This window comes from Ranitomeya imitator, chromosome 7, assembly GCF_032444005.1.
Source record: "Ranitomeya imitator isolate aRanImi1 chromosome 7, aRanImi1.pri, whole genome shotgun sequence".
NCBI lineage: Eukaryota > Metazoa > Chordata > Amphibia > Anura > Dendrobatidae > Ranitomeya > Ranitomeya imitator.
This window is the reverse complement of record NC_091288.1, coordinates 207,698,410-207,801,542: the sequence shown is the minus strand read 5'-3', so window position 1 is coordinate 207,801,542 and position 103,133 is coordinate 207,698,410. Positions and strand designations below refer to the sequence as shown.

Below are 103,133 nucleotides of genomic sequence, written 5' to 3'. Positions count from 1 at the left end.
GAGTTCTTTTCCCGCTACGCTGTTTAGCGATCAGGTTAATACTTTTTTTTAATTGATAGATCGGGCGATTCTGAGCGCAGCGATACCAAATATGCGTAGATTTGATATTTTTTTTATTGATTTATTTTGATTGGGGCGAAAGGGGGGTGATTTAAACTTTTATGTTTTTTTTATTTTTTTCACATTTTTTTTAAACTTTTTTTTTTAACTTTTGCCATGCTTCAATAGCCTCCATGAGAGGCTAGAAGCAGGCATAGCACGATCGGCTCTGCTACATAGCAGCGATCTGCTGATCGCTGCTATGTAGCAGAATTGCACGTGTGCTGTGAGCGCCGACCACAGGGTGGCGCTCACAGCGACGGGCAATCAGTAACCATAGAGGTCTCAAGGACCTCTATGGTTACCATTCACAAGCATCGCCGACCCCCGATCATGTGACGGGGGTCGGCGATGACGTCATTTCCGGCCGCCCGGCCGGAAGCGGTAGTTAAATGCCGCTGTCTGCGTTTGACAGCGGCATTTAACTAGTTAATAGGTGCGGGCAGATCGCGATTCTGCCCGCGCCTATTACGGGCACATGTCAGCTGTTCAAAACAGCTGACATGTCCCGGCTTTGGTGCGGGCTCACCGCGGAGCCCTGCATCAAAGCAGGGGAGCCGGCATCGGACGGTATAGTACATCCGATGCCGGTAAGGGGTTTTAATATTATTTTGTGGCCCGGCATCATCACATTTTTTCTAAGTTTGCAACTTCATAAAATACTTATATTTTAAATTACTGATCTTTTTTAAATTATCTGCTTTCTATCAGTGAATGGAGTCGAGCTTATTTAACAGACCTAAGACTGCTCATAGCTGAGGGTTTGCTACAGTTGTATCCAACCTAAGCAGATCGTTTGGGGGCAGCTAAATACACCGGAAGTCCAAATCTCTTTCCAGTCTTGATAGTTTATTGCAATGAGTATCAGTGCTGGTAAAATGCATCAGTCTGGAGTCTAGACTGTCTGACACACAGAGGAATGGGTGCAGCCGCCAGAGCTCCCAATCTAACCCCGTATATTCCTACTATTATGTTTAGGCAGCTGCTTACCTGTAGTGTATGAAGGCAGCGTGACCCTATACTTAGCCCCCGTACATTCCTCTACAGCCCTTTCTCCTACCAGTGAGTCGGCATTTGTTGGGGTCTTTATGTCCAGCCTAGAAGGTCACTCCATACTGGCGACAGTGTCACAAACCTCAATTTGTGGGATCTGCACCTGTTGATGCCGGGACTATGGGAAGAATGCTGACTCCATAAAATGTACTAATGCTGCCGGAGCCCACAGCTCGTCACAACACAACTGTGTGCTGCAGGGCCGGCTTCCCTGTGCTATCCTGCGATCCTGGGAGTTGTAGTGCTTAGTATTGATAGTGGTGACAAGGTATTAGATCTACAAATTATTGGTCATATGAGGAAGGTTCTGCCGCTGAATGCAATTGGGCAGATCATCAAGATCCTCTGCTGGCAGCTTCTGTGTAATCACCGACCAATGATGTCCCAGATGTGCTCAAGGGGAGACAAGTCCAGAGATGCTGCAGCCATGGGAGCAAGTTTAGGCCACTCAGGCTTCCCACAGTAGCACGAGCAACATGTTCATGGGACACTTTGGAGAAATGGCCGCACCGCTGGTTCCACCACCAAATCAATGAAGCGCTGAGCTGCCATACATGATGCAACCCCACACCATAATCCCGGGAGTAGGACCGGTGTGATGTTCGTTCCTGAAGTTGTCTTCATGGCATCGCCCACGTGGTCTCCAGACTAATCTCTGGCTATCATTGCTACCAAGGCAAAAGTTACACTCATTATTGAAGAGGACAGACCTCCATTCCAGCCTCCATTGCCGTCTTATTAGGTCACTATATATGGACATCTGGGTCGTAGCCCAATGTCGTGCCAACGTCTTCTGATGGTATATGTAGACAGCGTCTGCCGCATTAGGCTAAATTCACTCACAGTACAGACTGGATCAAACGTGGACCTCGTGATGTCCCAGCACCCGGTATTCCACACAACAAGCCCAGGCCGCATGGCGTTCATCCTACTTGTGCATAGCCTGTGTGTCCTAAACGCGCCTCCATGGCTGCAGTGTCTCCGGACTTGTCTTCCATCGAGCACATCTGCGATGTCATTGGTCGCTGATCACACAGGCGCTGCCAGCGGCGGATCTTGATGATTTGCCCAAGTGCATTCAGCAGCAGAACATTCCTCAGACGACCATCTTACATTTCAAGGCTTCTTAATGAATAGAAACATTGTTTATTTTCAGATCAAGGACTTCTCACCGCTGAGGATTCGCTGCAGTTGTATCCAATCTAAGTCCCACTTGATTCCACACAGAAACATTGTAGAAAGTAGAAAGATTTATCCGCATTTATTCTTTTTCAGCTCACAGAGGATTGTCTAGACTTGAAAACCCAGAAAGGAAGAGCGATGAAGGTAATTAGTCCATTTGCGGCACTCTCCTCTAAATGGACGGCCATGCTTTGACCTGGATCTTGCTGTTTCTATTTCAGAACCTCAGGAAATGCCAATTAATGATTTATTGTGCAGAACATCATGTATCTCGTTCTAAATCGGAGAAATATCACGCAAGAGCCGACAGAAAGATCAAAAACCGCTGAGAATTAGATCTCAGCTCCATACCCCATCTAGAATGTCACTGACTTTTTAGAGTTAATTAAATTAAAGGGGTATTGTTTATTGCTGATCCGCTGGGTTCGCTCGCAATTTAAGAACCTGGTAATGAAGATTATGGCTGGGGCAGCAGGCGATCATTCAATCTCTGCCTGTAATAGACCACCTATCTATCACCCTAGGCATAGCCATAGTCCTCACTGCTTGGGTAACTGTTCATCCTGCTCCCCCTGCTGCATGGATCAGATGGCAAAGCTATAGTAAGGATTACACAGATCTGTGGTGGTGCTGCAGGGAAAAATGACCACCTCCTGCTGGGTTCCTTCCCAGATGCAAGGGATCGCTGGGTCTTCGAGGATCAGGACTTTGCATGATCAGATTATTGCCCAAAGTGGACAATTCTTTTAAGGAAAAATTGCAGCATTACAAAAAAGTGCTTCTTCTCTTACTTTCCATCTCAGGGTCTGTAGCTTAGAAGACCAGCAGCCAGGCACACATTCCTCCCTGGTTATTAGTGCCAGTTGCTGGGCCTCATGCTGGCACACTCATTTATTGAACCACAGGCGCCATACTAATACAAATCTGTTCCTTTTCCTTTCTGGGAAGACTGTTTTTGGTGGGTTTATAATGAGGCTGCAGTGCTGTGGCACAAGACCGGATGCCAGGCAAGTTACAGGGGGCGCAGAGGTAGTACCCAATCCCTAGCACCTAAGGGGCCCATAGACCTGCGCCACATAAGAAGACACCAGTGTTATAAGTAATGCATGGTAAGTGGGGCTGTTATAGGTTTTGCTTTAGGACCCAGGAGTTACCTCTTGGTAGAAGGTCCCCTGAGATGAGAAATGAAGGCCCGAGTGTAACACTCTTGAGGCACAAAGCCCCCCATAATAAGTGAAAGGTAAAGTGGGCACATAATAGTTGAGGTCGTCCCGAGGGTGGAAGCGTCCAGGCAGCTGCTCTCTATGTGTAACCTCAGAGGATTGGGAAATAATCTGCACATTTCTATCTACAGTCCTGAGTCTTATTATCCATTCCTGCAGTAAAGAGATGTGATCGACTCGGCCACTGGATCCTGCATTATGATATGCGACAGACGCGGTCACTGGATCCTGCAGTACAAGACGTGACTGACACCATTACTAGATCCTGCAGTACGAGATGCAACAAACGCAGTCACTGGATCCTGCAGTACAAGATGTGACTGACACCATTACTAGATCCTGCAGTACAAGATGCAACAGACGCAGTCACTGGATCCTGCAGTACAAGATGTGACTGACACCATTACTAGATCCTGCAGTACAAGATGCAACAAACGCAGTCACTGGATCCTGCAGTACAAGATGTGACTGACACCATTACTAGATCCTGCAGTACAAGATGCAACAGACGCAGTCACTGGATCCTGCAGTACAAGATGTGACTGACACCATTACTAGATCCTGCAGTACAAGATGCAACAGACGCAGTCACTGGATCCTGCAGTACAAGATGTGACTGACACAGTTGCTAGATCCTGCAGTACGAGATGCGATATGCGATAGACGCGGTCACTGGATCCTGCACTACGAGCTGCGACAGACGCGGTCACTGGATCCTGCAGTACAAGACGTGACTGACACCATTACTAGATCCTGCAGTACGAGATGCAACAAACGCAGTCACTGGATCCTGCAGTACAAGACGTGACTGACACCATTACTAGATCCTGCAGTACGAGATGCAACAGACGCAGTCACTGGATCCTGCAGTACAAGATGTGACTGACACCATTACTAGATCCTGCAGTACAAGATGCAACAGACGCAGTCACTGGATCCTGCAGTACAAGATGTGACTGACACAGTTGCTAGATCCTGCAGTACGAGATGCGATATGCGATAGACGCGGTCACTGGATCCTGCACTACGAGCTGCGACAGACGCGGTCACTGGATCCTGCAGTACAAGATGTGACTGACACAGTTACTAGATCCTGCAGTACGAGATGCCATATGCGACAGACAAGGTCACTGGATCCTGCAGTACAGGATGCGACAGACGCGGTCACTGGATCCTGCACTACGAGCTGCGACAGACGTGGTCACTGGATCCTGCATTATGACATGTGACAGACGCGGTCACTGGATCCTGCAGTGCAAGATGCGACAGACGCGGTCACTGGATCCTGCAGTACGAGATGCGACAGACGCGGTCACTGGATCCTGCATTATGACATGTGACAGACGCGGTTACTGGATCCTGCCGTACAAGATGTGACTGACACAGTTACTAGATCCTGCAGTACGAGATGCGACAAACGCGGTCACAGGATCCTGCAGTACAGGATGCGACAGATGCGGTCACTGGATCCTGCAGTACGAGCTGCGACAGACTCGGTCACTGGATTCTGCATTATGACATGACAGACGCGGTCACTGGATCCTGCAGTACGAGATGTGACTGACACAGTTATTAGATCCTGCAGTACGAGATGCGACAAACGCGGTCACTGGATCCTGCAGTACAGGATGCGACAGTCGCGGGCACTGGATCCTGCAGTACGAGATGTGACTGACACAGTTATTAGATCCTGCAGTACGAGATGCGACAAACGCGGTCACTGGATCCTGCAGTACAGGATGCGACAGATGCGGTCACTGGATCCTGCATTATGACGTGACAGACGCTGTCACTGGATGCTGCATTATGACATGTGACAGATGCGGTCACTGGATCCTGCAGTACAAGATGTGACTGACACAGTTACTAGATCCTGCAGTACGAGATGCGACAAATGCGGTCACTGGATCCTGCAGTACAGGATGCGACAGACGCGGGCACTGGATCCTGCAGTACGAGCATCGACAGATACGGTCACTGGATCCTGCATTATGACATGTGACAGTCGCGGGCACTGGATCCTGCAGTACGAGATGTGACTGACACAGTTATTAGATCCTGCAGTACGAGATGCGACAAACGCGGTCACTGGATCCTGCAGTACAGGATGCGACAGATGCGGTCACTGGATCCTGCATTATGACATGTGACAGACGCGGTCACTGGATCCTGCAGTACGAGATGCGATAAACGCGGTCACTGGATCCTGCAGTACAGGATGCGACAGACACGAGCACTGGATCCTGCAGTACGAGATGCGACAAACGCGGTCACTGGATCCTGCAGTACAGGATGCGACAGACGTGGTCACTGGATCCTGCAGTACGAGATGCGATAAACGCGGTCACTGGATCCTGAAGTCCGAGTTGCCACAGACATAGTCATTGGATCACAGCTCTGATCTCCTCAGATGTGAATAATCAGATGTGTTCGGGGGAAGACTCCACATCATGTTCATTCCTGGGGTCTCCTCCTCCCATATTCCATTTCGTAGCTTCCTTCTCATCACTGATGGAACCAGCATTACCATCCTCGGTAGAAGAGTGGTCTGAGGGTCTTCTTGGTCCTCACTCAATGTCATATAATTTGTCATATAAGTTTCCATTGTCCCGGGCCGGCCGGACTCATCTGCCTCTCTGGATATAATGAGGGGGTCTCATTAGGAGCTGACGCCGCACACTCATCGCCTGTTGCCTCTGCTCCCTGCAGAATAGGATTTGCTGTTGGCAATAATAGTGCAGCGTTTACCTCTGTAGACCCCCCTATATGAATAAACTTTATGTGACCCCCATGGATCATACCCGCCAAGGGCGACACTGGGGCAGCTGCGTTCTGCGCATCAGGGCACAGTGACCAGATACAAATGGGTTAGGACTGTCACACTGCTGTTAAGAGACCCTCATTGTTCTGTAGAATCCCCCCATTAGGTGAAAATCTGCTCTTAAAGGCGACTTGTCACTTGTCATAAATATGTAATTTTGTTGCCCGGTGTAAATGCCGCCGTTCTCCCGAACCCAGCGATGTTTTTATTTTATCTTTGTTCCTCTTCATTCCTGAAATATGGCCCCTTCTTCCTTGGATATCAATCTAGTCTTGTTCGCCAACTGGGGGTGGTTTTGAAAACACCCACAAAGAAGAGTAGAGGAACACGCCCATTTGGATAAATCATAAGATTTACAGGGAAGAAGGGGCCATATTTCAGTAACAGGGAGGAGCAGGAACAAAAGAAAAACATCTCCAGATTCAGGAGAACAGGGGCATTTACACCAATTTGAAAAAAAGCCATGTTTATGGGGCGTATTTTTGGCTAATAATCTGCAAAAAAAGCCATTTTCATTGTTTTCCTTTTATAGCTTCTGTGCTTTTTAGCTGGCTGCGGAATGAGTTATCAATCCATCAGCGAGCTCGTTCTGACACAAATTTATAACTCTTTTTTTCTAGGCTTTTTGTGAGCTCCTCTGTGCTGATGTATGACCTCAGACCACATCAAACATTAACTGGACTTTGATGTGGTCTTACATCCCCTGAGAGGAGCTCAGGATAAGACTAACAAACTTTCCTGTCAGTAGGAGCTCCCTGAGGGATTCTCAGTTAACTCATTCTACAGCCTGCAATGTGAGCGGTAAAAGCCAAATGCTGCAAAATGTTTATTGAAGTCGGATTACAAAAATGTTTTTTTTTTTTAAGGCCAAAATACATGCATTTAATTAAAAGAAAGAAAGATGTCCTCACAGGTGAAAACATTTTCAAGGAAGGATCTTTTTGTTAATCTGTGGTCAAGCAGCGAAACCAATAAGATTTTACCCAATTGATCATTTTCCTTGAAATCCTTCACTTCTTAAGTGTTTGGGGCCCTTGGTCCGGCTCACACAGCTGTACCTGCTGCAATGTACCAATAATTCACTGACAGTAAGCAGAGATCTTGAACACCTAAAGATTAACCTGGTTTATGTCCAGGCCATTGTAGGGCTAGCATGGATAATAATAGGGGGCAGTGGCAATTTTTAGGATGAGCAGGTCTAAGCTTACGTTTCCTTTGACACCCAGATAATACCCCATGAGGGGTGACCTGGCGGCTGTCCGCCTTACTCTGACCTTCTGCTCCTCTCTCCTAGCACCGTGATTAATCCCGTGTGCTGGACACCTGTCACCTGTGTGATCCGGCTCAACACTAAACAATGACGGATCTGATTCAGAGCGGCAGTGAACAGGTTTTTGTCCAACGCCGGCCCTTTAACCATATATCCAAAGAATGGGAGCCACATTTAGAGAATGGCAGCCATTGCTACACCCTACAGGGTCTGTACACGGGACAATTCGGCATGAATGGGGCTTTTATACTACATTCTGAAGTAATATATATATATATACGCTCTGAAGTAACATATATAGGCCTCTTATCAATCCTGCCTAGTAGTAAGACTGGCTTTGTTCTCCATAGCAACCAATCACAACTCAGTTTTCATTTTGTAAACTGCTCTGGAGAAATGAAAGCTGGACTATGATTGGTTGCTATGTCTCAACAAAAGACAGTGTTGCCATGGTGGCAGCCAGGGGCCTAATAATGGCCCTCGTCATCACTACCATCTTAATTGCTGAAGTATTGCAGAATATAGTCTCCTAGGGGGACTAAAAATAAAAGTGAAAATTCATTAATGTTATAAAAAAAACACAAAAATAAACACTTTTTTCCCTAACTGAAAAAAAAAAATATTTCGGTTTTGCCATGTACGTAAAAGTCCACACTATGAAAATATAGGATTAATTAACCCAAATGGGAAACCATGTAAAGAAAAAAAACCTCCAGAATTGCCGTTTATTGGTCACACTCTTCCCGAAAAGATGCAATAATGTGAATAAAACATCAAAAACTGTATAAAAAATGACAATGACAGAAATGTAGAGGTTTTATTTTACAGTTTCGCATCACTTCACTTTTTATCAAAGTTTTTCAGTACATTATGTGGTAAAAGGATTGGTGTCATTCAGATCTATACCTGGTCCTGCAAAAAAACATGGCCTCATAAGGTAAAGGCGACAGAGGAAAAAACGAATGCGCAAAATCTAAGTAGTGGTGCGGTCGTGAACGGGTCAATGATTGGCAGAATTGTCACCCGACTCTCATCTTCCTGAATGCTATGCCTGACTAGTTAAGATTTATTACAAAGCCTGGTCCTGTGAGGTGGCATAAAGCACATACTACCCAACTGTGGATAGTAAGAGAAAGGGACACGTCTAGTTGTGCGCGTACGCTCCGCAGCAATCTTTATATGCCCCCACAGTACATTCCTACACACATAGTATGATGACCCTACATACACACCCACACACAGCTCTGCTACATCAACACACGAATACAAAAACAGCTCTGTACACCAACAAACACAAAATTATCCTGTGTCAAGACACAAATAAATACACAGCTTTTACTTCAATACACAAATATGCACATTTCTCTGCTACATGAATGCACATACATGCACACAGCTCTGCTACATTCAAACACAAATACACACACAGCTGTTCTACATAAATACACAAATACACACACAGCTCACCCACATCAATAAAAACACATGCACACACAGCTCTGCTACATCCATACAGAGAAATACACACCAGAGCTCTGCTACATCAATACACACGAATACACATACAGCTCTACTACATCAATACACACGAATACACATACAGCTCTACTACATCAATATACACAAATATACACACAGTTCTGCTACATCAACACACAAATACAAATACAGCTCTGCTACACCAACAAACACACAAAACTATGCTGTATCAAGACACAAATACACAGCTTTTGCATCAATACACAAATATACACATTTCTCTGCTACATCAATATAGAAATACACACATAGCTCACACACCTATATCAATAAAAACACATGCACACAGCACTGCTACATCAATACACAAAAATACACACCACAGCTCTGCTACATCCATACAGAGGAATACCACAGCTCTGCTACATGCAAACACAAATACACACACAGCTCTATTACAATGAACAATTTCACCTGCTTTGGAGTTAGTAGTGGCCCCTAAACTCTTGGACCCCTTTGTGGCTGCACAGGTGGCACCAATAGTATATCTGCTAATGCCTGGAGAATACCGACCAGCCACTCTGGTACGGTAAACCTAGCTAAGGCTACTTTCACACTGGCGTTTTTTTTTTTAAAACGTTGCAATGCGACGGGCCGAATCCGACGTTAGTGTGAAAGTAGCCTAAGCCTTGCAGCACAACCGGATATATTTGCCGTTCAGGATTTTAGGAAAGCTGGGTAACAGCTATGTAGGGGCTATAATGGCATAACTTGAAGCAGAGTCATTGTCTGAACAGTATTTTCTTATGTGATCTTCCTCAGACTAGGGGCTAGCTGCGACTTCTACCTCATTACTCCCCAAATTGGTCATCACCCAGCTTTCCAAGAAACAGATGCAACTAATAAAAGCTGCATTTTTAACAAGCTGAGTTTAGAAAATGGAAGGAAGTATATAGTGTCTAGCATGGTCCGTGAATCCCTGCAGCCCCGTGGCTGAGTAATATAGTGCACCCGGGTGACAGAGCATTATGTATTACAGATCCCTGTCCGGTCTGGCTCCGTATAATATCGCTAGTCCAGGAATGCTGCACCCTCTGATATACAGATTTCATTAAAAAATAAAAAAGGCAATGAATCCCCAGTGTTTGTGCAGAGAAATTACTGCGCAATAATCCAGCCTTGTTTTATGATGGCGGCCTGCGTTCCGCTGCATGGGAGACACCACGGAGTCGATGACCCGGTGACATCCCGCTATATCTCACAGTGGTGACCCAAATTACACCGCAGCTCTTCATCCAGCATCGTCACCGGCACATTTCATTCATGACGTTCTCACCCCGGGTGAGATACCATGAGAATATAAATACTCCCGTCCTCCTTGTGCCGATTTACTGATGCATTTTCAATCAATTAAAATGTAATAAAACGGAAAAAGTGGCCATTGCGATCATCACTCAGCTCTCCGAAACTCGAGAAAGGAACATAAACCTGCCATTAAGATGACACTTAGGATCTATTGAAAGTCCAGTGATTGAATGCTGTTATTTTGCATTTGGGGGGGGGGGGGGTGGCAAATACTTTACTCAGGGGCAGACATATCATTGGTGCAACCTGTGCAGCCGCACAAGGGCCCAAGAGGTAAGGGGGCCCATTTCTACCTCCAAAGCAGGTGCAATTTTGCTTTTTTTGGATCTCTTGGGCTGGAAAGGGCCCCTACATTGTTCTTCCACAGGGGCCTTCTTCGGTCTGTGTCCGCCAGTGCTTTACATACTGTCCTTGAGTCCAAGTCTGAAAGTGTAAAAAAAAAAATCACCTATTGCTAAATGAAACCATCAACAAGAAGGATCTCGGCTGAAGATGGATCTCACTATGCTTTCATGACTTTATGCCATTCGTGGCCTTTGTAGGTGAATATATGTAGAGGAATGGGGGTTCACATAGTGAATCTTAACCCTTTTCTGACAAAGTAGTGCGTCCTATGTTAGGTACAGATGTATGGAATGGGCTGGAACGCTATATAGAAAAGGAGGTTGAAAAAAAAGAATCACAGGTTAAAAAAAAGGAAATGCAAAAAAAAAAAAAAAAGTTTTACAAAATATTAAAAATGTTTAAAAAAAAACACATAAAAACTTGAATCACCCCTTTAAAAATAAAGACATTAAAAAATAAAAGCAATTAATAAAAAAACAAAGCTATTCGATGTCGTCGCTTTTTCAAAGTCCGATCTATCAAAATATAAAATATAAATTAACTCGGACTATTTATCCCGTGCAAAATTTTCGCACATTGGTTGTTGGGGGCGCAGGCAATTTCAGGAACATTAAGCTGGTCAAATGTAAATGTATTTAATGAGATGATGAACTCAGAGAGGTATGTGTCTCCCTGTTGTTATATATATATATATATATATATATATATATATATATATATATATATATATATATATATATATATATATATATATATATATATGTTTTCACGAATATTTAAGCCCATGGATCCATTATATGTCCATTTTGCAAGCCGCCAAGAAAGTCTCGCCATACGGATGTCACGCGTGTAACGACCAGAGGTCCGAATAAGATCCAGTGAGTCACAAACCAAGACCAAGGCAGAAATCTCCAACGGTATTTACTCAAAAGCAAAATAATAAAGGTAATATGGAGAATATTAAGGCAGATGCACCCCAAAGATACACTAGCTCAGCAGCAGCTGAAATCACTGTGCCACTCCAAGGTCTCCTGAGAACTGTTTCTATAACAGACTAGTAAGAAATTTACCTAACAGAGTAACTAAAAACAGGAAACAAGTGTAAATTGAATGTAGTGTTATCAAGGGAGCCCTTGGAACGGCACACTGAGTATAACTTACACAACTCTAATATAAGATACACCTCTAAAGTAACCATTAAACACTCAGAGCAGAGATACCCGGGTATCTATAACTATGGTACCGTATCCTGAGATAGATTTCCTCTCAGGCAGGAATCCGCACAGGTTGCAGCCAGTCCATATCTTCAGCGCCAATAAGTTACAGCAAGCTCCTCTTGTCTTATCGGCCGATGCCGAGCCCAAACGCCGGGGACTTAGTTAGTGGTCTCACGATGTTGTCTCTGCTTCTGTAGCTCCTAGGAATGCTTCCACGACCACCCGTCCATCTCTGTATCAGCAGTCTGCCCAGACTTGTTTCTACACTCAATGCACAGGGAATCCACAGCCTTCCAAATATGTACTGGGTTTTAGTAAAGTCTCAGTCTTTTCTTAGATCAAGGGTTAGCTCTTCTACAGGAAACGTTAGCAGCAAAAGTCTCTCAAAAGCTTCTTTTCCTCCAAACACACTCGCAGTAAATCCACACACAGTCTCTTTTAAGATATCACAGCAGCTTCTGCCTTTTCTTCCCGCCTTTTTTTCTCAGCTCTCACTTCCTTGTTTCACTTTACACACAAGAAACCAGACCCCACCCCCCAGCACACATTGTCTCCGGGAGTTTTGCAGGGTCTGTCATCTGCTGCAGCAGGCAAAAACCACAGGGTCCTAGTGCCCTCTCAGTGGGACTACAGTTCACTCTCTTACACGCGGATCACTATTCAGGGAACATTTCTGTGATTCTCGTCCGTATAAAACAGACCGATTTTTTATACGTTGTGTGTGAGATCTCCCAACATTAAACATAATAGTATTTTACTCACTGATCAGAAGGGGTCAGATTGTCAGGACCTTGCAAAAGAACAGGGGCAGCAGCATGTTTTCCCCTCCACAGCAGCACTGCCATCTATCTGCACTGTAGGGAAGTGCAACACAGCCCTATGTATGTGAACGGAGCAGCTCCCTGTACAGCAGTGCCACTTTGACAGTAAAAATGATGAAGGAGAATTGACCCCATAAGTGAGCTTATTTACACCACTGTATAATAATTGGGAATATCCCTTAAAAAAAAAAAAGTAGTATCTGCAGATTATTTTACCTTTTTTTCCCTACGGTTGGATTTTTGTTTCCAATTTTTGCAAGGTTGTTTCCACCAATCTCTCCCATCGGGAAACAATGTACAGTTTGAGTTATGTCAACGCTGCTGTTTTTTACTTGGAACCAGAGGTGACTCCAGGTCACCAATAAGCTGCAACCTTAGAAGGAAGAAAGACTTTTCAATGACTGTCCAATAATACGGAAAATCTGATGGTTCAGAACCTGTCCGGTCCCTTTTAGGCTGCATTCATTTATATCTTCAGTTTTAAAGCTGAAGTCTTAAACAGGTAAAGTTTTACTTTTATTCTACTTCCACATATGTAGCAAATATTTTATATGTGCCTGCCTGAAATCGGCTGGGCAAGGAGTTCGGCAAGCTGGAAAGCCCCCAAGGCAAATATTAGGATTTGTTTCAGCTTTCTGGTAGTAGGCTTTGGGGTAGTGTGGTGCCACCTGCAGATCATTTTTCCTTACTGCAGGTTTATGAAAATAAATGTTTAAAGTGTATTTTGTGATCACATCGTGGATGTGTGGTTTGTTTGTCTATTTTCTTGCTGAAGGAGGCAAGTTTACGTTTCAAATGGTGTATCATTTGTGTGTGTGGGTGCAGTATGAACGGAGATACAAAGGAATTACCAAAAAAGAGTGTTTTGAAATAATATAGAAAGATAATAAACATCTTAGAAAATGAAAAATCAAAATGCCAGAATTGCTTTTTTTTCTTTTTTTTTTTTTTTTTTTTTGGGGGGGGGGCTCGCAATTACTCAAAATGGTACTGATAAAAATATCAGCTCATCAACAAAGCCACACAGTTCCATCAAAAGAAAAATAAATACAAATGATGGGTCTCAGAGAACATTGAACATTTAAAAAAAAATGTTTAATCTGTCAAATTTCTGTTATTTTTTTTCACCACTTAAGTAGAAAAAAAAAACTATTCCAGTTTGGCTTTGCCGTAATCGTACTGACCCAGACAATCATGGTACTAGGTCATTTTTTCCATACAATTAATGCCGAAAAATCAAAACCCCAAAAATGATGGTAAAATATTAAGGGAACAGCCAACAGCAACTTGGTGACAATTTCCGAGCTAAAATTCTTTTCACAGATGTAAAGAGGAGAAAGATTTAAAGAAACAGTTCGGAAAGCTGAAGGTGCAGTCTATCAGGATATGTCGTGCATCCGGAATGGTCGCGCTTTTTATCAGGATATATACGTCACATGACCTGACGGACGCCTCCATTGCTCGCCTGTGAACGTTGTACGGGGCGCCTTCCAGAACCTCCGATTATGTCTGTGCCGGGCCAACAAAGGGCAGATTATCTGGATATGAACGCCATATATTTCCCGACGCCACATTCCCTATAGAGCCGTATGTAACTTACGCACAGGATGCTTCCAGAATATTAGAAAGAAAGCATCTTATTTTTCTGACCTTTTCCCATTAAATCCCCTCCTCCTGAGAATGCAGCAGTATATTATAGTCGGTGTGTAGTAGGGTTCAGCAATTTAACAAAAAATCGGTTTGTTGTTCTGTTGTTCCCAGTTATCAGCCATTGCGAGTTTTACAGAGATCCACAATGAATGGATTTTATTATAGGTATCAGGGATGTAATCTGCCAAGTAACGATCTTGGCTATAACATGCCCCCTCTTGGGAACATTGACAACGTTCCCTGCATAATGCACCAAACAGAGGTGACGGCGCACTAGCGTTACATACCAGCGCAGCCCCTTTTATAGGACTGTCACCTTTGTAACTCTTATAATAATTTAATTTTTAAATATATTTTGTTTTTAAATTTGCCTCCATTTTTTTTTTTTTTTTGTAATTCTGTTGATTAGATTTTAAAAATTTAACAAGGCAAATAGACAGTAGTAACAAACCTCCATTTTTTTTAAATCACTGCCTGCTGTCAGTGAATGGGCACAGTCCCAGTTTGGTCCAGCACACGGCCAAATAAAAGTGATAGCTTTGAAATTGTAATGTGTAGGTGATATATAGTTGTATTTTACTGGGATGGCACATGCGTACTGTGGTTACAATGTGAGGTGGGGTGTTATGGCTACAGTGTCGGACTGGACCCACCAGTAACATTGACTTTGGGGCCCAAGTTATCCCACTACCCTCATTCCCACATGTACCTATGCTTCTATATATTAATAATAATAATAATAATAATAATAAACAGAGTAGTTGTTAAATACTTGATAAGATGCTGGATTTGTACAATCAAGTGTATTGTGCCAACTACCTCTCATACAGAGGAATGGGGGGCCCACCTGAGATGTCACCTGTTCTCCGGAGGGCCAGTCCAAACCTGGCTGTAAGGGTACTATTTTTTAATTGGGAGAGTCCTATATGAGTAATGTCTGATACTTTATAGGTAGTGTATCTTTGCGGTACAAGAGTACTGCATGGGTAGAGCATATTTAATGTGTGGGTACTATATAGATGATGCATATTTGGTCTTCTCATATTGGCCAAAGGGACGTTTTGGGTCCTCCTAAACTTCAGGGTAACTGCAACTTCTGCTGAGGGGTACTGTATGGGTGCTGTGTATATAATTTATAGATAAGACTACTATATACCCGCTCACTCCTGCACTATTTAAGGCGTGGGCGAAAACATACAACACGCTTGTACCTCCTTCGTCACCGTTATTAGCACTCTCTGATATTCTGACCCATCCAGTAAAAGTCCTAGCCAAAGATGAGAAACACGGAAAAAACTTTACAATAGATCAATTAGTGGTGGATGGGGTGCTTCCCTCGTTGTCGGAAATATGTAAAACCCCTGGTCTTGTGAGATTCAACTTCATGCAACACTCCACACACTGAAAAGAGTACATTACTATTCAGATATGACACGCGAACCCGCCCCGTGTGAGGCCCTGTGTGCTATGTGTGATAAATCTACAATTTAGCACTTCTAACGGAAGACCTTAGTCATAAGAGAGCTTTTATATTAAAATGGGAAAAGGATCTCGGATATACATTTACACAAGTACTCCATATCTATAAATATTCTCATGGCCCAACGAATTGCGTAAAAACCCAGGAAAACTCCTACAAAATAGTGTCCAGGTGGTCTATCTCACAGGCCTGGCGGATAAATTCCCATGCGCTTTTGAACTTTACTGTGTGGCCTGGACATACACGAGCCTCTACTCTGGCCCAAAATATATTGGCAGCAGCCAAATCACTAATACCCACATACTGGAAATCCACAAATATACCAACAATTGCTAAAGAAAAACAGACCAACTGTATCACATGGCTGAGATGATAGCCCTAGTAATCCACACGCAAACAAGGAGATCTGGCACCCCTGGATCCTTTTCAGATCAAGAGTCTGCTTCGTCACAGCGTGACAAAACTAGATACAAAAAGGTGCAAAATCATGATGCCCCCCTATCCCCATCCTTACCCCCTCTTGCTCTTTGATCATCTTCACTTTCCTTTACTCCCTACTATTACTATACCTTTAGTCTTTAATTATTAAGTATTTCTATAGTCTTTACTTAAAATTATTAAGCATTACTATATTGCTAGGGTGCAGTACTGTGACCTTTAATGTTGTTATTTCATATATTGTTGCTTCCAGCTCAAAGTTTATACGACTTTATCGTTGAAAATTGGACAAGTTGAAAGCTCCATACGCTTTGTCATAATTACTGACGACAATGTACCCATACTTCTTGAGCTTTTGTTCATGTTCGTTTGATAATATGCATTGAAATCCAATAAAAAAATCATTGAAAAGAAAAGGCTTCTATATACACTGCTCAAAAAAATAAAGTTAACACTTAAACAACAGAATCTAACTCCAGGTAAATCAAACTTCTGTGAAATCAAACTGTCCACTTAGGAACAACACTGATTGACGATCAATTTCACATGCTGTTGTGCAAATGGAACAGGCAACAGATGGAAATTATTGGCAATTATCAAGGCACCCTCCATAAAGGAGTGGTTCTGCAGGTGGGGACCACAGACCACATGTCAGTACCAATGCTTTCTGGCTGATGTTTTGGTCACTTTTGAATGTTGGTTGTGCTTTCACACTCGTGGTAGCATGAGATGGACTCTACAACCCACACAAGTGGCTCAGGTAGTGCAGCTCATCCAGGATGGCACATCAATGCGAGCTGTGGCAAGAAGGTTTGCTGTGTCTGTCAGCGTAGTGTCCAGAGGCTGGAGGCGCTACCAGGAGACATGCCAGTACACCGGGAGACGTAGAGGGGGCCGTAGGAGGGCAACAACCCAGCAGCAGGACCGCTACCTCAGCCTTTGTGCAAGGAGGAACAGGAGGAGCACTGCCAGAGCCCTGCAAAATGACCTCCAGCAGGCCACAAATGTGCAGGTGTCTGCACAAACGGTTAGAAACCGACTCCATGAGGATGATCTGAGTGCCCGACGTCCACAGATAGGGGTTGTGCTCACAGCCCAACACCGTGCAGGACGCTTGGCATTTGCCACAGAACACCAGGATTGGCAAATTCGCCACTGGCGCCCTGTGCTCTTCACAGATGAAAGCAGGTTCACACTGAGCACATGTGACAGATGTGACAGAGTCTGGAGACGCCGTGGAGAGCGATCTGCTGCCTGCAACATCCTTCAGCATGACCAGTTTGGCAGAGGGTCAGTAATGGTGTGGGGTGGCATTTCTTTGGAGGGCCGCACAGCCCCCCATGTGCTCAACAGAGGTAGCCTGACTGCCATTAGGTACCGAGATGAGATGCTCGGACCCCTTGTGAGACCATATGCTGGTGCTGTTGGCCCTGGGTTCCTCCTAATGCAGGACAATGCCAGACCTCATGTGGCTGGAGTGTGTCAGCAGTTCCTGCAAGATGAAGGCATTGAAGCTATGGACTGGCCGCGCGTTCTCCAGACCTGAATCCGATTGACCACATCTGGGACATCATGTCTCGCTCCATCCACCGTCACGTTGCACCACAGACTGTCCAGGAGTTGGTGGATGTTTTAGTCCAGGTCTGGGAGGAGATCCCTCAGGAGACCATCCGCCGCCTCATCAGGAGCATGCCCAGGCGTTATAGGGAGGTCATACAGGCACATGGAGGCCACACACAATACTGAGCATCTTTTCCTTGTCATGAGGCATACACTGAAGTTGGATCAGCCTGTAATTTGATTTTGAGTATCATTCCAACTCCACACCTCCATGGGATATTCATTTTGATTTACATTGATAATTCTTATGTTTTATTGTTCTGAATGCATTCCACTATGCAATGAATAAAAATTAGCAACTGGAATATTTCATTCAGTGATATCTAGGATGTGGGATTTTAGTGTTCCCTTTATTTTTTTGAGCAGTGTATATACACTATGGGGTATTCTATGGGTGCTGTGTCTATAATTTATAGTTAGGGTATTTTTGCAGTAAAGGTACTGTGGGGTGCTGTATGGGTGATGTATGGATGCTATTATACATTGAATACTTTTTTTCCTCATTAACCCAGAAGTTGTCTTTAATTCTAAGGAAACCTAAAGAAATGACCACAATAAGAGAGCGATACACAGGACTACGGCAATGTGACATATTCTGTCCTAAAAACACCAAAGTCGCCAAAGCCACCTTTCACTCATAGAGAAAGAAATGCCATGTCCATCACATATTCTCACCCTTTTCCTAGTATAATGGAAGGAAATGTGACAAGTCATTATCGGTAATGAGTATGACATAACGACGGCTGCAGATTTAACCGCTGATAAAATTACATAGAGCTGTCATCCACAAGCCAACGAAATGAGGGATCTGTCCCTTTAAGAGATCAGACCTAAATAGTAAAGAAACCTAAACATCTTAATGAAGACTTCTGCAACTTTTTAATAAACACTTTGTCTCACTTCGGGATAAAGTGGGAAAATATGCCAGAGACACCTCCAAAATGTTGTAGAAATGCTTCTCGGAAGAGCGGGAGCCATTATGTCTGCAGAGGAGCGACTCCATATTACTGTCTATGTTTATGGGATGGGAGGTCATGGAAGCTCCTATAGGACCAGTGTGGAGGGGGCACATACAATATGGTTAGACTGTAAGGAGAAAAGTAAAAGTTACATTGGAATATTTGCTTTCTAATGCCCAGATAAAGCGCGGATAGCGAGAAAGGACGAGGCGGAGATGGCGATGGGCTGAGATAATAAGTCAGAGCTGGGAGATAAAAGACTGGCATCTGGGCACATGCCGGACCATGAACCTCATAACTCCTGATCTCCTGGGTTTCCGTGTTATTCATCCTCACCATGAGGTACATTTTGGGAACATGAATCCTCCCCTGAAATTTAATTTCGGAAACATCAAACCAGTTCTTGTAATGGAATTAGGATTGTAATTCTTCCCATGTTCCTCTAAACTAATAATGGCAAAATATGTCTTCCCAACAAAGAACCTTGTATTTTTCTTTTATTTGTCATTAATTTGTGCTTCTTTCGCCCCGGGGCGCATCCAGTCTGGGTCTAGAAGGTAAAAGGTCGCTGGTTAAAAGTTCAGGATGTGATCGGCCTCTATAGGCTGCAGCATACAGAGCCGTCTAGTGGTGGGAGCTGGAACTGCATGTAATAATGGCACAGTATAGAATGTTGCATAGTGGATCCCGACAGAGGCCATCAGAAGTCAAAGAGGTCCGGAAGTCACCGCTGGGGTCTGCTGTGCAACAGATCTGGAACCGGGTCCTGGTTTCCATTTATAGTGTAACTAAACAAAGTGTGATTCACAAAGTAGCTGCTGCAGAACCTCTTCATAATGCAAGATGTCTCTTCATTCATAAAAAAAGCATTTGATAAAGAAGTTCTGCAAGAGCTAGGTCCGCATTGCACAGTACTATGCCCTATATGCTCCAGCACTTTTTCCCTGTGCCATTGTCCCCCATCACATTGGCATTCACAATGCCCCGGTACCAGTCACACCTGGTGTATGCGGCATGCATAAGCAGCTACGGACCCATCCTGCGCCTTCAAACTTAATCCTTGCGCCAAGTGTTTAGCGGTGGGAGCATACAGCGGCCCTGCGTGCCTATGTGGGCTCTATAGACCTGTGCCGTTCGCTGCTACCACTCACATCGTCCTTCATGGCATTGGCATTCACAATGCCCCGGTATCAGTCACACCTGGTGTATGTGGCATGCATAAGTGGCAACGGACCCATCCTGCGCCTTCAAACTTCCTCCTTGCGCCAAGTGTTTAGCGGTGGGAGCATACAGCGTCCCCGAGTCCCTATGTGGGCTCTATAGACCTGTGCCGTCCGCCGCTACCACTCACATTGTCCCCCATCACATTGGCATTCACAATTCCCGCGGTATCAGTCACACCTGGTGTATGTGGCATGCATAAGCGGCTACGGACCCATCCTGCACCTTCAAACTTACTCCTTGCGCCAAGTGTTTAGCGGTGGGAGCATACAGCGTCCCTGAGTGCCTATGTGGGCGCTATAGACCAGTGCCGTCCGCTGCTACCTCTCACATCGTCCCCCATGGCATTGACATTCACAATGCCCCGGTATCAGTCACACCTGGAGTATGTGGCATGCATAAGCGGCTATGGACCCATCCTGCACCTTCAAACTTACTCCTTGCGCCAAGTGTTTAGCGGTGGGAGCATACAGCGTCCCCGAGTGCCTATGTGGGCTCTATAGACCTGTGCCCTCCGCTGCTACCACTCACATTGTCCCCCATGGCATTGGCATTCACAATGCCCCGGTATCAGTCACACCTGGTGTATGTGGCATGCATAAGCCGCTACGGACCCATCCTGCGCCTTCAAACTTACTCCTTCCGCCAAGTGTTTAGCGGTGGGAGCATACAGCGTCCCCGAGTGCCTATGTGGGCTTTATAGACCTGGGCCGTCCGCTGCTACCACTACTAGACGGGTACGCTATACACATGTGCCATCAACACACATCATTATTTTTTCAGAGTCTGAAGCCATTAACCCTCAGATCCCCCAGGAGGGAACCATCAAGGAATTAAGATAAATTGTTTTTCCACAAAGGATGAAGACGGATATTGAGACTTTAATTTCTTCCAGACGTTGCGTGATTCCTCGCTGGCAGGTGCCGCGGTAATGACTCATTAATGGCTACAGTGGTTCACCTTAATTAGGCTCCTATTCTCTGTAAGGTTTTAGTGTGAGAGCCCATGCAGCGCCCCCCAGTGGACTGCACAGCTTTCTATTGATTGTTTATGTTCCGGCAGGTAAACTATCAATTATTTGTACATGTCGGCATGTTAGTGAGATTTACACATCGGCAGGTCAGGGGCCTCTACCGGTGGATGTACTCTTAAAACGTACCGGTCATTTCAGGCGACCCTTCAAAATTGTCTGTCCTGTGTGTACATGGGGAATAACACTATCTGACTATTATATCACTTTTATCCTGCATTTTTCACCATTTTTCCTGATCTAGCTGTAATTTTCAGTTGTCTCTGAGCTAGTAGATGGAGACAGTCTGCTATGATGTCTCCCACACACAGCACACACTGACATAAGGGATTCCTGCTCTCCTGTCTCTATGGAGCAGCAGCATCATGGGGAGGGCATTATATAGGAGTGCTGAGCAGGGTGGCTGTGACTCCAGAGCTGAAGTGAGCTAAAATACTTACTAGAAAGCTGCAGCACAATCTGTTACTCCATGTCTCATTGTGCTCCTCCATAGAATCCAAGTCAGGGATGAAATAAAATATACTTGAAAGCAGCAGCTTGGAAGACTTTATACAGCAATACTGCGGAAAGTAGCTGTGAATCCAGAGGAGAGATTAAATACTTAATTGAAATCTGCAGCACAATATTTGATTCTGAGTCTTATTGTGCTCCCTCCCTCCATAAAAATCAGACTCAAGGATGAAATAAAAGATTTGAAAGCAGCAGCTTTGAAGACATTTCTTAACATATTCCGCAGCGCTTTACAGTTTGCACACATTATCATCGCTGTCCCCAATGGGGCTCACAATCTAAATTCCCTATCAGTATGTCTTTGGAATGTGGGAGGAAACCGGAGTGCCCGGAGGAAACCCACGCAAACACGGAGAGAACATACAAACTCTTTGCAGATGTTGTCCAAGTTGGGATTAGAACATTAAACCGCAATACTGAGCACAGTAGCTGGGAATCCAGAGCCGAGATGAAAACACTTAAAGAGAAAACTGCACCACAACCTGTTTCTCTGTGCATCATCGCACTCCTCCCGCCATAGACTAATAAGCATACGATTCCTCAGGGAGCTGATGTTCCTATTTTGAGAGGGTGGGATGGTAGCAGTTTATAAGCATGGTATAAATAAAAAGTTCTGCAAATTTGTAAAGTAATTTTGACCCGATTCAGTACAGCATTTATGGCATCTAGTACTTAGTGGGGGTTTTTTGCCCATTTTCCTAAAGTTTACTTTAGAAGTTCACTTTTTTTTTTATTTATTTTTGTATGTTGGCCATTGTGGCAGTGGTTTGGCTTTTCCAGATGTTTTCAACTTTATAGAAAGTTCTGCATTTTTCAACTTTTTGGGATTCCCTGGACTCCAGACCGATACTTTTTTTTTTTTACCAACACTGAACGATTGAAGCAAAACTATCAAAGTCTTGACTGGACTGGATGCCATTGTGACAAACCCTCAGCTGTCCGCTGCACCCCACATTTCCCGGGTTACTGATACTCTGTGATATCTAAGGAGCTTCAGGACAATAAACAAGGCATTTTCCATTGTACGGTCCCCATTTGGATGAAGGCAGTGATGAGCGTCCCATCTGCTCGCCATTTCTCCAGGCGACAATAAATATCCAGTCCGTGGCTCAATGACCAAGCTGCCTGTCAGCACCGCTGCCGAACGTCAAAAGGGGCTCATTCAATCAGGCCCATTGTTCGGCCGTACACCTGATCCGCCATTATAGCCGCGCCAGATAGGAATGATAGATAGTGACTATTAACAGTGAATTCTGGGGAAAAGGCAACACCAAAAGCTCGCTGAGAACGGGACAGTCTGGTGATGCCGATACGGTTATAGCGCCCCCTACGGGTCATTCAAATTAATCAGATTTCACACTTGTGTTCTCATGTAGCATAGAATTAAAGGGGTTGTACAGGATTAGAAAAACATGGCCACTTTTCTCTAGAAACAGCACCGCCCCATGTTCACAGGTTGTTTGTGGTATTGCAGCTTATTTTTTATTCTCTTGCCCGGGTTTTCATAAATCTTCCCCTCCATATGTCCCCTGTAGGATACTGCAGCCACTTAAGGAAATGTGCAGCAGTTTACGGTAATCCCAAATTACGGTGTCCGAACCTGTCAGCAATTAGGTTTTCATATTATTCCCACCATCCCTCTGGTCTCCGATGGGATATGGCATTCGCATTCTTGCAGCTCAGGCACCTGTGACTACATATTCATGGCTGTGAACTCAGAGCGACGACCAGAGCGAAGGGCAGAGCGACGACCAGAGCGAAGGGCAGAGCGACGACCAGAGCGAAGGGCAGAGCGACGACCAGAGCGAAGGGCAGAGCGACGACCAGAGCGAAGGGCAGAGCGACGACCAGAGCGAAGGGCAGAGCGACGACCAGAGCGACGACCAGAGCGAAGGGCAGAGCGACGACCAGAGCGAAGGGCAGAGCGACGACCAGAGCGAAGGGCAGAGCGACGACCAGAGCGAAGGGCAGAGCGACGACCAGAGCGAAGGGCAGAGCGACAACCAGAGCGAAGGGCAGAGCGACAACCAGAGCGAAGGGCAGAGCGACAACCAGAGCGAAGGGCAGAGCGACAACCAGAGCGAAGGGCAGAGCGACAACCAGAGCGAAGGGCAGAGCGACAACCAGAGCGAAGGGCAGAGCGACAACCAGAGCGAAGGGCAGAGCGACAACCAGAGCGAAGGGCAGAGCGACAACCAGAGCGAAGGGCAGAGCGACAACCAGAGCGAAGGGCAGAGCGACAACCAGAGCGAAGGGCAGAGCGACAACCAGAGCGAAGGGCAGAGCGACAACCAGAGCGAAGGGCAGAGCGACAACCAGAGCGAAGGGCAGAGCGACAACCAGAGCGAAGGGCAGAGCGACAACCAGAGCGAAGGGCAGAGCGACAACCAGAGCGAAGGGCAGAGCGACAACCAGAGCGAAGGGCAGAGCGACAACCAGAGCGAAGGGCAGAGCGACAACCAGAGCGAAGGGCAGAGCGACAACCAGAGCGAAGGGCAGAGCGACAACCAGAGCGAAGGGCAGAGCGACAACCAGAGCGAAGGGCAGAGCGACAACCAGAGCGAAGGGCAGAGCGACAACCAGAGCGAAGGGCAGAGCGACAACCAGAGCGAAGGGCAGAGCGACAACCAGAGCGAAGGGCAGAGCGACAACCAGAGCGAAGGGCAGAGCGACAACCAGAGCGAAGGGCAGAGCGACAACCAGAGCGAAGGGCAGAGCGACAACCAGAGCGAAGGGCAGAGCGACAACCAGAGCGAAGGGCAGAGCGACAACCAGAGCGAAGGGCAGAGCGACAACCAGAGCGAAGGGCAGAGCGACAACCAGAGCGAAGGGCAGAGCGACAACCAGAGCGAAGGGCAGAGCGACAACCAGAGCGAAGGGCAGAGCGACAACCAGAGCGAAGGGCAGAGCGACAACCAGAGCGAAGGGCAGAGCGACAACCAGAGCGAAGGGCAGAGCGACAACCAGAGCGAAGGGCAGAGCGACAACCAGAGCGAAGGGCAGAGCGACAACCAGAGCGAAGGGCAGAGCGACAACCAGAGCGAAGGGCAGAGCGACAACCAGAGCGAAGGGCAGAGCGACAACCAGAGCGAAGGGCAGAGCGACAACCAGAGCGAAGGGCAGAGCGACAACCAGAGCGAAGGGCAGAGCGACAACCAGAGCGAAGGGCAGAGCGACAACCAGAGCGAAGGGCAGAGCGACAACCAGAGCGAAGGGCAGAGCGACAACCAGAGCGAAGGGCAGAGCGACAACCAGAGCGAAGGGCAGAGCGACAACCAGAGCGAAGGGCAGAGCGACAACCAGAGCGAAGGGCAGAGCGACAACCAGAGCGAAGGGCAGAGCGACAACCAGAGCGAAGGGCAGAGCGACAACCAGAGCGAAGGGCAGAGCGACAACCAGAGCGAAGGGCAGAGCGACAACCAGAGCGAAGGGCAGAGCGACAACCAGAGCGAAGGGCAGAGCGACAACCAGAGCGAAGGGCAGAGCGACAACCAGAGCGAAGGGCAGAGCGACAACCAGAGCGAAGGGCAGAGCGACAACCAGAGCGAAGGGCAGAGCGACAACCAGAGCGAAGGGCAGAGCGACAACCAGAGCGAAGGGCAGAGCGACAACCAGAGCGAAGGGCAGAGCGACAACCAGAGCGAAGGGCAGAGCGACAACCAGAGCGAAGGGCAGAGCGACAACCAGAGCGAAGGGCAGAGCGACAACCAGAGCGAAGGGCAGAGCGACAACCAGAGCGAAGGGCAGAGCGACAACCAGAGCGAAGGGCAGAGCGACAACCAGAGCGAAGGGCAGAGCGACAACCAGAGCGAAGGGCAGAGCGACAACCAGAGCGAAGGGCAGAGCGACAACCAGAGCGAAGGGCAGAGCGACAACCAGAGCGAAGGGCAGAGCGACAACCAGAGCGAAGGGCAGAGCGAAGGGCAGAGCGAAGGGCAGAGCGAAGGGCAGAGCGAAGGGCAGAGCGAAGGGCAGAGCGAAGGGCAGAGCGAAGGGCAGAGCGAAGGGCAGAGCGACCACCAGAGCGAAGGGCAGAGCGACCACCAGAGCGAAGGGCAGAGCGACGACCAGAGCGAAGGGCAGAGCGACGACCAGAGCGAAGGGCAGAGCGACGACCAGAGCGAAGGGCAGAGCGACGACCAGAGCGAAGGGCAGAGCGACGACCAGAGCGAAGGGCAGAGCGACGACCAGAGCGAAGGGCAGAGCGACGACCAGAGCGAAGGGCAGAGCGACGACCAGAGCGACACAAGAGCTGAGCAAAGGGAGATGATAGAATCCGGGAGGACAAAGGCCGGCAACTTACCTATAGTTAGTAAGGCCGAAAAAAGATATTTGTCCATCCAGTTCAGCCTATATTCCATCAGAATAAATCCCCAGATCTACGTCCTTCTAACTTCCTAAGAACACGGGACGGATTTATCGTTTTAGATTCTTTAAAGTCACTTTCTTTTTTTCCCCTCCATCATCTTGTTGTATTCGCTGTTTTTTCGCACCAAATTAATCAAAATGGTGTACACTGTTTATGAATTCTGCGAATAACAAAAAAGTGGTCTTTTTTCCTGTAACCACTCACAAGAGTCGCCCATTTTGGAAAGCATTTAAATACTTGTAAAAGATGAAGCTGCGCCCTCAGTAGCAGAAATATATATATATATATATATATATATATATATATATATATATATATATAAATTTATATATATTTTATTAAAAGGCATACATGAATATGTGATTTTATAATAAAAAATATATCATATATATGTACACAGAATATAGTACGTGTACATATAATGAAGACATTTTATCATAAAATCACGCCTTTTTAATAATATACACACACCTCTATAATATAGAAATTACTTTTGTTAATAGTAATAAAAAAGGTATTACAAGATAGAGAGATCTATCTATATTATATATATTTTATTACTATTAAAAAAAAAAAAAAAAACACCACACACACACACACACCAGATCGTGAAGGGGTTGAGACAATTTTTCTTTTTTCTTCATTTTTTTCCACCCATTTCTGAATGAAGGCGCACATACAGTTACATTATTGGATTTTCTATGCAAGTGCACCCTCCTGTGGATATTCTTGGCTACTACAGTCTATAACATATATTGCACAATTTTGGGGGGGGGGAAATAAGTGACACCCTATGGCATCAGACACTTGTGAATCACGCACGTACTTTTGTCTTCACAGATACCAGTATAAACTTTTGTAGGTTTGTGATCTAATCACATATCCATATTTTTTGCCAACAGTGTCCCTGCAAAAAATAAATAAAATTACAACATTAATCTATAAAAAGAAAAATCTATAGTCCGGTCATTAAAACTACTACAAAACCTGATTCTGCTGCCCATAGCAACCAACCAAAGCTCAGCTTTCATTCCTCAAACTGCTCTGGCAAAATAAAAGCTGCGTTGTGATTGGTTGCTACAGGAAACCAGGTTCAATTTCCCATGTTCTCCCCTATGGACATAGAAAACCGTAAAAAAAAAAAATAATAATAATATAAGAGAAGAGTCCAGTTTTCTCAAGAAAATAAGATTTTTAATTAAATTAGTGCAAAATATAAAGCATTATTTTTTATTCTTTACATGAGATCCAGGAAAATGTTGAGCTTTTTTGCCCCCTTAAAACTGGTCAGAAAAGTGACACCTTTTTAAATATGTGCCCCATGTAAGAAATCAATAGTCATCAAGGTGATGTTTGTATTTTTGTAACATAAATGGCTGCTGTGGTAAAATACGTCAGCGGCAAAACCATCACTACACGGTTATGTAAAAACGGCCTGAGATATGAAGCCGAGCTCCTGTTTACCTCTATACTGAAAGGCTATGCGCACACGTTCATGTTTTGTCGCGGTAAAAACGCTATAAAAACTCATTAAAAACGCATACATTATGCATCCTATCATTTAGAATGCATTCTGCATGTTTTGTGCACATGATGCGTTTTTTTTTCCGCGAAAACAACGCATCGCGGTATAAAAAAGCAGCATGTTCATTAATTTTGTGGATTTTCTGCGTTTTTCCTGCTATTCTATGCATTTGGGAAAAAACGCACACAAAAACGCGAAAAAAACGCATGCGGATTTCTGGCAGAAATGTCCGGTTTTTGTAAGGAAAATTTCTGCAAGAAATCCTGACGTGTGCACATACCCAAAGGGTTACAACAGCCCCACACAAGGCTAGAGCCGTGGCATTGCAGTAGTCGCGTTAATTGGTCGGTAATGTAATACCATATACGACCACTGGACAGGAGTGTCGCTGTCCTAAATAAATTTCTGCTAAAAACCTTTTTAAAAATATGGCGGCTATCCACCAATCCAGACATTTTGACAAAAGTTGCTTCAATCAACTTAATTAATGTGATTACACAGGGTCCAGATTGACCGCCATTATCAAAACCATCTGCTATTAATGTACTAGCGGCTAATAACCATTGACATTTAACCTTGTGTTGCCATGCCAGGCACGGTGTCCATGATTGAGGAGAGGAGCGGTGAGGCATAGTTGGCGTAGTGCGGGTGCATTGTGGGCGAGATAAAGACGCTGTGAACCACGTCTGACGCCATCACGTTATTTTCTTCAGATGAGACGTCCGGCGGCGGCTTTACCTCATCAGATTCATCCGGTGATGGAGCGTCAGGGAAGGTTCTGGGCGTCCAGCCAACGGCGAGGTTCACGTAGGCTCAATTAGTTTCCCCCCCACGGACTTTGTCTGTACAAGGAGAAAAAGGCAATTAATAGGCGTTTGTGGGGATCTATGGCAGGACACCATGCTTAGTCAGCGCTATGAAATATCACAAGCCGTCCTGTTCACGAAAGAAATGGCAGACACAGATACATTTATTTTTTGGGCATTTTAATTTTTTTCCCTCCCCTTGTTGCAAGAACCATAATTTTTTTTTTCTTTTTGTAGGACGACTCGTTTTTGTGGGATGAGTTGTGGTTTTGAAAGAAACAATTAATTTTACTGTAAAATGCACTGAAAAAATAAAAAATAAAAAATAGTGGAGTGAAATGAGGAGGGAACGCCCCCCTCCCCCCCCCCAAAAAAAAAAAAGAAAAAAAAAAAAAAAAAAAAAAAAGACACACACACACACACACACACACACACACACACACACACACACACACACACACTTCCACCATGGCTTTTAAGGTTTCATTTTCCAAAGTGGGGTAAAAATAACCTGGCAAAATAATTCGACAGGTCCGTGCGATGATTATGGGGATACCAAAATCATTTACTTGTTATTATTATTATTTTAGTGGCTTAAAAATAAAAAATGTAAGAAGTTGTAGAAGAAAAAAAAATTGAAAAAGAAAAAAAAATTAAATGTTTGTTTTGCCATTTTGTGAGACCCATAACTTTAATTTTTCCATCGTAGGAGATGTGTGAGGGGTTTTTTTGTGGCACATTTTGGTCCCTTTTACTTTTGAGTTTTTTGGGGGGAAGCAATTCTACTGTTTCAATCGTTTTTGGTTTTTTTTTTCTCTACACCGCTTACCTTCCAAGTTAACCCCTTCATGACCCAGCCTATTTTGACCTTAATGACCTGGCCGTTTTTTGCAATTCTGACCAGTGTCCCTTTATGAGGTAATAACTCAGGAACGCTTCAACGGATCCTAGCGGTTCTGAGATTGTTTTTTCGTGACATATTGGGCTTCATGTTAGTGGTAAATTTAGGTCAATAAATTCTGCGTTTATTTGTGATAAAAACGGAAATTTGGCGAAAATTTTGAAAATTTCGCAATTTTCACATTTTGAATTTTTATTCTGTTAAACCAGAGAGTTATGTGACACAAAATAGTTAATAAATAACATTTCCCACATGTCTACTTTACACCAGCACAATTTTGGAAACAAAATTTTTTTTTGCTAGGAAGTTATAAGAGTTAAAATTTGACCAGCGATTTCTCATTTTTACAACGAAATTTACAAAACCATTTTTTTTAGGGACCACCTCACATTTGAAGTCAGTTTGAGGGGTCTATATGGCTGAAAATACCCAAAAGTGACACCATTCTAAAAAATGCACCCCTCAAGGTGCTCAAAACCACATTCAAGAAGTTTTTTAACCCTTCAGGTGCTTCACAGCAGCAGAAGCAACATGGAAGGAAAAAATGAACATTTATCTTTTTAGTCACAAAAATTATCTTTTAGCAACATTTTTTTTATTTTCCCAATGGTACAAGGAGAAACTGAACCACGAAAGTTGTTGTCCAATTTGTCCTGAGTACGCTGATACCTCATATGTGGGGGTAAACCACTGTTTGGGCGCACGGCAGGGCTTGGAAGGGAAGGAGCGCCATTTGACTTTTTGAATGAAAAATTGGCTCCACTCTTTAGCGGACACCATGTCACGTTTGGAGAGCCCCCGTGTGCCTAAAAATTGGAGCTCCCCCACACGTGACCCCATTTTGGAAACTAGACGCCCCAAGGAACTTATCTAGATGCATATTGAGCACTTTAAACCCTCAGGTGCTTCACAAATTGATCTGTAAAAATGAAAAAGTACTTTTTTTTTTTCACAAAAAAAATTCTTTTCGCCTCAGTTTTTCATTTTCACATGGGCAATAGGATAAAATGAATCCTAAAATTTGTTGGGCAATTTCTCCCGAGTACGCCGATACCTCATATGTGGGGGTAAACCACTGTTTGGGCACACGGCAGGGCTCGGAAGGGAAGGCGCGCCATTTCACTTTTTGAATGGAAAATTAGCTCCAATTGTTAGCGGACACCATGTCGCGTTTAGAGAGCCCCTGTGTGCCTATGCATTGGAGCTCCCCCACAAGTGACCCCATTTTGGAAACTAGACCCCCCAAGGAACTTATCTAGATGCATATTGAGCACTTTAAACCCCCAGGTGCTTCACAGAAGTTTATAATGCAGAGCCATGAAAATAAAAAATAACTTTTCTTTCCTCAAAAATGATTTTTAGCCTGGAATTTCCTATTTTGCCAAGGGTAATAGGAGAAATTGGACCGCAAATGTTGTTGTCCAGTTTGTCCTGAGTACGCTGATACCCCATATGTGGGGGTAAACCACTGTTTGGGCGCACGGCAGGGCTCGGAAGGGAAGGCACGCCAATTGGCTTTTTAAATGGAAAATTAGCTCCAATCATTAGCGGACACCATGTCACGTTTGGAGAGCCCCTGTGTGCCTAAACATTGGAGATCCCCCACATATGACCCCATTTTGGAAACTAGACCCCTAAAGGAACTAATCTAGATGTGTGGTGAGGACTTTGAACTTCCAAGTGCTTCACAGAAGTTTATAACGCAGAGCCATGAAAATAAAATAAAAATTTTATTTTCTCTAAAATGATTTTTTAGCCTGCAATTTATTATTTTCCCAAGGGTAAAAGGAGAAATTTGACCCCAAAAGTTGTTGTACAGTTTCTCCTGAGTACGCTGATACCCCATATGTGGGGGTAAACCACAGTTTGGGCACATGTCGGGGCTCGGAAGTCGAGTAGTGACATTTTGAAATGCAGACTTTGATGGAATGCTCTGCGGGCGTTACGTTGCGTTTGCAGAGCCCCTGATGTGGCTAAACAGTAGAAACCCCCCACAAGTGACCCCATTTTAGAAACTAGACCCCGAAAGGAACTTATCTAGATGTGAGGTGAGCACTTTGAACCCCCAAGTGCTTCACAGAAGTTCATAACACAGAGCAGTGAAAATAATAAATACGTTTTCTTTCCTCAAAAATAATTTTTTAGCCCAGAATTTTTTATTTTCCCAAGGGTTACAGGAGAAATTGGACCCCAAAAGTTGTTGTCCAGTTTCTCCTGAGTACGCTGATACCCCATATGTGGGGGTAAACCACTGTTTGGGCACACGTCGGGGCTCGGAAGGGAAGGAGCACCATTTGACTTTTTGAATAAAAGATTGGCTGGAATCAATGGTGGCGCCATGTTGCGTTTGGAGACCCCCTGATGTGCCTAAACAGTGGAAACCCCTCAATTCTAACGCCAACACACCCCTAACCCTTATCCCAACTGTAGCCGTAACCCTAACCACAACCCTAACCGCAACACACCCCTAACCACAACCCTAACCCCAACACACCCCTAACCCTAACCACAACCCTAATTCCAACCCAACCCTAACCCTAAGGCTATGTACCCACGTTGCGGATTCGTGTGAGATTTTTCCGCACCATTTTTGAAAAATCCGCGGGTAAAAGGCACTGCGTTTTACCTGCGGATTTACTGCGGATTTCACCTGCGGATTCCTATTGAGGAATAGGTGTAAAACGCTGCGGAATCCGCACAAAGAATTGACATGCTGCGGAAAATACAACGCAGCGTTTCCGTGCGGTATTTTCCGCACCATGGGCACAGCGGATTTGGTTTTCCATAGGTTTACATGGTACTGTAAACCTGATGGAACACTGCTGCGGATCCGCAGCGGCCAATCCGCTGCGGATCCGCAGCCAAACCCGCACCGTGTGCACATAGCCTAATTCTAAAGGTATGTGCACACGCTTCGGAAAACGCTGCGGATCCGCAGCAGTTTCCCATGAGTTTACATTTCAATGTAAACCTATGGGAAACAAAAATCGCTGTACACATGCTGCGGAAAAACTGCACGGAAACGCAGCGGTTTACATTCCGCAGCATGTCACTTCTTTCTGCGGATTCCACAGCGGTTTTACAACTGCTCCAATAGAAAATCGCAGTTGTAAAACCGCAGTGAAATGCGCAGAAAAACCGCGGTAAATCTGCCATAAATCCGCAGCGGTTTAGCACTGCGGATTTATCAAATCCGCTGCGGAAAAATCCGCAGAGGACCAGAATACGTGTGCACATACCGAAACCCTAACCCTACCCCTAACCCTACCCCTAACCCTACCCCTAACCCTACCCCTAACCCTACCCCTAACCCTACCCCTAACCCTACCCCTAGTTCTAACTCCAACCTTAGTGAAAAAAAAAAAAAATTCTTTATTTTATTATTGTCCCCATCTATGGGGGACAAATGGGGGGGGGTCATTTACTGTTTTTTTATTTTGACCACTGTGATAGGTTATATCACAGTGATCAAAATTCACATTGGAACGAATCTGCCGGCCGGCAGATTCGGCGGGCGCACTGCGCATGCGCCCGCCATTTTGGAACATGGCGGCGCTCGGGGAAGAAGACGGACGGGACCCCGCCAGGATCGGTAAGTATAAGGGGGGGAGATCAGGGCACAGGGGGGGGAGATCAGGGCACGGGGGGGCGTCGGAGCACGGGGGGGGAGGGATCGGAGCATGGGGGAGAGTGATCGGTGTGCAGGGGGGGTGGATCGGTGTGCAGGGGGGGTGGTTCGGAGCACGGGGGGGGTGGTTCGGAGCACGGGGGGGGATCGGAGTGCGGGGGGGTTTGATTGGAGCACGGGGGGGTGTGATTGGAGCACGGGGGGAGCGGGCAGGAGGACGGGGGAGCGGAGCACAGGACGGAGGGGAGCGGGCCACAGATCGGGGGGCTGGGGGGGCGATCGGTGGGGTGGGGTGGGGGCACATTAGTATTTCCAGCCATGGCCGATGATATTGCAGCATCGGCCATGGCTGGATTGTAATATTTCACCATTTTTTTAGGTGAAATATTACAAATCGCTCTGATTGGCAGTTTCACTTTCAACAGCCAATCAGAGCGATCGTAGCCACGAGGGGGTGAAGCCACCCCCCCTGGGCTAAACTACCACTCCCCCTGTCCCTGCAGATCGGGTGAAATGGGAGTTAACCCTTTCACCCGGCCTGCAGGGACGCGATCTTTCTGTGACACAGCATATGCGTCACAGGTCGGATTGGCACCGACTTTCATGACGCATACGCTGTGTCACAGGTCGGGAAGGGGTTAAATGATTTTATTTTTTTTATTAGAGATCAGACTTTTTCAGATGCAGCGATGCTGAATATTCTCATTTATTTAATTTTTTCATTAATTTTGGATGAGGAGAAGAAGGATTCAAAATTGTGATTTTAAATATTCACATTTTTTTTCCTATCACTTCATTTTTTTAGTCTCCCTAGGGAACATGAGCCTGCCATTATTTATCTCTTGTACGACATCCAGCAATACGTCACGAATAGTACAAATCACAGCTTCCTGCATGTGGCAGCCCTTCACAACGTCATCAACATGGTGCCGGCGCAGTCTGGACCCCACAGAGTGACACTCCCAGGAGATCGCGGTATGCGTAAACACTGAACGCACACCGCGATCTCCAATGGAGAGGCAGGGACCGCCAGGAGGGTAAATATCGGCTATATTCACCTGTCCCGTTCCAGCGCTGCGTGCAACTCCATCTCCGTGTCTCGGTCCTCTGCCTGTGACGTTCAGTTCAGAGGGCGCGATGACGTGCTTAATGCGCGCCGCCCTCTGACTGACCAGTCACAGCCAGAGGAGCCGGAAGATGGCGGCGCGCAGCGGTGGAACGGGGCCAGGTGAATATAGCAAGTGTCGGGGGCCTGAGCTACCAGCAATACCGGCACCTGACCCCGCTTGCTCAGGCCCCCCAGCACTCGGCGCCCAGCAACGATAGGGGAGTATGGTATTTTTTTTTTTACATATATATACAGTGGGGCAAAAAAGTATTTAGTCAGTCAGCAATAGTGCAAGTTCCACCACTTAAAAAGATGAGAGGCGTCTGTAATTTACATCATAGGTAGACCTCAACTATGGGAGACAAACTGAGAAAAAAAAATCCAGAAAATCACATTATCTGTTTTTTTTATCATTTTTTTTGCATATTATGGTGGAAAATAAGTATTTGGTCAGAAACAAACAATCAAGATTTCTGGCTCTCACAGACCTGTAACTTCTTCTTTAAGAGTCTCCTCTTTCCTCCACTCATTACCTGTAGTAATGGCACCTGTTTAAACTTGTTATCAGTATAAAAAGACACCTGTGCACACCCTCAAACAGTCGGACTCCAAACTCCACTATGGTGAAGACCAAAGAGCTGTCAAAGGACACCAGAAACAAAATTGTAGCCCTGCACCAGGCTGGGAAGACTGAATCTGCAATAGCCAACCAGCTTGGAGTGAAGAAATCAACAGTGGGAGCAATAATTAGAAAATGGAAGACATACAAGACCACTGATAATCTCCCTCGATCTGGGGCTCCACGCAAAATCCCACCCCGTGGGGTCAGAATGATCACAAGAACGGTGAGCAAAAATCCCAGAACCACGCGGGGGGACCTAGTGAATGAACTGCAGAGAGCTGGGACCAATGTAACAAGGCCTACCATAAGTAACACACTACGCCACCATGGACTCAGATCCTGCAGTGCCAGACGTGTCCCACTGCTTAAGCCAGTACATGTCCGGCCCGTCTGAAGTTTGCTAGAGAGCATTTCGATGATCCAGAGGAGTTTTGGGAGAATGTCCTATGGTCTGATGAAACCAAACTGGAACTGTTTGGTAGAAACACAACTTGTCGTGTTTGGAGGAAAAAGAATACTGAGTTGCATCCATCAAACACCATACCTACTGTAAAGCATGGTGGTGGAAACATCATGCTTTGGGGCTGTTTCTCTGCAAAGGGGCCAGGACGACTGATCCGGGTACATGAAAGAATGAATGGGGCCATGTATCGTGAGATTTTGAGTGCAAACCTCCTTCCATCAGCAAGGGCATTGAAGATGAAACGTGGCTGGGTCTTTCAACATGACAATGATCCAAAGCACACCGCCAGGGCAACGAAGGAGTGGCTTCGTAAGAAGCATTTCAAGGTCCTGGAGTGGCCTAGCCAGTCTCCATATCTCAACCCTATAGAAAACCTTTGGAGGGAGTTGAAAGTCCGTGTTGCCAAGCGAAAAGCCAAAAACATCACTGCTCTAGAGGAGATCTGCATGGAGGAATGGGCCAACATACCAACAACAGTGTGTGGCAACCTTGTGAAGACTTACAGAAAACGTTTGACCTCTGTCATTGCCAACAAAGGATATATTACAAAGTATTGAGATGAAATTTTGTTTCTGACCAAATACTTGTTTTCCACCATAATATGCAAATAAAATGTTAAAAAAAACAGACAATGTGATTTTCTGGATTTTTTTTTCTCAGTTTGTCTTCCATAGTTGAGGTCTACCTATGATGTAAATTACAGACGCCTCTCATCTTTTTAAGTGGTGGAACTTGCACTATTGCTGACTGACTAAATACTTTTTTGCCCCACTGTATATATATATCTCAGCAGCATACGGGGCATATGCAATGGAGCATCTTATGGAGCCATCAACCATAATGGAGCAGTGTACGGGGCATATGGATGGGAGCATCTTATGGGGGCCATAAACCTTTATGGAGCAGTGTACGGGGGCATATACCATGGAGCATCTTATGGAGGCCATAAACCTTTATGGAGCAGTGTACGGGGGCATATACTATGGAGCATCTTATGGGGGCCATCAACCTTTATGGAACAGCGTATGGGGCATATGGATGGGAGCAGCAAATTAAAGAATGGTGGCGCAGGATGGGAGCAGCACATGACAGAGCGGGGGTGCAGGATGGCAGCAGCACATGACAGAACGGGGGTGCAGGATGGCAGCAGCACATGACAGAACGGGGGCGCAGGATGGGAGCAGCACATGTCAATGGAGGCGCAGGATGGGTGTAGCACATGTCAGAATGGAGGGGCAGGATGGGTGTAGCACATGTCAGAATGGAGGCAGCACATGTCAATGGAGGGGGAGGATGGGTGTAGCACATGTCAGAATGGAGGCGCAGGATGGGTGTAGCACATGTCAGAATGGAGGCGCAGGATGGGTGTAGCACATGTCAGAATGGAGGCGCAGGATGGGTGCAGCACATGTCAGAATGGAGGCAGCACATGTCAATGGAGGGGGAGGATGGGTGTAGCACATGTCAGAATGGAGGCGCAGGATGGGAGCAGCACATGTCAATGGAGGCGCAGGATGGGTGTAGCACATGTCAGAATGGAGGCGCAGGATGGGTGTAGCACATGTCAGAATGGAGGCGCAGGATGGGTGTAGCACATGTCAGAATGGAGGCGCAGGATGGGTGCAGCACATGTCAGAATGGAGGCGCAGGATGGGTGCAGCACATGTCAATGGAGGCGCAGGATGGGTGTAGCACATGTCAGAATGGAGGGGCAGGATGGGTGCAGCACATGTCAATGGAGGCGCAGGATGGGTGCAGCACATGACAGGATGGGGGCGCAGGATGGGTGCAGCACATGACAGGATGGGGACGCAGGATGGGTGCAGCACATGTCAGAATGGAGGCGCAGGATGGGTGCAACACATGACAGGATGGGGACGCAGGATGGAGAAGCACATGACAGGATGGGATGGGGGCGCAGGATGGAGCAGCACTCGACAGGATGGGGGACGCAGGATGGAGCAGCACTCGACAGGATGGGAGACGCAGGATGGAGCAGCACATGACAGGATGGAGACCATATACCAATTTAAATGCTCGCCACCCGGGCATAGAACGGGTTCAATAGCTAGTATAGTATATTCTGGGATAATCCATTACCTTTGGGGATGAACTTAATCGAGTTGCTAAATATTCAGAAGCGAGATTGGCCTTTCTTCGGACCATCATTTAAGAACTCATGACCAAGGCCATTGCCGCACTTTCCACATGAAACCTATGGGGGGGTAATGAAAAAAAAAAAAAAAATTGCAAAGCGTTTGTTAAAAAAAAAAAAAAAAAAAAAAAAAAAAAAGCAGCTTATTAAAATTCCTCTCTTCAAGAGACCACAAATAAGACTTCGGCAGTGCTCTCTTCTTGCCGTCTCTTACCTTCAGAGCATTGGGTCGTTCCACGTACTTGGAGACGCTGTCATGGTGGATGGTTTCGGAGAAGGCCGGCCATGGGGAGGAATGTTTAAACTTGGTGCGGCTATTGAACAGCTCATACCCGCACTTGGCGCATACGTAGACCCCTAAGGGAGAAGCAAGACACCATTACTAGTCATCATAAGTAAACCACTGCATCATTACAATATTGTATTACCACAATAAGTTTTTGATGTTGCAGATTTTCTGCCACAACTTCGTAAAATAAGTTACTTGCTTTTTTTTTTTTTTTTTTTTCAAATATGCAGAATATAAAAAAAACCTCGTTGTGGGAATATAACCTAGGTTCAGCAACTTTCTAATATTCTTTGTGTAAAAAAAATAAATAAAAAAATAAAAAAACACAACACACACAATATATAAAAAAGACACAAATGCAATAACCTTGTGCACAAGGTGTTGAGAATTTGGCCTGGTGTGTCTGCCGCTCCTGGACAGAATGCAGGCTGCCATGAACAGCGCCCTATATCCTGCTGATAGATATGGAGTAATATAGAGACTGGATGGGGGAATTGCTTAACTAGTAGTTCCGTGAAATAACGCACAGGGGAGCGCTTACTTCACATCCTCCCACTGAGCAGCTTCAGACTTCCCCTCCCTGTATCCTGAGCACTGAATGCCCTTTGCAAAACTCTGCTGTGACAGCAACACAAGAAAAGGACAAGAATCAGCAATCAATTCCTGGAAGACGAGCTCGGAGCAGATGATAGGTAATGGGTAACCACCGCTGGAATCGGAGCGACACCAACTCATCATGGACGGAAACCTGCTCTCAAGATGCCCCGGAGCGAAGCACGACAGGGATTATTTTTGTGCTCACTAGATTTGCCAGCAGTGTGCCTTTAATCAGAATGTAAAAAGTGTCCGCTTACCTCAAAAAAACAGCGCCACTCCGGTCCACAGGTCATGTGCGGTATTACAATTCATACTAACATTACCCAGAGGGTAAATGGACCCAACTTAAGGGATCACGTTATTACCCTTATTATTAGATCTCCCCTCTATGGGAGATCTCTCCTAAAGGCAATAGATCTCCTACCTAGATTAATGGCTGCAGTCTGCTAGCTAGGATCGCGTTTCTCAGGACAATTATAGATGTCAATTATATGACCACTAGAGCGGATTAAAATTCACTCAGAGTTTCGCCATCACCGGCTTCATCAGGGGATCACATTATCGCTTAGGTTGGGTCCATTTACCCTCTGGGTAATCGGTTAGTATGATTCCTCACCTCTAAAGGGATTCTATGATGTAAAGCTACGTGTACAGGTCACAGGTCCTTTCTCCTATCTATCAGCGTCACTTTCACCTGCTCCTCCTGGGATACTGTAGCACAGAGGAAACTCCATCACCTCTTCTCAACTTCATATTCTTTTTTCTTTGCATGCGTCAGGTATGTGCCAGATATTTCACACTGGTGCTTTAGAGAAAAGTGGAGCTGCAGTGTAAAGCATGAGGTTTGGGGAGGAGGCTGACAGGCTCAGGTCGGGAGAGCCGCGGCCAGTCCTGCGCTGGGATACAGTTATGGACCCCATTTATTAGTTGTTGCTGTTTTATTATTTATTTGTGCCTTATTCTTTTACTTTGCAACCTATTTTAAGGTCTACTTTGTGGGAGTTTTTTTTTTTTTTTTTTTAAGTTTTCCATAGTTGGCGCCATGTGGGTTTTCCGCCGATTCGTCAATTGCAACTTTAAAAACAAAAAAAGTCAAAGTTTTCACACAACTGGAATCCAGTCCAGCCTCCACATCTAAACTTTTTGCACAAATTTTGCAACATTTTAGTAAAACACCCCGCTTTTTTTTCACCTAAAAAGTCATATAAAAGGCTCTGTTCATCGTTCGCGGAAGTTTTTTTAAGTCACTTTCCCCCCCCCCCCCTTTTTAATCTTGTGGTATTCATTGACTATTTTGCCACATTGATGAATCGGCTGGAGACATTTAGGAACCCCCCGAAATATCGCCTACAATAACGAATATTAAAACATTCTATATGATAAATATGTATAGACACTAGAAGAACAATGGAAATCAAAAATGGGGAAAAATAAATAAGTTAAAAAAATTCACAAATGCAATAAAGAATCAGACCCCACAAGATAACGCAGCCAAGCTGGCGTGAGTGCGCTAAAAGGGATGAGCTAAAAAAAAAAGTTCCCTTTAAGAAAACAAAAAAGAGCAAATAGAAATGTTCCGTTGTTGACGATGTACAAACATTAAAGTCTCACCTAGAAACCCTGAGAATAATGTCACCATACAGATAATGCATTACTGAGCTGCATGCTGCAGCTGTGGAACTACAATCTCCAGCATGCCCTGCTGTCTCCCAATGTCTAGATTTGCACTGTGATGCTCACTGATGACCCCAAGTGCCCCACACCCCAGTACATTAGGGAACATCATTACACAAGCAGTACAAGTAACTTTTTGCAGGCTGTGACTGACAGGCAGCTCCTCTCCCCTCCTCCATTACCGTTCTCGAAGTGATCCTTATAGACCTCCCCACCGAAGAACGAGCAGAACGACATGGCGTTGTTCGACGGAGCCGTGTAATCTTGACCCTCGCCGGCCACCACCTCTCACTACTGGAACACCCCGGCCGTCAGGCTCCTGTATAAAGCGCTTACAGGGGAGGGGCGGGGCAATACGTCATCAGCAGGCGTGTGTGCGTCCTTCTCTGCGTGTTGTCCACCTTTGGCGGCCATTTTCGTTGGGGAAGGAGTATTTATGTAAGATTGGAGTGCAGCTTTGAGGAGTTTATTTTTTTCAGAACTATTTGTGGTCACTGCCGGTGTTGCCTCACTGGAGGGAAATTTTCCGTCCGAGTTGCTGTTTTCTTATTAGGCAAGGCTTGGTATATTTTTTTATGCAAGAGGTTGCATCACCTAGTTCCCTGTTTTGTAACAGAAAGTCAATATCCTGGAGCCGGTATAATGGTAAAATGCAAATAAACTCCTCCACCTTAACCAAAGGACTAGGATTAGCGGGGAGGCGTCTTGTAGTGAAAGAAAAACTTTAAAGGGGTCTTGCCATCTCCAAGATCCTATCCCACTATGTAGTAAGTGTAATAATAATAATAATAATAATAATAGCAATACCTTCAATTAGAAATGTAGTACAGTTCTTCTGATTAGCTATGCTGCTCTCCCCATGTGCAGGGAATTGCAGTAGCTTATATAGCCATGGTTGTAACCACTCATAGTGACAGTTAATTGTCGTAACCATGGATACGTGAGCTACTGCATGCAGCTTTACATGAACACCTGAGCCTTACACTATGGCTGGTCCGAATAACTAAAGCAATTGTTACCATCCACCTCTCGTGTCTCCCCTTTTCCTCATAGTTTGTAAGCTTGCGAGCAGGGCCCTCACTCCTCCTGGTATCTGTTTTGAACTGTATTTCTGTTATGCTGTAATGTCTATTGTCTGTACAAGTCCCCTCTATAATTTGTAAAGCGCTGCGGAATATGTTGGCGCTATATAAATAAAATTATTATTATTATTATTATTACTGCAATGCCCTGCACATATGGTAAGTAACATAGCTAATAAGAAGATCTGTACTACATTTTTAATTAAAAATATCTGTCAATATTATTATTATTACACTTACTACATAATGGGATAGGATCTTGGAGATAGGAATACCCCCTTTAACAAATGTGTCCAATGTGCACCAGTTTCCCATATGCTCCTTTTTCAGTGGTTCCCATACAAGAGAGTGTTTTAAAGGTGCCCTAATATCTGTGCCAACCATGAGAGCCCAAAAGTGCCACCCATATCACCAGCAGTAACGATGCCAGTCATTATGCACCCCAAAAGGAGTTTACCAGCCACAAAGGAAGCCATACATGCCAGCCAGACCACCCATAACAATGTGCCGGCCAGACCACCCATAACAATGTGCAGGCCAGACCACCCATAACAATGTGCCAGCCAGACCACCCATAACAATGTGCCAGCCAGGCCACCCATAACAATGTGCCAGCCAGGCCACCCATAACAATGTGCCAGCCAGACCACCCATAACAATGTGCCAGCCAGACCACCCATAACAATGTGCAGGCCAGACCACCCATAACACTGTGCCAGCCAGACCACCCATAACAATGTGCAGGCCAGACCACCCATAACAATGTGCAGGCCAGACCACCCATAACAATGTGCCAGCCAGACCACCCATAACAATGTGCCAGCCAGGCCACCCATAACAATGTGCCAGCCAGGCCACCCATAACAATGTGCCGGCCAGACCACCCATAACAATGTGCCAGCCGACCACCCATAACAATGTGCCAGCCAGACCACCCATAACGATGTACAGGCCAGACCACCCATAACACTGTGCCAGCCAGACCACCCATAACAATGTGCCAGCCAGACCACCCATAACAATGTGCCAGCCAGGCCACCCATAACAATGTGCCGGCCAGACCACCCATAACAATGTGCCAGCCGACCACCCATAACAATGTGCCAGCCAGACCACCCATAACGATGTACAGGCCAGACCACCCATAACACTGTGCCAGCCAGACCACCCATAACAATGTGCCAGCCAGACCACCCATAACAATGTGCCAGCCGACCACCCATAACAATGTGCCGGCCAGACCACCCATAACAATGTGCCAGCCGACCACCCATAACAATGTGCCAGCCAGACCACCCATAACAATGTGCCAGCCAGACCACCCATAACACTGTGCCGGCCAGACCACCCATAACAATGTGCCAGCCAGACCACCCATAACAATGTGCCAGCCAGGCCACCCATAACAATGTGCCGGCCAGACCACCCATAACAATGTGCCAGCCGACCACCCTTAACAATGTGCCGGCCAGACCACCCATAACAATGTGCCAGCCAGACCACCCATAACAATGTGCCAGCCAGACCACCCATAACAATGTGCCAGCCAGACCACCCATAACACTGTGCCAGCCAGACCACCCATAACACTGTGCCGGCCAGACCACCCATAACAATGTGCCAGCCAGACCACCCATAACAATGTGCCAGCCAGGCCACCCATAACAATGTGCCAGCCAGACCACCCATAACAATGTGCCGGCCAGGCCACCCATAACAATGTGCCAGCCAGACCACCCATAACAATGTGCCAGCCAGACCACCCATAACAATGTGCCAGCCAGACCACCCATAACAATGTGCCAGCCAGACCACCCATAACACTGTGCCAGTCAGACCACCCATAACAATGTGCCAGCCAGGCCACCTATAACAATGTGCCAGCCAGACCACCCATAACAATGTGCAGGCCAGACCACCCATAACAATGTGCCAGCCAGACCACCCATAACAATGTGCCAGCCAGACCACCCATAACAATGTGCCAGCCAGACCACCCATAACAATGTGCCGGCCAGACCACCCATAACAATGTGCCGGCCAGACCACCCATAACAATGTGCAGGCCAGACCACCCATAACACTGTGCCAGCCAGACCACCCATAACAATGTGCAGGCCAGACCACCCATAACAATGTGCCAGCCAGACCACCCATAACACTGTGCCAGCCAGACCACCCATAACAATGTGCAGGCCAGACCACCCATAACAATGTGCCAGCCAGACCACCCATAACACTGTGCCAGCCAGGCCACCTATAACAATGTGCCAGCCAGGCCACCCATAACAATGTGCCAGCCAGACCACCCATAACAATGTGCAGGCCAGACCACCCATAACAATGTGCAGGCCAGACCACCCATAACACTGTGCCAGCCAGACCACCCATAACACTGTGCCAGCCAGACCACCCATAACACTGTGCCAGCCAGACCACCCATAACAATGTGCCAGCCAGGCCACCTATAACAATGTGCCAGCCAGACCACCCATAACAATGTGCCAGCCAGACCACCCATAACAATGTGCCAGCCAGGCCACCCATAACACTGTGCCAGCCAGACCACCCATTATGCACCCCAAAAGGAGTTTACCAGCCACAAAGGAAGCCATACATGCCAGCCAGACCACCCATAACAATGTGCCGGCCAGACCACCCATAACAATGTGCAGGCCAGACCACCCATAACAATGTGCCAGCCAGACCACCCATAACAATGTGCCAGCCAGGCCACCCATAACAATGTGCCAGCCAGGCCACCCATAACAATGTGCCAGCCAGACCACCCATAACAATGTGCCAGCCAGACCACCCATAACAATGTGCAGGCCAGACCACCCATAACACTGTGCCAGCCAGACCACCCATAACAATGTGCAGGCCAGACCACCCATAACAATGTGCAGGCCAGACCACCCATAACAATGTGCCAGCCAGACCACCCATAACAATGTGCCAGCCAGGCCACCCATAACAATGTGCCAGCCAGGCCACCCATAACAATGTGCCGGCCAGACCACCCATAACAATGTGCCAGCCGACCACCCATAACAATGTGCCAGCCAGACCACCCATAACGATGTACAGGCCAGACCACCCATAACACTGTGCCAGCCAGACCACCCATAACAATGTGCCAGCCAGACCACCCATAACAATGTGCCAGCCAGGCCACCCATAACAATGTGCCGGCCAGACCACCCATAACAATGTGCCAGCCGACCACCCATAACAATGTGCCAGCCAGACCACCCATAACGATGTACAGGCCAGACCACCCATAACACTGTGCCAGCCAGACCACCCATAACAATGTGCCAGCCAGACCACCCATAACAATGTGCCAGCCGACCACCCATAACAATGTGCCGGCCAGACCACCCATAACAATGTGCCAGCCGACCACCCATAACAATGTGCCAGCCAGACCACCCATAACAATGTGCCAGCCAGACCACCCATAACACTGTGCCGGCCAGACCACCCATAACAATGTGCCAGCCAGACCACCCATAACACTGTGCCGGCCAGACCACCCATAACAATGTGCCAGCCAGACCACCCATAACAATGTGCCAGCCAGGCCACCCATAACAATGTGCCGGCCAGACCACCCATAACAATGTGCCAGCCGACCACCCTTAACAATGTGCCGGCCAGACCACCCATAACAATGTGCCAGCCAGACCACCCATAACAATGTGCCAGCCAGACCACCCATAACACTGTGCCAGCCAGACCACCCATAACACTGTGCCGGCCAGACCACCCATAACAATGTGCCAGCCAGACCACCCATAACAATGTGCCAGCCAGGCCACCCATAACAATGTGCCAGCCAGACCACCCATAACAATGTGCCAGCCAGGCCACCCATAACAATGTGCCAGCCAGGCCACCCATAACAATGTGCCAGCCCGACCACCCATAACACTGTGCCAGCCAGACCACCCATAACAATGTGCCAGCCAGACCACCCATAACAATGTGCAGGCCAGACCACCCATAACACTGTGCCAGCCAGACCACCCATAACACTGTGCCAGCCAGACCACCCATAACACTGTGCCAGCCAGACCACCCATAACAATGTGCCAGCCAGGCCACCTATAACAATGTGCCAGCCAGACCACCCATAACAATGTGCCAGCCAGACCACCCATAACAATGTGCCAGCCAGACCACCCATAACAATGTGCCAGCCAGACCACCCATAACACTGTGCCAGCCAGACCACCCATAACACTGTGCCAGCCAGACCACCCATAACACTGTGCCAGCCAGACCACCCATAACACTGTGCCAGCCAGACCACCCATAACAATGTGCCAGCCAGACCACCCATAACAATGTGCAGGCCAGACCACCCATAACAATGTGCCAGCCAGACCACCCATAACAATGTGCCAGCCAGGCCACCCATAACAATGTGCAGGCCAGACCACCCATAACACTGTGCCAGCCAGACCACCCATAACAATGTGCCAGCCAGGCCACCCATAACAATGTGCAGGCCAGACCACCCATAACAATGTGCCAGCCACAGAGGCTCCATAGTAACACTGTGCCACCTATAGGAGCAGTACAACGTCCCTACGGAGGGGGCAGCCATCAATGCCCTGTAATAAAAAATGACACCGCCAGCTGTGAATGTGGCAGTCACAGACCCCTCCAGAGATCACATGCCGCCAGAAATAATCCCGTCAATGGCAGCCAGAGATGATCCCAGAGACGGCGCCATCGGGTGAAATCCTCACGTCACATAATCCTTAGCAATTCTGCAGTGAAATCTTTTGCTTTCTGGCTCAGAAAACCGAGCAGATTTGTTTCCATAACTGTGATCTGCCCCTGCAGAATTTGCTGCGGATCTGTGGGTAATTGCAGCAAAATCCTCATCGCTATCCGCGACAGAAATGACCTCTGCGGTCAATCATAAAACCTACCTGGAAAATGTCCACATAAATATGGACGAGATTTTGTGAGACCCTGTAATTTCATATAAAACGAGGCTCCGCAGAGTCAGAGACTGAACCCAGCAGGAGAGATCTAGATCACGCCGAGCCTCAGTCCGCGCAGAGCCAGGACCGGAGCAGGGTTATAGGGGACATCACGCTGTCTGGCGGACTGTGGGGGTCCTCATACTGTGGGTGGAGTCACTTTTAGGGCATAATATAGTCTGGGGGGCTATGGGGTATGTCATTGAGTTGGGCGTTACTAGAGGCCTCATAATACTTGTGGGGTCACAGGGGCGACATCATCCTGTTTTGGGGGTGACATCATACTGTGTTGGGGGTGACATCATACTGTGCTGGGGCCACTGTAGGGTCACCATACGGTGCATGTGGTGCTATCATACTGTGTACAAGAGACGTTTTTGGTGGTATCATACTTTATAGGGGCCGTGAAAGTGGTACTATAGTGAGTGAGAACACTTAAGGACTTCAATAGGGGCAAAGTGACTGTAAGTGCCACAATAGAGACCCCCATAAAATTCAGTTGCACACATTGATAGCAGGATTGGACAACAGCATAATGTGTATGGGGTCCAACCAACTCTTCCCGGACAGATGATGTCAGGGGAGAGAAGGATCCGGCATGTTGGATTTCCAGTGGCTGAACCAGCTGTGGTAAATGGACCCCGATCAGCGGGACTACATCAGCTTATGCAGCGCCCCAGGGTCCTGGTCATTGCAGTAATGTAATTTTCATCTAGGGAAGAGTGATATTACGTTTGGAGGCAAAGAAGGACAACTGCATCCAGGTATCACAAACATACAACACATTTCATACTCCAGGCCACCAGGGGGAGCTATGCTCCTATTTATTAGGGCACTCCTCACACTTAGGTAAAGCTGGTTGCCTGGGGAGGAAGTTAGTTAGTTGCTGGCTGAGCTTCGCTCAGGTAGTTGGTCCCTGATAGGGGTGGGAGCCTGTCAGAGGCTGAGACAGAAGGACACGGAGCTGCGCCTGCCCTAAGTGCGGCAGCTTCTAGAAAAAGACAATGAAGGAGAACTGTATTGCAGAGAGGGTGAAGAAGTCGTAGCAAAGGAGTGGATATCAGAGGAGTTCTGCCCTACACAGGCTGCCTCCTTCTGAGGCGCAGGATCCCGGTAGCCGGAACACCGAGGGAGCAACAGTCCTTTATGCCTTGCTCCAGAGACCGGCAGGACAGCTAATTTCACGTTACCTGCCCGCCCTATACCCAGGACACAAGGTGGCACCACTTAGAGGCTGGGGCATGATAGAGTCCCTGTAAAACGCCTCAAGCCACCGGTCATACAGGTTTATCCTATCCATCTGGGGGACAGAGAGAGACATAACATCTACAACATCTTCAACAGTTGTGAGGACCTTATGAGAAGCTCAGCAGTAAAGTACTACAACACACGGCGCTAGAGGAAGGCTACTGATTTCTACCTGGACAAGGGGACTCTGGATTTGCCTCCAAACCGGCCGGATTCTGCCTGCCCTGTGATCTGGTGCTCTGGACTGTGGATGCTGAACCCTTCAGTAAAGGTAAAGAGACTGCAACCTTGTGTCCTCGTTCTTCTCTGCGCCTCTCACCAGCCACCATCTACACACTGGGAAGCCCTGGGGATATACTTCACCTGTGGGAAGGTATACGTACCATCTAGCTGCCGTAACATCACCCCAGCGGACCCCTAAGCAGCGTCGGTCCTCCTGACCGAATACCACAGGTGGCGTCACGAACATTTCCACTTTAAAGACCTTTCTCGTTAACAAGGACGTCCCAAGGGCCACGGACCGGCTCAGCCCCCGTGACATCCCCCCGAGAACCGAAGGACCCGGTACCGAATACCCCACTGCCCTTGGGGGCGATCCACTTATACCCGGAGTGTGACATTAATGCGACCCATTCATGGTGCTGACATCTCACAATCCCACTGGGAAATGCAAAGTGGCCACGTTCCCATGTAAAATGTGGGATTTTGCCGAGTTCTGCGTTTCACGTCGGACGTCGTCGTCAGTAATCTCAGTGACAACGTAAATATCCTGCGATCAGCAGCTCTGAGGAGTTAATGCAGTAATGGATGGCTGCCGTAATGAATTCAGCCGCTCAATCCCCTCTCAGTCAGTAAAGCAGGCTTAGGCAGGCCGCAGGTTATATTTAATGTGTCTGACACTCCAGGGTATCGGAGACAATTACTACAGAGGTTTCCGGGTACAAATCAGTTTACAAACATCAGAACCATTTTACTGAGGAAGAATTCCCAACTTTTCTGGAGTCCTGAATGACCAATCTGCCATTCAGGATACAAGGAAAGTTGAGTGCGATCCTCTATTAGAATTGTTTATATTAAAGGTTAGATTTGACTTTTCACGAAAGCTGGGTGCTAACCTATATGGATGATGTCATGACACAGATATTAGACGTCACCCAGCTTTCCTAGACAGAGTTGCCCTACGTGATTCAAGGAACAGTTTCAGCCTTCGGGCTTTTCCAGATACGTTTGCCATTCATGCCCCCCCCCAAAGAAAACAGGGTGCCAACATTTTTGGGTGCTGTAATAATGTGTAAATCTGATGTCACCCAGCTTTCCACAGCAGATTTGCCATTTATGCCTCAAGGAACGCTAGGTGCCAACGCTTACAGATACTTTATGGGCGTCCATACTGGATATCACCCAGCTTTTCCAGGCAAATTTTCCATTTAATGATTTTACAGAAGCTGGGTGTCAACAAGTAATGATGTCCATATTAGATGACACCCAGCTTTTCTATGAATACTTCTGTAGTGTAAAATTTTATGTGCACACTTAATAATACACATATAAAATCATACTCAGCTTTCCAAGTTAAATTTGCCATTCGAGACTCAAGGAAAGCTGTGTTCCAACCTGTATGCATATATATTTGATTTGCCTGGTGCCACCCTCCATGGGCTCTGTAATAATGCGCATATAAAACGTTACTCAGCTTTCCAAGTTTCGCCATTCATGACTGTAAGAAAGTTGGGTGCCAACCTGTATGCATATAAATTTAATTTGCCTGGTGCCACCCTCTATGGGCTCTGTAATAATGCGCATATAAAACGTTACTCAGCTTTCCAAGTTAGATTCACCATTCATGACTGTAGGAAAGCTGGGTGCCAACCTAAATAGAAGTGGTAACGGTGTCCATATAGGAAATCCAAGGTAGAAATATCATTTTTTACGGAAAGCTTGGTGATATCACATACCACTCGGCTTTCTATTATGACTCAAGAAAAGCTGGGTGCCCACTCTTGTGGTAAGGGTACTGGCATCCACATTGCTTGCCACCCACCTTTCACAGATAGCTCTGACATTTATCACTTTAAGGCAGCCATATTTGATGTCACCCAGCTTTCCCCAAAAAATAAAAGATAAAAAATATAAAAACAGATAGGGGCGACCAAGTTTTATGGATACATTTTTTAAAGGGGAAGTTGAATTGCAGTAAAATATTGTGGCTCCAAACCTCCCACCCACCACCACCCCATGTTTTCGGGCCCGGACCCTCTTTCTAGCTGCCGCCAGGTATTTGCCTTTCTGCATAGTCTGGACTTGTATCTGTTCCAGAGCTGCCGGACATCTTGCCAATCTCCCTTCTTGTTCTTCCAGGGCATTAAGAATTGATGAGTAAATACAGCTTGTGTTCAGGCGCGGCCGAAGATCCTCGAACCTCCGGAAAGCTGAAACCAAATCCCCAAATCTTAGCTGCTGAGAGTCAATAGGGCAGAGTTGGGGAATCGGCCGCTCCCTCGAATCCTAGAGAACCTTAAAGGCAAAATCAGCGGATTTTGTGCGGATTCCTATTATGGAGCAGGTGTAACCCGCTGCGGAATCCGCACAAAGAATTGACATGCTGCGGAATAAACAACGCTACGTTTCCGCGTGTTTTTTTCCGCAGCATGTGCACTGCGGATTTTGGTTTCCATAGGTTTACATGGTACTGTAAACTCAGGGAAAACTGCTGCGGATCCGCAGCAAAATCTGCGACGTGTGCACAGAGCCTTTAATTATTTTATCCATTTATTTCTCACGGCTTGTGATGGCGAATCTGCACCTACGGGCATAGAAAAATAATCTGGACATGAAGGGTCCGATTAATTATTAATTATTTGCGTATTTTTTTTAAGTTACTTTTGTGCAATACGTTGACTTTTTTTTTTGCACCAAATTCTTCCAGATGGCGCACGATTTTCATGAATTTTGTTCCCAAACTAGTAAATATTCTTTATCATTAAATTGTTTTTACAATTTTTTTTTTATTTTTTTTTATTTTTTTAGGGCAAAAAAAGAGGTGTGTTCTGTTAAACCAGACTTTCAAAAAGGCGCAAATGAAAACAGGTGAAAAATGGCAAAAAGTAGACAAAAGAAAAAGGCGCAAACGCAATATTGAATCGGGCCGAGCGTGATTGATGAACCCGTGTTCTGCCGGTCGTGGCCCCAATGAGGGATCTATGGTGTTTGTAGTTTTCGATATGTTGAAGAAATGCACGATTTTTGGGCTCGCCGCTGTTGGTGACGCAGGCAGAGAGCAGGGTCAGGGCTGTCCTCCCTGGAGAATAGATTACAGACATTTCCCCATTCTGTTACTTGTCAGGATGGCACAGAAAGAAGCTTTTGTATATCCAAACTCCCAGTCTCCTCTCATACTGCTGTGTCCATGGTTCCTGTACTGAGCAGTGTGAGATCTCAGCAGCCGCAGCAGGGAGGAGGCACCTTGAGGAGCTGTCAGACTAGGAGGGCAGAGGTTGAACAGAAGCAAGGGCAAGGAGCAATTAGGAGCTGTCAATTAGGCAAGGAGGGTGGAGATTTACTTCAGGGAGGAGGGCCACTTAGGAGCTAGGTAGGCAGAAAGCAGCAGGGAAGAGGAACACTGAGGAGCTGTCGGTCAGGCTAGGTGGGGAGATTGAGTTTAACTTTTCAGAACAAATTATATCTAACATGGATTTTCACAGTAAGTACACGAGCCTCATCAGGTCTATGAGGCGTATCTAATAATGAATGCAGTTTGTATTGTGATGTCTGGTGATAGATCTGTTTAAATGATAAAATCCTTACTTCTTACAGCCGCCACTAGGGGGAGCTTGCATCCTTTGAAGTCTATATGCACACGGCTCCCCCTAGTGGTGGTTGACATAAAACTAAAATAAAAAGCGCAAAGAGGAACAATTCAAAATATCTGATAATCCGGCGCCTATCACGTCCCTGTAATGCTGAGTTGAATGACTGTTTCTGTATATTTGCAGTGATTGTGTGCATAGATAAAGCGCGGTGTTATTTGCCATATCATGTATATTAATATATTTGCCATTATTTTTAGGATTGGAGCAGTCTCCTCCCGGTCCTTCCATTGGTCCGGCCTCATGAAGCACAGCAGCTCCATCCAGTTCAGTGCAATGCAGCATTTCGGCTGATCATCTCCCGGGATGCTGAGGATCTGGCTGCAGGCGTCTCTCACAATGTGCTGATCTGAGAAGAAGACATGGAAGGAAACTTGGAATAAACTGTGGCAGGATGCGGGGCTGCGATCCAGTAACACACAGCGACGACACTGCAGCGCCACAGCCAATGGAGGCGGCTCAGGAGCAGGGGAGCAGCATCCATCTGCAGAGCAATTAGTGAGGCTTTATCCTCTGCATCCTGTGGCAGCACATTGCATCCCTGCCGGAGGGTGTCTGTCCTCCTGGAGCCCCCCTGTGTCTGTCCTCCTGGAGCCCCCCTGTGTCTGTCCTCCTGGAGCCCCCCTGTGTCTGTCCTCCTGGAGCCCCCCTGTGTCTGTCCTCCTGGAGCCCCCCTGTGTCTGTCCTCCTGGAGCCCCCCTGTGTCTGTCCTCCTGGAGCCCCCCTGTGTCTGTCCTCCTGGAGCCCCCCTGTGTCTGTCCTCCTGGAGCCCCCCTGTGTCTGTCCTCCTGGAGCCCCCCTGTGTCTGTCCTCCTGGAGCCCCCCTGTGGGTGTCGGTGCACAGATCCCCCCGCATCGCCCGTCTGCCGGAGAAAAGCCGCAGAGATGCTCAGATGTCCTGATCAGAGCCCTCACCTGAACCTGGCAGATGCCAGCTGTCTCCTGGGGTGAAGCCCAGAATTCTGCGAAACCAAGATCCGGGGTAAGTCCCTATTACAGACGGCACTGGGCATATTCAAGGGCAGCGCAAGCGACTGGCACCCAACTTTTAACCGATTAGATACCCTTTAGCGGAATCTGTCGCAGTGATGCCAGGCAGGTGCCACCATCCCTGTGCACATACCACTGCAGCTGTCTATTCAACCAGTGACTGGCAGGACCCAAAACTGGTCCCCTGTCACCTATCCCAGTTACACCAGTCGGGTGGGGTGAGAGGGCACTTACTAGATTCAGATCAGGTCACTGTGCTTCGGTGCAGCAGAGCCGAGTTTGTCAGATGTAGCAGAGCCGAGTTTGTCAGATGTAGCAGTGCCGAGTTTGTCAGGTGTAGCAGAGCCGAGTTTGTCAGATGTAGCAGAGCCGAGTTTGTCAGATGTAGCAGAGCCGAGTTTGTCAGATGTAGCAGAGCCGAGTTTGTCAGATGTAGTAGAGCCGAGTTTGTCAGATGTAGCAGAGCCGAGTTTGTCAGATGTAGCAGAGCCAAGTTTGTCAGATGTAGCAGAGCCGAGTTTGTCAGATGTAGCAGAGCCGAGTTTGTCCCGGTGAAGAAGCTGAATTATCATAGTAATGTAGTAAAATAGCAAATCGGACCCAGACAGAAGAGGGCCCCTGTGCAAGAACAATATATGGGCCAATAGCACATCCGCTTTGGAGGTAGTAGTGGCCCCCTCACCTCTGGGGACCTGCACCAATGGGGGGTCCGCATCTGCTATATAGAGCAAAGGTTTGAGATCGAGTTCTGCGGCACTGTGGGCATCCGTCCTGCTCCACTGCAGATGTAGTAGGTGGCAGGTGCACGACCCGGGGGGACTGGAGGTCCCAGCATCAGACAAGAGACATGATCGATCTTCTTGTCCCAAATTAGGAAAATATTGATTGGTGCAATCACCATGTACCTGGGACACTCGCCCCAAACTCAGGAGCGTGTGTGAGAGAAGCCAAAATCAGGACAGGGAGCATAACGAGATAGGAATGGCTGATAACAGTGAACAATAGATAGTATCTAATGGTATACAATACAACCCTAAGATACAAGATACAAGCCCTCCACTTACGGAGAACAAAAACACAGACATTGGGGTCTCAATACTGTTCTGACTTCTGCACCTTCTATGTACATCCCTGAACCCCCCGAAGAAATATTAGGGTGATTGTGCTACAAAGTCCAAAAAGTTCCCCCACCCCAGCAGCAGTGGTATTGTTATAGGGGCCCATTCTTGATCTGAAAGCACCATCATCAGATATTAGAGGAGCTATTATCAGCACGCTGGGTGGTCTGTCATTACAACGGTGACCCCCCAAAATCAGAACTGTCTGTCTGCAGACCACCAACGATAAGGCAGATGGTCTATACAATGATTGATAGATAACAGATAGATAGATAGATAATAAATAGATAATAGATAGATAATAGATAGATAATAAATAGATAATAAATAGATAATAGATCATAGATAGATAATAGATAGATAATAGATAATAAATAGATAATAGACAGATAATAGATAATAAATAGATAATAGATAGATAATAAATAGATAATAGATAGATAATAAATAGATAATAGATCATAGATAGATAATAGATAGATAATAGATAATAAATAGATAATAGATAGATAATAGATAATAAATAGATAATAGATCATAGATAGATAGATAGATTGATAATAGATAGATAATAAATAAATGATAGATAGCCTTGATATTAGCGATAATGCAGACATATGTGTGGCTTTCGTTGATCCAGGCTTATTAATCTATCTGAGCCCCATGGCTGGTAAAATCTTTTTTTCCTGCTCCCCTGGATCCCGTCACTATAAATTAGGTCATTCATATATCTACAAATCCCAGTATAAACAGAGAGCAATTAATACCAACACGAGAAGCAGATCAGCGTATCTGTCTACAGTATATGCTCCTCAGGGCTCCGCCATGCTGCATTGTGTACATGATATGTTATGAACCACATTAAAGGCAGATTATTTGCACACATACATGGCCATTCACCAGCAAACCGCTCTGAGGTGCAATCAGCTTGAAATTAGCGCCAATATGCTGATTGGAGCAATATATGATCCCGTTCATAGAGAATGCAATATAGATGTATTTTTAGGAATTTTTCTGTCTGGGTCAAAATCAATAAGAAGCAGCCTATTACTACATGGGTAAGACTTGAAGGATGTATAGACTCCACCCAAAAAGAGGGATGCCTATATTGTACATAGGGGGCAGTATTATAGTAGTTATATTCTTGTACATAGAGGCAGTATTATAGTAGTTATATTCTTGTACATAGGGACACTATTATAGTAGTTATATTCTTGTACATAGGGGGCAGTATTATAGTAGTTATATTCTTGTACATAGAGGCAGTATTATAGTAGTTATATTCTTGTACATAAAGGCAGTATTATAGTAGTTATATTCCTGTACATAGGAGCAGTATTATAGTAGTTATATTCCTGTACATAGGAGCAGTATTATAGTAGTTATATTCTTGTACATAGGGGCAGTATTATAGTAGTTATATTCTTGTACATAGGGGCAGTATTATAGTAGTTATATTCTTGTACATAGGGGCAGTATTATAGTAGTTATATTCTTGTACATAGGGGCAGTATTATAGTAGTTATATTCCTGTACATAGGAGCAGTATTATAGTAGTTATATTCCTGTACATAGGAGCAGTATTATAGTAGTTATATTCTTGTACATAGGGGCAGTATTATAGTAGTTATATTCTTGTACATAGGGGCAGTATTATAGTAGTTATATTCTTGTACATAGAGGCAGTATTATAGTAGTTATATTCTTGTACATAAAGGCAGTATTATAGTAGTTATATTCTTGTACATAGGAGCAGTATTATAGTAGTTATATTCTTGTACATAGGGGCAGTATTATAGTAGTTATATTCCTGTACATAGGGGGCAGTATTATAGTAGTTATATTCTTGTACATAGGAGCAGTATTATAGTAGTTATATTCTTGTACATAGGAGCAGTATTATAGTAGTTATATTCTTGTACATAGGAGCAGTATTATAGTAGTTATATTCTTGTACATAGAGGCAGTATTATAGTAGTTATATTCTTGTACATAGGAGCAGTATTATAGTAGTTATATTCTTGTACATAGGAGCAGTATTATAGTAGTTATATTCTTGTACATAGGGGCAGTATTATAGTAGTTATATTCTTGTACATAGGGGCAGTATTATAGTAGTTATATTCCTGTACATAGGAGCAGTATTATAGTAGTTATATTCCTGTACATAGGAGCAGTATTATAGTAGTTATATTCTTGTACATAGGGGCAGTATTATAGTAGTTATATTCTTGTACATAGGGGCAGTATTATAGTAGTTATATTCTTGTACATAGAGGCAGTATTATAGTAGTTATATTCTTGTACATAAAGGCAGTATTATAGTAGTTATATTCTTGTACATAGGAGCAGTATTATAGTAGTTATATTCTTGTACATAGGGGCAGTATTATAGTAGTTATATTCCTGTACATAGGGAGCAGTATTATAGTAGTTATATTCTTGTACATAGGAGCAGTATTATAGTAGTTATATTCTTGTACATAGGAGCAGTATTATAGTAGTTATATTCTTGTACATAGGGGCAGTATTATAGTAGTTATATTCTTGTACATAGGAGCAGTATTATAGTAGTTATATTCTTGTACATAGGAGCAGTATTATAGTAGTTATATTCTTGTACATAGGAGCAGTATTATAGTAGTTATATTCTTGTACATAGAGGCAGTATTATAGTAGTTATATTCTTGTACATAGGAGCAGTATTATAGTAGTTATATTCTTGTACATAGGAGCAGTATTATAGTAGTTATATTCTTGTACATAGGAGCAGTATTATAGTAGTTATATTCTTGTACATAGGGGCAGTATTATAGTAGTTATATTCTTGTACATGGGGGCAGTATTATTGTAGTTTTATTCTTGTACATAGGGGCAGTATTACAGTAGTTATATTCTTGTACATAGGGGGCAGTATTATAGTAGTTATATTCTTGTACATAGGGGCAGTATTATAGTAGTTATATTCTTGTACATAGGGGCAGTATTATAGTAGTTATATTCCTGTACATAGGGGGCAGTATTATAGTAGTTATATTCTTGTACATAGGGGCAGTATTACAGTAGTTATATTCTTGTACATAGGAGCAGTATTATAGTAGTTATATTCTTGTACATAGGGGCAGTATTATTGTAGTTTTATTCTTGTACATAGGGGCAGTATTACAGTAGTTATATTCTTGTACATAGGGGGCAGTATTATAGTAGTTATATTCTTGTACATAGGGGGCAGTATTATAGTAGTTATATTCCTGTACATAGGGGGCAGTATTATAGTAGTTATATTCTTGTACATAGGGGCAGTATTATAGTAGTTATATTCTTGTACATAGGGGCAGTATTATAGTAGTTATATTCTTGTACATAGGGGGCAGTATTATAGTAGTTATATTCTTGTACACTGGGGCTTTACTTTTATAGTTATACTTTTGTACATCGGGGCAGGCAATATCTCATCTTTGTAGGGGACTGGTCACATTACAGGCATTAGTAGAAGCATCTCCAGCATTCAGGCAGTATTTAATCCTGTTGACAACAAAGGATCTGTGTGAAATTCCCAGGGAGTCCCAGACTTAAGTCCTGACATCAACCTTAATACAGAGATTGTCACTTACTGTAACCTGCCGACTGATAGATCAGAGGAAAAGAACTTTAAAGGGAATTAGGAATGGAGTCAGGATTCGGGAGAAGCCAGCGGGATCCTGTGCTGTGTGGAAACTTGTCAGCAGAAAGAGCAAAACAGTATTGTGCTTATATACTAAGAATAATTCTAGTGAACGTTTATATTGGCTAGATGCCTATGCGTACATAGTGCACAAAGATTCCTGGGCTCTAGTAACATTTCATAGACAGCACGAAGATGACCACGGAGCTGGGTCATTAGTGAACATAGAACTGTCAATCACGCTTCAGCCCCATCCACGCTGATCTGCTAAGCGCTGGAAACACAATGGCCGACACAACCGCGGCCAGATTGAAAATGGTTGGGTTTTTTTTACATCAATTGCACACTTATTCTTTTTTGTTATAACATATTATGCAAAACAATTATGTCATATTGCAATAGAGCCATTTACATTAAAGGAAGGAGCAGCCACCTTGAAGGGGTTGTCAGCTTCCGAAATGAGCAAAATTGCAAAGTGTTTGGAGAAGCAAGCAACTTTGTAATTTTACCTCTTATTAACAATCTCTCCTGTTCTCAGGAATGGAAGGATTTTTTTTATTCTATAGCTTACTGATCATTGCGGATTATCAGAGGTGGCCATTTACGAAGCACAGAGAGCAGCGCTTACAAGCTCTTTGCTATAAAGCTTGCAAGCGCAGCTCTGAAGCAGATCAGATTGCTTGGTCTGGTCAGTTAGTGTTGCTGCCCTCCTCTGATTCCCAGGAGGTAGAGCAGTCCCTACTAGCTGCGTCTGAGAGAGCGCAGTTTGGGCCATGCCTCTGGTCTGAACTGAGAATCGTTCTCCGCACTCCCACCCCAGCAACCGGGAAGCCAGGAGACACAGGAACGGTGCACTCCTAAAGATAGAAGTAGAGAAAGACCCTTTAACTTTCTGATAATCTACGTGATGCCGAGAGGGCTGATATAAAAGGAGTAGCCAATTGTAATAGTTTGACTTGCATTTGGAGTGGCCCAAAAGAAGATTTTATGATGGACCCAATAATGGTCTCAGGGATCCAGTAGAAGACAATCGCATTTGGAGTTTAAAGATAATTACTTGGTCCTCAATTCCATTCCGATAATAGTTTGGAGGTTTGTATGGGGGGTTTTTCCCCCCATTTTACACTTGTTTCCCATTCTGTTCCAGATAGAACTGCCATGCTCTGAAGAATGTCTAACTCTGCCAAAATTAGTCCTGTGCTGACTGGTTCCCCAAAACTCAACCAATCTTTGCCAGGTCCAAAATATGAACCAGTTTCCCAACATAAACCACAGGGAATAACGATCCAGTTAACAAAAGTGCACAGTGAAGACAACTGGGAAGACTTAGATGAAAGTGAACTCATATTCACTTTGGACCAGGATGAAGAAGAAGCAGCGGCCTCCACCTTAGCAGGCAGAACTTCTTCTCCGGTGTATGGTCAGTCAAGCGAACAAGATGGGACTGTTATTAACGAGCTGGCCCTGGCTGCTTACGAATGTGCTGGCGATGTTCTACTGTCCAATGAGACCCAAAGGCACAGCAGCCCCCTCATGCCAAGCTCACCCACTTCCCCACCGCTCATCAACTTGGTGAAGTCTGTCTCCACAGAAATCGATGTTAAAGACTCCACTCTTCATAAACCTCATCCTTTCGTCAACTTGGTCAAATCAATTTCCACTGAAATCTCCAGACTGGAGCCGGAGGTATCACAATCCAAATCAGACTCTAAACTCAACGTTCATCTCTGGAGACAGATAACTCAACCAAAGGGCAAAAATGGAGACTCTAGGACAGCACCATCCTCCCCAAGCACATCACCTTCTGAAAGCAAAGGAATGTTCTTCAATGTCCAAGAGGTGGAGGCCAAGTTAGAAGACACCAAAAGGAGATTGTCTGAAGCTATGCAAGAACCGTTGAGCATGCTCAGTAAGATTATAGGTGAGGAGACAACGAGCCCAAACCCCAAACACAGAACTATGTCCCCATTGTTCTTCAACCAGGAATCCCCATCGAGTCATTTAAAAGACCAAGGTAGTTTTGAGTCCAAGAACACGTTTACCAACTGTGGACGGGTAGAAGAAGGAGAAATCATGGACTTTGTAGATCCTTCTAAAGCTACCCACAAAGAAGCACCAAAGAACCATTGCAAATATAAGATCTGCTCTTATGGGGACATGATCCAGGTTGTGGAAATAGCCAGCGAGGATGCACAAGATCAAGGCTTGACCTCAACCATGGACAATCGCCAATCTCCATCCCATAACAATGACGTGCCATGTGGTGCCCTGGTCTGTTTAGCAATTCTAGCCTATAACTTTTTCATCTGGCCCTTTCCTGCCTACATCTCGGGGCTGTTCATGGGCATTGCTAGTGGATTTATTTTAGGATTTTTTCTGGTATTACTATTTGTGCCCAAGCATTCCTATTCCCGGAGACACAGGCGTTACCTGCAGGAATGTGCAATGCTTCCTTTATCCATGCAAAACCTACAGGAACCAAATCTGCTGCAGGTAAGACGTCCTGCTTTTTTATTGTTTGAAGGGATATTAATCTTTTTTAGGTTTCATGGTGATAATTGTAGGCAAGGTGACAATGAGTAGTGCAGCCATATTGGTTGTCACCTTCGCTTCTTGACATATTAGTGTGAATGTGACTTTCACAACCCTGCTGATCCTGAGCTCAGTTTGAGATGTTTCGAATGTTATGGGGTTAACGTCCCTTGTGCTATTATGGGGCTAAGCGGTTATTAGTGTTTTTGGCACTCTGGCCAGATGAAATGTGACTGGCTCTGTTGTGAGGCACTGTTTTTGGGGATACTCAGTCTGTGTCCATTATGGCAGCACTGAGGTTAGCAATAATATTGAGCAGTGTGGTTGTCATCAATATGGGGACACAATGCCTGGCTCTGTTATGGGGTACCGCCATGGGTCACTCTCTAGATCCGTTATGTTGGCAGTGTGCTATGGCAATGTGGCAATGATGCTTGACAATGTGGCTGTTATTGGTATGAGGGCACAGTGGCTGGCTCTGTTAGGGGGTACCGCCATGGGTCACTCTCTAGATCCATTATGTTGGCAGTGTGCTGTGTCAATGTGGCAATGATGCTTGACAATGTGGCTGTCATTGGTATGAGGGCACAGTGGCTGGCTCTGTTATGGGGTACCACCATGAGTCACTCTCTAGATCCATTATGTTGGCAGTGTACTGTGGCAATGTGGCAATGATGCTTGACAATGTGGCTGTTATTGGTATGAGGGCACAGTGGCTGGCTCTGTTAGGGGGTACCGCCATGGGTCACTCTCTAAATCCATTATGTTGGCAGTGTGCTGTGTCAATGTGGCAATGATGCTTGACAATGTGGCTGTCATTGGTATGAGGGCACAGTGGCTGGCCCTGTTAGGGTGTCCTCTCTCTGAGTATGTTAGGAGAATAAAGTGTCTTTGGGGACTAATCTGTTCTGGACATGGGGATGATATGGTGTCAGTATGGGGGTACTCTGTCTGGTCCTGTTTTGAGTATTGGAGGATTGTGGTTTGTAATGTTTTGGGTGTTCTGTGGCTGGCAATGATCTCTGGCATTGATCAGATAATAATGGCTGGCTCTGTTGTGGGGTACTGTTATGGGGTACTCTGCACAGGCCTGTTAGGAGAAGAAAGTGTCTTCGGGGACTGTGTCCTAGATATGGAGTGAATGGTGTCATTATGGGGATACTCTGTCTGGTCCTATTTTGAGTATCAGGGGATGATGGTTGGCACTTATGGGTGCTCTCTAGCTGGCACTGTTATGTTGGCACTATGGCTATCATTATGGAGGCTCTGAGTGGAAAATATGAGAACATGGTCAGAAAATTTGAGGATATGGTTATGTGCCACATATCGCTACCTATGACCCTCACATCCCCATCTAATATCCATGTCTTCTAGCTGTCCTTTTGCACAGGGTAACATGTTACCCCCATTGTCTCCTCCTTATTAATGGTTCACAGTCCAGCTTCTGCCAGCCTCGGGAACACGGAGGAGTAATTCTCAGCATGACAGCACAATTTCCATCACTTCACACTCTCTCTCTCAGAAATGTAATTTTGCAATGGGTATAAAGAGTATATAAGGAGTGTTTGGAGCAGCTGCAGGAGCCGGGGGCCGTCATTATGGGCACCGCAGATCACACTTGATGGGTGACATCCTCAGCGGGCAGCACGTGCTGCCGATACTGATCTAGTGTTGTCAGATCAGAAAATCTCACTGACTCTGATCATTATTTTGTGCAGTCATTAAAAAACCCAGAAGTAAAATCACAATGGATAACATCAAGGACGGAGCAGAGGGAGCTGTGATCCAGAACACGAACACATTTATTTTTTTTTAGATTAATATTCTGATTTTATTTAATTGTCAAGATCTCTGCTTGCAATAAGTGAATGGAAATATTCTTGTTCACACAGTACCATGCAATGTATGAATGTAGACGTAATGCGGTCTCTGAAGCAGTCTTCTTTTTTCTGTAGCTTCCATTGAAATAATAATAATAATAATAATAATAATAATAATAATAATAATAATAATCAGAGTTATACAGAGGCACAGCATGACCCTATAAAAAGCTGCCATAATAAGAATATGGGACATTTGTAGAACTTTCTGCAACAAAATCTGGAGGAAAAAAACACAATGTGTGAACCATTAAAAAAATCAACATAAACAATTTCTGAGCCAATCCACCCCCCCAAAAAAAAATCTAATCTAATCCTGTGTATAATGCAACACCCAATGCAATAAAAAAAATTGTGCAGGACAAAAAGTAGTAGTAAAACAATGCATTAAGTTTTATTATAAATATATATATATATTGAAAGTTCAGACATGGTTATTAGACGGAGATAAAAAGGAAAGCAGGAGGAAAGGTGACTGCCTGGACCTAGATTAAAGTACAGTGTGATACATATAAAGGGCAGTAATTTGGTACATACAAAAGTCAAAACATAGTACAGAGATGTATGTACTGGAGAATGAAAACAGCACAATAATGTCTATGACCAAAAAGTACTGTGAGTCCAGGCAGCCCACAGCATCTGACGTGTTTCACATCACCAGATGAAGCTTGTCTGCGAAACACAGTGTGTAGATAAAATCCAATCTATTTAGCTGGAACTCTTTTACACTATTGTTTGCATTCTAATCCAAGAGGAAGAGCCACAGCAAATACGCTCCATGTGCCATACACCTAAGAATAGGACAGGGTCAGAACTGATTTTAACTCCTGAAGGATCCCATTCTCCAATGGCAAGCAGAGGTCTTAAAAATTGCAGAGAAATCAAAATGCAAAAGTATAGAAAACAAAGACTGTTCAATGGGTGTTAAATGCCATATATTAGGGGTGCCCTCCTATGGCTGCGTTAACCGTTTTAGCACAGATAATGTGGCCATCTAGGCAATCATATGATTAAGGTGTAATGTAATCATTGAGATAATTACCGATTTTTATTGTTTCCTCTCAGAGTTGGATGAACGAGATTTTTTCTTACGACCCTGAGACCTATCACCCGGGTCTCACCCACTCTGTGTTTGTGACGCTAGAAGGTACAACCTTGAAACGCTGCTATCCAAAGAGCAGCTTGTCCCGGAGGTCTATCTATGGAGAGGAGATACCGGAAACTGTGTTTGTCAGTCATGAAACCAACAACTTAGCCAATGCCCAGGTAAGGGGTGGATCGTGCACCAAAAATTGATATGTGTGGAAGGACTTTCTTTAATGTCCTAACCCCTATAAAGACTGACTGTTCTACAGTAAAGTCAACGTAGTCTTTAGATATGCATTTTGGACCCCATATACCGATCCTATTGACCCAAGCATAAAAATCTTCATGTTCGTATCCATTACGACTGGTGAACATCTCCAGCTTTGGAATTTGTGCGCAGAAGGTAATGATGGTGATGATGATTTTAGGTATTCCTGCATCCTGACGGACTGGCAAACAAGAGACTTTGGAACAAAAAATATCCGATCTGCATCCAGTTACATGATCCCGAAGAACCTGAAGTTGAGAATGGAGAACCCGTGGACAAAGATCTCGAGATTGATGAATCTCCAAGAAAATATCCAGATGACCTTGAGAAGTCGAATGCCGAATGTAAGGCTGGGACGTTATATCTATTTGGCAGAACTGGTAGGGAAAAGGAAGAATGGTATCAACACCTGGTGAGGGCATCTCGAGGGAGCATGGCTGGAAAGCAAGATGGCAACAGACATGACAGCAAAACAGGTAAGTTGTGGTTGACTTCTCAGTGGCTTTGAATGTCTTGAGTTTTGATGGATGCTCCCTGACTTGGGCTTCACCTTTTTAGGGTCATTACAAAACCCCCTTTCCAGTCCATGCAGTTGGGGAGGCACAAGTAACAGCAGCATGGACAGCACGGAGGACACTTCCCATATGTTTAAGCCAAAGGACTTGGCAGGGAACATGAGGCAGAAGATCCTCTTGGACTATGCCACTTACATGTCCAGGTTCATCTCAACAGAGCAAACCAGTCCGGTCCAAAGTCCTCTTCAGAGCGCTGCCAGCAGCCCAGTCCCTCCGAAAAGGATGGTATTGTATCTGGCTTTATTCCAATACTCAAAATCATAAGTAATAAATGCCTCTGCCTAAATGACGTTAGTCTAATTCCTTGTCTTTACCCTTACCCAGCCCCCTATGGAGCAGACCCTCTTCACTAACCCTGATGTGAGCTGGGTCAATGCCTTTATTGGACGGATATTCTGGGACTTTTTGCGGGAAAAGTATTGGGAAGATGTGGTGGCCAATAAAATCCAGAAAAAGTTGACCAAAATCAAGGTAAGGTTGTAGACACCAAGTCGAAATTGAATCGGAATCAGCCACTTCTCATCAGGGGCGGAATCAGGGGTAGAAAGAGCAGGCAGCTGACCGGGAAGGTCCTGGATTGGGAACATGTCGGCTGGGGAGACGGCCAAGGGAAAGAACAAGTTTGATAACACCTTTCTTGACACATTTTTAAGGATTGAGGGTGTGAGACACCATGACATCTTCTTGTCCCACGAAATGAGATGCTGTGCTCAAAACGATACCACATCTTCTTGGAATTTCCTAAATCACCTGAAAAACTTTGGCATGGAGTAAGAGCCCAGGTGTTGCTATCACTAGGCCAGCCTACACCCATGAAATGTAAGGGGTATCATCCTAAATTATGGTGGCTCGTGGTTTCCAAGAAAGTTTCCAAAAAACAAACCACCAATTAAATGATTTGTCCAACATTGCACAGTATTTTTTTATTGTTCATTTGCTTCCTAAATGCAAAATTAAAAAAATACTTTCTAAATAGTCTTCATTATATTTTAAAGACCATTTTGCTGCATACAATTGTCTGTAAGTTCTTTAGCCAGCTGAGTGATTTGCAAAAAAATATCTATCTATCTATCAGAGGAGCTCCTGATTTTCTTTCTCTACTCTCTCCTCCTTTTTCTCACTGTTAGATATAATATCAATGTGGGGAAAGGGTTGTGCAAAGATTTCTCAATGTGGAGAGGAGACAAAGTATCTAAAGTTTTATGGAGAGTAGAGAAAACAGGTTCTAGTCAAGGAGGAAAGCATATGGAGAGGAAATAAGTGCAGTATATAAGCTGCTCCTCCATTCCTTCTCTTATATGGATATATACAGTGGGGCAAAAAAGTATTTAGTCAGTCAGCAATAGTGCAAGTTCCACCACTTAAAAAGATGACAGGCGTCTGTAATTTACATCATAGGTAGACCTCAACTATGGGAGACAAACTGAGAAAAAAAAATCCAGAAAATCACATTGTCTGTTTTTTTATCATTCTTTTTGCATATTATGGTGGAAAATAAGTATTTGGTCAGAAACAAACAATCAAGATTTCTGGCTCTCACAGACCTGTAACTTCTTCTTTAAGAGTCTCCTCTTTCCTCCACTCATTATCTGTAGTAATGGCACCTGTTTAAACTTGTTATCAGTATAAAAAGACACCTGTGCACACCCTCAAACAGTCTGACTCCAAACTCCACTATGGTGACGACCAAAGAGCTGTCAAAGGACACCAGAAACAAAATTGTAGCCCTGCACCAGGCTGGGAAGACTGAATCTGCAACAGCCAACCAGCTTGGAGTGAAGAAATCAACAGTGGGAGCAATAATTAGAAAATGGAAGACATACAAGACCACTGATAATCTCCCTCGATCTGGGGCTCCACGCAAAATCCCACCCCGTGGGGTCAGAATGATCACAAGAACGGTGAGCAAAAATCCCAGAACCACGCGGGGGGACCTAGTGAATGAACTGCAGAGAGCTGGGACCAATGTAACAAGGCCTACCATAAGTAACACACTACGCCACCATGGACTCAGATCCTGCAGTGCCAGACGTGTCCCACTGCTTAAGCCAGTACATGTCCGGGCCCGTCTGAAGTTTGCTAGAGAGCATTTGGATGATCCAGAGGAGTTTTGGGAGAATGTCCTATGGTCTGATGAAACCAAACTGGAACTGTTTGGTAGAAACACAACTTGTCGTGTTTGGAGGAAAAAGAATACTGAGTTGCATCCATCAAACACCATACCTACTGTAAAGCATGGTGGTGGAAACATCATGCTTTGGGGCTGTTTCTCTGCAAAGGGGCCAGGACGACTGATCCGGGTACATGAAAGAATGAATGGGGCCATGTATCGTGAGATTTTGAGTGCAAACCTCCTTCCATCAGCAAGGGCATTGAAGATGAAACGTGGCTGGGTCTTTCAACATGACAATGATCCAAAGCACACCGCCAGGGCAACGAAGGAGTGGCTTCGTAAGAAGCATTTCAAGGTCCTGGAGTGGCCTAGCCAGTCTCCAGATCTCAACCCTATAGAAAACCTTTGGAGGGAGTTGAAAGTCCGTGTTGCCAAGCGAAAAGCCAAAAGCATCACTGCTCTAGAGGAGATCTGCATGGAGGAATGGGCCAACATACCAACAACAGTGTGTGGCAACCTTGTGAAGACTTACAGAAAACGTTTAACCTGTCATTGCCAACAAAGGATATATTACAAAGTATTGAGATGAAATTTTGTTTCTGACCAAATACTTATTTTCCACCATAATATGCAAATAAAATGTTAAAAAAACAGACAATGTGATTTTCTGGATTTTTTTTTCTCAGTTTGTCTCCCATAGTTGAGGTCTACCTATGATGTAAATTACAGACGCCTCTCATCTTTTTAAGTGGTGGAACTTGCACTATTGCTGACTGACTAAATACTTTTTTGCCCCACTGTAGATAGCAGCCAAGAGAGGAAAGTGATCTTGCACAGATTTTCTCAATGTTGAGAGGAGAGAAAGCATCTAAAGTTTTATGTAGAGTAGTTAAAAGAGGTTCTAGACAAGGAGGAACACATACAGAGAGATCATTGCAGAATGTAAGGTACTACTTTCCTTAGTTTTATTGAAAGCAGCAAAAAAAGAGAAAATGGGTTGCACACAGAATACCTCAATATGGAGAGGAGAGAAAGCATCTAGTTTTATGTACAGTAGAGACAAGAAAGTATGGAAAGCAAATAAGAGCTGGATAGAAGCTAATGAAGACACCAGAACCCTGCCCCTCAAGGTGTCCATAGCTTTTAACACTTATTCAGCAAAAATAATCACTAGTGTTGTATCTTATAGGATGGGGAATATCTGTGAGGCGCTGTCTATACTCATTGTGATATTCTCTGTACTCTTTTTCACCCAGCTGCCAAATTTTATGGATGAACTGACACTAACGGGCTTGGATATGGGGACATCGCTCCCCCAGATTCTCACCATCTCCACCCCAAGTATGAACGACAGAGGTAAGTAGGGCCCTATACAATACCTCAGCATGCCAATAGTGGGCCATATGGTCATTTATTCTGGACCCCCTCTCTGTATACCGCTGGCACTACCACAGCTTAGTGGGCATGTGCCCGGTCTCACGAAGATACCCAGTATTGGGCCGCTGTCATCCGAGGCACAAAAAATCAGATCAGAGCATCTATTTATAATGCACGCAGCTCCGGAGCGAGCGCATTACTCCCTTATTAGGCTCCTCGACTACAGAGCAGTGGAAGAGGATGCACATTTCACGTATCATTAAGTTCTGCATTCAGAAGGCAAAAACCGAAAGACCCGAAATAGTCAAAACCTGTGCGCAAATACAAATATAGTAAAATCATTTGAAAAATAAGGACATTTTTAGAGGCAACTTTTTTTTAATTTCTTCCTAAATTATTTTATTTTTGGCTAAAAATGATTTTTGCGATTGGGTTTTATTAATCATTTTGCACCGTTTTCCTGCAGAACGAGTTAACTGAAAATCCGTCAGTGAGTTTATTTTGATGGAGCCATTTTGTACCGCTGTATGGCTTTGATTTCATCATACAGATATAGATGGGTTATCCCATCCATTGCCGTATTATGGAGGAATTCTAACTTAAAAGCCGGGAAAATCTCCATAGTACGGTACAATATAAAGGCACCATATGGCGGCACAGGCTCCTCTCGAGGGTACGACATCATACGCTATGTAGTGGGCACACTAGAAATGTAATTTTGCTGCAGTGACGGACAAAGTAAGCGTTATTTTTATTTTTGCTGTCACCGCACCGCCACCCACATGTTCCCGCGAAGTGTCAGATAATCAAAAAAATTAATTTTGTCCCAGGCTACACTGATACAGGCGGCCCAATCCATCGGGTGACATCACGGTTCGGATGCCTGAGTTGTTTTTCTTGTGCCATTTTAGGGATTAGTTGGGCGACAGCTGTTGCCGCCAGCAAGAGTGGGTGCCGAGTGTTCGATATTACACACAGCAATTAAACTCCATTATGAGAAAGCAAATCATTTTAAGGAGACCGCTGGCGTGCCGGCCAGAGACTAAGCTCAGGATTATCGGCCTCTACTGGGAAGTACCAGTACCATTAACCCATAAACAGCTCCAAGAAGCGGCCATGTCAGGCAGGAGGCGGAAAGGGAGCAGATTTTGGTTGTGCAGTATTGGAGGAGGAATAATTGCAATACCCATTGTGACCAGCGGGGAGCGCCATGGATCTGTATTGTAAATTAGTAGATATTTGTACTCTAGTCTATGTCTGCGAGTCTATACTTGTACATATGTCCTCAGGTTTATGGATGGATATGGACGTGACGTACAGCGGATCGTTACAAGTCACATTAGAGACAAAGATGAACCTATCCAAGCTGGGAAAGGAGGCGACAGCGGATGAGGGCGGATCGTATGACCACAGGAGACATAGGTGAGCTCTGAAACCTCCACTATGGGGCTCTTCAATAAGACTTTGACGAAAATTGTTTCCTGCATAGGCAACAATATTCAGTGTATAAACAAACAAGAAGGTGTCCACATATGTAGAATTAAATCAATAGTTAAATCAAAAAATCCTGGTACCCAATTACAACACGAAAAACGAAGAGATCCATAGTAATAAAATGTATAACTTTATTAATAATGGTTAAAAAGAGTAGATACTCCGAAAATGGTAAAAAAGCAGAGTGCCTCACAAGGGAGACGCCACCGACTCGTAATAAACAATTATAACAGAGGAAAATCTATCAAAATTAAAGAATGCTACAATGTGAGATAGTGATATGCAACGCCGGGAAAAAAAGGGGGGCAGGAAAGAGAGGTCAAAACATCATCTGGAGAGGTCACATAAGGCAATGGTTTAATAGGTGTTCAACGTGGTGTGCAGTCTTTCCAAATATCAGATGTAGTGGAAGATGTTCCAAATTCACAGTGGAATTCCCCGGAAGAAGCGCTTTGGGATGTGGGGATGCCACTCTGCTACATATAAAGTATAGAAATAAGTTGCAGGAGTTCTGGGATTCTGTTCTGTGGAGGGATGACACAAATCTGGCACTTTTCTGGAACATCCTGCCTACAATAAATCATTGGTGATGACTCTGTGATGTCTACAGTGAAGCATGGAGGTGGCTTGGTGATGCCTACAGTGAAGCATGGAGATGGCTCGGTGATACCTACAGTGAAGCATGGAGGTGGTTCGGTAATGCCTACAGTGAGGAAAGGAGGTGGCTCGGTGAAGTTTACAGTGAAGCATGGCAGTGGCTTAGTAATATCTACAGTGAAACGTGGGGGTGGCTGGCTCAGTGATGCTCTGCTACTGTCGTGCTTTTGCTGGCCCTGGAAACCTGGAGGGAAAGATGGATTCAATCAAGTATCAGGAAATCCTAGTGGAGTGCCCCCAATGGCTAGGGGTACTCGGTACCGGGTCCTTCGGTTCACAGGGGATGTCATGGTGGCTGACCCGGTCCGTGGCCCTCGGGACGTCCGTTGTAAAAGGGAAAGGTCTTTAAAGGGATAAAGTTTGTGTTCGTGACGCCACCTGTGGTATTCGGTCAGGGTGACCGACGCTGCTTTAAGGGGCTCGCTGGAGTGATGTTATGGCAGCTAGATGGTATACATTCCCACAGGTGAAGTATATCCCAAGGGCTTCCCAGTGTGTAGATGGTGGATGGTGAGAGGCACAGTGAAGAACGATGACACAAGGTTGCAATCTCTTTACCTTTTTACTGAAGGCTTCAGCATCCACAGTCCAGAGCACCAGATCACAGGGCAGGCAGAGTCCGGCCGGTTTGGAGGCAAATCCAGAGTCCCCTTATCCAGGAGGAAATCAGTAGTCTTCCTCTAGCGCCGTGTGTTGTAGTGCCTTACTGCTAAGCTTCTCATAAGGTCCTCCCAACTGTTGAAGATGTTACAGATGTAAAGTCTCTCTCTCTGTCCCCCAGCTAGGATAGGACAAACCCGTATGACCGGTGGCATGAGGCTTTTTACAGGGACTCTATCATGCCCCGGCCTCTCGTGGGTGCCACCTTGCCTCCTGGGTATAGGGCGGGCAGGTAACGTGAAATTAGCTGTCCTGCCGGTCTCTGGAGCAAGGCATAAAGAACTGTTGCTCCCTCGGTGTTCCGGCTACCGGATCCTGCGCCTCAGAAGGAGGCAGCCTGTGTAGGGCAGAACTCCTCTGATATCCACTCCTTTGCTACGACTTCTTCACCCTCTCTATAATACAGTTCTCTTTCAATGTCTATTTCTAGAAGGCTGCCGCACTTAGGGCAGGCGCAGCTCCTCCTCATTCTATCTCAGCCTCTGACAGCATCCCACCCCTGTCAGGGACCAACTACCTGAGCAGAGCTCAGTCAGCTTCTGTCTAACTTCCTATCCAGGCCACCAGTTTTACCTAAGTGTGAAGAGCGCCCTAATAAATAGGAGCATAGCTCCCCCTGGTGGCCTGGAGTGCAAAATGTGTTGTATGTTTGTGATACCTGGATTCAGTTGTCCTTCATTGCCTCCAAACGTAACATCACTCCCCCCTAGAGGAGAATGATATTACTGCAACGACCAGGACCCTGGGGCGCTGCACTATGAGAAGGTGTCATGTCTTCTGTGAGGAAGCTGTAGCTTGGGTGGTACTGGACCATCCAATACGACAGCGATTCCAAGCACACCTCACAGTCCACCATGGCTTTGTATAAGAAGATGTTCTGGAAGATTCTGTAGTTGACGTCACAGTCTCCTGACTTGAACTCCATGGAAAATCTTGGATGGGATTTGAGAAAGCGATCACAGCAGCAAACCCAAGAATATTAGTGACCTGGAGGCCATTACCGATGAGTACTGGGCTAAGGTTCCTCAGGAATGCTGCCAGATATTGGTGTCTGGCTATGCATCACATACAGTCATGGCCAAAAGTATTGACACCCCTGCAATTCTGTCAGATAATACTCAGTTTCTTCCTGAAAATGATTGCAATCACAAATTATTTGGTATTATTATCTTCATTTAATTTGTCTTAAATGAAAAAACACAAAAAGAATTGTCCTAAAGCCAAATCGGATATAATTCCACACCAAACATTAAAAAGGGGGTGGACAAAAGTATTGGCACTGTTCGAAAAATCATGTGATGCTTCTCTAATTTGTGTAATTAACAGCACTTGTAACTTACCTGTGGCACCTAACAGGTGTTGGCAATAACTAAATCACACTTGCAGCCAGTTGACATGGATTAAAGTTGACTCAACCTCTGTCCTATGTCCTTGTGTGTACCACATTGAGCATGGAGAAAAGAAAGAAGACCAAAGAACTGTCTGAGGACTTGAGAAACCAAATTGTGAGGAAGCATGAGCAATCTCAAGGCTACAAGTCCATCTCCAAAGATAATAAAACAAAACGCGCTACAAGTGGCCAAGACCTAACTGGAGAGATACAGTAGGTACATATAGATAAAATCAACCTAATACCCTGAAAGAATGGGGCCGATACACTAAGGGTACCGTCACACTATAACATTTCGATCGCTACGACGGTACGATTCGTGACGTTCCAGCGATATCGTTACGATATCGCTGTGTCTGACACGCAGCAGCGATCAGGGATCCTGCTGAGAATCGTACGTCGTAGCAGATCGTATGGAACTTTCTTTCATCGCTGGATCTCCCGCTGTCATCGCTAGATCGGTGTGTGTGACACCGATCTAGCGATCTAGCGATGCGATCCAGCGATGCGTTCGCTTGTAACCAGGGTAAACATCGGGTAACTAAGCGCAGGACCGCGCTTAGTTACCCGATGTTTACCCTGGTTACAAGGGTTAAACTAAAAAAAAACAAACAGCACATACTTACATCTGGTGTCCGTCATGTCCCTTGCCGTCTGCTTCCCGCACTATGACTGCCGGCCGTAAAGTGAAAGCAAAGCACAGCGGCTGCGCTTTCACTTTCACTTTACAGCCGGCAGTCACAGTGCGGGAAGCAGAGACGGCAAGGGACATGACGGACACCAGATGTAAGTATGTGCTGTTTGTTTTTTTTTTAGTTTAACCCTTGTAACCAGGGTAAACATCGGGTAACTAAGCGCGGTCCTGCGCTTAGTTACCCGATGTTTACCCTGGTTACCCAGGGACCTCGGCATCGTTGGTCGCTGGAGAGCTGTCTGTGTGACAGCTCCCCAGCGACCACACTACGATTTACCTACGATCACGGCCAGGTCATATCGCTGGTCGTGATCGTAGGTAAATCGTATAGTGTGACGGTACCCTTAGTCTAAATAGACCGTGCGGGATGTATAATCCCAAATTCTGCCTGCAAAGTAGCCTGATAAGATAGTAACTGCTAGGACTAAACTGCTACCGTAACAGGAAATAATGACTGCTATATGGCAGACACACTTACCTGCCCAGCTTAGGGAGGTCTGTACTAGAAGTCCGGCGGCTAGTAGGAATGCAGGGAGCCGATGAAATGTGCTAGCCTGTAGCGGTGCTCACTCAGGCTGAAGGTGAGCGAGTGTGCCCCAGTACCTATGTTAGCAAGTGCTAGGCGGGGGGTGCGTGGAGCTCCGTGCAGCGACAGAGACGTCACGGCCAGAGGCGTCCCTGGATGCACGAGGAAAAAAATGGCCGACGCTGCTGCGCAGCGTGTGACGTCACTGGCCTATGGAGCACTAGCAGGGTCAGTATAACCAACTCCAAAGACCTGAATGTTCCTGTGTCCTGCCCATGGCACTGTGGCTAACCTCCCTAGATGTGGACGGAAAAGAAAAATTGACAAGAGATTTCAACGCAAGATTGTGCGGATGTTGGATAAAGAACCTCGACTAACATCCAAACAAGTTCAAGCTGCCCTGCAGTCCGAGGGTGCAACAGTGTCAACCCGTACTATCCGTCGGCATCTGAATGAAAAGGGACTGTATGGTAGGAGACCCAGGAAGACCCCACTTCTTTCCCCAAGACATAAAAAAAGCCAGGCTGGAATTTGCCAAGACTTACCTGAAAAAGCCTAAAACGTTTTTGGAAGAATGTTCTCTGGTCAGATGAGACAAAAGTAGAGCTTTTTGGGCAAAGGCATCAACATAGAGTTTACAGGAGAAAAAAAGAGGCATTCAAAGAAAAGAACACGGTCCCTACAGTCAAACATGGCGGAGGTTCCCTGATGTTTTGGGGTTGCTTTGCTGCCTCTGGCACTGGACTGCTTGACCGTGTGCATGGCATTATGAAGTCTGAAGACTACCAACAAATATTGCAGCATAATGTAGGGCCCAGTGTGAGAAAGATGGGTCTCCCTCAGAGGTCATGGGTCTTCCAGCAGGACAATGACCCAAAACACACTTCAAAAAGCACTAGAAAATGGTTTGAGAGAAAGCACTGGAGACTTCTAAGGTGGCCAGCAATGAGTCCAGACCTGAATCCCATAGAACACCTGTGGAGAGATCTAAAAATGGCAGTTTGGAGAAGGCAGCCTTCAAATATCAGGGACCTGGAGCAGTTTGCCAAAGAAGAATGGTCTAAAATTCCAGCAGAGCATTGTAAGAAACTCATTGATGGCTACCGGAAGAGGTTGGTCGCAGTTATTTTGGCTAAAGGTTGTGAAACCAAGTATTAGGCTGAGGGTGCCAATACTTTTGTCTGACCCATTTTTGGAGTTTTGTGTGAAATGATCAATGTTTTGCTTTTTGCTTCATTCTCTTTTGTGTTTTTTCATTTAAGACAAATTAAATGAAGATAATAATACCAAGTAATATGTGATTGCTATCATTTTCAGGAAGAAACTGAGTATTATCTGACAGAATTGCAGGGGTGTCAATACTTTTGGCCATGACTGTATGCAGCAGGTTACAACAGCCAGAGGAGCTCTACTAAGTCATATGTGAATCATTCTGAGTCTGCAGTAATCAGTAAAAGAGGCATTTTGTTATAAATTTGGAGAAAATAAATTGTTATATTAGTTGTGTTCAGCTATTTAAATTCTTCTTGTATATTGTATATAATCAACCACTATAATGCTGCCCCCTAAGCACTTGAATGTAATCAGGGTCTGCACTGTTTTTATCCTCACCCCCCCTCCCCCAGTGCCGTTATATAATCACCTCCCACAGTTAATAAGACTTGTCACCGTGCTTTTAGCTCCCACATACACAATAAATACTGGGTTGTTGAAGGTTTAATTTTCTGGAATTAATTAGAGGGTGCTTGTCGGCTTAATTAGACCTTCTGCTCCATCTCCTTTTAATAAGACGATCGCAGATGTGCCGATCTTCCGCCAATTAACCCTTGAAGTGCTGAGCACATATTCCTGATGTCCAGCGAAGGGTCAGTATAATCCGTGCACTTCTGGGACAGGTATTTATAGGTTTCCAGCACAGGTATATGACTAATGTGCACCTAAGCCGAGAAGTCCAGATGACAAAGAGTTAAACAGTTAATCTAGTGAACATGCAAGGGGGTATGCTGCAGCCTCAGTGGATTTGCCTAGTAGGCTTAGCTGTTAACACTATTATCCCCAAGTCACAGAACTGCAATAGTCTAATCCAAATTATAGGGCTGAACCTACAGAGAGATGCAGGCTCTGAGTCTTCAGGGGGGTTCTCCAGTGTTGTGGCTTAAAACACCTTGAAATATTTTGCATCTAAATCTGATGCACACACCAGAAATGTATTCCAGACCCTGAGTGGAGAAACCCACCTGGCAGTGGTAAAAAAAAAATGCACCTCATTTATTATTCTTAATGACGTAGGCGCATTTTATTCCAGCGATGCCTTCATTAAGGCTGCGATCATAGTGTCAGTGTAACACATCCAGAACTCCGCAATTCATACTATTGACAGCTCCACAATCCCACTGGAGCACAGCTCCACAATCCCACTGGAGCACAGCTCCACAATCCCACTGGTGCACAGCTCCACAATCCCACTGGTGCACAGCTCCACAATCCCACTGGTGCACAGCTCCACAATCCCACTGGCGCACAGCTCCACAATCCCACTGGTGCATAGCTCCATAATCCCACTGGAGCACAGCTCCACAATCCTACTGGCGCACAGCTCCACAATCCCACTGGTGCACAGCTCCACAATCCCCCTGGCGCACAGCTCCACAATCCCTCTGGAGCACAGCTCCACAATCCCACTGGTGCACAGCTCCACAATCCCCCTGGCGCACAGCTCCACAATCCCACTGGTGCACAGCTCCACAATCCAACTAGAGCACAGCTCCACAATCCCACTGGTGCACATCTCCACAATCCCTCTGGGGCACAGCTCCACAATCCCACTGGTGCACAGCTCCACAATCCCACTGGAGCACAGCTCCACAATCCCTCTGGGGCACAGCTCCACAATCCAACTAGAGCACAGCTCCACAATCCCACTGGTGCACAGCTCCACAATCCCTCTGGTGCACAGCTCCACAATCCAACTAGAGCACAGCTCCACAATCCCACTGGAGCACAGCTCCACAATCCCACTGGAGCACAGCTCCACAATCCCACTGGTGCACAGCTCCACAATCCCACTGGTGCACAGCTCCACAATCCCACTGGCGCACAGCTCCACAATCCCACTGGTGCACAGCTCCACAATCCCACTGGTGCACAGCTCCACAATCCCACTGGTGCACAGCTCCACAATCCCACTGGTGCACAGCTCCACAATCCCCCTGGCGCACAGCTCCACAATCCCACTGGTGCACAGCTCCACAATCCCCCTGGCGCACAGCTCCACAATCCCACTGGTGCACAGCTCCACAATCCAACTAGAGCACAGCTCCACAATCCCACTGGTGCACATCTCCACAATCCCTCTGGGGCACAGCTCCACAATCCCACTGGTGCACAGCTCCACAATCCCACTGGAGCACAGCTCCACAATCCCTCTGGGGCACAGCTCCACAATCCAACTAGAGCACAGCTCCACAATCCCACTGGTGCACAGCTCCACAATCCCTCTGGGGCACAGCTCCACAATCCAACTAGAGCACAGCTCCACAATCCAACTAGAGCACAGCTCCACAATCCAACTAGAGCACAGCTCCACAATCCCACTGGTGCACAGCTCCACAATCCCACTGGTGCACAGCTCCACAATCCCACTGGAGCACAGCTCCACAATCCCACTGGAGCACAGCTCCACAATCCCTCTGGGGCACAGCTCCACAATCCCTCTGGGGCACAGCTCCACAATCCCTCTGGGGCACAGCTCCACAATCCAACTAGAGCACAGCTCCACAATCCCACTGGTGCACAGCTCCACAATCCCACTGGTGCACAGCTCCACAATCCCACTGGCGCACAAGCTCCACAATCCCACTGGTGCACAGCTCCACAATCCCACTGGGGCACAGCTCCACAATCCCTCTGGGGCACAGCTCCACAATCCCTCTGGGGCACAGCTCCACAATCCCTCTGGGGCACAGCTCCACAATCCAACTAGAGCACAGCTCCACAATCCCTCTGGTGCACAGCTCCACAATCCCACTGGTGCACAGCTCCACAATCCCACTGGTGCACAGCTCCACAATCCCACTGGCGCACAGCTCCACAATCCCACTGGCGCACAGCTCCACAATCCCACTGGGGCACAGCTCCACAATCCCACTGGGGCACAGCTCCACAATCCCTCTGGGGCACAGCTCCACAATCCCTCTGGGGCACAGCTCCACAATCCAACTAGAGCACAGCTCCACAATCCCACTGGCGCACAGCTCCACAATCCCTCTGGGGCACAGCTCCACAATCCAACTAGAGCACAGCTCCACAATCACACTGGTGCACAGCTCCACAATCCCACTGGTGCACAGCTCCACAATCCCTCTGGGGCACAGCTCCACAATCCCACTAGTGCACATCTCCACAATAACACTGCTACACAATCCCACTGGTGCACAGCTCCACAATCCAACTGCTCCACAATCCCATGACAACAAAAAGAGTGACATGACGATGAAGAGTGATTGGACCTTACACAGCAAAGTACTGAGTCTGGATTCACACGTGGCAGATTTGTGACACAACGTTCTTAGACTGCCCCATTTGTGGAGTTTGCACAAATCCATGTATGATCATTTCTGCTACAAATCCGCCTCCTGTGAGTGCACCCCCAGAGATTTCCTCACCTCCCTTGTACATTATATTTTTACCAAAATTGTGCATAAAAAAGGGCCCAAAGTTTCAATTTATTTCCCCCACTTTAAAAATTGTCATGTAAAGCATTCATTGGGGTATGAAAGCCTTTAAGAGTAGAGATCCGAGCAGTGAATTCAGGGCCCCGGTGCCGGTGAGAGCTGATGACTATGGCGGGGGCGGCATTGTCACCCGCGTATGTTGGGAGGAGTAGTTAGACTGTGAGGAGGCCGGAAGCGTCACTCTGTCAGGTGCAGAACAATGTGCAGAACTGAGGAACCGCCTGATTCAGCTGGAAACGGATAATTAAGAGAAGTGCTGGAATAAGCTCTACACTATGACCTCCGAAACCCTGCGGGGAGGGGGCGCACCTGTCACATGAGGCCGCCCAATATAGCAACATGTGCAGAAGACACAGCAAAAACTGGTCGGGTCTATGGAGCAAAGTCCAGAATGTGGGCACAGAGTTGGGTTTGTTTTTAACACTAGGATAACTTTCCTACTTAGGCTACGTTCACATTTGCGTCGTTAGGCGCAGCGTCGGCGACGCGACGCAACCAATAACGCAAATACACAACGCAGCGTTTTGCGACGCATGCGTTGTCATAGGATCGCACAGAGCAGGAATTTTGGCGCAGGGAAAACGCTACAAGTAGCGTCCTCTGCGCCCTGTCTGTGCGTCAATATGACGCATGCGTCGTAAAACGCAATACGACGCATACCGGCGCATGTCCATGCGCCCCCCATGTTAAAGATAGGGGCGCATGACACATGTGTCGGTATTCGTCGACGACGCTGCGCCCAAAGACGCTAATGTGAAAGTAGCCTTAGAGGCGTTTTCAATTATTTTTTTGGAAACCTTCGGCATTAACGTGCTATAAGAATGATAAAGAAGTATCCTATGCTTACTGCTTAGCACTGCTGCTCTGGCGTTCCCTGAAGGTCTCTTCATTCCATTTGCCAGTGATTGGCTGCAGCGGTCACATGGCATGTCAACACTGAAGGAACAGTAAGCGCAGACCTACAGGGACGACCAAACAGGCAGTGGGGAATAAATCGGTAAGTATAGACTGCTTCTCCCTGTGACCTATTTTCCTAAAGCACCAAAAACACCATTAAAGGGCATGTCCACTTGATATCAAAAACTCCCCAGCGAATATATGAGGCACAGAATATTCTCTTATTATAACCGTTTCTTCTCCTTCTGCAAGTGAAAATGCGAATTAGCAGCTATTAAAACTAGTATGGAAGTTTTCACCCATTTTTTCTAGACTCTTGGAAGTCAGTTTTGCTTAATATTGTATTACTAGATTGTGGCCCGATTCTAACGCATCGGGTATTCTAGAATATGCATGTCCCAGTAGTATATGGACAATGATGATTCCAGAATTCGCGGCAGATTGTGCCCGTCGCTGATTGGTTGAGGCGACCTTTATGACATCATCGTCGCCATGGCAACCATTATGACATCATCGTCGTTGTGCCCGTTGCTGATTGGTCGAGGCCTGGCGGCCTCGACCAATCAGAGAGGCGGGATTTCCAGGACAGACAGACAGAAAGACAGACAGACAGACAGACAGACAGAAAGACAGACAGACGGAAAAACCCTTAGTCAATATAGAAGTGTCAGGAGGACTAATCAATATAGAAGTGTCAGGAGGACTAATCAATATAGAAGTGTCAGGAGGACTGATCAATATAGAAGTGTCAGGAGGACTGATCAATATAGAATGTCAGGAGGACTGATCAATATAGAGGTATCAGGAGGACTGATCAATATAGAGGTATCAGGAGGACTGATCAATATAGAAGTGTCAGGAGGACTAATCAATATAGAAGTGTCAGGAGGACTGATCAATATAGAAGTGTCAGGAGGACTAATCAATATAGAAGTGTCAGGAGGACTGATCAATATAGAAGTGTCAGGAGGACTGATCAATATAGAATGTCAGGAGGACTGATCAATATAGAGGTATCAGGAGGACTGATCAATATAGAGGTATCAGGAGGACTGATCAATATAGAAGTGTCAGGAGGACTGATCAATATAGAAGTGTCAGGAGGACTGATCAATATAGAGGTATCAGGAGGACTGATCAATATAGAAGTGTCAGGAGGACTGATCAATATAGAAGTGTCAGGAGGACTGATCAATATAGAGGTATCAGGAGGACTGATCAATATAGAGGTATCAGGAGGACTGATCAATATAGAAGTGTCAGGAGCGGGATTTCTACGTCGATGCTGTGCCGGTCTCTGATTGGTCGAGGCCGCCAGGCACTGATCCCTCACTGACCTGCCCCCTAGTTTACACATTGAATATTATATATATTTTAAAAAATCCCCTTTTGCAGGCGCCGGAATCTGCGCTGCATCATGATCGCATCTATAATGTGTATTTAAATATTGTTTTGATGGTATAAATTAAAAAAAAAAATCAGTCTGGAAATGGCGCCAAATGTGCCTGCGCAGTAGCATTGGATTGCCGATAGCTGCTACTGCGCAGGTGGTGCTATCTTGCTGGAGAAAAAAAAATTGTCTCTACTAACATGGCGCTGGCCGCGTCTGCGCAGTAATGTCTATCTGCGATCCAATAGCTGCTACTGTGCAAGCAATGGCAGCACCATCTTGGAGGAGGAATATTTTTATTTTTCTAGCAAGATGGCACCTGTGTTATGCCATCAAAAGCAATAATTAAATACACATTATAAATGCGATCATGCTGTAGCGCAGGTGCCGATGCCTGCAGAAGGGGATTTTTTTTTTAATTTAAATATGTATAATATTTTTTATATAAATTAAGGGGCGGTCAATGAGGGATCAGTGATCTGTCAGCACGTTTCATTTTGAATAGCTAATCAGAGCATCACATGAAGACCCCCACAGGCCGCCCCGGAGCACGAGCATATCGTTGACTCAAAACTGCAAATAAGGATTAAACAACAACCACAAGACAATTTCATCAACCAAGGCATCATTGTAATCAGTATAACGGCGCCGACCTGACAGTGTCTGTAGTTACTGAGCACAATCCTGCTGACAGCTTCCCTTTAATTACATAAAACCCTGCAAGTGCTGTAATATCCTGTACAGCCTCCAGGTGGCAGTAATGTTACACCTTTACCTATGTATATATTGCAGGGCTAAGATACCAAGATGCAGGATCTTCACGGACAGTGACGAGGAGTCCTCGAGCGCCGGCTCATCCGAAGATGAGGCGCTCACCATCACAGAGACACCGGGAAACTTGGCAGACAGAGCCAGCCCCAATAATGCTGAAAGGTGCAGTCAGAGGCATAACCTGAAGCTCCTGGTCCTGATTATCTCCTCTGTGATCAAAAGGATTGGGCATTGGATTCAACATGACCGATCCTTATTTCCCCTGAAGTCCATTGTTTGTGGGACATTTGGGGCGTCACCATACTCGTAATTTTTTTTATGGGAGTATGTCTAGGTCCTACAGCTCAAAGTGCCTCCCGTCCGGAGACCCAGGGACCCGGTCAGGTCCAGGGTGTGTGACGGCCAAGGCCCCTGTGCCTGCTTCCACCTCACTACGCCACGCCATCCCTTTATGTGCATCCTGCAGCATCCCTGGCACACAAAAGCACTTGAGTGGTCCTTGCACCTGCTTAAAGGGATATCCCCAATTTAAAACATTTATTATTTGTCACCCAGTTTTCCCACACACCCCCTTAATGATTTCTCATCCCCGAATATTCTGCAGTTTTACAGGCGGAAACAGCACCAGTCGTCGGATCCTGCGCTTTGTAGATAAAATCGCCAAATCTCGCTACTTCCAGAGAGCCACAGAGAACGAGTACATCAAGAGGAAGATAGAAGAGGTGTCCAATACTCCCCTGCTGCTGACGGTGGAGCTGCAGGAGTTGGGGGGGACGCTGGCCGTGAACATCCCGCCGCCACCTACTGACCGCATATGGTAACTTAAAGGGCATCTCCACAATTACAGAATCTCCAGTGAATATACGTTCTTGAGTCACCCCATGCCAAAAGTTCTACTAAGTTGGGAAAGTTCTATGACACCTATGAGGGTTGTATGAGGGGCCATAATAATTGTCACTCAGCTTTCTTAGAAATTTGAGTAACTAAAAAAAAGTTGGATTATATTTACGGGGGATTTTATTTTGTAATTTTAGAGGATTATTTTTTTTTTAAATAATAACTATGATGACAGTTTCACCATCCAATGCCCTATATTTTAGGTACAGCTTCCGGGCGCCTCCACACGTGGAGATGAAGGTTCGGCCAAAACTGGGGGAAAGGGAAGTGACATTCATGCACGTGACGGAGTGGATCGAGAAGAAACTGCAAGATGAGTTTCAGGTACCCATAGGACTCACAATCTATCAGGCCAGCCCCCTTCCTACCCAGATTGATTCCTGCTCCAATATCAAATAAGTCTCCAGTCTTCATCATTAATTATTTTATATAAAAAGATCCGAAATTCTGTACTGATTATTAACTTAATATGTCGAAGTTCCATGTTCCTGATACGGCGCTCCAAATCCCCTGCATAAACATAGAGGGGTATATGGTGCCATTCTGTCTGCCTATTGTCACCACTAGAGGGAGCTCACTGCAGACTCTGCGTACAGAGAACTCAATACGCAGTGAGCTCCCTCTAGTGGTGGCTGCACCTATTCATAATTTTATCTATGATTATTTTTTTACTCTTATTTTACAGAAAATTTTAGTGATGCCAAACATGGATGACCTATTATTTCCAATCATGCAGTCAGGGCTGGATCTCTCCAAGCAGCCACCGAGCGACCAGTCCATGCCAGTCCCATTGTGAATACATAGGATACAAGACCCTGCATGGTCCTACAGTCAAATAGTAATAACTGGACAGAAGTCAAATGCATGACCTACTGTAGGCCTCATCTGTTCATGGGAGAAAATGGGTCCAGTTCACCAGAAGAAGATCCTTCCACGGAAGACATGTATGATCTGCAGATACGGTGGAGAGTTGACTCTCGGCCTTCTTCATAGGCAACGCTATGGTGATGGATTGGACTTTGTGTGTCCACGACAGGTCCTATTTTAATGGTCTATCGCAGTCTTCTAAATAGAAAGCCTTTCTGCTCGGGTTAGTAGAAGGGAGGGTTATTCGGGGTTACTGTTACCCCTAAAAGTCCCTGGTATAGCATATAACAGCATTCTATAGGGAGCATGACCCCCTTTGGCAGTGTTAGTAGATATATTTCATAGGGTCTCTTTCTAGAACATTGTGTTAGAGATTTCCGGAAAGTTCCCGTAATTTACGTCAATTCTTCCTAATATTGGGCAATGTTGTTGCGGCTCTATAAAGTATTCCCGTAATTAGGGTCATGGATGTCTATGTCTGGATCCCACAGGAATGGCTACCTCCTCCTGAGCGCGTTTCGGAAATCCCTCAAGATTAGCTTGATTTTGGAACTGTGACTAGTAGGGAGCACAAGCAATAAAATATCATTTTTTCTCCAGTGAAGTGAATTTTTCCATGTCGTGTGTTATTCCATCATGGATTCCATCTCGCTGTGGATATTTCTTGGCACTTTGGAATAAACACCATTAAACAAGTGTGGGCGAGTTGTTATTTATGTCTCTGAGGGGTCGGGATGGATGTATTCAGTTTTCAAAACTCAGCTGCATCGTTTTGGGGGTCCAGATTAAGGAAGGTAACATAAAAATCAAAATGGTTCCCTTCTGGGTAGCCATGATGGACCATGTAAAGAGGACGTGTGACTAATTCAAGTGGCCAGTTTTTGCTCTTAGTCTATTTCCACTGCTACCCTGAGTTTTCTGTTTTGTTTTTTTTACATTTTTAAAATCTGCCATACGGTTCCATAAATATGAGCCTTTTAGCGCAAAGTTTTATGGTCTTTCAAGGGGGTGTGGCTCATAGGAACCTCTGGGGCGTGTCTTTAGGCTGCTGTGAGACACGCCCCTTCATAAAGGCTATAAAAACTAGCCCTAATTAAAAAGGCTCATATCTCTAGAACAGGGGTGGGCAATTAATTTTGCCATGGGGCCGCATGAGAAATTGGGATGGTTTTAGAGGTCCGGACTAATATAATTACCGTATTTTTCAGACTATAAGACACACCCCACATTTGGGGTGAAAATTGCATAAAATTTTTTTTTTATAAGATGGGGGTCCCTTTTATTGTCCGAATTTACAGTATCTTACCTGAGGGCTGGCGGTGGCAGAGCAGGGTCACAGGAGGCATGGTGTCGGCAGAGGTGGGGTGATGCAGTGTGGCGTGCACCTGAGCAGGATCCCTTCCTGCTTAGGTGGGCGACGCCACGGCCTGGTGTCCATGGGGGGGTTGCAGCAGTGGTGTGGCGACGGCAGAGAAGCGGTATGGCGTGCGCAGGGTCCCTTCCACCGGCGAGGTAATGCAGCGGCCCAGAATGCCATGTGAGCAGCAGAGCCGGTTTGAATATTGGTGGCGGCGGCCATCTTCACGAGGCCGCGCGTGCGCAGATGGAGTGCTCTGCTTCATGGGGCTTCAGGAAAATGGCCACGGGAGGCCGCGCGTGCGCAGATGGAGATCGCGGTGGCCATTTTCCTGAAGCCGAGATCTAAATCTGCAAACTCGGCTTCAGGAAAATGGCCGCCGCGATCTCCATCTGCGCACGTGCGGCCTCCCGTGGCCATTTTCCTGAAGCCGAGTTTGCAGATTTAGATCTCGGCTTCAGGAAAATGGCCGCCGCGATCTCCATCTGCGCACGAGCGGCCTCCCGTGGCCATTTTCCTGAAGCCCTGTGAAGCAGAGCACTCCATCTGCGCACGCGCGGCCTTGGGAAGATTGCCGCCGCCACTGATAAACAGGTGATCAACCCGGCTCTGCTGCTCACATTGCACGTGACGTACAGGGCCGATGCGTATGAGCTCGGGGCCTTCACTCCAGCCGCCAGCGGTCCTCCTCAGAAGCGGCTGGCGGCTGGGCGAGCGGTGCCGGGGGTGGCTGTCAGAAGTGACAGCTGGCGGGCCGTTTAAAATCATCAGGCGGCCCGGATGTGGCCCGCGGGCCGCATCTTGCCCAGGTCTGCTCTAGAACCAATTGGCGGATTTTTAAAAAACAAACGAAGTCTAAGGGGAGAAGCGGGAATAAAATAAGAGCAAAAACTGTCCACTTTTAACTTGGTGAAAAGTCCCCCTTAAAGCCCCTATGCACATTAGATTAAATTAATCAGAACTCGACAATTTTGTCAGGACTCACTGACCTTATAATGTGTATAAGGACCCCCTGTCTGATGCCACCGCTAAAGGATTTGCCCCTCTTTAAAGCTTAGGCTCAGGGTGGAGAAAAGAACAATATGAGGGTGATGACCTCATCAGGCCATTTTTATTTCCATTCCTTGACTAAAGAAACATTCAGTGGCACAAAGCCTACAGCTCCTCTGCTGGTTCCTCTTTGTCTTTTATCAGATGCTTCTTCTGGGGTCCCTGTAGGGGGCGACACAGAAGCCATTTGTCAAAATACAAGCCTATACTGTAGGGTTTCCCACCAATGAGTGCGTCTGACTATTTTCATATCTCCTATGGAAAGTTGCCGATTCTTTCTCCACTGGGAAACATGACGAGGATTTATGTTCTCGGGATCCGTTGTCAGACTCCCATTGATTAGATCTGTCTAGCTGAAAAGCGTTTTTGGTGGCTAAAGCTCTATAAACCTACCATGAAAGCTCTCTTCTCCTGGTCTGTCTGGAAGCATCCATGGCCAAACTTTGATGTGGTGTCGATGAATTTCAGATCGATGGACTCCAGGGCGCGACGACTTGTGTGGACCAACAGAGACTGTGAGAGGAAAATACCCGCTGAAATATTGACATAATTCTCAGTAGTGATTATTTTTTGGCTATGTATTGGGCAAGTGGACTTTCTGCCTGACAAAAGCTCAATGAAGTCACAACATGGCTGACTTCATAGGTCAAATTACCAACCCTGCTGTTTACAAAGGCATCTACCCAGCTCAACCTGGCATTGAGGATATTGTAAGGGTGTTGTTTAATGCACAATATCTTCTGTTTTCTACAGCAATCAGTAGCTGCTTTTTTTCTTCAAAACCTGTCTGAAGCCAGATATAGACATAAAGACATGCTTCGGTTTTCATTATCTGGACTATTTGATAATTAAAGAAGCATAAACTGAAATATATGTAATGTGATCCTTACATGTTCCAACCAATAAAACACATTTCAATAAGTCAAAAGGATAATTTTATTACAATTATTACTATTAGGATTCTTCGAATATGGTCTGGTTGCTGAAGATCATCTCAACAATCGATGATCTTTCAATATGGTCTGATCGCTAACGATCATCTATATCAACGACCTTCGTATTTGGTCTAATCTCTAACGATCATCTATAATATAATATTCTATATCAATGATCTTCAAATTTGGTTTGATCACTAATGATCGTCTACATCAACAATGTTCGTATATTTTATGATCGCCAATGATCATCTATATAGACGATCCTCGAATTTGGTCTGATTGCTAACGATCAACTATATCAACGATCGTCAAATTTGGTCTGATTGCTAATGATCATCTACATCAACAATCTTCGTATATGGTCTGATCTCTAAAGATCATCTATATCAATGACCTTCGTATATGGTCTAATCTCTAACGATCATCTATATCAATGATCTTCAAATTTGGTCTGATCACTAATAATCGTCTACATCAATAGTCTTCGCATATGGTATGATCGCCAATGATCATCTATATAGACGATCCTCAAATTTGGTCTGATTGCTAACGATCATCTATATCAACAGTCATCATATATGTTCTGATCTCTAATGATCATCTGTATCAACGATCTTCGAATATAAGTTGATCGCTAATGATCATATCAATGATCTTCAAATTTAGTCTGATTGCTAATGATCATCTATATCAGCGATCTTCATATATGGTCTAATCACTGGTGATCATATAAATCAATGATCTTCAAATTCGTTCTGATTATCTACATTAACTATCTTCAAATTTGGTCTGGTTGTTAAAGATCATCTATATTAACAATCTTTGTATATGATCTGGTCGCCAATGATTATATCAACAATCATCGTTTATGGTCTGATCTCTAATGATCATCTATATTGACAATCTTCAGATATGGTGTGATCGCCAATGATCGTCTATATCAATGATCTTTAAATTTGGTCCAATGGCTAACGATCGTCTACATCAAGGATCTTCGAATATAGTAAGATAGCCAATGATCGTCTATATCAATGATCTTTAAATTTGGTCCAATGGCTAACGATCGTCTACATTAAGGATCTTCGAATATAGTAAGATAGCCAATGATCGTCTATATTGACGATCTTCAAATTTAGTCTGACTCTAATGAATAGCAACATCATCAATCTTCGTATATATGGTCTCATCGCTAATGATCATCTCCATCAGTGATATTCCTATTTAGCCTGATTGTTAATTAACAGTTATAGCAACGATCTTCTTATATGGCTGTTTAGTAGTGATTGTCCATATCAATGCTCTTCGTATTTGATCTGATCGCTAATGATCATATATGTTCACCACTGCAAACCACTGTTCCTTTTTGCACCACTCTCGATCATTCACTTACCTTCCTGAGGGTGAGGACACGCTTCTTGCTTCCTACAACACAGCCCTTAACCATGATGTAGTCGTTGTTTACCGGACCGTAATGAGGAAAGCCGCCCTGGTGAACAAAAAATTGTGATATTTAAAAGGCATCACTTGGCATTAGATGTGGGGGGGGTGTAATTGGATGCTGCCAAATTACCACTTTCAGTGACGTTATGCACCATTAGACTCCTAAACACCAAAAGTGTCTAGCAATTTACTAAGACATAGCGGGTGACAACCAGTAGGGTAGGGTTTGCACTAGTGTCTCAATGACCATAAAGGTCGCTATTAATTTTACATATTTCTTTGGGGGGACCAGGTACAAATTTTGCATTGGTAGGAGCTGCAAGCTACACTTCTGGTGGAGCTTTAACTGTGACCACATTGACTGTCTCCTCCACTCAAGGACTTGGAGGGTTTTCTTTTTACATCACATTGGGGAGTTCTTCTTACTGATTTACTTACCAGTGGTGTAATCGACTTGTCTGTTACGTCGTACTGTGTTGACGCATTGTTCTTTACAACCTTTCCATCAAGAATATGGATACCTTTGCCAATACGATAAATCTTTGTTGAAAACATAAACATGACTAATCAATAGTCTGTTACTTAGGAACTTAGGTTTGACCCTCAAAAGACAAACCACTGATCATTAATCAGCAACTTTTGTCTTCAGAAATATTTCTTGTACCTTCTTGTTGATCTCGGTACGATGGTTGTAGCCTTTTTGCCCAGCTCGGGCAATGGTGTAAGCCACACGAGCAGGGTGCCAGGCTCCAATGCAGGCTACCTTACGTAAACCCTTGTGTGTTTTACGGGGTAATTTCTTGGTGTGCCAACGCGAGGTTACACCTAATATGAATGGAATAGTATTAAATATTGGCAACAGAAATTGACCAGAAATGTTACTTTAGTGGTTGATAAAACAGGCATATTTTTTGGGTGGAAGAAAGGAGAGAACCCATTCTTTCACCTTTCATTCCCTTTCCTTTTGTGACACCGATAACATCAATCATCTCGTCCTGGCCAAAGACGGTGTTCACTGGGATTTGCTTTTCCAGTTTCTCATGAGCCCAGTCTACCTTCTCAGACACGGTCCCACCGTTAAGCTGGATCTCCATGACGTGGGCCTTCTTTTGCCGTAAGGGCAGAAGTTTCATCTGCAAAAATGAAGATCAATGACTTTAACCCCTTAATGACCGCCAATACGCCTTTTAACTGACCTTACATATAAGAGAATATCCTCCCCATACAGATGACAATCCAGCATCTGTCGGCTGTACACTATAGCTGACAACTTGCTGCATCAGCCACGATCAGTATTTGCACCGTCTAAATCTGTTTAACCCCTTAGATGCTGCTGTCAATGGTGACTACATCATTATAAATGGTTAACAGAGTGTGTGGGCTTCTTCTTTATCCCAATTGGTGCTCTCAGATCATGATTGTGTTGTCCTGATGTTTGCCGTGGAAATTCATGACCAAATAGCGGCCTTAGAGTCTGCCGGCTGTAGTAATCTGTTCAGAAGTTAGAGGCATCTAGGTGGTAAAAATACACATTTTCATTTCTGTCGTACCACTTTGCATTAACTCCTGTAAAGCACCTGAAGGGTTAATAAACTACCTGACTGCAGTTTTCAATATGTCTGGGGGTGCTGTTTTTAAAATGGTATCACGTTTGGGGGTTTCCCAATATATGGGACCCCTAAAGTCACTTCAAACATCGATAAGTCCCTAAAAAAGAAATTTTGTAAATTTCTTTGAAAAAATGAAAAATTGCTGATACATTTTTAAACCTCCTAAAATGCTAACAAAATAAAATAACATTTTACAAATAGTCCTGATGTAAAGCCGACATGTGGGAAATGTTATTTATTAATGGTTTGCTGTGGTATGACTATCTGGATTAAAGGGATAATCATTCAAATTTAGAAAATTGCTAATTTTTAACATTTTTCTCAAATTTTTGATATTTTTTTATAAATAAACACAAAAAATGTTGAACTAAATTTACCGTTATCATAAAGTAGAATGTGTCACGAAAAAACAATCTCAAAATCACTGGGATTTGTTGAAGCGTTGCAGAGTTATTACCACATAAAGTGACACTGGTCAGATTTCAAAAATTTGGCTCGGTCACTAAGGGGTTAAAGAGTTCAGATATTAAAATCAAAGCAGTGATGAGGCTTGGATCCTCCTCGTGGTTTTGACCAAGTAGATGGATTCATTGGAGGTTGCAACTTCAACTCTACTGATCGGCAGTGCTCAACGGTTTCGATAAGATGACATGAGAAATGTGCTCATTTTAAAAACTCAACCTACTTGACCAAAAGCTTAAACTTAAGTCTATTCTTCATCCAAGACCTTTCATTACCTGAGTATGCACTATAACCCGTATAACCTTGCAGTACTTTTTCATAGTGGAAAAGTCTTTTTCAAGCTGCTTCTTGCCTTGTTCATCTTGCCATTTTTTGCAATACTTTGTAAAGGCCTTTTTCTTGCTCTTATACCTATAGAACACAAATGATTAAATAATAGTCAAGTTCTCCTACAGGTCTATCCCTGAAAGACGTACCAGTTCTTGTAGAAGCGTCTCCTGCACTCGTCACTGATGTGCTCAGCAAATATGGTCTTCAAGCTTCTCAAGCCTCGAGGAGTCTCCACGTATCCTACTATTCCCACCACGACCATTGGAGGAGTTTCTATGATTGTTACTGCTTCCACTTCTTCACGTTTAGAAATCTCTAAATTAATTTTGCAACACATGTTTTTATTACGCATTTTTTACTTATAGAAGCATCAAATATTATACACTAATATCTTTAAATGGCCTTATCTGGTGCTCTAGGATTATGCTCAGTCCTTTTAGATAAGACACCTCACTACTCTAACACGACTACATTCTACCCTACCACAAAGCTTTATTCTTTATTCTTTTGAATAAGGCTCTTTCCTTCTTAAGCATAAAGCTCATTCCAAGTTTTGGATAATGCTCGTTTCTACTCTAAGATTAAGCTCACTTCTACTTTTGGAAAATAAAAATGACTCTGCTTTCGTTTAAATCTTAGTCCCATTTTTTTATAAGGCTGTACTCTTATAATGCTCAGTTCTACTTGTGAATAAAACTCCAATTCAGAATACAGCCTAGTCCTACTTTTGCAAAAAGGCTCTACTCTCGAATAAAGCTTAGTCCTGCTTTTGGATAACGTTTGTTTCTACTTTTGGATAAAGTTACTCAAAATTATGGATAAGTCTCTTTTCTACTCCAGCATAAAGTTGGTCCTGTTTTAGGTAAGGCTCTTCTTTATTCTTGGATAAAGATCAGTACTACTTTTACATAATGCTCTGTCCTACTCTGGAATATACAGTTAGGTCCATATATATTTGGACAGAGACAACATTTTTCTAATTTTGGTTATAGACATTACCACAATGAATTTTAAACAAAACAATTCCGGTGCAGTTGAAGTTAAGACTTTCAGCTTTCATTTGAGGGTATCCACATTAAAATTGGATGAAGGGTTTAGGAGTTTCAGCTCCTTAACATGTGCCACCCTGTTTTTAACAGGACCAAAAGTAATTGGACAGATTCAATAATTTTAAATAAAATATTCATTTTTAGTACTTGGTTGAACAACCCTTTGTTGGCAATGACTGCCTGAAGTCTTGAACTCATGGACATCACCAGACGCTGTGTTTCCTCCTTATTGATGCTCTGCCAGGCCTTCACTGCGGTGGTTTTCAGTTGCTGTTTGTTTGTGGCCTTTCTGTCTGAAGTTTAGTCTTTAACAAGTGAAATGCTGCTCAATTGGGTTGAGATCAGGTGACTGACTTGGCCATTCAAGAATATTCCACTTCTTTGCTTTAATAAACTCCTGGGTTGCTTTGGCTTTATGTTTTGGGTCATTGTCCATCTGTAGTATGAAACGATGACCAATCAGTTTGGCTGCATTTGGCTGGATCTGAGCACACAGTATGGCGGCTCTGAAGACCTCAGAATTCATTGACTGCTTCTGTCCTGAGTCACATCATCAATAAACACTAGTGACCCAGTGCCACTGGCAGCCATGCATGCCCGCGCCATCACACTGCCTCCGCCGTGTTTTACAGATGATGTGGTATGCTTTGGATCATGAGCTGTACCACGCCTTCGCCATACTTTTCTCTTTCCATCATTCTGGTAGAGGTTGATCTTGGCTTCATCTGTCTAAAGAATGTTCTTCCAGAACTGTGCTGGCATTTTTAGATGCTTTTTAGCAAAGTCCAGTCTAGCCTTTGTATTCTTGATGCTTATGAGTGGCTTGCACCGTGCAGTGAACCCTCTGTAGTTACTTTCATGCAGTCTTCTCTTTATGGTAGATTTGGATATTGATACGCCGACCTCCTGGAGAGTGTTGGTCACTTGGTCGGCTGTTGTGAAGGGGTTTCTCTTCACCATGGAGATTATTCTGCGATCATCCATCACTGTTGTCTTCCGTGGGTGCCCAGGTCTTTTTGCATTGATGAGTTCACCAGTGCTTTCTTTCTTTCTCAGGATGCACCAAACTGTAGATTTTGCCACTCCTAATATTGTAGCAATTTCTCGGATGGGTTTTTTCTGTTTTTGCAGCTTAAGGATGGCTTGTTTCACCTGCATGGAGAGCTCCTTTACCGCATGTTTACTTCACAGCAAAACCTTCTACATGCAGCACCACACCTCAAATCAACTCCAGGCCTTTTATCTGCTTAATTGAGAATGACATAACGAAGGGATTGCCCATACCTGTCCATGAAATAGCCTTGGAGTCAATTGTCCAATTACTTTTGGTCCCTTTAAAAACAGGGTGGCACATGTTAAGGAGCTGAAATTCCTAAACCCTTCATCCAATTTTAATGTGGATACCCTCAAATGAAAGCTGAAAGTCTGAACTTCAACTGCATCTGAATTGTTTTGTTTAAAATTCATTGTGGTAATGGCTATAACCAAAATTAGAAAAATGTTGTCTCTGTCCAAATATATATGGACCTAACTGTAGTTCAGTCCTCCTTCTAAAGAAGAATAGTTTCTACTTGTCCCACTATTGGATACGGTTCTTCCCTACTTTAGCATAAAGCTCAGTCCTACTATTCATAGTTAGTAAGTAAGGCCGAAAAAAGACATTTGTCCATCCAGTTCAGCCTATATTCCATCATAATAAATCCCCAGATCTACGTCCTTCTACAGAACCTAATAATTGTATGATACAATATTGTTCTGCTCCAGGAAGACATCCAGGCCTCTCTTGAACCCCTCGACTGAGTTCGCCATCACCACCTCCTCAGGCAAGCAATTCCAGATTCTCACTGCCCTAACAGTAAAGAATCCTCTTCTATGTTGGTGAAAAAACCTTCTCTCCTCCAGACGCAAAGAATGCCCCCTTGTGCCCGTCACCTTCCTTGGTATAAACAGATCCTCAGCGAGATATTTGTATTGTCCCCTTATATACTTATACATGGTTATTAGATCGCCCCTCAGTCGTCTTTTTTCTAGACTAAATTATCCTAATTTCACTAATCTATCTGGGTATTGTAGTTCTCCCATCCCCTTTATTAATTTTGTTGCCCTCCTTTGTACTCTCTCTAGTTCCATTATATCCTTCCTGAGCACCGGTGCCCAAAACTGGACACAGTACTCCATGTGCGGTCTAACTAGGGATTTGTACAGAGGCAGTATAATGCTCTCATCATGTGTATCCAGACCTCTTTTAATGCACCCCATGATCCTGTTTGCCTTGGCAGCTGCTGCCTGGCACTGGCTGCTCCAGGTAAGTTTATCATTAACTAGGATCCCCAAGTCCTTCTCCCTGTCAGATTTACCCAGTGGTTTCCCATTCAGTGTGTAATGGTGATATTGATTCCTTCTTCCCATGTGTATAACCTTACATTTATCATTGTTAAACCTCATCTGCCACCTTTCAGCCCAAGTTTCCAACTTATCCAGATCCATCTGTAGCAGAATACTATCTTCAAGATGTCTCTTCTCTACTAGTCCTACTGTAATAAAGGGTCTTCCCTACTCTGGGATAATGAGTAGTCCTTCTTTTGGATATGATTCTTTTCTACTTTACTATAAAGCTCCGCTCTACTAATGGATAAGTCTCCACTACAGGACAAAGTTCAGTCCCACTCAAGGATATGACTCTTACCTACTTTTTGATAAAGCTCAGTCCTACTTTTTTGATGTTTCTTTCCTACTCCCCTATTCTAGGTCAGTGTCCTTCACAACGGCTGGTGGAGACTCAATGACACCTATACTTGTTACAGGTCCTTAAAGGGAGTGGCTCCCACCCACTGGGTGGCCCCATACGCCCCGCCTAATGGATATCAGAGAAGGGAAATTCTTATAACTTAGGAGACTGTAATAGTAAATTTATCCTGGGGAGTAACTACCCCAAAAATTGCATCTTGCCCTAGATATTACCTCTTTCTGTAGTGCATGGGATGGTCTGTGCCTCAATTGCACTTTTTGGATAAGGCTCTTCCCTCCTCTAGTAAAATACTCAGTCCTACTTTTTGGATAAGAATATTCTCAACTTTCTCTCCTCTTCCTGATTTTGGAACAAAGCTCAGAATAGATGGATTATTTTATAGCATTTTGCATATTGTTTTGCACATACTGAGTCCCGTTCGGTGGACCTCTCGCAGAGTGTGGGTCATTCCAGCCTTGTAACCAAGAAAGGCCGTGAGGTGAACCGGTTTGCTAGGATCATCTTTTGGCCAAGTCTTCACTTTACCCCGATGGCGTTTGCTGCGCTTATGGGGGAGAAACCCAAGATGTCCATGACGGGGGGCTGAGAACTTCCGATGAGACTGAAAACGACATGTAAACAAATGTAATAAAGCTTAGGTCATTTATCACTCATGCAAATAAATATAATTTCGGAACAGATTGTGAAGGCTACTGATATCAATATCTTCTGCGTAATTTGGGGTGAGAATAAAATAATCTGTTGCTCCTATCTTTTGATGCTTTGATCCTAAATTATAGAGAATATTTTGGCTGGAGCTATCATTGAATTTACGTACTCATATTCCTATTCTGCCAGAAATGGTGACCACCATTGAATTGGGAAAGCTTGGTTGGTTTTAGCAGAGGAAGAGCCTCTTTATAATCACTCGCAGTTTCTACACAGAGGAGTAGAGGGGTAACATGATCAGTCTTTCGACGTGAAGTCATCAGTCTGTAAATATATCATCTAATATCTACTGACTGCACATACACTGTGTAGGAGCATGTAAACACCTGGAGATATTCTCATATGACTGTAAATAATGTTTTTTTGGCAATTTGCATCTTTTTGTATAAGTTTTTCCCATTAATAACCCTATAGTTTCCTTCCTTTCCTTCTTTCTCCCTTGCTCTGAAAGTCTTCTTTCTTTCTTCTAAGTCTCTCTTCTCTCTTTTGCCCACTTTTTTCTTTAACCCACTATCGTTCTCTTTCCTTTTCCCAACATTTTTTTCCTTCCAATCGATCCTCCCCACCCTTCGTTAGGTTCTTGTACACATTTGCAAAGTGGCTTCCGTCATAAATGGACACCACAACTCAGTCAGTGCCAGATCTATTATACACGATGAACATCACCCACGTTAAAAAAAAGACCCTACTGACTTATAATGGGGTCTGCTGACATATTGCTGGGAAAAATAGTTTGGCACGCATGGCTAATTTCACATCCAAAATTATGAAATCTGTATCAGAGACAATACACCGGACCTTCACTGGAGCCACGAATAGTTCACCCCCCAAAAAAAAGAGAATTTCTAAAAACTGAGAATCAAAAAAGTTTCAAAAACTTTGTAAAAGTGACAACTTAATATAGGATTTCCTAGGTTGATGACCTTCACAACATTTGGAGACTCAGTAATAATGCACCTATAGTCATAAGTCCAGACATGTTCAAACATAGACAACTGAAGGGGACACCTGCTCCAAAACACAACATGTGGGTCCCTTCCAACTGGACAGTATACTTGCAAATTACAGAGTTACGGTGCAATCTATAAGGGACCAATGTTTTCATGGTTATAGCCAAAGAGGACCCACTGACCCTTTGGGCCTCTGTACATCTGTCCTGTGTCCATACCTTTCAGTTAAAAAAGAAGCAAAGTCAAAATTATACAAATTATTCCCATGGTGTCCTCCGTTTCCAAACAGACAGACATGTAGCCCAGTCCCTTGACTATCTAGATAAGCACATGGTTTCTCCCCCCAGTTGGGTCACTCACTAGGTGGCCCCTCAAACTCTGATTAATGGATACCAGAGAAGGCAAATTTTTGTCAATTAGAAGAAGGTGACTGTAATCGTAAATTTACCCCCAAACTTGTTCTTTGCCCTTGAAGATAAGACATCTGTTTATAGTGGCAAAGACTGGGTCCCATGTCAAAATGGATGGGCACAAAATAATTGTCCCTCCCGGCAGCAATAATCCCACTGATCCCTGCTATGAGGAGGTTAATATTAAATTGCCCAGCTTTGATAGAGACATACAGATACAGACCATAGGACTTGCTCCGGAGCGAGCTGCTGGAGGAAAGGGGCCTGTGCCAAGTGCTGATCCAACCGTGATACTTAAGAAGTTGGAGGCACAAATTTAGCTCCAGGCTTCATAGTCTTCTATATTGATGTCAGAGGCACGGGGTGTAAGAGGGGGGTGCGGAGAACCCTTGATATTAATCAGGAGCGTCCGATGAGGGGAGGACAGTTGTCAAAGAAGTGAATTCCCTGAGGAACGTTAACCTAGAAAGGTGGCACTGCTGCACAGAGCGTGCCATTGTGAGAGGGCTCGCTAGCATCTCATCGCCCGCTCCTTTAGGAATGAATGAGGACCTACGCTTTCTTCTCATCCTGAATAAGTCCTGTTCTCAGTGGTGTAGACGGTAAATTAGGCCGATATATCAGAAGGCACGGAAACGAATCTTGCCCCCGTCGTCGCTACTGCTGCCGTCCAAGTCACACAGCAAGATCAATGGAGAATTTTATTTTCTTCTCTTTACGCCTTCTCCATTAGCCACTCAAACTGAGCTGCATTGCTTACTGGAGGGTGAAATCCCCCTCCTGCTATGCTCATCATCCTTGCTTTACCCTGCAGCTTTTCTCATTCACATTGGTTGCCGTGCATAAGTAAAGGCTCATTGGGAAGTTGGTGTTCACAGTCTTGTCAAGGCTTCTGTTTTTTACTTTTACCTGTCGGAAAAGTGTTTCCCATAAGATCTGTTAAAAAAAATTTTTTTTTCCTTACTCCACTCCCCAGGTCCAACGGTGATTCTCCACCCTGCATCTGCCGTCTTTCATTGTCTGCAGTGCTGATGTCACGTTGACAGCGCTGCACTCACATCAGTGAGCGCAGCGGTTCTGCCGATGTAGATAGCATGGGGCTTCTAGAACTGCTGAGCTCACTGACTGGCTGCAGCGCTGTCGACATGACATTAGCGCTACAAACAATAACAAACTGTGGGAATAGTGACAATGATGCATAGCTGAAGCACAGTCAGTAGCAGGATGATTATTTAGGAGCACTGGGAAGGTAGCCCCAGTGGGGGAAGGGTGCAGAGTCCAGCCGAACACCTCCAATGGAGGACAAAAACAGGAGAAAGGATAGAACTCGGTCAAAGGAGCGCTGAAAGGAAACTCTGACACAAAAATGGGGTTAAGCCACAACGCGTTTCAGCGGAAGTTGATCAGGTGGGCGTCTGATGAAGAAGGTACTTCCGTTGAAACGCGTTGTGGCTTAACCCCATTTTGGTGTCAGTTTCCTTTCAGCGCTCCTTTGACCGAGTTCTATCCTTTCACCAATGATGCATAGCTGGACCCGGGGAGGGTGAGTAAAGCATTTTTTTTTTTTCTTACAAAGTGAGCTTATAGGGAAACTTTTCTGAAAGGAGACAACCCCTTTTAAAGGGTTATTTCCCCCAAAAAACAAGTTAATCTCTATCCATGGGATAGGACATAACTTTGTGGCCGCTGGGGTACGACCTAGGAGGCCCTCAGTGATTGTGTGAACATGGTATTACTGGAGCAGGGACAACAAAGACCGGCAGGGGGACCAGAAAGCGTCATCATGGCAGGGATATGGGATTGTTCTTTTCATATTAAACAATAAGTCAGGCCGGGTCAGACGGTATTTTACGGTCTGTATACGGACCACAATCCTGCCACTGAGCATGAGTCTCCCAGCCAGAACGTGGTCAGTCTGGGTATCGCGGTCCATTTACAGATTGTGACACACACCCGTCTGAACCTGGGATTATTAGAATAGGCCAAAAGCTAAATGCACGGATATTTTCCACTTCAAATCTGTTATGTGTGAATTTTACAAGTGGCCCCTTTTGCACTGGTACATTGTTGCCTAGCAACAGGCGCTGCAACCACTGGGTGACGACACTGGATCTCCATAACCAGTAGAGTCACCCAGTAAACTACAATAATTCCTGCATACTTTATGAGTGGCCCCTGTATGTCACTGACCCTGTATGTTTTGTAGCTAAATAACCAGGTCGGGGAAACCGGTGAGTGAATTTGGGGCGGCTTTAGTAAAAATAAGTGCTACACGACAACAGTTAACCAATCAGCTTACTGCTTTCATTTTCCAAAGGCCTGCTGTGAAACGAGAGCTGAATTCTGATTGGTTGCTATGGGTAACCCTTCTCGCTAGGTGCACTAGTTTTGATACATTTCTATTGTAGGTATACAATTCAATTTTTAGCCCCAACAAGCTCATCAAAAAAATAAAATAAATCCAATGGCTGCTGTGTTTTATTTATATTCAGCAGCATTAGAGCGCCCCCTGCACACAAAAAGAATAACACACCCATAGCAGAGCTAATAAATGCGAAATCGAGGCGTGAAACGCAAGACAAACTGTGATTGGCTACGAGTTATCACGTGCCTAAAGTGAGCTGCCCTCGGCGCCTGACAGTTTAATGTCACCTCATTTGTGTAGATATGAGGTGATGTGGGAAGGTCCCGTGCGGGAGAATCGCCTCGTTAGGTGTTAGGAAAGAAACCTCAATAAATTTGATGCCACAATGTGTGTGAATGATTGCAGGGGTGGCGGTGCTGGGGTCCTGCGGCCGCCATATTCCCTGTCATAGGGGTCGGGGTGACCTGAGAAATGCCGGAATCCGTGGATAGAGATGTGTACCCGGAGCCTCCGCGCCAAACCCCGGCACCGAACCGGCTGTCCACCATCCCCGACCCGGTGCCCCTAGTGGTCAGCCTGTTCAACTTCGCCATAGACAAGCCGGTGACCGCCTTCCATGGTGAGCAGGGGACGCTGGCTGATAACAGCGAGGACAGCGGACAATAGCAGTGCTGGGACTTGTAGTACCACAAGCCTAACCTGGACGTCCAAGTAATGATTGTGCCTAATCCCAGGTTTCTCCAAAAAGCGCGAGTTGTAGATTCGATCAACCCCCATTCACTTTACCATAAAATGCGCTGAAAAAAATACCAAATGCGGCTGAGATTCTGCCACAGAATTTGTTCGGTTTGTTTTTATTGGTTTGTTTTACCTTTTTCTGATCATTTTTTCTGTAAATTGACTTTATCGGAAGTTTTCATTGATCTCTTTCTGGGGTCTTTACAGGGTTTGATCGCTTTTTAGTGCGTATTTTGGGAAATTGCGGTGACTGAAAAGACGATAACATTGGAGGTTTCAAATTTTTATTTTTTTTTTCTCATTTTGGCGTTTACCTCATGGGATAAATATTTTTATATTTTATTAGTTATGTGGCAATAAGAAATAAGGTATTTTTTAACATCGCGTATTTTTGAGCAAAAGGTTTAAACATAAAATATATAGTTGTCTTCTCTCCTATGCAATAAAAATCACATCTGTATATTTTATGTTTAAACATTTTGCCCAAAAGTAAGCAGCAATATGTAAAAAAAGGAAATGTCTCAATATTTTTTGGGAAAATGTGTATAATATATGCGTGTATAAAATCTAGATCCCGCTCCATATTGTGATAACGCTAATAGGCAGCTACATTTTCACTAAGGATTATACAGAGCCATACTGATAAATGATTTTTCAAAGTAAGTACACCAGCCTTCTTAGGTCTTCTAAGTTTTGACATCGTTGCTAAAATGAAAAAAAAAAAAAATTTCCGCCAGCATTTATGACCAGGGAATGTCACTCGTTGTTCTAACATTTTATGTGCAAACACAACAATAATGTCCCCGGATCGTCTCTTCCAGATTGGATGGAACGTCAGCGAGCGAAGACGAGGCTTCACTACTACCACCGCGAGTTCAGACGCATCCCCGATATTACCCACTGCTTGGAGGAGGACTACGTGTGCCACTTCGAGGCCGACATGCAGTGGCAGAGGGACTTGTGAGTGCTGGGTGCTCCCACTGGTCCAGAGAGGGGCAGATAGGTGCCCATCCTCCTTGGGACCCTCTAGGAGAACGGCATTCCCCTTTAGGGGAGCCATGTGTCCTCTCTGCTGTCATTGACCAGTAGTGACTTTCCTCCCTTTTCTGTCTTCCAGCCTTGTAGATCAGGAGATCGTGAAGATTATCCGCAGCCGTGTGCAGGCGTGCAGAACAAGAGAAGGGGACAGCGCTGACCAGAACTGTGGACCGCTGCTCAAACAGTACGCCGAAGTCTGCAAGGCATATAAATCCAGATGTAAGGAGTCTCCGTCACCCGGCTCTGTGTCTCTCCCTTTACCATGAAACCATCCTCTCCCCTAGACCTCCAGCAACTACATCATTAATCTGTTCCCCCTAGACCACCAGATATCTCACCATTAATCCCTTCTCACCTCTAGACCACCAGGGACCTCACCATGAATCCTTTCTCTACCCTAGACCAACATCGACCTCACCATCAATCCTTTCTCTCACCCTAGACCACCAGCAATATGAATCCTTTCTCCCCCCCCCCCCAGAGACCTCACTATTAATCTTTCTCCCCTAGACCACCAGTGACCTCACCATCAATCCCTTCTCTCCCCCTAGACCACCAGAGATATCCATATGAATCCCTTCTCTCCCCTAGATCACCAGGGACCTCACCATGAATCCCTTCTCTCCCCTAGACCACCAGAGATATCCATATGAATCCTTTCTCTCCCCTAGACCACCAGAGATATCAATATAAATCCCTTATCTCTCCCAGAGACCTCACCATTAATCCCTTCTCAACCCTAGATCACCAGGGACCTCGCTTTGAAACCCTTCTCGCCCCTAGACCACCAGTGACCTCACCATCAATCCATTCTCTCCCCTAGACCAGAGGTCCCCAACTCCAGTCCTCAAGGCCCACCAACAGGTCATGTTTTCAGGATTTCCTTTGCATTGCACAGGTGATGCAATTATTACCTGGGCAAGACTAAGGAAATCCTGAAAACATGACATGTTGGTGGGCCTTCAGGACTGGAGTTGGGGACCCCTGCCCTAGACCACCAGTGACATCACCATTAATCCCTTCTCAACCCTAGATCACCAGGGACCTCACTTTGAATTCCTTCTCGCCTCTAGACCACCAGTGACCTCGCCGGCGGTCGTCTCCTGCTTCCGGTATCTCTGCCTTAATAGGTGAACCCTTTTTTTCGCAGATGAGGACCTGGGATATTTCTCGGGGGCCAGGAAATGTCTCATGAAGCAGCGACAGAGGATGATGGAGGAGAGGAAGGCGGCTGCACAGGAAAATGCCAACCTGGAATAAATTATCTCCTGTACATTTTGTGTTACTTGTCTCTCATATGTTCCAAAATGAAAGAAATAAAACTAAAGCGTAAAATAAAGATCTGGAGATCAGTGTTGTGGTGTCTGCGGCTGCTGTATGTAGGTAAGAGATTATATACTTCTCTGAGGTCACCGTGCACCATATTACTACATCATATTAATTAATACTAATCATATTGGTAATTGCAGATTTATAGGGGCTCTCCGGTGATAACTTATTGATTGCTGAGAGTCTTAGGCCGATCTCACACTAGCGAGTTTTACGGATGTATGAGAGGTGCAGAAAATACGGATTGCACACGGTACAATGATTCTCTATGGCCCAGGTCCTATCTGCCGTATTTTACTGATCCGTATTATACGGTCTTCTATGGCCGTAGAAAATCGCAGCATGCTGCGTTTGTCACCGTATTGCGCAAAAAATACGCCAATGAAAGTCTATGGGGGCGAGAAAAATACAAATTACACACGGACCAACAGTGTGACTTGCGAGAAATACGCAGCGCTGTTAGAGAGAAAAGCCGGCAATTCAGTGCGGTGTACAGTAAAATCACACTGACAGGTTACAATAGCTAAAATAACTGAGGCATGGTTTACATACAGTAAACCATCTCATATCCCCCTTTTTTTTTTTTTGCATATTCCACACTACTAATGTTAGTAGTGTGTATATGCAAAATGTGGGTGCTTTAGCTATTAAAGGGTTAAATCGCGGAAAAAAAATTGGCGTGGGCTCCCGCGCAATTTTCTCCGCCAGAGTGGTAAAGCCAGTGACTGAGGGCAGATATTAATAGCCTGGAGAGGGTGCCATCGCAACGCAGGAATGGGAAGAGAGTGGCCAAGTGCCAGAATAGGGGCATCTTCCAGATGTGCCTTTTCTGGGGTGGCTGGGGGCAGATGGTTTTTAGCCGGGGGGGGCAATAACAGTGGACCCTCTCCAGGCTATTATCTTCCCTCAGTCACTAGCTTTACCATTCTGGCGGAGAAAATTGTGCGGGAGCCCACACCAATTTTTTCTGCGATGTAACCCTTCAATTTAATAGCTAGAACGGCCAAATTTTGCATATACACACTACTAACATTAGTAGTGTGGAATATGCAAAAAAAAAAATGGATATGAGATGGTTTACTGTATGTAATCATGTCGGGTTTGAGGAGATCGCAAAAGCTGGCAATTCAATTACCGGCTTTTCTATCTAGTGCTGTATGAAATATTAATATATATACACATATGTCTCACTGACTATAACTATATATATATACACAGTGTATATGTTTACGATTATTTGAGCCCATGGATCCATTTTATGTCCGTATGTCGGTTTTGCAAGCCTGCGAGAAAATCTCGCAGTACGGATGCCATACCGAGGATGACATGCGCAAAATACGCTGCCACACCCTGCCTACGGATGACATACAGATCACTATTTTGGGGACTTGTCTGCGTATTACGGCCGTAAATAACGGACCATGTTTTCGTACGCTGAGTGTGAGGCCGGCCTTACTCCTATGACCGGCACCAGCGAGCAGATATTATCCTAGTTACAGAATTAAGTCGACCTGAGCTGCAGATTTTGCTTCATGTTAATTTGTTGTGGATTTCGCCCTTTTCACCGAGGAGAGTTAGCAGAAAGTAACTCCTGCAGATTAGGATGAACACCGAGGACCACGAGCACTGAAGGAAGGCGTCTTTCCTCTTATGGTTTATGCATCTATTAATTTGCTTTCTCACAAATACAACTCAAATTTTCACATGTGAACAAGTCCTTGGGACGTCATCTTATTGCTGCAATCTCAAAATCCACAGCATGACTGCACTTAGACGCTTATAATCCATGTCCTGTTAGTAACATGATTAACAATCCAGGTTGGCTTCTATGTAAAAATGACGTCTGTGAGGCTCTAATTTATTACTAAGGCTAAATACCTTGTCACTGCCCATTCTGGGTTCTAAAATGTAAATTCAGCAGTGAGCACCTAGGACAGGGGACGGGAACCTCGGGTCCCCAGGCCGATTACCTGTCCTCCAGGAGATTCCCAGGGACCGCAGTGCTCAGGCCAGCTGCTGCAGTTTGATGGCTGCTGGCCCTTTTAATGTCTTCTTGCTTTGCGAGCACAGAGCATCACTACTGAACAATGCGGCGCACGCAGTAAAATATTACATCCAGACACAAGTCAGTGCAGAACATACTTGTGACATGTATGCCACAGCCCGTTGCTCATGATATATACCCCAGCACCAGTATCTCCTATGTGCTGTGTATATACAGCAGTCAAGGTGTCTCCTATATGAGCTATATTATTCTTATAGCGACTTTTATTCCACTGTGCTTTACATGTAAAATATAGCAGTCTGTGTCCTCATGTGATGTATATACAGCAGTCTCAGTGCCTCCTATGTGAGGTATATAGAGCAGTCTGTCCCCATTTTGTATATACAATAGTACTAGCTTCCTATGGGAAGTATATACAGCAGTCCCAGTCTCCTATGTGATGTACAGTTAGGGCCAGAAATATTTGGACAGTGACACAATTTTCGCGAGTTGGGCTCTGCATGCCACCACATTGGATTTGAAATGAAACCTCTACAACAGAATTCAAGTGCAGATTGTAACGTTTAATTTGAAGGGTTGAACAAAAATATCTGATAGAAAATGTAGGAATTGTACACATTCCTTTACAAACACTCCACATTTTAGGAGGTCAAAAGTAATTGGACAAATAAACATAACCCAAACAAAATATTTTTATTTTCAATATTTTGTTGCAAATCCTTTGGAGGCAATCACTGCCTTATGTCTGGAACCCATGGACCTCACCAAACGCTGGGTTTCCTCCTTCTTAATGCTTTGCCAGGCCTTTACAGCCGCAGCCTTCAGGTCTTGCTTGTTTGTGGGTCTTTCCGTCTTAAGTCTGGATTTGAGCAAGTGAAATGCATGCTCAATTGGGTTTAGATCTGGAGAT

The 103,133-nt window shown here is 45.1% G+C and overlaps 4 protein-coding genes across 4 annotated transcripts; 2 read left to right on the top strand and 2 right to left on the bottom strand.

Annotated features, from left to right (window-relative positions):
* Window positions 1-27,324: 27,324 nt before the first annotated feature.
* MSRB1 (methionine sulfoxide reductase B1) lies at window positions 27,325-40,261 on the bottom strand. Its single transcript, XM_069734612.1, has 4 exons — window positions 40,103-40,261; window positions 37,575-37,717; window positions 37,306-37,420; window positions 27,325-28,519 (listed from the first exon to the last, which is right to left on the bottom strand). The coding sequence occupies exons 1-4, from the start codon at window positions 40,155-40,157 to the stop codon at window positions 28,491-28,493; spliced, it is 342 nt and encodes a 113-aa protein (XP_069590713.1). The 5' UTR covers window positions 40,158-40,261; the 3' UTR covers window positions 27,325-28,490.
* An 11,055-nt stretch (window positions 40,262-51,316) lies between these two features.
* LOC138645358 (testis-expressed protein 2-like) lies at window positions 51,317-82,391 on the top strand. Its single transcript, XM_069734611.1, has 12 exons — window positions 51,317-52,098; window positions 58,036-59,381; window positions 62,366-62,566; window positions 62,815-63,130; window positions 63,213-63,454; window positions 63,554-63,700; window positions 66,599-66,698; window positions 68,009-68,141; window positions 79,953-80,093; window positions 80,536-80,748; window positions 81,032-81,152; window positions 81,514-82,391. The coding sequence occupies exons 2-12, from the start codon at window positions 58,059-58,061 to the stop codon at window positions 81,622-81,624; spliced, it is 3,048 nt and encodes a 1,015-aa protein (XP_069590712.1). The 5' UTR covers window positions 51,317-52,098; window positions 58,036-58,058; the 3' UTR covers window positions 81,625-82,391.
* Window positions 82,392-84,141: 1,750 nt separating this feature from the next.
* RPL3L (ribosomal protein L3 like) lies at window positions 84,142-95,009 on the bottom strand. The gene is made up of 10 exons (XM_069735509.1): window positions 94,972-95,009; window positions 93,089-93,281; window positions 89,029-89,197; window positions 88,828-88,963; window positions 87,427-87,613; window positions 87,145-87,305; window positions 86,919-87,020; window positions 86,431-86,526; window positions 84,496-84,615; window positions 84,142-84,264 (listed from the first exon to the last, which is right to left on the bottom strand). The coding sequence occupies exons 1-10, from the start codon at window positions 94,972-94,974 to the stop codon at window positions 84,208-84,210; spliced, it is 1,224 nt and encodes a 407-aa protein (XP_069591610.1). The 5' UTR covers window positions 94,975-95,009; the 3' UTR covers window positions 84,142-84,207.
* Window positions 95,010-97,540: 2,531 nt separating this feature from the next.
* NDUFB10 (NADH:ubiquinone oxidoreductase subunit B10) lies at window positions 97,541-100,243 on the top strand. The gene is made up of 4 exons (XM_069734610.1): window positions 97,541-97,732; window positions 98,673-98,811; window positions 98,969-99,108; window positions 100,040-100,243. The coding sequence occupies exons 1-4, from the start codon at window positions 97,585-97,587 to the stop codon at window positions 100,147-100,149; spliced, it is 537 nt and encodes a 178-aa protein (XP_069590711.1). The 5' UTR covers window positions 97,541-97,584; the 3' UTR covers window positions 100,150-100,243.
* Window positions 100,244-103,133: the final 2,890 nt, after the last annotated feature.

What these genes read in the sequence shown, in the direction of transcription:
- LOC138645358 (XM_069734611.1), top strand. Translation starts at nt 58,059, where the DNA reads ATGTCTAACTCTGCCAAAATTAGTCCTGTGCTGACTGGTTCCCCAAAA. An exon ending in AGGAACCAAATCTGCTGCAG is followed by an intron (nt 59,382 to 62,365) that starts GTAAGACGTCCT and finishes GTTTCCTCTCAG; the next exon opens with AGTTGGATGAACGAGATTTT. An exon ending in CAGACATGACAGCAAAACAG is followed by an intron (nt 63,131 to 63,212) that starts GTAAGTTGTGGT and finishes TCACCTTTTTAG; the next exon opens with GGTCATTACAAAACCCCCTT.
- RPL3L (XM_069735509.1), bottom strand. An exon ending in AAAAGGAAAGGGAATGAAAG is followed by an intron (nt 87,306 to 87,426) that starts GTGAAAGAATGG and finishes CATTCATATTAG; the next exon opens with GTGTAACCTCGCGTTGGCAC. An exon ending in AGGAGAAGAGAGCTTTCATG is followed by an intron (nt 84,265 to 84,495) that starts GTAGGTTTATAG and finishes CGCCCCCTACAG; the next exon opens with GGACCCCAGAAGAAGCATCT.
- NDUFB10 (XM_069734610.1), top strand. Translation starts at nt 97,585, where the DNA reads ATGCCGGAATCCGTGGATAGAGATGTGTACCCGGAGCCTCCGCGCCAA. An exon ending in ATGCAGTGGCAGAGGGACTT is followed by an intron (nt 98,812 to 98,968) that starts GTGAGTGCTGGG and finishes TCTGTCTTCCAG; the next exon opens with CCTTGTAGATCAGGAGATCG. An exon ending in CAAGGCATATAAATCCAGAT is followed by an intron (nt 99,109 to 100,039) that starts GTAAGGAGTCTC and finishes TTTTTTTCGCAG; the next exon opens with ATGAGGACCTGGGATATTTC.